Source organism: Colossoma macropomum, unplaced genomic scaffold (genome assembly GCF_904425465.1).
Source record: "Colossoma macropomum unplaced genomic scaffold, Colossoma_macropomum, whole genome shotgun sequence".
NCBI classification, from domain to species: Eukaryota; Metazoa; Chordata; class Actinopteri; order Characiformes; family Serrasalmidae; genus Colossoma; species Colossoma macropomum.
This window is the reverse complement of record NW_023494786.1, coordinates 27762390-27906568: the sequence shown is the minus strand read 5'-3', so window position 1 is coordinate 27906568 and position 144179 is coordinate 27762390. Positions and strand designations below refer to the sequence as shown.

The window sequence follows — 144179 nt, the reverse complement described above, 5'->3', positions numbered from 1 at the left end:
AACAAGGTATCTAGAAAAAAGAACCTTCTATCAAATGTTCAGATGAATTTTTATGCTATTTTAAGTTTTTCCCTGTTGTTTCTGCTTTCTTTTCAGAGCATTGCTGTAATACAGTTCCTTTGCTTTGTCCAGTATGTTCCTTTTTATTTGCCACGTGTCAAAAAATGATCTGGGAAAAAAAGGCTGTTGCAAGCTGTTTATATAGTTAAGTTCACTCTCCTGGTTTATCACATGTCATTGCATTCTTTCTTATGCACTGTAGGAGAGGTGAGCTTATATATATATATATATATATATATATATATATATATATATATATATATAAAACAATTAAGGGAATTTGAATAGGTGATTTGTAGGGGTACATGCATATAGTAACATATAGTAAAAACACAACATAACTGTTCTGATTTACTAACTACATGTTTCACATTCCTAGCAATGACCCCCCCCCACCTCAAAAAAGTTCTTCTTATATAATTATTATACCCCTCAAAATTGTAGCACTTTTAAATTGTCTATTGCATACAGTATAGATTTTCTCAAATATACGCTGTCCATAACAATTACAATTACATAACAACACATCTGTTTTGAGAGCGTGTAGTTATATAGTTCGCATTTTACTTATGCAAACTATGCATCACCCCCAATCAGAATGAAATAGATTCAAATAAAAGATTGGTTAACATAACAATGGGCCTCTTTCACCAATATCCTCCTAAGTTTTTTTTTTTTCTTAAAGAAAGGTGCTAATAAAAAGTCTACATCAGATTCATGATGTGTTCATGACCGCAGATTTGTTTGCACCTTTGTTTTCTTGAGTGTGTGTAGATTCTGCTCTTACCTTAAAACAATTCCCAAATAGGAAAACATTAGTGATCAGAATCTTTGTGAAAACAGGGTGGATTTTAGAAAGAAATTTCATTTTAAGAACTGTTGGTGAATGAGGCCCAATTTTCTGACATAGCTTACTGTGCATGTATTAGGCCTAGGCTATTAAAACGGCAATAACCCCACCTCAATTTACTGAACTTTACAAATTATTTTCTGCATAGTATATGTATGTTTATGTGCAATTATATGTCTTGCTACTGAAACACTGCAATTTACCTTCAGGATCAATAAAGTTCTATCTATCGGCCAGATGCAGAGCGAGAACCAATTTACACAAGCTACAGATGTAGTCAAATGTATCATTTTAAGAGCCTTATTATTATAGCATGTTGAGCTTGTCCAGACAGGGAATCAAACTCCAGTCTAAGGTGTGAAAGGCAGGGGTATTACCCACCATACTACACCAACAGCAAACAGCTCTTTCAAATTGGAAAAGAAGACGTGCTCCGCAGCACTTTCGTAATCGGAATAAAGAGGTGTTTGCAGCACTTTCACTTTTGGAATGGAGACCCAGATAGCAGGCATACATCGGTCCGCTGGCATGATAAGTTCGGCAACCTGCTAACGATTTGCCACTTAATATTTAAACAAATATTAAAAACAACTGAAAAAAAAATAATGACTAGACCTAATATAAAATGATTTTATAGAAAATGTTATTGCTGACACTGTGCTAAACTAAAATTATTTATTAAACTATTTTTTAGAAAGGGTAACTAAAGAAATGAAGAAAGGAAAAATAAGTAATGTGGACTGTAAGTGGAAAATGAGTGATGATGAGTAGAATTTTGTCTAATACTTTGCTTTACCTCCGGTAGACCGCCTGGAAAATGCATAGCATGATGCCAGTGGACCGGCAGCTTTGCCATCGTCAGCTGTTGCTGACAATGTGCTAGATTCAAATTATTTATTAAACTAATTTACAAAGGATAACTAAAGCGAAGAGTTTGAGCGGGCTGGTTCACTGGAAGTAAGTGGAAGTCATTGGCCCTGTGCTCAAGTCCCATTCTTGTTTTTTTGGTGCTCCATAGAAATATGAATCCTAATCCTCATTCCTCATCTCCTTCACTATGACCATCACTACCCACAACAGAAGTACCATCAACATCGACAGCAGGAACAAAATCAGTCCCATCGTCATTGTCTTCCTCTTGGACTTTGACAGCAACTTTTCCATCATCTCCTCGCTCTGCCCCTGTCCTGTCTCTTCCAAGCTGTTGTGATGGGGCTGCTACTGGTGAAGTCTCCCTCTGCTTCAGGCTGGTGTTCAGGATTAGCTGTCTGTGAAGTTTCCCCACCTGTTGCAGATTGTGAGATTACAGGAGGTGGGGAACAGTGCTTCAGGTGATACCACATCTTCTTGCCTTTCACTTTCACCATTGTTACAGTGGACAGGATCACTTCAAATGGTCCCTCTTGTCGGGGCTCATGCCACTTCCTCTTAAACACCTTGATGTAGACCCAGTCACCCATTCCTTCCTCATGAGTCTTGTCCACCAGTGGCACCTTTCACCTGGGTGAACAATTCTTCATGGATTTTAGTTAGAGTAGTCACATACTCTTACAGCAATTCAGTTTCAAGCTGCTCAAGTGGTGGTCCTTTATAAGGACCCCTAAGAAATGGCATAGGCATTTGTCTACCAGTAAGCATTTCATGTGGGTTTAGATGCGTGTTTGGGTTAGTAGACATTCTCTTGCTTATTAGTGCAACTGGCAATGCATCTAGCCAGTTCATTTTACTGTCTGCACAGATGTTTGCAATTTTTGCTTTTAGTACACCATTCTGCCTCTCTACCATCCCTTGTGATTGGGGTGGTATCCCACATCCCAATCTTCACTTTATTCTCAAAGCTTTTGCAATTATCTGAATACATGTATTTACAAAATGCTGTCCATTGTCTGAGCTTAATTTGTCAGGAATACCAAACCTAGGAATGACCTCTCTCAACAAAAATTTGGCTGCTGATGCTGCATCCTCTTTTGCTGTAGGCTATGCCTCCACCCAACCACTGAATCTACATACAATGACCAGGACATCTTCACAATTTTTTTTTTAAATCTGTCAAATCAGCTGTCTGAGGAGTCCTCATCTAGGGCCATTACTTTATCTTTACCAAGCTGACACTGATGAACTATTGATGCAGCATTTTTAGCTTCTTCATCTGCTGCATTATTGACCTTAGTGACATTGACTTATCTGTTTTATGTCCTGCACATTTGACTATAGATAGTTTACTGGGCAATTGCATAGCTGATAATGGTTCAGCATTTGCTTTACCATGGGGTATGTTTATCCAAATCCCCTCTGAGCCCAAATTGAGCCATATGTGTGGCAGAGCCCATATGCATATGCTTAATTACTATAGATTGTGGTTTTCTTACCTTCCGCTAGTTGACATGACATCACTAGGTACATTTTTTCAGTCTCTTTTTCTTTTTATCATACTGTTTTTCAGTTTAATTGACTTTATCTCCTTATTCAAATGCTTACAATATGGCTAGTCTCTGTTCTTGTTTTTTCCACTGTTTTTTTTTTTTTCTTTTTCTTATAACCACCACCTGGGTGCCAAGACAGAGAAAAGTGTTGATGTCTTCCATGCATCTTGAAGGATGGTGGGTCAAGCCAAGCTGTACTTGAAGCTCGAAGGGCTCGAGGTACAGTTTGAGTTTTGACCATTGCCATCAGATAGGGAGGGACTGGTCTGTTTTTGGCTTTGTAGGCAAGCATCAAGGTTTTAAAACTGATGCGTGCAGCTACAGGAAGCCAGTGAAGGGAGCACTGCAGTGGAGTGCCATGACGGAACTCAGGAAGATTGAAGACAAGCCATGCTGCTGCATTCTGGATGAGGTGCAGAGGCTAGATGGCCTGCATAGGAAGACCAGCCAAGAGTGAGTTGCAGTAGTCAAGCCTTGAGATGACAAGAGACTGAGCTAGCACCTGGATGGCCTCTCCAACAAGAAAGGGTCAAATCCTCCAGATATTGTACAGGAGAAACCTGCATGACCGAGTTAGGTTCGCAGTATGAGCAGAGAATGATAACTGGCCATCCAGAATTACACCAAGACTTCTTGCATCTTCAGATGGAACAATCAGAGAGTTCTCGAATGAGATGGCAAGAATGTGATGAGGACCTGTGGTTGCAGGGATGAACAACAGCTCAGTCTTTCTAAGATTGAGCTTCAGGTGGTGATCTGCCAACCATGAAGAGATGTCAGTCAGACATGCCGAGATGTGAATGGAAACCTGTGTGTCAGAAGGTGGGAAAGAAAGCATTAGTTGAGTGTCATCAGCATAGCAGTGATAAGAGAAGCCATGAGAAGATATTACATCGCCAAGTGAACAAGTGTAAAATTAAAAGAGAGGAGGACCCAGCACCAAGCCTTGTGGAACACCAGTGGAGAGCCTGCATGGAAAGGATGTGGACCCCCTCCATGTTACCTGATAAGAGCAACCCTCCAGATAGGACTTGAACCATTTCCATGCAGAGCCAGTGATTCCAAGGTTGGTGAGGACATCCAGAAAGATTGACAGTGCCAAAAGCTGCTGAGGTCAAGAAAAATCAGAACAGATGACAGTTTGGCTGATCTTGATGACTGGAGCTTCTCAGTCACTGCTATAAGAGCAGTTTCTGTTGAGTGCGCCGGTTTGAAGCCAGACCGGTTGGGGTCCTGGAGCTGGTTCTGTGTAAAAAAGAGAGAAGGTTGATTATAGACTGCACATTCAATTTTTTGAAAGGAAAGAAAGGAGTCTGTTGTTGTTGACATCAGAGCTGTCAAGCATGGGCTTCTTCAGGATGGGAACCACTCTTGCAGTCTTGAAAGTTGATGGAACTTGACCAGATGACAAGGAATTGTTTATCAGAAAAGTGATGAAGGGCAGTAGATCTAGTGGACAAGTATTTTTGTATTATAACCAATACAAAAATACTTGCACTTATTCATACCACGAATCACTCACGTTTAATTCTGTCCCTCACTATGAGCTTCCATGCTTTAAAACCTACGTGCTCTCCTAGCACCTAAAGGATTGTCTATGTCACTCAAACATGGACTGTTGCCTTAAACCTCATGTGCAGCTAACATTTAGGCTTAGCGACCTGGCAAAGTACAACGCTCAATAGCCCAAATGAGTTTGACCTCGGACCCCGGCGATTACGCCCCCGGAATGCATGAAGACATTGCCCATTACAAGTCTTTACTTTACAAGGAGAGGTAATCAACTGACTCCTCCTTACCCCTCCCAAAGATTTCATGTCTTTGATTTATACACCATTATTTCCAAACCTTACATTGTTTCTTTGATTAGCTTTCACATCATAAGTAACATCATATTTTTTTCTTATGTAGAATATTTCCATTATTACCAAACCAAGAAGTAACATTTAAAACATTTATCAAATTTATATCAATTATCAATTTATAAAACAATAATCACCGAGGCCACAGTCAGGCCTAGACCATTAAACTTTAGTCACTTTATGTACTGCTTTAATTCAATAAGGCTACATTTAAGTCTTTAATTCTTATACAGAAGAAGCAGGTTCTTCTCTGCATGTGTGCCTCTCCTAGATAAGTCTTAATTGGCACACACCACTGCGGTTAACAACATGTAGAAGATGGAGGTGTGGTTTAGTGTAGGATGCAACAGGGAGGATGTTTGGCTTGTGAGAGTGGCTGGGTAACAGTAGGTGATTTGTTTGCCCACTGCTTATTTATTCCTGCATGTTTTCACAAAATGACAGAAAAACACTGGAAGCTGCATGTTTTTCCAGCAGTTTTGTACTATTTTATCATGGTTACACAAACCCCCACAGTTATTTACTAACCCCTTGATTCCAGGTATCATATGGTTTGTGTCATTTGTGTTCATGCTAAATGATAAAATTGGACAACCTTATAATGAACAATTCCATTTATAATGTGTGGATAAGTGGCTGAAAATGTATAGAGAGATGAAAATTTGTTAACAATCAAAGCAAACATTGAGTATAGAAGATAAAGTTCAGTATAGAAGAAAACTTTAGTATGAAGGAGTATGGAAGACACCATTATTACTTCAATTAAAAATAATAGTTTTTAAACTTCAGCGATAACATCATTATCACTATAAAATCAGCAGGTTTATAAAAACTGAGAGTGATTCCTGTTTGAATACAGAGAGTGTTTACATGCTGATCCACTAGAGTATACTCTGTTAATTTAATAGAAGTTGTTATTCTCAATCTCTGCTGGTGTTGTGTTTTGGTCTGGACCTCGGGATTTTACAAAGGCACAAGATGGGGACACCAGGGAGAATGCTACTTCTAAATGTGGCTGGTCACAGTAGAGGCTGTATGATAAACAGTGGTGTTTTGATGATTTGCCAATCAATAACACAGTTAGGCCGACAAGATGCACAACACACACACACACACACACACACACAAAAAAAAAACCTGTCCTAAAAAGGATTTTCTCAAGCCTCAACCCATGTCATTCATGCAGTGTTAAAACTACATCTACTCTAAAGAGACCAGTGTGAGAACAAAATGATCAAACTGGGCAAACTGAAAACCTATTCCTATTGATTGAACATATTCCAGTGGTGTTCATATCAAATTACAATTTGAAATACAACATTTAAAATAACATCTGACAAGTATTTGAGCATCTCTGATTAAATTAAGTGACCTAAAAAGCACATAAATAGGCACAGTTGTCAACCAAATGAAACATATGCACACAAGATAACACTACTTCCTTAGTTTTAAGAAGTAATTATTAATAATTATCAAGTTTAGAAAATGTTTGTCAGCTTAGTCTGATGTTTTATAGATTGGTTTTGTCAGTATCAGTATTAATGTCCTTGACAAATTGTATACATTATTGCAGAACTAACACTACAGAACATATTACATGATAGAGTGTGCTTCCTTACTTTAGTTTGTTTTAACAAACTTTCTAAAAATATACAGGCCTACAGATTGCAAATAAATAAATACATAAATAAATAAATAAAATAAAGAATAGTACATACATACATAAAAAGTTAATGCCTTATATAGCACTGCCAACCCACTTAAAGACAAGCAGTTTTCTGCATTTAACTGCTTGTTTTATATCACATGTATATTTTTTATATATTTTATAATACATGTATGTTTAACAACAAAAGAAGAACAACCACTTCAACAACATTTATATGCATGACATTTTGTTTTTATTCAGCTGGTTTAACTTTTGAAACCATTTTCAATATTTTACTTCGGATCTCTTTGGTTCTAAAACAGTATACGAAAGGATTTACTAAAGACGGGCCAAGAATTGCCCCAAGTCTCAGCCCATGTCGTTCCTCCAGTGTTAAAACTACACCTACTCTTGTGAGAACTGTTATAATAAATGAAGGGCCATAATAGCAGATTACAACTATCAAGTGACTGAAGCAAGTATGAAACACTTTTTGCTTGCCACCATTTGAGGCCATTTTGACAACAACACTAACTATCCTAATATAAGATCCACAGATGAATCCGAATGTTCCAAATAGTACGACAGATGTTAAGATTGACATCAAATCAAAATATGGATTTGGATCAACACAAGTTGCCCTGACAACAGATCCATAGTCACAAAACATAAACTTCAGGCTTGAGTAACAAAATGGCAGAGAAAGAACAGTTACAGGCACTACAGCCATAGTGGCAGAACCCAGAATCCAAAGCAAGAAAGTGAGCAGAACAGAGCGGAAATTTGTCAGAATGGAATGATACCGCAGTGGGTTGACTATGGCAATTAAACGGTCAAACGCCATGACAGTAATAGTAAACAGCTCCATCATAAAACCTAAACCAAAAGTAAACATCTGAAGAACACAAGGTGCATAAGATATGGTTTTATATCCAACTACAAGAACACTGATCATAGTTGGACATGAACTCGTACAGTACAGCATGTCTACAACTGCCAAATTGCAGATGAAAAGGTACATAGGCTGATGAAGACGTTTATCCAACATAATGAAGCATATGTTTGCAAAGTTAGCAAGCATAACAAGCATGTACACTACAAATATAGCAATACCAACAGCCATTGGCTTTTCAAAAGTGTCAAAACCTGTAATAACAAATTCTGTGATAGTTTTTCTAGAAACATTTTGAGCCATAATCTACTGTGTTCTGTAGTAATTATTACAACAAAAGTTTGAAACAACCAACAAACAAAACACAAAACAAAGTATCTAGAATAAAGAACCTTCTATCAAATATTTAAATGAAGTTTTTCCCTGTTGTTTCTGCTTTCTTTTCAGAGCATTGCTGTAATACAGTTCCTTTGCTTTGTCTAGTATGTTCCTTTTTATTTGCCACGTGTCAAAAAGGATCTGGGGAAAAAAGGCTATTGCAAGCTGTTTATATAGTTAAGTACATGCTCCTGGAATGTCCCATGTGCCATTGCATTCTTACTTACGCACTGTAGGAGAGGTGAGCTTAAATGATTTTATATATATATATATATATATATATATATATATATATATATATATATAAAACAATTAAGGGACTTTGAATAGGTGATTTGTAGGGGTACATGCATACAGTAACATATAGTAAAAACACAACATAACTCCTCTGTTTTACTAACTACATATTATACATATATACATATATAAAAATCTATATATATATTTATTATACCTCTCAAAATTGTCTCTTGCATACAGTATTCATTTTCTCAAATACATGCAATTACATAACAACACATCTGTTTTGAGATAGTTCTAGAGTTTGCATTTTACTTATGTTAACTATGCATTGCCCACAATCTGAAGGAAATAGATTGAAATAAAAGATTGGTTAACATAACAATGGGCCTCTTTCACCAATATCCTCCTAAGTTTTTTTTTTCTTAAAGAAAGGTGCTAATAAAAAGTCTACATCAGATTCATGATGTGTTCATGACCGCAGATTTGTTTGCACCTTTGTTTTCTTGAGTGTGTGTAGATTCAGCTCTTACCTTAAAATAATTCCCAAATAAGAAAAAACATTAGTGACCAGAATCTTTGTGAAAACAGGGTGGATTTTAGAAAGAAATGTTTTCTTTAAGAACTGTTGGTGAATGACGGCCAATGTTCTGATATAGCTTACTGTGCATATATTAGGCCTAGGCTATTAAAATGTCAATAACCCCACATCAATTTACTGAACTTTCCGGGATATTTTCTGCATAGTATATGTATGTTTATGTGCATTTATATGCTGCTGAAACACTGCAATTTCCCTTTGGGATCAATAAAGTTCTATCTATCTATTGTCCAGACACTCTGATGCAGAGTGACATCCAATTTATACAAGCTACAGATGTAGTCAAATGTAGCATTGAGAGCCTTGCCAAGGGCTTTTGTTAGTATATCAAACTTCAGTCTAAGGTGTGAAAGGCAGGGGTATCGCCCACCATACTACACTAACAAACAGTTGTCAGAGGTGGGATTTGAACCCAAAGCCTCCACATGCAGGCCAGAAACCTCTTCACATTTTAAAATACCCAGAGTACTTGAGTAAAGTGCATGTTATTTATTATTATTATTATTATTGTTATTATTATTATTATTATTATTAATCCACTTCTATCCATGTGTCATTTCACTATCTAAAGGGAATGTATAGTATGAAGGAAAAACTGTAGGATAAGCTGAAGAGGAACAACGTAAAGTAGGTATGTAGTGGAATGAAGACCATAGAGTTGAACCCTCTCATAGAGAAGTGTGTAATAAAACTCTGGGCCTATCAGGGGGCCCTGGCCATGTAAGGGGTTAAGCTGACCAGCATGCAAGATAGCTAATTAGCCAAATTAAGCACTTTAGATGGTTCCAGTTGTATCAAGCAGGTGGAAAATTAACGGGAATTAGAACCGTTAGTTCCACTGGTTGCTGTTTGGGTTGGTTCTTGTTCCTCATTGTGCAATGGAAAAACACTCCTAGTTTAACCAATGAGGGACGTTCCAAAATTTTTCATTGGTTTGCAGGCCTAAACTTAACACTTTGATATAGCCTAAGAAGGCAGCCAATAAAAAGTAATCCAGTTAAAAATGTTATCACACATCTAGCCTTGACTGTGAAATAAACTCACATGTCTTATGATTACTTTTGTATCTGAGTAATGCATGCATGGGAGTGCACGCTGACTTTTACTGAACTGAGTGCATGAGCTAAATTACCCTATTCACTCTGAATACTTCAGTTACAAAGAGTTTACATAAGTTTTACATAAGTTTTTCTATCAAACTGTGTGTTCACTGGCTCGTCCAACATGTCCTGTGGATAAACACAAAACTGTTGTGCCACAACACTGGCTTCTCAAGACTGTTACCCCAACCCAGCAGAGAACTCATTAAAACACTACAACTTATTTACTTTTTTTTATTCACTGTATGTTTTACATATAGTGTTAGCGTTGGATTTTGCCGGGGCTATGCCCTGTCTCCACTCCTGTTTGTGATATTCATGGACAGGGTGTCAGGGCGTAGCCGAGGTCAGGAGGGCATTATGTGTGGAGGCCGGAGAGTGGCGTCTCTGCTATTTGCAGACAATGTTGTTCTTTTAGCTGGATCACATGGATGCCTCCAGCACTCACTGGTTTGCAGCTGAGTGTGAAGCGGTTGGTATGCAGATCAGCACCTCCAAGTCTGAGTCCATGGTCCTAGCCTGGAAAAGGATGGCATGCCCACTCCGGGTAAGGGGTCTTGTTCACGAGTGATGGGACGAGGGATCGTGAGATCGGCCGCAGGGACAGCAGCAGCAGTAATGTGGTCGCTGTACCGGACTGTAGTGGTGAAGAAGGAGCTGAGCCATAAGCCGAAGCTCTCTGTTTACCGGTCAGTCTACATCCCTGACCCTCACCTATGGTCATGAGCTGTGGGTAATCACCGAAAGAACAAGATCGCGAATAAATGAGCTTTCTTCGCAGGGTGGCGGGCTACATTCTACTTGATAGGGTGAGGAGCTTGGTCATCTCTCCCAACTGCTACCGTGACCCTATCTGGACTAAGCGGTTAACGGTGATGATGATGTGATGATGATGCTGATGATGATGATACATGTTTTACTTTTTAATCTTACCTTAAAAATAATTTTTGTTTGCTTGTTTTTTGTCTTTTCATTAAGTATTTTCATGAAGTAAAATATAAAGATTGGTTGATCTAGTGATAAATTTACCCTTGATCAAATTGTCAAAATGCATATACAAAAAAGCAAACCACAACTCACATCAACAATTAGGCATCATCATAATGTAATACATCTTAGTTTTTTAGCTTATGCTAAAAATAGTGTGCGACTCATCTATGTAAAATGGCAACTGGATTCATATATTAATTCAAGAATTTTCACACTTTTTTCCTAAGGACCTACATGCCAGCTTAGTTTTTCTTGAATCCTACAACAGTAAATCTGAACCAGCTTCCCAGGGTCTTCAGGAATATCTGAAACAGAGTTTAAAATCTACATCATTCAATTTCACAGAAAACCCACATGTAGTCTATAATGATCTATTTCAACTTTTAGCATACGTGATGTCAGTAACCTGCAGCTTATTCACAATCGGAATGAAGACGTGCACGTGGCACTTCCACATTCGGAATGAAGACGCTCTCGCAGCACTTTTACATTCGGAATGAAAAGGTATTTGGGGCTCTTTCACATTCGGAATTAAGACGTGCTTGCGGCATGTTCACTTTTGGAATGGACACCCAGATAGCAGGCACACATCAGTCTGCTGGCATGATAAGTTAGGCACCCTGCTAACGATTTGCCACTGGTGGTCCCCCCTGAGACCACCTAGATTATTTTCCTGCATACAAGCTCTACCTAGTTTTTAATCTCCCCAAATACATTTTTAATGCACACATTTGCATTATATCTTTGCTGTAGCAAAGTATCTTTGCTAGTTACAAATAGATTAGAGAGAAAGCCGGTCCTGAACTCAGATACTGCTAGAAACAAAAGACCATGTTGATACCTAGAGAAAAAGGAACAGAGTTAAACACAGAGCAGTGCAATACAATACATTTCAATAAGTGCAATACAGTATATTACAATTAGTTACTTAACTCAGTGCTCATTTAAGTGCTGTATAAAGAGATTGTCTTCATTCTGCATTTGAAAACCATGAGAGGCTCTGCTGTTCGGACAGCCAGTGGAAGTTTGTTCCACCACCTGGGTGCCAGTACAGAGAAAAGTCTTGATGCTTGTCTTCCATGCATCTTTAAGGATGGCGGGTCAAGGCTCGTGGTACAGTTCGAGTTTTGACCATTTCCATCAGGTAGGGAAGGGATGGTCTGTTTTTGCCTTTGTAGGCAAGCATCAAGGTTTTAAATCTGATTTGTGCAGCTACAGGAAGCCAGTGAAGGGAGCGCAGCAGTGCAGTGATGTGACTGAACTTAGGAAGATTGAAGATAAGTCATACTGCTGCATTCTGGATGAGTCGCAGAGGCTAGATGGCCTGCATAGGAAGACCAGCCAAGAGTGAGTTGCAGTAGTCAAGCCTTGAGATGCCAATGAAAATGTCGAATTCTCTAGATATTGTACAGGAGAAACCTGCATGACCAAGTTAAGTTCACAATATGAGCAGAGAATGATAACTGGCCATCCAGAATCACACCAAGACTTCTTGCCTCTTCAGATGGAACAATCAGAGAGTTCTCGATTGAGATGGCAACAATGTGATAAAGACCTGTAGTTGAAGGGATGAACAACAGCTCAGTCTTGCTAGGATTGGGCTTCAGATGGTGAGCTTCCATCCATGAAGAGATGCAACTGGAAACCTGTGTGTCAGAAGGTGGGAAAGAAAGCATTAGTTGAGTCATCAGCATAGCAGTGATAAGAGAAGCCATGAGAAGATATTACATCGCCAAGTGAACAAGCGTAAAATGAACAGAGAGGAGGACCCAGCACCAAGCCTTGTGGGACACCAGTGGAGAGCCTGCATGGAAAGGATGTTGACCCTCTCCATGTTACCTGATAAGAGTGACCCTCCAGATAGGACTTGAACCACTTGCACTCAGAGCCAGTGATTCCAAGGTTGGTGAGGTCATCCCAAAGGATTGTATGGTTGACCGTGTCAAAAGCTGAGAGGTCAAAAAGCATCAGAACAGATGACAGGCTGATCTTGCTGACTGGAGCTTCACAGTCACTGCTATAAGGCCAGTTTCTGTTGAGTGCGCTGGTTTGAAGCCAGACTGGTTGGGGTCCTGGAGCTGGATCTGTGTGAAAAAGAGAAACAGTTGACTATAGACTGCACGTTTAAGAATTTTAGAAAGGAAAGAAAGGAGTCTGTTGGAGGAGTTGTTGTTGACATCAGAGCTGTCAAGCATGGGCGTCTTCAGGATGGGAAGCACTCTAGCAGTTTTGAAAGTTGATGAAACCTGACCTGATGACAAGGAATTGTTAATGAGAAAAGTGATGAAGGGCAGTAGATCCATGGAGATTGACTGGAGCAAAGCGGATGGGATGGGATCCAGTGGACAAATATTTTTGTATTATGACCAACACAAAAATACTTTCACTTATTCTTGCCACAAATCACTCACACATTTAATTCTGTCCCCCACTATGAGCTTCCAGGCTCCTAAACCTATGTGCTCTCCTAGCATCATGTTAAACCTAACATTCAGGCTTAGCGACCTGGCCGAGTACAGCGCTCAATAGCCGGAATGAGTTTGACCCAGACGATTACGGCCCCCGGAAAGCATGAGAACATTTCCCTTTACAAGTCTTTGCAACAAACAAACATTAATCCGAGTCGGCCCTGACCAACCCACAAAAAGCCAAATTTTAATAGACTTTACTGGGCAAGGACGGGTAATCAACTGACTCCTCCTTACCCCTCCCAAACATTTAATGTATTTGATTTTTACACTATTATTTCCAAACCTTACATTGTTTTTTGATTAGCTTTCTCATTAGTAACATCATCATTTTTTTCTTATGACGAATATTTCCATTATTTCCAAACCAAGAAGTAACATATTTGAAATATAATAATCACCAAGGCCACAGTCAGGCCTAGGCCATTAAACTTTAGTCACTTTATGTATTTATTTAATTCAATAAAGTTATATTTAAGTCTCTTAGTCTTTAATACTTATACAGAAGAAGCAGGTTCTTCTCTGCATGTGTGCTTCTCCTAGATAAGTCATAATTGGCACACACCAATGTGGTTAGCAACATATTCAGCATCACTTGCAGACATACACACAGGAAGAAAGCCACACATGCACACACACAGAGAGAGAGAGAGAGACATACAGTACACTGTTAGACATAAAGGTACTTTGCAGGTACATGTTTCGTTCTTTAAGGTACAAACAATGTAAATGTTCCCTCAAAGATACAACAGTGGATTTAAGGCCCAATTGTGTACCTTGAATAGTGTTTGGCCAGTGGAAAATTACATATTTGTATCTTTTCATACAATACAATTGTCAACAATAAAATAAAAAGCCTGGAGACGAGACAGGGTGTGTGGAGTCAATACAACTTTCATTTCATTTGATTATGGTAATGAAAGGTCCTGAGATGTACCATTGAGGGTACCACCCCAGTGACAAGAGAGGTACTGCCCCAGTGACAGTTTACTACCTGTTTTTCTGACAGTGTATAATGTAATATTAGTTATGATTGAATCATTTATTATTTTCAATGAACCTGAAAAGTCTTTCAAATATGAATTAATCTAAAAATCTTCCAAATATTCTCTAAAACTCTCCCTCATTACCAAGGCCAAAATCGTTTTTTTTGACAATGTAGAAGATGGAGGTGTGGTTTAGTATAGGATGCAGCAGGGAGGGAGGAGTAAGGTTGACCTTTGCTTGCCCACTGCTTATTCATGTTTTCACAAAGTGATGGAGAGACACTGGAAGCTGCATGTTTTCCAGCAGTTTTGTACTATTTCATCATGGTTACACAAACCCCCACAGTTATTTACTAACCCCTTGATTCCAGGTATCATATGGTTTGTGTCATTTGTGTTCATGCAAAATGATATAAAATTGGACAACCTTATAATGAACAACTCCATTTATAATGTTTCGATAAGTGAAAATGTATAGAGAGATGAAAATTGTACAATCAAAGCAAACATTCAGTATAGCAAATGAAAAGTTTAGTATGAAGGAGTATGGAAGACACCATTATTACTTCAATTAAAAATTATAGTTTCTAAAAATGATCAGTATCACTATAAAATCAGCAGGTTTATAAAAACTGAGAGTGATTCCTGTTTGAGTACAGAGAGTGTTTACATGCTGAGTATGCTCTGTTAGTTTAATAGAAGTTGTTATTCTCAATCTCTGCTGGTGTTGTGTTTTGGTCTGGACCTGGGGATTTTACAAAGTCACAAGATGGGGACGCCAGGGAGAATGCTACTTCTAATTTTGGCTGGTCACAGTAGAGGCTGCATGATAAACAGTGGTGTTTTGATGATTTGCCAAACAATAACACGCTCAGGCCAATAAGATGCAAAACACACACACACACACACACACGCACACACACACACACACACACACACACAAAACCCTGTCCTAAAAAGAATTTTTTTCAAGCCTAAAAACTACATCTGCTCTAGAGAGACCAGTGTGAGAACAAAATGATCAAACTGGGCAAACTGGAAACCTACTGACTGAACCTATTCCAGTGGTGTTCGTATCAAATCGAACACCATTTACATTTAAAATAACATCTGACAAGTATTTGAGCATCTCTGATTAAGTTATGTGACTTAAAAAGCACATAAATAGGCACAGTTGTCAACCTAATGAAACATATTCTGCATAGAAGAAAACATTCTTAACTTTATTAACTTTATATAACATTATTAACATTATTAATAATTGTTAAATGTAAGAAAATGTTTCTCAACTTAGTCTGATGTTTTATGGATGTAATGGATGGGTTTTTTTCAGTATCAGTATTAATGTCCTTGACAAATTGTATAAATTGTTGGCGAACTAACATTACAGAACATATTGCATGATAGAGTATGCTTCCTTACTTCAGCAGTTTGCTATTTATTTGTTTTAACAACCATTCTAAAAACATCCAAGCCTATAGATTGCAAATAAATAAATAAATAAATAAATAAATAAAATACAGAATAATACATACATACATAAAAAGTTAATGCCTTATATAGCACTGCCAACCCACTTAAAGACAAGCAGTTTTCTGCATTTAACTGCTTGTTTTATATCACAACAAAAGAAGAAAAAAACACTTCAACAACATTTATATGCATGAGATTTAGTTTTTATTCATCTCGTTTAACTTTTGAAACCATTTTCAATATTTTACTTCGGATCTCTTTGGTTCTAAAACAGTATATGAAAGGATTTACTAAAGACGGGCCAAGAATTGCCCCAAGTCTCAGCCCATGCCGTTCCTCCAGTGTTAAAACTACACCTACTCTTGTGAGAACCATTATAACAAATGAAGGGCCATAATAGCAGATTACAACTATCAAGTGACTGAAGCAAGTATGAAACACTTTTTCCTTGCTACCATTTGAGGTCATTTTGACAACAACACTAACTATCCTAATATAAGATCCACAGATGAATCCGAATGTTCCAAATAGTATGACAGATGTTAAGATTGACATCAAATCAAAATATGGATTTGGATCAACACAAGTTGCTCTGACAACAGATCCATAGTCACAAAACATAAACTTCAGGCTTGAGTAACAAAATGGCAGAGGAAGAACAGTTACAGGCACTACAGCCATAGCAGCAGAACCCAGAATCCAAAGCAAGAAAGTGAGCAGAACAGAGCGGAAATTTGTCAGAATGGAATGATACCGCAGTGGGTTGACTATGGCAATTAAACGGTCAAACGCCATGACAGAAATAGTAAACAGCTCCAACACAAAACCTAAACCAAAAGCAAACATCTGAAGAACACAAGGTGCATAAGATATGGTTTTATATCCAACCACAAGAACACTGATCATAGTTGGACATGAACTCGTACAGTACAGCATGTCTACAACTGCCAAATTGCAGATGAAAAGGTACATAGGCTGATGAAGACGTTTATCCAACATAATGAAGCATATGTTTGCAAAGTTAGCAAGCATAACAAGCATGTACACTACAAATATAGTAATACCAACAGCCATTGGCTTTTCAAAAGTGTCAAAACCTGTAATAACAAATTCTGTGATAGTTTTTCTAGAAACATTTTGAGCCATCGTCCACTATGTTCTGTAGTAATTTAAGGTTTTGGTTTTTTTTTAAAAAAACCCCACACATAACAAAAAAAGGCATCTAGAATAAAGAAATTTCATTCAAATGTATGGAAAAATCTTTATGCTATTTTTCTTTCTCTGCTATCTCTGCTGTCTTTTCAGAGCATTGCTGTAATGTAAAGAAAAGGCTACTGCAAGCTGTTTATATAGGTAAGTTCACTCTCCTGGGTTACCATGTGTCACTGCACTATTTCTAAAGTACTGTAGGAGAGGTGAGCTAAAAGGTATATGTGGAAATAACAACTAAGAGAATTTGAATAAGTGATTTGTAGGCCTCTACACACAGTAAAACAAATGTCCACATATATCTATGTTTTGGGTTAATGTTACATAACCCATAATAAAATAATTAATCAAAATCAAATGACATATAGTAAAATCAAAACAAAACTCTTCTAATTTGCTAACTGCATGATTCACATTCCTAACACTGATGTATGCTGGGAAGTAGTGACAGCAGGAACGGAGGGAAACGGGACATATAGCTGTACCTTGACTAGATTGTTAGCTTGTGGTCAGTTTGTTAACTTGTGACATGAGCATGTGGCTAGAACATTAGTTTAGAAAATGGAAACTTTAACGTACTAATATTAAATACATTTTTAGCCACTCATTATTACTGTATAGAAAAATGTATTAAATGAAACACCACTGTATTGTTTTGAATTAAATTATGAATTTATCTACTGCATGCAAAATACTCTTATTAGGCAATAAGTCCCATCACCATTCTAGGAAGAATGTTATTATTAAAATGATTGCTTTTAGTATATTTTAAAGAGATATGCAAGCAACATTTGTAGGTGATTCATACAACATTTAAAGTGTCTTACAATGTCATATAATGAAGTAACATGCTAACTCTACGCTAACTCTATGAATATTAATTGTACAAGCTATAGTAATCATTAAAAACAAATTGTTACCATGCCTCCACTCTGGTGAGACTGCTCACGGACTGTCTTATTTGGAATTAGCCCAGTCTGGCTCCTGCATTATTATTGCTACACCCACACTTTTCCACACACAGCTGTGGCTTGATTTCTGGGACTAATTATGACTTGTATTTATACCTCAGTGTTTTTGCAAAGTCTTGTAGTTTTCTGTGCATTTCTGAGCTACAGTCCTGCTGTATGTTTTGCTGTTTTTGTGGATTTGTCTGTTCTGTATAGTGCTTTGGCTCCAGTCCCTGTCTTGCTGAGCAGGGTGATTGTGACACAATGGGCATGGAGTCCATTACCATAGATAGGGGTGCAAATTCTTCTCTGCAGTGTAGAGGCCCAACCTATTACTGAGGAAGTTGAGGTGACCCAGCCAGCAGTCAAGAACATCATGTAGCCCAGTCAGCAACTAAGGAAATCAAGGTGGCCCAGCCAGTGGCTGAGGATGATGGTGCTGCCATGCCTGAGCCAGCGGAAGTCAGCCCAGAACCTTCTAAGCCAGAGGAGGTGGCCAGAGCTCCTCTGCTGATCCTCTGCTTGCTCCTCCCAGTTTCCTGCTCCATTGCTGCTCCACCATTTACTGAGCACCCTGGCCTCTAACTGTATCAAATCAAATCAAATCAAATTTATTTGTATAGTGCTTTTTACAACTGATGTTGTCACAAAGCAGCTTCACAGAAATCCGTTTAGAACAAAGTTTCAACATGAACTGTAAAGCCTCCAGGTGAGCAAGCCAGGGGCGACAGTGGCAAGGAAAAACTCCCTCAGAGCTGAGGAAGAAACCTTGGGAGGAACCAAGGCTCACATGGGGGGACCCATCCTCCTCTGGTCAAACTACGTACAAAATTATTATTCTACTAATATTAATAGTAGTAGTAGTAATAGTTAGGAGGTAGTAATAGTTAGGAGACTTCAGTGTAGAGTGGGCAGCCAGTCCAAGGCAGGTGGCGGTGACTGGGTTGTGGGTAACTGGTCTGAAGTGGGTAGCCGGAGAGCTCTACAAACAATCATCCAGCAGTGTCCGGCCGGACAGGTGGGCAGTCGTTTTCTCGGAAGAAAGGTAGGGAAATGGAGTTAGTTTAGTTCTGTATGGGTGTATGTATAGTAGTATGTAAAACATTTCCAGAGTGTGGCTAATGACTCCGGCAGATCTGACTATAACAGCTTAACTAAAAGGAGCGAACCAAAAGGGCACACAGACACGGGAGCACCCTGAGACAATCTGGCATCCCTCCGCTCCAGCGTCCACAAACCTGAGTGTTCGTGTGTGAGCGGCGGGACGACAGCACCAGTCTCAGTTTACTATAATTCCCTGCGTCCATGGACCCCTGGATCTGCTGCCTTTATCTAAGGGGAAACATTAGCTACCAAAAGCTAAACTAAACAAGTGAGTTTTCAGCCTAGATTTGAATATTGCGACTGAGTCTGAGTCCCGAACATTTTCTGGAAGATCATTCCAGAGTTTGGGGGCTTTATAAGAAAAGGCTCTTCCCCCAGATGAAACCTTCTGAATTCTGGGAACTATTAAAAAGCCAGCACTCTGTGATCTGAGTAATCGTGGTGGCTCGTAATGGGAAATTAGGTCTTGCAGGTACTCAGGAGCGAGCCCACGTAGGGCTTTATACGTCAATAAAAGAATTTTGTAATCAATACGGAATTTAACAGGCAGCCAATGGAGTGATGATAGAACTGGACTGATATGATCAAATGTTCTAGTTTTAGTGAGAACCCTGGCTGCAGCATTTTGAACTAGTTGAAGTTTACTTAAATTCCTGCTGGTGCATCCTGACAGTAATGCGTTACAGTAATCTAGCCTTGAGGTAATAAAGGCATGTACTAATGTTTCTGCATCGTGCAGCGATAAGGCATTTCTTATTCTGGCGATATTGCGAAGATGTACAAAAGCTGTCCTAGTGATGCTGCCTATGTGTTGATCGAATGATAAATCTGGATCGAGTATTACACCAAGATTTTTTGCTGCTGAACCTGGTATAACTGGAAAGTCAGCGAGATTTAAAGTTAAATCTGATAATTTATTTCTTGCCACTTTTGGACCCAGAAGGAGAACCTCTGTTTTGTTACTGTTTAGAAGGAGGAAGTTACGCAACATCCAACCTTTCACATCTTTTACACAGTCCTCTATTTTCTTTAACCTGTATTTGTCATCCGGCTTGGCTGATATGTACAATTGCGTATCGTCTGCGTAACTTATAACTGTGCCTAACGGTTACATGTATAATGTAAATAATAACGGTCCTAAAATAGAGCCTTGCGGAATTCCAGATCTTACTTGTGAATAATTGAATTGAGAATTGAGTCATTTACCTTTACGAACTGATAACGTTCTGTTAAGTAGGATTTGAACCACGATAGGGCGGTCCCTGTGATTCCAACCATGTTTTCTAACCTTTCTAGGAGAATATTGTGGTCTATCGTATCGAAAGCTGCGCTGAGGTCAAGTAGCACCAACAGGGATATGTAGCCTTGATCAGAGGCAAGAAGAAGATCATTTGTTATCTTAACTAGAGCTGTCTCAGTGCTGTGATGTGGCCTGAATCCAGATTGGAATTTTTCATATATGTGGTTCTTATGTAGATATGAACTAAGTTGTTGGGCTACAGCTTTTTCTAAGATCTTAGATATAAATGGCAGGTTAGAATAGGCCTGTAATTAGACAATATGCTAGCATCAAGGTTTGGTTTCTTGATCAGAGGCTTAATAACTGCTAGTTTAAAAGCTCTGGGTACATGGCCCAGGCTAAGGGACGAGTTTACTATAGTTAAAAGAGGATTAATGATAACTGGTAGTACTTCTTTGAGTAATTTTGAGGGGATTGCATCAAGTGTGCAGGTTGTACAATTTGCAGAGGAGATAATCTTCTCTAGTTCTAACTGTGGGAGTGGGTAGAAATTTTCAAGCCTTTCTTCTGCAACTATGTTATGTTTTATATCAGCCATGTCAGATGACAGCCAAGTTGGATTTAATACTGTGGGTTGAATTTGTTGTCTAATATTTTCGATTTTATTATTAAAAAAGTCCATAAAAACTTCACTGGTGAGGGTCGCCGGAATTTGTGGTTCAGTACCTGCCTGATTTTTTGTAATTCTAGAGATCACACTAAACAGTACTCTAGGATTATTTTTATTGTTCTCGATCAGCGAGGCCAGATATGCTGAGCGAGCCTTATTGAGAGCATTTCTATACTCTATAAGGCTTTTCTTCCAGGCCAAGTGGAACACTTCCAGCTTGGTTGATCGCCATTTCCGCTCTAGTTTCCGTACTGTTTGTTTTAAGGTACGGGTTTTATCATCGTACCATGGGGCGAGCTTTTTCTGTCTTATCCTTTTGAATTTAAGTGGCGCCACATTTTCTAAAGTAGATCGGAAGGTATTTTCTAAATAGTCGGTTAATACATCTAGCTCCATTGGGTCTGATGGAGTGGAGACTAGGGTTGTTAGTACTGGGAGGTTTTCTATGAATTTTAGGGCGGTAAATGGTTTTATTGCACGCTTTGCAGAATAGCGAGGGGACGTACATGTATTATAGCTAAGACGTAGCTCATAAGAGATTAGGTAATGGTCGGAGATTACTGAGGTTTGGGGTAGGATATTAAGCCTGTCTATGTTAAGTCCGAGTGTCAGAACTAAGTCTAAAGTGTGACTACAGTAGTGTGTAGGCCTTGTTACATTTTGGGTGATACCAACAGAGTCTAGGATTGAAGTAAACGCCTTTTTTAGTGGGTCATCTGCCTTCTCAAAATGGACATTAAAATCTCCTACAATCATTACCTTATCATTGCACACAGCTAGGTTTGCAGCGAAATCACTAAATTCTTTTAGAAATTCTGAGTAGGGTCCTGGTGGTCTGTAAATGTTAAATAATGAAAATGCGTTCTTTTTTGTGGCCGGATTTGTAATGTTGATGGAGAGAACCTCAAAAGAAGTGAAGGTGTCACATTGTTTCTGACTGATATTTAGGGTATTCTGGTAGATTACACATAATCCACCTCCTTTGCCTGATAATCTTGGGCTGTGTACATAATTATAGCCTATAGGGGTGGCTTCATTTAGTGCTGAATAATCATCCTGTCTAACCCATGTTTCAGTAAGACAGAAAACGTCAAATTTATGATCACTTATAAATTCATTTATGATTACTGCTTTTGAGTTTAGTGATCTTATATTGAGTAACCCAAATTTTAGAGTTAGCTGCTATCATCTGAATATGATTTAATATTGATCAGGTTGTCGAAACGGGCTGATTGAGTTATTCTACGTTTAGATTTAGATTTAATTCGGGGCAGAGACACAGTCTCAATACAGTGGAACCTAGGTGACGCAACTGGTCTGACGCAACCAGTGCTAATAATCGTCTTATTCTCAGTGCTAACACTAGCATTATGAGCTGTAGCGTTTCTATCTTTGCCGCTACTTACGTGGCCTTCGCTGTGTAGTCAGCGGATGGCCCTCTCGATGTTCCGTGAGAGAACAACAGATCCTACCTGACTAGGGTGGAGGCCGTCCCTCCGGAAGAGCGCCGGCTGTTCCCAAAACGAGGCCCAGTTGTCCACGTAGGTCAAGCCGTTGAGGGCGCACCATCCGTGGAGCCAGGACTGCAGCGCGAAGAGCCTGCTGAACCGCTCGGATCCCCTCCTGTAGGTGGGTAGCGGTCCGGAGATGACGATCCTGGCGTCCGTCTTCTTCCTGGCGGTGTCCAGCAGCGTCTGGTAGTGCTCCTTCAGGACCTCGCTACGACGGTCGAGGATGTCGTTGGTCCCGACATGGATCACCACGGTCCCGAAGGCATTTCGTCTGAGAGCCGAGGGGAGGCGCTTGGCTATGTCTAAGACACGAGCACCTGGAAAACAGGAGACAGTGGCATGGGTGTTTCTAACCTTTACTTTAACGTGGCGGACAGTAGAACTACCAATAACATAAACGGAGTCCTGTGAAGAGCGCCGGGGCACTGGGGCGGGCGGCGAGGCCCGGGGCGCTGGGGCGGGTGACGAGGTCCGGGGTGCTGGGGCGGGCGGCGGCGAGGAGGCCCGGGACGTAGGTGAGGGCATATGCGGTGTACTGAGGGCGGCGAAACGGTTTCCGGAGGCGAAGATCGGCTGGGGCGGCGGTGTGGGTCTGCAGGGCCCTCTGCGGCGCTGGCGTTCCCAGGGACCATGCGGGGCTGGCGTGAGAACGGCGTCTCCCGGCGCGCGGAAAGACGACGCTGGCGCCACCACCGAGGGGGAAACTTCCCGGGCGGCTTCGAGCATCGACTTCTGCCGAAGGAGCTCGTCCTGCTTCTTCAGCAGGGCGGTGATCTGCCGATCACCTGTAACTGTAACTGTGGCAATCACCTTACGCCAATACCCTGGGTTGTACTGAACCCCTTTTACATATTCCCTAATCTTAGCACACTTGATAAAGGCATTTTACATGACAATAATACTTAATTCCTGTAGATACTAAAATACAGCATAAATGGCTTTTGGATTGTTGTGTTTCTCCCCCTGATCCTCCTTGCCCCTCGTCTCAGCTGAGATTCATGGTTACCATTTGTGTTACTTCTGCCAGTGCTACCTCAACTGGATATTCTCCCACCACAGCCATTCACGCCTAGCCAGCCAATGTCGAGTCCCAGTGCAGCAGGTGATCCTACCCCAACTTTCTGGCCTTGCATGCCCTTTCATCATAATGACATTGCCTTGTCAGTGGAGCTCTTTGCTGATGGCCTTCCACCCCCTTCCAGTGCCGTGAGCTCCTGCCCACTCCCACAGAAAATTGGAATCATTTGTTCCACTCCCGCCCACGACCAAAAAGTTTTGGCCCGCACCGCCAACGCAGTTCTGTCAACACAAAGCAAGAATGATTACTTTTAGTATTTTGCTGGGCTTGACTGAAGACTGAAGGCTCTGCCATCTCTGCAAGCTGCAATAATTTGTGTGTTGTTAATGTGATTGGTTGCTTCGCAACTCTTTAGAACTCCTTCATTCATTTTAATTGCTTTACTGTTGTTTATATATGATTTAGTAATTGTTCCACTTTATTAAGGCTATTCATTAATTTACAACATTTCTCCTCAAGCATGCTTCGTCCTGCTCCCACCTGCAGTAGGATGGTTGCCTGCCCCCTCCTGTGAACAACGCTGAAAATTAGTCCTGTGCCAAAAGATATTATAGCAAGTCCTGTGGTTCCAGCAGAAGTCCTGCAGGAGAGCAGACCTCTACCTTCCACCCTGTATCAACAAATTCTCCAAGGTGTAGATGTTAATCTTTCACTGTCCGTCCACTTTTAGTGCCCCCACCTGTATCATTGATGCCGGTGGTGTCTCTCACCCTCAAATGACTCTCATGTTTCCTAGGTACTGATGCTTCCAGAGTTCATCCTTTCTTTCTCTGTCAACTGTGATGTCCACTGTTCTACCTTCCCCTTCAAGCAGCAGAAGCTACATGATTAACTTATGATCATCCTGGTTCTAGTGGTTTGCTCAGGCAGGTGTGGTTCCTATGAATATCACCACATGTCCTGAGCCTGTTCCACAGCCTGGCTCCAACAATGGAACATTCACTAAATAAAGCTTGACTATGTCTGTTTAGATGTGTATGTGCTGCTGACCTCTGCTACCACCCTTATCCTTAATTCGCCTGTTATTTGCTGGATGGCCTCATCTGTAGCTTCTCCTTGGGTCTCACTGTTCACCCCACCTCCTCCTTTTCATGCCCCAAACTCCGCTCAGTACTTTCTGAATCAGATGTATCGTCTTCCTGTTTAGCCAAGATGATCTCAGAGGACTTGCTGATTGATCTTTTTTGTTCACAGCCTTTTTCCACCTACAGCAACAACCCCACTGGAATCGCCACCAGCAAGTAAAAAAAGAGCAAAAAAGTGTATCATCATTGACCTTGCTGATCTCCACGGTTCCACTGTGCCCTCCATCAACAGCTTTCTCCCCAGCCCAGACTTTTCTGTCCACTACGTCACTGTCAGTCACACTTATCAAACTGGAAGGACATGCCACCTTGTTGGCCAAAGCAGATATTGTATCTGCTTTGAAGATTCTCACCCTTCAACCTTTTGTGCTTCACCTGTTTCTTGACTTCTTTATCTTCAACATCCCTTACTCCCCTTCCACTCATGGCATATCTACCCTGTCTACCACAATCCACTGCCTTGGCATCTCTCTCCCCTGAGAAGATAGAGGGCCCTCCACTTTGCTTGAGTTCTTTGGTATAGACTTGGATTCTGTCTCATGTCAGGGTTCTCTTTCTCAGGCCAAGCTTGACCACATCACTCTTGCCTTATCCAATTTTGTTGATTGCCCCGGATGTACCAAGCAGCAACTTCTCTCTCTCCTGTCCCACCTCGACTATGCCATTTGCATCATCTCTCAGAGACACTCCTTTATCTCTTACCTCCTCTACCTTGCCTCCTCCATCCCTTCTTTTCTCCATTCTGTCTCTGGATGATGCTTGCCTCCTGGAACGTTTCCTGGCTCCTTTTTTCTTCGTTGTTGGAATGGCATCTGTTTTTTGTACAAGAACACCATCTCTGATCTCAAGGATCTTTTGCTTTTCACCAATGCAGCTTCTTCTGTTGGTTTTGGTGGCTTCTGTCATGGCCATTGACTTGCCTCCATGGAATTGCCTTTGCCCGTGGAATTTGTAATTTCTTTCATTCAAGTCTGATATCTCTTCTGTCCTCTATTCTAATGTTGTTGCTGCCCTTCTTTGGAGGCATGAATGGATTCTCATCCACTTTAAAAACTCTGCTGCAGTCTATATTGTTAATAAAATACACTCCAAGTCCCTGACACTCATGCGGTTTTTCCATCATCTCTCCTGGAATTCAGTCCAACGCTGCTTTGCTATCAGAGCTACAAATATTCCTTCAAACATCTTAGCTGATTCTCTCTCTAATTTCAAAATGCAGAGTTTGGCTCCTCAAGTGGAACCACATCCAACACCAGTTCCACACTTTTCAGAGCCATCTTCCACTAAACTCACAGCTCTGACATGTCATCTTACAGGCCCAAGAAACAATCTTAAATCCACCCAATCCCAGCCATCACCCTTTGAAATCTGTCTACTTACTAGAGAGGCTGGAAAATGGTTCCATTCCTTCCTTATTTCTCATGTCCTTTTTCCTTCAGATGGCTTCACAACTACAGCCTTCCTTACTTTTGTAAGCTCACAACTGTTTCTACACTCTTCCAAAACTAGAAAGTGCACCTAGCTGCCATAAACCTTCTTCACCAAGCTCATCACAAGATCTCCTCTCACTCCAATAAATCACCCTTAAGCATCACTCCTTACGGAATACAAGAAAACAAACCCCATCTTCCAGCCCAGCACATTATAATAAATCCAGTTCGATCTGTGATCCAAACTTGCAAAAGGAGTAAACACACACAAATCAGAAGCTGACTGGATGACTGCTGAAGTGTGCATGCTGCTGAGGGACTCAAAGTGGACCTAAGAACAGCGAGGGCCAAACTCGTATGGGTTATTAGAGAGGTGAAGCGCACACTTGCTCAGAGAATCCATGAACATTACCAGAATACCGGTGACACGTGGTGCATTTGGCAGGGCATCCAGGCCATGCCCAACTACAGGGCACCACCCTCCTGAGACAGTGATGCCTCCCTCCCAGATGCACTGAACGATGTGAAGCTATGTTCATATATACTAGGTTATCTGCTAATACTTATATGTCATAGTATGTTACATTATTCCTTGCACAATCTCATTCTAAATGCTCTCAATACCATGTATTTGTTAGTACTACACTGTGTGTCCTGCTTCCAGTGGTCATGTTTTGTATTGATTATAGGTCTTTTGTACTGTATTATAAGTCTGTTAGCACTTATAATGTATTGTTACATCCCTACAACATGTGTTTAGTTTTGCCTTGCCTCTGTCTCTCTGTCTCTCTCACCCTCTCTCTCTCTCTCTCCTATTAGAAACCCGCCTACTCAAGAGTATGATTGGCTGGAGTCCCACAAAAACATGTGCATATGATTGGCTGGCTGCGGGTTCATGTAATATTTCTTCAGCAGCTTTTTCTGACTTCCTTGAGGCTTGCCTCCATGGCAAACGTCTTAGTTCAACGAAGAAGTACAGATAGATGTTTGTTTTACGAGTGGTGTATTGTATCTTCTATAATTGAATGAGCTTAGCCCTAATTATGCCTTCTGCCTAGTTTAACTTTACTGTTTACCAGTAAACATAAGAACAATCTCTCTTATAACTGCTGACCAGGGTGTAGGTTTTTCTCCTGTTTTTGCCCAAGTAAGGGAGTTAGGGAAGCCTGTGTGTACCTTTGTTTCTTTATTTTCATGTAGACATGTTAGTTCTCTAATCCCCCAGCCAGACTGGTCATGCTTGCTGTTTTGCCGCATGCCCACTCTGACATCTGTCCTGTCTTGGTTTACAAAAAAAGCAGAAAAGATAAGAAAATAACACAACTTGATCTGTTTAAACAATGAATTGCTCTCTGTTGTGTTCTTTATGTTATGACTATTGCAAAACTCTTAGACAGGTCATAACAGTACTGATTTGCACTCATGTTTTTATGTTGCACCAATGTCCCAGAGGAACATTGTTGTTATTTTTTATTTATCACTGTGTACTTGTATACAGCTAAAGTGACAATAAATCCTCTTGAACTTGAAAACTCCTATAAATCTTCATTTGGGCATATATTAGTGTGATATACTAGACTTGCTTATGTCAGCTCTGTATAATTAGCAGCATTTCGGTGGATCATTAGCAATTTTTTAAAAGACAGATTATGGCTTCAAAATAAGGGCAAAATATTCAGAAATATTTACAAACAAGAGGGCTGTCACTGGTGTCATTTTTTTTTTTAAAAAGCCTCTGTAAACAGAGAAAGAAGAACAGAGAAGTTGTTTATGTAAGCTCATGGATCTCTGATTCACTGTCACTGCCTGCAAACCCAAGCTACACCAATGTTTTACAGCAAACTGTATGCATAATAAGTGAAGAACTGTGTTTCAGGATTTCAATTTCAATATCTAAAGACATTAAAATTGAAATATATATATATATATATAAAGCTGTGCACACAGTCACATATCTAGATAGATAGATAGATAGATAGATAGATTTGCTGACTGTGTGTGCTGGGCTGGTACAAATGTATAGTGTACAACCTTTTTTTTCTTAGAACTACACCACTGCTGAAGATGAGCTATGGTGCTGACACCATAGAGAATGTTGTCTGTCTTTCTTGGCGACTTCTAAATTGTGCCAAATAACAGCAGAGGCTGTTTGATGAACTATAGGCCTGCACATCTTCTCATCACTGTTCCTTGTAGCTTTCCCACATTTAAATTTCTTTAGAACTGTATTTGTGACATTTCTACTGAAGTCATATTACATCATTTATTTATTTTACTTTTCAAATATGTATAAAGCAAAATCAGAGAACATTCATAAATCAGACAATGACTATTAAAAATAACAGTACTTTAAATAAGCTGCATGTGTATGGTGCTTCCACACAAAGTGAGGCTGGTTCAGTACAAGGATCCAACTTGGAGAGCTGGATGCTACATACAGACACAGATTTCTGCTGGATATAGGGGTCACCAAGTTTCCAAAGCGATGGCACTTCCATAACAACAAACAAGTTCATCAGAACAAATCAAATCATAAATGTAAGCTTATGCAGTCTGTTAAAAGTCAAGGCAGTATGAAACCACAATAGAACTTTCTTACCACAAAAATCAGCAGTAATTTTGCCATTAATGCAGGGTTGGTCATGTTTAATTCTCTTTATTCATCAGGTTCAACTTTTGAAATTGTTCTTAATAATTTATTTCTGATCTCTTTAGTTCTAAAGCAGTATACGAAAGGATTTAACAAGGAAGGACCAAGAATTGTCCCAACTCTCAAACCATTATATTGCTCCACTGTTAAGTTTAATCCTATCCTAGTCACAACTATTTGTATGAATATTGGTCCATAATAGCAAACTATGACTATTAAGTGACTAAAGCAAGTACTAAACACTTTCTTCTTACTACCCTTTGAGGTCATTTTTTTGACAACAATAACTATCTTAAAATAAGACACAGAAATGAAGCCGAATGTTCCAAACAGCAGGAAAGAGGTCAAAGTTGTCATTAAATTGAAATATGGATTTGGATCTACACATGTTGTTCCAATAACAGCTGCATAATCACAAAACATGTACCTCAGACTTGAGTAACAATATGGCAGAGGAAGAAGAGTTCCAGGCACTATAGCCATAGCAGCAGAACCCAGAATCCAAAGCAAGAAAGTGAGCAGAACAGAGCGGGAATTTGTCAGAATGGAATGGTACCGCAATGGGTTGACTATGGCAATTAAACGGTCAAACGCCATGACAGAAATGGTAAACAGCTCCATCACAAAACCTAAACCAAAAGCAAAGATCTGAACAAAACAGGGTAGATATGATATAGTTTTGTATCCAACTAGAAGAACACCTATCATGGTTGGACATGAACTTGTACAGTATAGCATGTCCACAATTGCTAAATTGCAGATGAAAAGGTACATTGGCTGATGAAGACGTTGATCCAACATAATGAAGCATATGTTTGCAATGTTACTAAGCATGACAAGGATGTAAACTGTAAGTATAACAATACCAACAGCAACTGGCTTTTCTAAAGTGTCAAATCCTGTGATAACAAATTCAGAGATTATGTTTCTAGAAACATTTTGAGCCATCGTCCACTAAATTCTCCAACTTTTTGGCTTTCTTTTCAAAGTTCCCAGTATATTGACGTAAAGCAGTTCTCCTGTTTGTACATTTGAAGTTGGTTTATTGACTGTTGCCACTAAGGCACAGTGAGCCTGGTATCTATCTGTGTGGCATTTATACAGCTGTTTGCTCATTGTCTTTTCTAATAATTATGTCTTTCCATTTGTTCCCAGTGCACACACTTGACAGCAAGCTTAATTTAGTGCTCTGTTAAGACTCTCCAAGGACCAGCTTAGCTAGTTTGACCTCTTGGGCAAACTGCCATTAGATCATACTAACCTTCTGAACATAGGCCTGTATTATTATTGATCTGTATTCTTCACCGATCACATTAATCATAAGACTAATATTATCAAATTCAGACAATAGTCACATTTGATGTTGGCCTGTATTCTTCAAAGTCACATGAAATCAAAGGCTCAATGTAAAATAAACACACAAAGTTTACAGGCAGTTATGGAATTGAGCAATTTCATCAATGATCAAACCTACTACTTAGTAGTATAACAATCCAGAAAGTGCCAGATTTGTGACTCAAATCAAGTCTGCTTGTAACAAAAGCATGAACAAGTTTTCTCTGCGTCACTCTGAGATAGAAAAGACCGAACTTTAGCAATATTTCTCAAATGATAGAAAGCTACTTTAGTGACTGCATTTATATGCAGAATAAAACAGAGCTCTAAATCTAAGATCACATGCAGGTTTTGTACTTCAGGTTTGGTTTATGAAGCTAAAGAACCAAGTTTCTCATAAAGCATTTTTCTCTGCGTTGTTGTACCAATGATCAGTATTTCATTTTTTCGTGATTTAATTGTAGAAAAGTTTGTGACATCCACAGAGAAATATCTGACACAGGACTGGTTATTCTGTCTACAGAGTCTCGATCATTAGAAGGAATGGAAATGTATAGCAGATTGTCATCAGTATAGCTATGACAATTTGTTATGTTTCACCTAGAGGTAGCATGTACAAAGAGAAAAGCAAAGGCCCTAAAACTGAAACCTTAAGGGACTCCACAAGAAATGCCAAATCTTTTTGTTCGATGATTTTCAACTGAAACAATGAACTGTCTATTACCTAAATACAATTTAAACCATTCTAAAACTGACCAGCATTCAAGGAGCTGAGTTTAATCTGGTTGTTAATGGTATCAAAAGCTGCACTAAGATCTAATAAAACCAGAATAGAAAGATTTTCTGCATCAGCACCCAGCCTGAGGTAATTCATAACGTGAACCAATGCTGTCTCTGTACTATGGTTAGAAGGAAAACCTGACTGAAACTTCTCATATAACTTGTTTGATATTAGATACACATTTAATTGTTTGAAAACAACTTTTTCCTAAGACTTTACCTAAAAAAGCTAAGTTTGAAATTGGTCTAAAATGATTTTGTATCAAAGGATCCATGCTACTCTTTTTTTAGCAGAGGCTTCACCAAGCCTCTGTTTAAAAAGTGTCTGGAAAAACATCTGTTGACAGAGAACAATTTACAATAGCTAAAACATCATTGTGAACACAATCAAAAAACATCTTAAGGAAGTAGGAACAGGCTCAAGATCACATGTGAACAAGCTTAGCTTGTTTACAACAGTTGTAAGCGCCTGATAATTGATAACAGAGAAAGATGTCATTATTGATGTAAATTGCTTTTCAGGAACCTTATAGGAGCTTGTTTCAGCTGGCTGAGCTATGCCCTGCCTTATTGGGTCTATTTTATTTCGAAAATTAATTGCGAACACTGTTCATGTTTTTGTTACTCCGTTGGTCTGGTGGACCCACCACATTATTGTTTTTTAACCTCTTTTTCTCCAGGGTATATTTTGGTTTGTCTATTTGAATTTACATGACCAAATCGTAAGGCAAATTATTTAGTAACTGCATGAAATAAATGTAAATTTTTATTTCATTTTTTTTTTTTCGTAAAAGCTCCTCTCAAATTAACAGAATGTGTTTTATGATCATACACATATTGCTATATGCTTACAATTTACTGCTGAAAGCCAAAAATCTTAGACACACTGTTTTGTAAAAATAATTTTTACAGAGCAGATCACGGAAGAGACGCCATTTGTTTATAGTTTATAGCCCAGATTTGTGGAAAAATGGGTTGACTTTCAGTAGACAAAAGAATTGTGAGTTCAGCTTCTTCTATTATAAGGGTTTAAAATTACATTACCCATATATTTGACTGGAAAGAAGACAGTTACAGCTCTCATATAACACCCACTTTTTGAATGTAGCTTATGAAATATGAAAGTTATGAAAAATATGACAAAGTGCTTTTTGGAACCACCGGTTGTCTCAAGGAGTTGAAGAGGTTAAATCAATACAGCCATAACAGTTAATGTAAATGTAAGGTGGTGTTATTACCTGTTAAGACCAGTAGGTGGCGATATGCGCATTCACCGTTACTCTTGTTCCTTGCTGTGAAGTTGCTTCCCTATAGTCACAGTACTGTTTTGTTGTGTGAAGGTGAGCCATGCTGATTTTTTGTCTCTAACAATACCTTGTTAACCCTTGGAAAATATCAGTTTCTGAAATGTACAGGAGTTGAAAAACATTTCCTGACCATGTCATGTTTGTGGCGAAATTCAGCTTTGTATGTGTTGTCTCATGAAAAAAGAGTCTGTAAATCAAAGAGACTAGTAATAGTAGCTATGTAACTCATTCTGTCCAAACCAGTTTTTTAAACTGAGCTTTTTTAACACAGTACGGTTTTGTTCTGTGAACATGAAAACTGCTGCTTGTTGTGACCCAACCAAGAGAAGTCTGCTAATAAAACAGTGCCGCCAGCTGATACACGACAATTTTGCGCTCCCTGGTTCTGTTCATTCCATCAATACACCATGCAGATCCTTGCTAGCGTTGAGCGGCATGAGAGGAAAAGGGCTACATCTTTGGTGCCATGACCCAGATGTGGTGTGAAGATCAGTGTGGGTGCAGCTTCTGCAGGCAGAGTTGTTTCTCTTGGACTGAATATCCTTTATCTCACTTTTTTTCTAACCCTTTTTAAAATTTTGTTAATGGGTGAAACTGTGTCTTAGGGGAAGTACTTACTCTCTGGTACTTAAGTGTTAGAGAATATTGCTGAAGGTTCCCTATATACACTTTGTTGAAAGACTAAATAATGTGTTCTTTTTTGTTGTTTAATACTGTTTTACTGAAAAACTGAACTGTGTTCTACTTAGAATTTGTAATAATATTTATTTGTGGTTTTTTTTTGGTCATCTGCTCCAAGTGAATTCTAGAATAATACACATTCACAGTTTTTTTTTTTTTCCCGAAGAGATTCATAGCAGCCTAGCTAATGTACTACTTCTCACTCACACACTTAGCAGCACAAAACTTTGTTTAGCTAACAGGATAAAAGGGGGACAAAAGAAGAATGCTGTGTGCTTCTCAAATAACCCCTCCCAGGCTAGCTCCCACAAGTGAACCCTTTCCCAGTACTCCCTGGTTGTCAGTTGATTCAACTAGAGTTCCTCCTAGCCAAGGTGAACAGAGTACTGGCCAAGTAGTGGAATTAGAAATGGAAGAAAATAATGCAATGTACATGCCAACCCAGACATATCCTCCCCCAACACCGGGGCTCATGAGTATGTAAATGTAAATGTATGCCTGCTGTAATACAACACATTCCTCAGTATAGCTTTATACAAACATGTCAAGTGAAGAATGTTCTTAGATAGCTGGATCAGGGATATAGACACTGGTGGTCCTAGACACTGCTGGTCTCCCTCCTCATCTCGCCTTTGCCACAGTTGTATGACAACTAAGGGGTGAAGCGAGAAACCTGAACTTACCTGCCCATAAGCAGACACCAGTAAGGGAATTTGATGAGCTGAGGTCTTAATATAGCGATGCAGAGACATATGTGGATCTGCTGTGTCTGATCCACTCAGACCAGCACAACACACACTAACACACCACCACCCTGTCAGTGTTACTGCAGTGCTGAGAATGATCCATCACCCAAATAGTACTTGCTCTGTGAGGGTTCATGGGGGTCCTGACCACTGAAGAACAGGGTAATAGGGGGCTAACAATGTATGCAGAGAAACAGATGGACTACAGTCTGTAATTGTAGAACTACAAAGTGCACCTATGTAGTAAGTGGAGCTGATAAAATGGACAATGAGCGTAGAAACAAGGACATAATGTTATGCCTGATCAGTGTATGCTATTGCACTGGAGGCTGCTTTGCATGCAGTTGAGGAATCCCAGAATGAAAGATACCCCCTCCCAGACCGTGATGTGAAGTTGATTCATCAGTGCATTCGGGGTTTAAATGATGAAGTTTACTTAAGAATAGTGCCAATGAAGTCAAAATTATCATCATTTAGAGAACTCCAAGCAGAACTATGCAGTCTAGCTCATGAGACTAGGAGGTTCCAGACCCAGGCCAAATCCAAGAAGACAATCGGCCAGGTTCATGCACAAAAAAAAGAACGTAGCCCAAAACAAAAACCTGAGCCTACTGGTAAACAAAAGAGTTGTCAGAAAAGGCTATCTTGTGAAAAAGCTAACCTTAAGCCAAGAAGAGCAGTTGAGTAGCTCAGTTGGAGGCCAAGTTAGCTCAATCTAGTAGCCCATTAGTAGAGCACAAGCAGACACCAACTAAGAACTAAGAACAGGTTAGATTTCATCTGTCACCAGTGTGTGAAACCTGGTCATGTTGCATATTATTGCAAGGCTATTTTGCCAGGGCAGGCGCAAGGCCAAGCAGTGAGTGGTGCAGAGACTAACCAGACTATGAACACCTAGAACCTGTGGTCACTGGGGCAACCATGGGTTGTCAGCAAAGTCCCCCTGGTGTTTATGCAGCTGTCACTCAAAATTCTAAAGACACACCACTTGTGGGCCCCAGTAATGAAGGAGAAGTGACTGTGAATGGAACAGTATGTCGAGCTCTCTTTGATGCAGGATCTCAAGTCACAACTATCACTGATAAGTTTTGGAAAGAACACGCCCGGCTTTGTTCACAGAGTCTCAAGCCCAGAGATGTCCCCATAGAGGGAGCAGCAGGCCAACAGGCTTCACATTATGGTGTGCTCCATTTCCTTGATACTACATTTAACAATGTCCCAGCTTTTGTTGTTCCAGAAACAGAATACAGAACAAGTGTCCCCTTACTCATAGGCACCAATGTGATTCATGCTTCTAATTCAATTCATGCAGCTGCATTTTTAGTAGAAGGTGTTTTGGGAATGGCTGGTGAAGAGAGCAGTCAGACAGTTAGACAGAGTTTGAGCACCCTGATTCTAAACCAATAGCAGAATCCTTTCCAACTATCTAGAGTGTTGTCCAGCTGAAGAGATGAGACGTACAGCTCAAACATATGATATCCCGACACAAACCCAGCTCACCTATCCAACTCACGCCAAGCCCATATCCAGTATCAAACTCCACTACATCCACTCCAGCAGGTGTTTCTGACAGCTGTTCTTATGTGGTGAAGCGTCACTCAAACTAGACCTCCCCAGATATGGCAGTTCAGAGCAAGATCCTGTGGCTTTTATTGAAAGATGTGAGGAGTATCTAGCTGTGAGACCCTTCAGTGATCCAGAGATTTTAGCCACTTTGCCATCTATTTTATCAGATGAGTTGGCCACCTGTATGCACCGACATACTACCTTTTGGTCTAATGCTGCAGCTACATTCCAGAGTTTGATTAATTCTGTGCTTAAAGATGTCACAGGCTATACTGATGACATTGTGGTCTATTCCAGCTCTGTTGAACAGCACCTCACCCACCGTCAACATCTTTTTAGCCTGTTGGAGAAAGCCAGTCTTACCCTCAATCTCAAAAAATGAAATCTTTTACAAAAATCTCTCATATATCTCGGTCATATCATCTCAGGTGAAGAAATCAAGACAGAAGCAGCCAAAGTCCAAGCAGTGAGGAACTTCCCAGTGCCTCGCAATGTCAAAAAAGTGCAAAGGTTCCTGGGGCTCGCAGGTTGGTATCACAGATTCATAACCACTGTGCAGCACCACTCCATGCCCTGAAAATGAAGGGGATTGTCTGGGAATGGACCAGTGACTACCAACAAGCCTTCGATGACATCAAAACTGCTATGATAAAGGCACCTGTCTTAAGCGCTCCTAATTTTAACATGTCCTTTAAAGTACAGACCGACACTAGTGAAGTAGGTTTGGGCGCAGTCCTCACACAACGCTGGGATGGAGCTGAACATGTAATTGCTTATGCTTCATAATTGCTGAATAGTGCTGAAAAGAACTATTTCTGAAAAGGAGTGTCTAGCAGTTGTGTGGGCTGCAGTGCCTTGAAGGGTGACATTTCGGCGTGTTCACTGACCATGCTGCTTTGACCTGGGTGTTCAACCAGCCTTGACCATCCTCAGATCTCACAAGGTGGGCCATATGTTTGCAAGCAGTTGATTTTAACGTGCACTACCATAAAGGGAGATGTAGTCCCAGACTCACTCTCTCACAGTATGCTTGTAGTTGAGCCCTGTCTCCTAGCTACTCACCATTCTCTTTCTCAAGGCGAAGACTTACTGATTACCTGGGAGGAGATTGGCAAACATCAGAAGAAAGATCCTGCACTTCAACCCTTATGGCAAGCCACAAAAGATACAGATGAATCCCCCAACTGCAATATGTAGAGCACAATGGGTATCTGTTCCGAAGCAGAATTAACACCCAACAAGGACAAATACTTAAACTACTAATACCCACCGTGTTAAGACCAAAACTCCTTCTCTTTGCCTATTATAATCCCCTTAAGCAGTGATCTTGGTCGCATGCAAACCTTGAGGAGGTTACTCGATGTGGCTTACTGGCCTAAAATACGCAAACATGTATGGATGCACTGCAAGCAATGCACTACCTGTTAATGCTTCAAACCAACATTGTCCAAATTATCAGGGTTACTGCAATCCACACCTGTTGTAGAGCCTGGCCATATGTTAGGTACTGATCTCATAAGTCCGTTTCCACACAGCAGCAAGACAAAGAACATCTGGTGGTAGTCATTGATTACTGCAGTAAATGGGTTGAACTATTTCCCATCCATACTGCCCGAGCACCGCGATTCACATCTCAGTTGTTAGACACCATCTGTAAAGAGTGGGGAGTGATACAGAAACTCACTGCCGCCTATCACCCACAGACTAATTTAACCGAGAGAGTGAACCAGACCTTAAAAACCGTGACTGCATCCTTTGTCAAAGATAATCACTGTGCTTGGGCCGCTGGATTCTAGAATTCAGATTCGCAATAAATTCTGCTTGGCACAAGAGCACTAACCAAACAACGGCCGAAATTGCTTTAGATACGCAAGCTCAAAGGACCATTAAAATGCCTTGTACAAAAACCACCCAATCCTGACCAGTCTGCATATGAGCATATCGGACTCTACTGAATAGAGTTAGAGCCAGTATAGTTAAGACACAGGCCCGAAAAACGAGGTAGTACAACACTCACCATATGAGCGAATGCTTGACACACCAGATCAACATGTTATTTACCATGTTGAAAATATTCAAACATTTTACAGCTTGGTAAAGCCTTCTCTCATGGTAATTACTACCCCATCCACTATGTGGCAGTACTGCGGTGGGAGATCAGTTTACAAGCCAAAAGGAGATCAATGACGTAGCATTGTAGGCTTAGTGGAACTGGTTGGCTCCATGCCTCATTGCTGTATTATGAAGACCCTTGTTTGAGGAACCTGTAGGTTCATATACTCAATATAAGTTTGTTATTGTTTAATTATAGGTATATTCAGATGATTTTTGTGTATGTTTTATTCTCATGAAGGCTTGTTCTGTTTTCTTTTGCAGAAGGGTTCTTTTTTTTCTTGTCTTTTTGTTTTGTTTCTTTCTCTCTTTGCTCACCCTACCAACAAGTTGCTCCTCATATGGACCTTGTTTGTTTCGTTGTTTGTTTGTTTATTTATTTATTTATTTGTGGCTTTGATGCAGCTCAGGTATCCCTTTTTGATTCTGATAACATGTTTACAAGGTCATAACTGTTAGTGCTTGCCTGAGTTAGGCCATGCATATCATAACACTCCCATAGCAGCACTCGTCTGGCCCCTTTTGTATTTGGGGTTTGATTGGCTTTCAATCAAAAAGTGGGGGCGTGTCTAGCGGATGACTAGTAAGTGGGAGAAAAGCCGCTGTAGCCAACTTCAGTTTGCTCATAGAACAGCTAAAGCACAGAAGTAGCCTAGAAGTACCTAGACACCAAGCTTGCTCAAGTTTTATTGGCACCCACAAAGCGACCAACAGTCAGTGGGTCAACAGTTGCCTTGCTGCAATGTACAAACTCAGTTCCAAAAAAGTTGGACTGCCGACCAGGGTGTAGGAGTGGGTGCAGTTTATTTTAGCCCATGTTTTTTTCCCATTTTTTGGCTTAGTCAAGGAGTTAGGGAAGACTGTGTGTACATTTGTTTGTTTATTTTCATGTAGGCAAGTTAGTTCTCTAATCCCCCAGCTAGACAGGTTATGCTTGTTGTTTTGGCACATAGCCAGTCTGACATCTGTCCTGTGTTGGTTTACAAAAAAAAAAAGCAGAAAAAGAAAAGAAAAAATAACACAACATGATCTGTTTAAATGCTGAATTGCTCTCTGTTGTGTTCATGTTATGGCTATTGCAAAACCCTTTCCACAGGTCATAACATTATTGTTTTGCACTTTGTGTTTAGTGTGATATATTACACTTGCTTATTAAATATCACACCAGTTTTCGTTTCCTGAGAGTGAAATCGCACAAAAAAGTTGCTTAGAGTGTGATAATGTCAGCTATGGTGCTGACACCATAGAGAAAGATGCCTGTCTTTCTTGGTGACTGCTAAATTAAGCCAAATCACAGCAGAGGCTGTATATTGCACTATAGGCTTACACATTTGCTCATCACTGTTCCTCTTAGCTTTCCCACATTTACATTTCTTTAGGACTGTATTTATATGACATTATTGCTGAAGTTACAATACATGGTTGCTTTTACTTACTTCTCAAGTAATTTTTTGTAAAACGTAACGTCAGAAAACATGACTGAGAGCAGACAAATGATTGCTGACTTAAATCAGACAATGACTCTTAAAAATAATAGTCATTTAAATAATCTGTATGTGCATGTTGCTTCCACAAAAAGTGAGGGTGGATCAAAAAGAAAAAAAGTACAAGGATCCAACTTGGAGAGCTTGATGCTACAAACACAGATGTCTGCTTGACATGGGGGTCACAAAGTTTCCAAAGCAATAACAAACAAATTCAACAGGACAAACGTCTTGACTCTCAACAAACCATAAATGTAAGCATATGCAGTTTCTTAAAAGTCAAGGCAGTATGAAACCACAACTCGAACTTTCCTGCCACAAAAATCAGCAGTCTGTTCATGCAGAAATTGTTTCCAATGTTTAATTCTTTTTATTCATCAGGGTCAACTTTAGACATTATTCTTAATAATTTATTTCTGATCTCTTTAGTTCTAAAGCAGTATACGAAAGGATTTAACAAGGAAGGACCAAGAATTGTCCCAACTCTCAAACCATTTCGTTCCTCCACTGTTAAGTTTAATCCTACTCTAGTCAAAACTACTAGTACAAATATGGGTCCATAATAGCAAACTATGACTATTAAGTGACTAAAGCAAGTATTAAACACCTTCTTCTTACTAGTATTTGAGGTCATTTTTATGACAACAATAACTATTTTAATATAAGACACACAAATAAAGCTGAATGTTCCAAACAGCAAGAAGAAGGTCAAAGCTGTCATTAAATTGAAATATGGATTTGGATCAACACAAGTTGCTCTGGCAACAGCTGCATAATCACAAAAAATGTATTTCAGACTTGAGTAACAAAATGGCAGAGGAAGAAGAGTTCCAGGCACTATAGCCATAGAAGCAGAACCCAGAATCCAAAGCAAGAAAGTGAGCAGAACAGAGCGGGAATTTGTCAGAATGGAATGGTACCGCAATGGGTTGACTATGGCAATTAAACGGTCAAACGCCATGATAGAAATAGTAAACAGCTCCATCACAAAACCTAACCCAAAAGCAAACATCTGAAGAAAACAGGGTAGATATGATATGGTTTTATATCCAGCTAGAAGAACACCTATCATGGTTGGACATGAACTTGTACAGTGTAGCATGTCCACAATTGCTAAATTGCAGATGAAAAGGTACATTGGCTGATGAAGACGTTGATCCAACATAATGAAGCATATGTTTGCAATGTTACTAAGCATGACAAGGATGTAAACTATAAGTATAACAATACCAACAGCAACTGGCTTTTCTAAAGTGTCAAATCCTGTGATAACAAATTCAGAGATTGTGTTTCTAGAAACATTTTGAGCCATCGTCCACTAAATTCTCCAACCTTTATGCTTTGCCTTCAAAGTTCCCAGTATATTGATGTAAAGCAGTTCTTCAGTTTGTACTTTGAAGTTGGTTTATTGACTGATGCCACTGAGGTACAGTGAGCCTGGTATCTATCTGTGTGGCATTTATATAGCTGTTTGCTCATTGCCTTTTCTAATTACGTCTTCCATTTGTTCCCAGTGCACACACTTGACAGCAAACTTAATTTAGTGCTCTGTTAAGATTCTCCAAGGACCAGCTTAGCTTGTTTGACCTCTTGGGCAAACTGCCATTAGATCATACTAACCTTCTGAACATAGGCCTGTATTATTATTGATCTGTATTCTTCACCGATCACATTTCATTATGACGAATGTTATCAAATTCAGTAAATGGTCACATTTGATGTTGGCCTTTATTCATCAAAGTCATGTGAATTCAAGTGTCAATGTAAAAAGAGCACACAAAAGAGCATTCATTTCATCAATGATCATACTCACTTCTTACTCCTATATCAACTTAAAAATACACACGTCTGATTTGTGACTAAGATATCCCAATCTTTATCAATATAATCAATAATATCAATAAAAATAGAACATGCAGATCAATGTATTAATAACTGTGCACATTGTTATATGATGACAGCATGAACAGCTCACAGAGTAGCAAATCCAACAAGGTACTATGGGCCACTTCCCGCAATCCCAGAAAGACTATTAGACCTAAGCTCCACATGAGAAATGTTGAAGGCTGCATAGCCAACAACAACTCTAGCCATTCCATAGCAGTGCAGAGAAAACTCACTAGTCACCACTTGCCGCAACCCCACCACCTACGCAGAATAGGAGCACCCTGATTCTAAACTAAAGGCAGAATCCTTTTCAGTGAACTAGAGATAGTTGGAAGAGTCCAACTCGCCCTCATGATAAGCCACTGGCCACCAAGCCTGACCTCCCTGGAGCTGTCCTCCTACAAGCTTTGTTAGCAGAACTGGAGATGAGGATAATTTCCCCTTAACCTATTGTCAAATCTGTTTTTTGTCAGATCATGGCTGATTTGCTCTCACTGCTTTTGCAGTACCAACAAAAGACCAAATACCTGTTGCAAATCCCAGAGAGAATTCTTATAGACCAGGGGCCAGTATTTTATACAGTGCTTGCTCAAAAATTTTGCCCCTTAGGATGCAGCTAGATTTAGACCACCTCTAATGGAATGGTGTTTGGTGGTACATGGGGAATCAAACCCTCTTTAAGCAGCTGAACGTCCTTCAACCAGTTGTGGCTAACTTGAATTAGGCCATGCATATAATAACACTCGAATAGCAACACTTGTGTGGCTGCTTTGTATATGGAGTGTGGTTGGCTTTCTGGTCGTCAAGAAGTGAGGTTGTGGCTAGTGGAGGACTAGTGAGTGGGAGAATAGGCACTGTAGCCAACTTCAGTTTGCTTATAGAATAGCTAAAGCATAGAAGTAGTCTAGAACTCTACCTAGACACCTACTTGTTCACACTTTATTGGTGCCCACAAAGCGACCAATAGTCAGTGAGTCAACAGTTGCCTTGCTGCAATGTACAAACTCAGTTCCAAAAACAGTTAAACAACAATTTCTGTAACTCTCTTATAACTGCTAACCCGGGTGTAGGAGTGGGTGCCATTTCTTTTGGCCCATGATTTTTTCCCCTTTTTTGGCCTAGTCAGGGAGATAGGGAAGACTGATTTGTACACTTTACGTTTATACTTTATTTTCATGTTGACAAGTTAGTTCTCTAATCCCTCAACTAGACTGGTCATGCTTGCTGTTCTGGCGCATGCCCACTCTGACATCTGTCCTGTGTTGTTTTACAGCAGAAAAGAAAGAAAAAAAAAAACACAACTTGATCTGTTTAAACACTGAATTGCTCTCTGTTGTGTGACTATTGCAAAACCCTTACAGGTCATAACAGTATTGTTTCACACTCATGTTTTTTGTGTTGCACCATGGTCCCAGAGGAACATTATTATTTTTTACTGTGTACTTTTATATAGCTGAAATAACAATAAATCCTCATGAACTTGAAAACTCATATAAATCTTCATTCAGACAAATATTAGTGTGATACACCTGACTTGCTAATATCAGCGCTGTGAAATTAGCAGTGTTTTAGTATCAAAGGCATTTAGCAATTTTGTAAAAGACAGATTATGGTTTCAAAATAAGAGCAAAAAAATCTTTAAAAAAGAGTATATTTATAAAAAGAAACAATGTAATAATTTAAAAAAATAAACATTTAAATTTCTAAGATAATTTTTTTTTGTTCAAATACAGGTCAAAGCAGACTTACAAATCACAGTATTGTTTTTTATTTTTTATTTTATTTTTTTGCGTTTTAACTACTGTTACAATAAGGTTTATAAATGTAGTATTAGAGAAATAGAGCTGGGCTGGACGTTCCTGAATAGCATGTGTCTACATGTATATCCTTAAGAAAAAAATAAGGCCAATTTTGGAATGGTGAAATTACATGTTTTGTACTCAACAAAGAACACATATGCACATTTTAATGCACAATTACTGTTTATTTGCTGGATTTAACATATTGAGGGCAAAATATGACATAAAATGTGTCACGTGCAAAAGTTGTGACAACTTTTATATTTAATGTTTTTTTCCACTTTATTTAACCCAGTAAATAAATAAAAAATATCCAGCTTTTGCAGAAAAAAATGCCATCTTTATGTTTCTTCCCTGTAGAGCATGTTTTAACATTTTCACTCAGAAAATCAACAAAACATGTAATTCGACTGGTGTTTTTCAAACTTATACATTGACTGCATATTTTTATTGGGGGAAAAAATACAACATAAAATGTGGAATGTGCAACATTTATGGCTTATTCTATATTTTATGTTTTTCCAATTTGTTTAGCCCAGAAAATGCATAGAAACTGTTCAGCAAAATCTGCAGAGAAATGCCACATTTAAGTTTGTTCCCTGTAGCTGTTGTGTTGACTTAATAAAACTTCAGCAAGACATATAATTTGACTTGGGGTTTTCAAACCTTTGCATATGTCTGCATATTTTACTATGCAGTGTCTTGCTGCTACTCTTCATAAGCCTCTGTTGTAGCAACACCACCAAATACTGTCTTCCAAGTTACAGAAATGAATGTTCAAATTTTGAGGAAATTTTGTGCAACATTAAAATGACAAATTGCCTATTTATTGTATTTTTTAAACAAAAAGACATAGAGAAGATACTTCTGATGAGCAAGGCACACCTGAAAATAAACAAACAAAAAAACTACTTTGTTAAACATCAATCAAGGAGGCCAATGAACAATTTTTCATTTCTGTGACTTATTAATTCTGTTCCACAAAACTTAAAAGGCTTTAAATGTATTGCTTTCTTTTTTCAGCAAATATAGCTTTTGAAATCAATTTAAATAATTTCTTTCGGATCTCCTTGGTCCTGAAACAATATATGAAAGGATTTATTAGAGAGGGTCCCAGAATTGAGCCAACTATCAGCCCATTTCGTTCCTCCATTGTTAAAACTACACCAATCCTGGTCAGCACTGTTCGTATGAATGTGGGTGCATAGAAGCAGATTACGACTATCAAGTGACTAAAGCAGGTATTAAATGCTTTTTTCTTGTCACTCTTTGAAGTCATTCTCGCAACAACAATAACAATCTTTATATAGGACAGGCAGATGAAACTGAACATTCCAAAAATGAGAACCGACGTTAAAATTGATAACATATTAAAATATGGTTCAGGATCAACACAAGTTGCCCTGATAACAGATGCATAGTCACAAAACATGTACTTCACAGTTGAGTAACAGACTTGAAGAGGGACAACAGTAGCAGGAAGCACTGCCATAATTGCAGAACCTGCCAACCACAGTACAATAGAGATCAGAACACAACGCACATTTGTCAGAATAGAATGGTACCGTAAAGGAGTGCTTATAGCAATAAAACGGTCAAATGCCATGACCGAAATAGCAAACGCTTCCATCAAACTACAGAAATAGAATAGAAACATTTGAACAATGCAGGGTGCATAAGATATGGAATTATGTCTAACTACAAGGACACCTATCATGGTTGGGCATGCACTGGTACAGAAGACTATGTCTACAAGTGCTAAATTACAGATAAACAGATACATTTGCTGGTGCAAACGTTTATCCATAACAATGAAGCATATATTAGCAGTGTTAGTAATCATAACAAGAATGTACAGTATCAGCATTACAACACCAACAACCAGTGGACTTTGCACTGTGTCAAATCCTTTGAAGACAAATTCAGTGATGGCTTGTCTGGAAATGTTTTGAAACGACATGGTGTGTTATTCTCAATGTAGCAATTTAGTCCTCTAACCCTAAGATCCAAATCTATATTTTCTAGACATCAAAGCATTGCAATGTGATGTACAGTAAAAAAGCAAATATTTAACAAGTATCCATAAAGCGTTAGAAATCCTCATCACTGCAGATTTGTTTCTGCAATTATAAATTCACAGTTGGATTTTCTGATGATGGCATCAACACCTGTGGTAGATCTCAGTGTAAAACACAGGTAAAAACTGTTGAATAGAGGGGTTCAGCCTCCATTTATATAGAAAACCATACTAAGTATGAAGAGGCTCACTGGTGAATCAGAAAACGTAAGCAGGTTGGGGAGAGTTTGGAAGGGTTTGGGAGGGGCTTAAACGCACTTCAACAATTCATTGGGAATAAACATAACATTTGAGTTTTGTTCTTTTTTATGTGTACTGATTTTACATTTATAGGTTTATTTGGAGCTGTCTGAAAGAAAACAAAGAAAAATTCTTTGGGGGAAAAAAGAGATTATGATTCCCAGGGAGGAGATGGGGTGGCAGTGGGGACTGCAAACACTTCAGCACAGGAAAAAACAGAAAGTGAGGATGTGAATTTATTGGGTTTTAGATTGCAAGAAGGAAGGTTTTGGCCATGTTCATCCCCCCAACTCCGTTATAACATAATTAATTTATGTAAACCATAGATACTGTAAAAGTTAATCATAGTCAGCTCGACTGACAGTATAAAAAGAACATAACTGCTATTTGAATTGCTATATAGCTGTCACGCATCGGGAAGATTCGGACTTCATTTCCCAGCAAGCATGTGGAGATCACATGTCAAAACAACTTCCCTCGGACTCGGAAACCGAAACAGACTCCATTGCCCGCAATCCTTCAGGAGATCACATGACATCAGACAATAGCACACGCACCTATCAGCGTTCCCGATCGCCTGAATACTAATGTTGTGCACCTGTGTATCTTGTCATATGACCGTATTAGTTCAGTATATAAGCCCGGGCTTTAGATGTAGACATTGCGAGGTATTGTTTATTCCAAGAACTTACCGAGCGTTATATTTCTGATTGTCTTTGCCTGTTATGACCTGTGCTTTGTTTCCCTGACCTTGTTTTTTTGCCTAACCCCTTGGTACTTCTGCCTGCTGTTTGTGGATCTGTGTTTTTGACGTTTTGGCTTGCTCTTTGACCACGATTTTTGCTTTATCCCTTTGATCTTGACTGCCTGGTATTATTATCACAATTGTGATCTGGTTGGCTTTTTTGGATTTGACCCACGCCTGTTTTCTGACCACGGCTTTGCCTGACGATAATAAAACAACTGTTGCTCCTTTTATCCGCGAGCGTCTGAATTCTGTTGAATCGTCACAGAATACCTCGCCCAACATGCAGACGGCGGACCCGGAAGCCTTTCAAAAGGCTCTTACTGAACAAGGGCAACTTCTTGGACGACACCAGCAGGTCCTGTCAGGAGTGACTCAGTCCCTGGAGTCCATCGCTCACCAACAGGCAGAACAGCAGGCTCAGTTGGCCCAACTGGTCGCCAGTGTGCGAGGATTAACGGGCCAATTATAGAGTATGAGTCTCACTGAAGATTGCTTTCATAGTCTCTAGATTAGCTGCGAAAGCTTTAGAATGGGCTACCGCTAGCTGGACTCAGATACACCGTCTCACTTATGAACTTTTTATCAAGGACTTTAAGATGGTGTTTGATCATCCATACGAGGGTAAGGTTAGCGGGGAATTATTAATGAAGCTCCGTCAGGGGAATCGCTCTGTGGTGGACTATTCATTAGAATTTCGAACCCTAGCTGCGAGCAGCGGCTGGAATGAGGCAGCCCTTCTCGTTATGTTCCGCCAAGGACTGAATGCCGAAATATTAAGTGAACTAGCGAGTAAAGATGATGATTTAACGCTAGATCAGTTAATAACTCTAGCCATTAAATTAGACCATCTGATACATCACCGTAACACAGCCAAGGCTGGAAGAAACCCGCGAAGATCACTACCTCGTGTAAAGTTCGGTCAGGAGCTCAGTGAGAGTCCCGAACCTATGCAGTGTGACTCCTCCCGTTTATCGCGAGAAGAAAGGCAGCGCCGTTTGGAAAATCATCTATGTTTGTATTGTGGAAAGGCTGGACACCAAGTTCGTGAATGCCGCGCCCGACCACAAAAAAGCACAGCGCCGACCCCTGGACAGCACGTGGAGTTCACTCCACGTGCTAATGTGGTGAGTGTGCCCACAAAGGGGTTGGTGTCTAAATCTGTAATGTTGCCAGTGATTATCTACTGTCATCCAAACTCTCTTATCGTTTCAGCCTTGATCGATTCCGGTGCGGAGGGGAACTTCATCCATGCCAGACTGGTGGAAGAACTACAAGTTCCCGTGAAGACCCTTCAAACCAAGCTTAAAGTGGCTGCTTTGGACGGAGGACCAGTAGGAGTTGGCACCATCTGCCAAGTCACGAGTCCATTAGAACTAGAAACAAGTGCCCTACACAAAGAAGCTCTGTCCTTCCTCGTACTGGAAAATTCAGAATTTGAGTTAATCCTAGGACTCCCTTGGTTGGAAAAACATAATCCCATTATCTCCTGGTCCGAACACACTATCACTAGATGGTCTGAATATTGCCTTCAGTCATGCCTGAGTACTCCTTCCTTATCCCTATGTTCTACCTCGGTGGAAAGTCCAAACGCTGAGTCCGTTTTTGAAATCATCCCTGAATACCTTGATTTGAAAGAAGTGTTCAACAAACAGAACGCCACCAAACTGCCGCCTCATAGACCCTATGATTGCGCTATAGAGCTCATAGAAAACCCTGTTTTCCCCAAAGCCAGGATTTATCCTCTGACCCAAGATGAGCAGAAGGCTCTCAACGTCTACATCCAAGAAGCCCTCAGTCAAGGATTCATTAGACCATCCACATCCCCCATAGCCTCCAGTTTTTTTTTTATAAAGAAAAAAGATGGCGGCCTCCGTCCTTGCATTGATTATAGAGCCCTCAATCAAATTTCCAAGGTCTATCCATATCCTCTTCCATTGGTGCCGGTCGCCTTGGAACAACTTCAGGGGGCCAAGTATTTCACCAAGTTAGACTTACGTAGCGCATATAATCTTATTAGGGTGAAGGAGGGTGATGAGTGGAAGACTGCCTTTTTGACCACCAGGGGGCACTACGAATATCAGGTAATGCCATTTGGGCTCTCTATCGCCCCCTCTGTATTTCAAGCATTTATTAATGATGTTCTCAGAGACATGTTAGGACACTATGTCATCGCATACCTGGACGATATCCTTGTCTATTCACCCAACTTAGAGTTACATGTACAACACGTTCGATCGGTTCTACGTAGACTCTTGCAGAATAATCTGTTTTTAAAAGGGGAAAAATGTGAGTTCCATTTACAGTCCGTGTCGTTCCTAGGGTACATCATTAGTCAGCAAGGCGTCACTATGGACGATCACAAAGTGGATGCCGTGGTTCAGTGGCCAACCCCCAAGTCTGTCAAAGATGTGCAGCGATTTCTGGGTTTTGCTAACTTTTATCGTAGGTTTATTCGTAATTTTAGTAGTATCGCTGCCCCTCTCACATCTTTGTTAAAGGGAAACCCCAAGAGAATCACATGGAATGCACAAACAGAGAAAGCCTTCCAGCGACTCAAAGAGGCGTTCACCTCCGCTCCTATTCTTAAACACCCTGACCCTGCCCAACCATTTGTGGTAGAGGTGGATGCCTCGGAAACCGGCGTGGGCGCAGTTTTATCCCAACGGACTGGCTCTCCTCAGAAACTACACCCCATCGCTTTTTACTCACATAAGTTATCCCCCGCTGAGAAAAATTACGGGATAGGGGATCGAGAGTTGCTGGCAGTCAAGCTGGCCCTGGAGGAATGGAGACATTGGCTGGAGGGAGCCAATCACCCTTTTTCAGTAATCACGGACCATAAGAACTTGGAATATCTCCGTAATGCGAAAAGGCTAAATCCTCGTCAAGCCAGGTGGTCTCTGTTCTTTGCTAGGTTTCGGTTTAGCATCACATATCGACCTGGCTCTCGCAACATTAAGGCAGATGCCTTGTCCCGCCTTCATCAGGGGGAAAAGACCACACCAGGCCCGGAGAACCCAGAACGCATTCTGCCCCCTGAAGTCACCATATCTTCTATTCGATGGGAGATAGATGAGGCAATAGAAAGAACCAATTGCGGTCTAGACTTACCCAGCCAATGCCCCCCAGATAAGTTGTATGTACCAGAAGCTTTCCGCACACAGCTTATTACATGGGCTCATTCATCTTTGACGTCAGGACATCCAGGGGAAACCCGCACACACAAACTCCTAGCACAACGCTATTGGTGGGAATCCATGACCAGAGACATACACACATTGGTCTCTTCCTGCTCCATTTGTTCTCAGTGCAAGACACCCAAGACGTTACCTGCAGGAAAGCTAATGCCACTACCCGTACCTCACAGACCGTGGTCCCACCTCGCTGTAGACTTTGTAACTGACCTGCCAGAATCACAAGGGTTTACCACCATTCTTACTGTGGTGGACCGATTCTCCAGAGGGGTACGGTTCGTACCTTTCCCAGCTATTCCCAGTGCCTTTCAGACAGCTTTAACCTTGTTTCAACAGGTTTTTCGTAATTTTGGAATTCCTGAAGACATAGTTTCTGACAGGGGGCCTCAGTTCACCTCTCAGGTATGGGCAGCATTCTTCGAACAGATTGGGGTGTCAATTAGTCTCACTTCAGGGTATCACCCACAAGCTAATGGACAGTGTGAGAGGGTGAATCAAGAACTGGGAAAGTTTTTACGATTGTTCTGTCATGACAATCCCTCTGACTGGGCTAGATATTTGGTATGGGCAGAAATGGCCCAAAACTCTTTAACCAGTTCTGTCACGGGGATGACCCCTTTTCAGTGCTTCCTAGGCTACCAGCCACCCTTAGCTCCATGGACTGGTGCGCAGACGGACGTTCCGGCAGTAGATGAATGGATGAAACGAAGTGAGCAGGTATGGGAGGACACCCATCAACGCATAGAAAACGCACTTCAGAGAAACAAGGAACAAGCCGACCATCATCGAGGACCGACACCGCTATACCAGCCAGGGGATCGAGTGTGGCTGTCCACGAAGGATTTCCGTAACCCAGAGGGAAGTAGTAAAAAACTGCAGCCCAAGTACATTGGGCCTTTCAAGATAGTTAAACGCATTAATGAGGTGACATATAGATTAGACTTACCCCCTCGCTTTCGAGTCTCCAGATCCTTTCATGTATCTCTTCTTAAACCTGTTGTTACAGGGCCCTTGGACGAGGCCATGCCAGACGTCGCACCACCCCTGCCAGAGGTGATAGATGGGGCTCCGGTATACGCGGTCCGTAGGTTGCTGGACTCCAGGAGACGTAGCGGGCAGCTGCAGTATCTGGTGGATTGGGAGGGGTATGGCCCAGAGGAACAATGCTGGGTGTCTGCTAAAGACATACTGGATCCGGCTCTGGTTGCTGACTTTCACAGCCGACACCCACAGAGGCCGGCTCCTCGCCCCAGAGGTCGCCCGCGTAAGCAGCTGTCCTGCTCTCGTCCTACCTGTCTACGAACCTCTCAGGGAGAGGATCCGTTGGTCCAGCACCTCGGCGGTGCGATTCACGCCCCTGTTCGGAGATCTGGTGGTGCACGTGGTGGTCGTCCTGGTCGGCCTCGCTCCGAGGCCCACCCGGACTCTTTGGGGGAGGGTACTGTCACGCATCGGGAAGATTCGGACTTCATTTCCCAGCAAGCATGTGGAGATCACATGTCAAAACAACTTCCCTCGGACTCGGAAACCGAAACAGACTCCATTGCCCGCAATCCTTCAGGAGATCACATGACATCAGACAATAGCACACGCACCTATCAGCGTTCCCGATCGCCTGAATACTAATGTTGTGCACCTGTGTATCTTGTCATATGACCGTATTAGTTCAGTATATAAGCCCGGGCTTTAGATGTAGACATTGCGAGGTATTGTTTATTCCAAGAACTTACCGAGCGTTATATTTCTGATTGTCTTTGCCTGTTATGACCTGTGCTTTGTTTCCCTGACCTTGTTTTTTTGCCTAACCCCTTGGTACTTCTGCCTGCTGTTTGTGGATCTGTGTTTTTGACGTTTTGGCTTGCTCTTTGACCACGATTTTTGCTTTATCCCTTTGATCTTGACTGCCTGGTATTATTATCACAATTGTGATCTGGTTGGCTTTTTTGGATTTGACCCACGCCTGTTTTCTGACCACGGCTTTGCCTGACGATAATAAAACAACTGTTGCTCCTTTTATCCGCGAGCGTCTGAATTCTGTTGAATCGTCACAATAGCAGACAACATATTATGAAATTCCACCCCTTAAAATTTCATTCATAATCATATACTTACTTTAACTTTTACTTACTTACTTTTCATTTAAGGCCTAACCTAACACAAAAATTTAAATTACACAAACTCTGTGCATACCACTGGGCTTAACTATGTATGAAATACATATGAAAAATAAAAGTTTGCTCATCTCACCACCAACGTGCAAGACATTGACCGCTTTTTCAGCAGACAGAACGTGAGTAAAGCTCCTGGACCAGACACAGTCTCTCCATCCGCTCTAAAGCACTACCATGACCAACTTGTGCCGATTTTTACCGATGTGGTCAACAAATCACTGGAACTCTCCCACATGCAGTTTCCCTGACCTCTGTAGTCAGGAAGGTCTTTAAACACTTGGTCCTAGCACACCTGAAGGCCATCACAAATCACAAAGGTTTGTTCATCATCATCATCACTTTTATTTATATAGCCTTTCCCATGCTCAAGGACGCTTAACAATCAGAGAACATCAACACATTAAACAACAACACATTAAACAAAAGGACAATATATGAAGAAGTTGAGGTGTGTCTACTGGAGGACTAGTGAGTGGGGGAAGAGGCACTGTAGCCAACTTCAGTTTTCTTAAGGAATAGCTGGAGAAGGAAAACACCAACTGCAGAACCAGGAATGTCAAAATCAGAGGATCTGCTTCATGCCACTGCTGCCTGGAGAAAGAGTTCTGGTCTGACTTTTGTTGGCAGGCCAAAGAGAAGCTTGGGTATCCAGGCTTCTGGCCATATAGACTGTGTATATTTTTTGCCTAAAGGTCCGAGGAAGGTGTACCAGGACTGTTTTCCACCTGTATGCTGCCCGATAGATGGTTAATTGGTGGGGGGGCTTGCAGAGATGCAGATGAGTTGGTGGCAGATCAGAGGGTGGGCCAAGATGGAAACTCAGGAGGTCCAGAACTGGAGTAGTGGCTAGTAAATATTCCCACTGTGAATATGTACCTAGGGTCCCCCAAAGACCAGGCTAGCGATGGGGAGGAGGGCCCTATGCTGGGATCTTGTCAGTCCTAGCAGGCCAATTTCAGTGTTACTGTTGCTAGGTATCAGGAGCATAGGTTGGGACAGCCACTGTTTATTAAAAATAGTTTGTCAATGTATTTCCAAGGCCATGCAGTGGCATTGTGGAAACATGCCTGTTTTACTATGAAGTGTCACGTGAGGGACTGAAGATCACAGGCATTCAGTTTTAGTTTTTTGCCTTGCCTTGTACACGCAGAGATTTCTACAGAATCCCTGAATCTGTACATAATATGCATTGTAGAGGGTTTAATATCTAAAATCCTCACAATTGCTTGTAGATGAATGTTATTTTTTAAACTGTTGAAATTTTTGCCAAATATTTGACAAAGTGATGTGGTGATGCAGTGATATCCAGCACAGAAACATGCCTGTTTTATTATATAGTGCTGTGTGAGGGATCCAAGGTCATGCACATTCAGTTTAAGTTTTTGGCCTTGCCTTTTACATGCAGTGATTTCTCTTGATTCCCTGAATTTTACATTATACACACAGTAGAGGGTGAAATGACATGATTAGTTGGTTTTTGAAGTGGAAAAAAGTTAAGACATCCTCTATAGAGAACACGCTTGTGCACATTTTATTGCACAATTACTGTTTATTTACTGAATTTAAAATATTGAGGGAAAATACAGCATAAAATGTGAATTGTAGAAAAATCATGACATTTTATATTTCATGTTTTTCCAATTTGTTTAATTCGGTAAATGAATAGAAACTGTTCACTAAAATTTGCAGAGAAATGCTATATTTAAGTTTGTTCCCTCTACCTGGTGTATTAACTTATTAAATCAGCAAAACATGTAATTTGACTGGGGCTTTTCAAACCTTTACAATTTTTTTAACTTTGCAATGTCTTGCTGCCACTATTCATAGGCCTCTGCTGTAGCAACACCACCAAATTCTGTCTTCCAAGTTATAGAAATAAACGATTAATGTTTGAGGAAAATGTGTGTAATATTAAAATGACAAATTGCCAATGTATTGCATTTTTGAAGCAAAATGACAAAGAGAAGAAAAAACCTACTTTGTTAAACATGAGTCAAGGAAGTTTATTAACATTTTTTCTTTATTTTATGACACATTAATTCTAATATTAAAATATGGTTCAGGATCAATACAAGTTGCCCTGATAACAGATACATAGTCACAAAACATGTACTTCACAGCTGAGTAACATATTTGTAGAGGGACAACAGTAGCAGGCAGCATAGCTGCAATCGCAAGAGCAGCCACCCACAGTGCAATAGAGATCAGGACACAACGTACATTTGGTGCAAACGTTTATTTATAACAATGAAGTATATATTTACAGTGTTAGCAATCATAACAAGAACGTACACTATCAGCAGCACAACACCAACAACCAGTGCACTGTGTCAAATCCTTCGAAGACAAATTCAGTGATGGCTTGTCTGGAAATGTTTGGAACATGCTGTGTTATTCTCAATGTAGCAATTTAGTCATTTGGCACCAAAACAATCTACTCTGTATTACCTAGATGTCAGTGCATCTTATTGTAATGTACAATGGATAGGAATGATGAGACATGTGTTCATAGAGTGTTTGAAATCCTTGAAGCATCACTGCAGAGCTACTCTGTTCTGAAATGTATGATTGTGGTGATCAATATTAGGCATCAACAAATGAGGTGGACTTCATGCTTAATGTAAATCTCTATGTATTGACAAAAGTCATCTGGAAAAAGATGTTGGGCCTCTATTTATATTGGTTAGAAGGCCAGTACGAATAAATTCATTAGTAAATAAGATGACCCTTTTCCCTGCCTCCCTTTGTGTTTATATACAGACACACACAGACACACTTATATATATTAAATTAATTTTAGCCATTATTACTAATTTATTTATGCCTACTTTTAAAAAATTTGGAAATCAAAATCTATTAAAAATCTTATTTCTGGGAATACTTCATTTCCCAGAACCCCCTGGGAGATCATTTGACTTTAGCACCTCCGCAATTCACCAATCACCGTTCTCCATCACCTGACTACTAATCTGTTTCACCTGCTCTGTTTGCCATGTGACTAGCCTTAGTTGAAATACCAAACAGAAAATGCTACTATTTTGTCTTTTTGTGAACTTGACTGTTTCTGGATATTCTGACTTTGCCATTTTGCCATTTTACCAACTATGAGTATTGTCAAACCCTTTACAAGTAAAGTCTCTTTCTTTCCTTACCACGAGGGTCTGTCACGTTTCAGAATACTTGCCAACCAATGCAGACGGCAGACCATGAGGCTTTAACGCAGGCCGTTGCTACCCAAGGCCATTTGCTCAGACAACACCAACGGGTTTTAGCGGGCGTTACTCACTCTCTTGAAGCTCTGATGGAACATCAAACAGAGCAACAACTAGTTTACTTGGTTGCCAGCGTGAAAGAGCTGATGTCCCAACAAACTCTATATATGTATGCGAGGAGTGATAGTGTTGCTAAGTTTTCAATGCCTGTTGATGCATCTAGTTCTGTTTTTTCAGTCGTAAGCAAACAGTTTTTGAAGGATTTTCTTATGGTTTTTGATCACCCTCATGATGGTAAAGTCAGTGGGGAACTTCTGGCAGCTGGTAGTGGATGGAACAAACCAGCTTTATTGGCTTCAACAATCAGAGATTTCAGAGAATCAAGGCGGTCCTCCGATGTAACAAGCAGAAAAATTACCGCCACCTTTGTGCTACTCCCACCAATTAGACTAGAGACCGGGTTTGGCTGTCAATTTGGGACTTTGGGGCTGGGACGGGTTACTGTCACTCATCCCGCTGGCTCAACTTACCCAAGAACTCCATTTCCCAGAACCCCCTGAGAGATCACATGACTATATAACCTCTGCAATCCACCAATCACTAATCTCCATCGCCTAAATATTGATCTGCTCTCTTTGTCATGTGACTAGTCTTAGTTTAGTTTGTAAACCCGAGCTTTAGACTAGATATTTTGTGATGTCTTGCTTCTCCTGGTAGAGCTACTGAGCGTGTCCCATTTGTTATTTTGTCTTATTGTGAACTTGACCATTTTTCTGGACTTCCTGACTTTGCCTTTTTGTCTTGTCCCTTTTGGATTTTGGTTGCCTGATCATGTCTTTATGTTTGTTCTTTTCTGAATTTAGTTGTTTTTTTTTTATTTGACCTATGCCTGTTTACTGACTAGGACTATTGTCAAACCCTTTGTAAGTAAAGCCTCATGTTTTCAAGCATCTGGCTGGTTCTGTCACATTACACACAGGGGTGGTTCCACACCTCCAAAAGTGGTGGGGCAAAACATTATTCAAAAAAATTGGCCTGGCTGAGTAAAGAAATGCAATAAGGCCACTAAACAAAATTGCCTCCTGAGTATTTTAATGGTGGCAATGAACAGAGCTGCACAAACTTCAGTTACTGATAAACTGATACTGATAAATGTTGGATGTAGTAAGAATTTCCACTGCAGTGCTCAGTACTTAAGTAGATTTTCAACCTGCCTCTTTTGTATTTGTACTCAAGCTGTTTTAGGGGAAAGTACTTTTACTTTTACTTCTGAAGTTATTTTATGAAAGTATCAGTACTTTTACTTCAGTATTGATTTAGCCTTCTCTACTCACCTCTGAACATTATCATGAGCAGGGACAGTATGTTTGTTTTGATGCTGCTTCAGTATGTGCAGCCTCATATAGTAATATTCGTTAGCTAACATCTCTGAAGAACATTAGGCTGTTTTCAGACCAACTTTGTTTTCTGAACACTGCATCACAGTTTTTTTTTTTTTTTTTTTAATGCGATATTATATCTCTTTTCTTTTGGTTTTGAGGGTGGACTGTATGGGCTAAAGTGGACTAAACTACACATGTGGGTGTTTGTTTATTGATCAGAGGTTTTGCAGGGATGCAAGTGCTCTGTTCCTCCTGTTCACATTCACCACCATGAAAACAGAAAAACAGAAAATAAAGATGCCAGTCATCTTTGTGTATACCAATAGAAATGTAACCAATTAGGTAACTGATGCTTGGCACAATACAAGCTATTGTAAAGAGTGAAATGTTAAAGCAGCAGATTGTACAGACAGTACAGCAAAAATGTGCACTGGAAAAAGCATGCTCTGGTGTTAAATTCCCTCATGAATTAGCTTGGTTCAGTTGTTTGATGGTGCCTAAAAACGGATCGAGTGTTTGCATGTCAAAACCGAAATAAAGAAAAGGTTTGACAAGTCTGCATCAACCAGAGCAGGTCTGTAAGGACCTCCCAGCTGAAATGGAGATTGTGAATAGCTCTGAGTTTTACTCTATATGTTCATGTTGGTCAGCGCTCCCTGAGGTTTAGGGAAAGCAGAGGTTTTTTATGTGTGCTTGCTTAACTCAAAAGAATTGTTTTATTCAGTATTACAGGATTTTGTTAAATAATGAATAATATACTGGAATTATCCATTTCTAAACATTTTTGGTCCAAAGATTTACCTTGAGTTTTGATCACTGCTTTTGAAACATTAAGCATACTGGATACTGATTTTATCTGCCAAAAAGCTACTAGATTTCACAGTAATTTAGGGGACTGTTACTTTTTTACATGGAGGATGATGACCTGTCAGTTGGACTGTCCAGGCCAGCTGCACTAAAGATAAACAAAACTAGAGTGCAGCGCAGCCACATCCATTAATATGATCCTGTTTACTCCTGTTTACTTCATACACCTTAAGGATCAGAATTATATCTGGATAAGACCAAGCCCCAGAAAAAAGCAAGTGTAAACACATTCAAGACACATGTAAACAGACACAATTCTGATCACTCAGATCACTTCAGGAGGTGGCCTGAAGCAGCGTTTGAGCTACATGTAGTGTAAACGCATTCGTTACTCCAGGTAACATTGATCAACAAAAACCCCACCAAGTACACTGGAAACTCTCCCCCATGGAGTAAATCACTGGGCATGTGATCTGTGCCTATGAGGAAGACAACCATGGATGCACATGTTTGGAGACCAAAAGAAACGGAATGCCTAAAAGCATTATGGACAGTGCCAAACTAACTTCAGATGGAGAGATTGAATCTATAAGCTCCTTAAACTCCAATTCCCAGAAGTCTTTGGGCTGATTAGGGCCAATATGGTACACCTGTGGGGTCCTTTACTTAAGGCCATGGCAAAAAGCACCCCTTTGTCACACCTTTGTACTGAGTGTAGTTGAAGAAAAGAAAGAAAAGAAAAGAAAAGAGAAATGGCCCCAAAACTACAGAAAAAAGAAAAAGAGGGCTAAAAAGAATGAATTGTCCCCAAACTACGGAAAAGACAAAAACTGGTGTTGGTGTTCCATTGGTTGAGACAGCACAACCCTCGCATTGATTGGTACACACAATCTGTATATGCACGGGACCCCTGGTGTAACGGTCATTGCTTGGCTGATCCTGGCCCCCTTTGAAGGGCACCATGCTGGCATCCCGCCATGTTGGACATTTCAGGGGTCCCCAGAGCCTACTGGGACCTCCAGGAGGTCTTCAGTAAATAAAAGGCCCAAGTCCTGCCACCCCACAGGGAATTTGATTGTGCCACCAACCTGCTCTCCAGCACCACACACCCCCCGCAGTTGGTTGTTTGTGCTCTCACCCCCTGAACGTGCTGCTATGGATGAATAAAGTTGAGAAGGTTTGGAACTGGGTTTCATTTGCGCATCCTCCTCTCCAACAGGAGCAGGCTTCTTCTTTGTCAGAAAGAAGGATGGAGACCTCCACTCTTGCATGGATTACCGCAGTCTAAACGCCATCATGGTAAAAGACCGCCACCCACTACGCCTCATGTCATTGGTGTTTGAGGCACTGCAGCAAGCAGCCATATTCATTAAGCAGTGCTTACAACCTCATCTGCATTAGGAAAGGGGAAAAATGGAAGACAGCATTCATCACCCCCACTGGGCATTATGAGTACTGGATAATGCTCTTTGGGCTTATGAACACCCCGGCGGTCTTCCAGCGCTTCATTAATGAAGTCCTGAGAGAGGCCCTGGATCATTATGCATATGTCTACCTCGATGGCATTTCATTTACAGCTGGTCCCTCAAGGAACATGTCAGGCATGTCAGGTGGGTCCTTCAACTATTGCTGGAGAACCTCCTATACGTTAAGCTGGAGAAGCTGATGTTCCATGTCTCTACGGTATCCTTTTTGGGCTTTGTGGTGTTCAAGAGCACCCTCCGCATGGACCCTGCCAAGATCAGAGCCGTGGTGGACTGGCCCGGTCCTACTTCCCTCCGGTTGGTTCAACGTTTCCTGGGGTTCGCCAACTTCTTCCGGCGCTTTGTGTGAAACTTCAGTTCCATGGCAGCTCCCCTCACTGCCCTTACCCGGAAGACCCCAGGACCTTTTCTTTGGGCCATCAAAGCCCAAAATGCTATCAAGGTGATCAAGGCGCTATTAACATCCCCCCGGTTCTCCAGCTGCCCGACCCAAAGGAAGCATTTGTCGTCAATGTAGATGCCTTGGATGGTGGCGTGGGAGAGGTAAAATCCCAACGCCTGGGTCTGGCCAAGAAGCTCCACCCGTGTGTGTTCTTCTCACACCGTCTTACCCCAGCTGAATGCAAATATGATGTTCGAGACAGGGAGCTTCTAGCTGTAAAGCTCGCCCTGGAGGAATGGAGACACTGGCTTGAGGGGTCTAAACATCCTTTTGTGGTCTGGACTGACCACAAGAACCTGGCCTATATCCAATAGGCGAAGCATCTTAACCTTCGCCAAGACCGATGGGTGCTGTTCTTTAGCCGCTTTGATTTGCTGCTGTCTTATAGGCTAGGGTCCAAGAACACCAAGCCAGATGTCCTGTCCAGACAGTGAGCGCCTCCAGGGCCTGACCCCTCCCCGGAACCCATCATTCCCGCTCCTCAGATCCTGGCCCCGCTCCGTTGGGAGCTGGAGACCGCCATCAGGGAGGCCCTGCGGCAGGAGCCCGATCCCGGAGGATCCCCAAAAGCTCTACGTGCCTGCAGCTATGCAGCAACAGGTCTTGCTATGGGGACATGTCTCCCCATTTTCAAGTCACCCAGGGGTGACTAGTGCACCCAGGTCACAACCCCAAGAGCTCCTTCACCCTCTGCCCATACTTGCACATCCATGGTGTCATGTCTTCCTGGACTTTGTCACAGGCCTACCCCCCTCCAAGGGCAATACAATCATCCTGGTCCTCATTGACTGCTTCTCCAAGGCATGCAAGTTTGTGGCACTGCCCAAACTTTTGTCTGCCAAGGAGACAGCAAAACGTCTATTACAGCACGTGATCAGGATTCACGGGATGTCTAGTGATCTGGTGTCTGACTGGGGACCTGAGTTAGACATTTTTGGAAGGCCTTCTGCCAGCTCATGGGAGCCTGCATGAGCCTCTCCTCCAACTTCCACACAAAGTCCAATGGCCATATTGAAAGTTATTTACTTTGCATTCTGAATCAACCATATGTTCGTTAAAATCTTTGTCACTGGTGTTCACACCTGACCCTCCAGAACCAGAGTTCCTCCCTCTGGTTTAAGCCCACCAAAGAACTTTTAATATTTTAAAAAATGAAATAACAATAAGTAGTTTGTATGTGATTATCAATAAGTATATAACCAGAATGCTGTGCTTTTAAACCATCACAAAGAGTTTTTGCATATTTTTTAATGTAATAGCTCAAACAGTCAAGACTGCTATTGATCATGTCTTCTGACTTTAGCCGTTTTTGACATGAACATTATATATCTAAATATTGAGCAACACATTTAAATAGGCAAATCATTTACTTATTAATATTTTGTAAATACTTTTAACATTGACCTTATTTGTCCCAGATAATTCTGGAAAACATTTATCTTCAACACTTTTTTAAGCAAAGTTTTTTATGGTGACTCTGAAGGGTGTTCAGGATAGTTCAGGATAAACACAAACAGCAACATCTCAGTCTAAATAATTATTTTGGTTGAAAACGATAACTGCTTTCGAGATGAGACTGCCCAGTATTTTTAATTTTATTTATTTTTTTTTTATTCAGTAGTTTTTGTATACTCCAAAAGTTTTAATAGTATTTTACTCTCTATCACAAACTGGCAATATTGAGTTTAATAATAGAGAACACAAAAACTTAATATTACTATGTCATATGTAGTGTTATAAAGGTTTTTGGTCATGGATTTCCTTCAGGGCTTGAGAACGGGGACATTTTCTGAAATAAATGGTAAAGGTTTTAAGTTTCAAAAGCTTTACCATAAAGTTATGAAGATGCAATGTTGATTTGTGTAGATTCAACATTCTTAAAGCTTGTGCCTTGTTTTTAAAGTTGGTTTAAATTTTCATAGAACTCTCAAATACTTTGTTTTTGATCTTCTTGGGACTAAGATGGTAAACACAAGGATTTAATATAAAGAGTCCAGGAAATGATCCAAGCATCAACCTGTGTCTTTCCCTCAGTGTGAAAACTACACAACAACATAGAGTTCTACTATTTATGAGAAATAAAGATAGCAAATTGAAAAAAAGTTTTTTGGGCAGTAGCCACAAAGTCACTAAATATGTAAACAAATGAAAATGTAAAAATTGGACTTGAACTTTGAAGTCAAAGCACTCTGATAAACGAGAATGGGATAAGAAATAAAATATGGTCAGGAAAATTCAGTAATAAAGTATTAGACAACCTCAGTGTCAACTGTTGCTGATGAGTGTGATGCAAAAAGAAAGAGAGAAGAAGAAAAAGCTAAATTATTTCAACATCTGCATTCCTAATGTATTTAAATCTAATGTTCATTGTTCATTTACTTCATCTGACCATTTTAAATAATTTATTCCTGATCTCCTTGGTTCTCAAACAATATATGAAAGGATTTATTAGAGCGGGCCCAAGAACTGAGCCAACCATCAGCCCATTTCGTTCCTCCATTGTTAAAACTACACCAATCCTGGTCAGCACTATTCATATGAATGTGGGGGCATAGAAGCAGATTATGACTATCAAGTGACTAAAGCAGGTATTAAATGCTTTTTTCTTGTCATTCTTTGAAGTCATTCTCGCAACAACAATAACAATCTTTATATAGGACAGGCAGATGAAACTAAGTGTTCTAAAACAAAGAACAGTTGTTAAAATTGATACCATATTAAAATATGGTTCGGGATCTACACAAGTTGCCCTGATAACAGATACATAGTCACAAAACATGTACTTCACATCTGAGTAACATATTTGTAGAGGGACAACAGTAGCAGGAAGCATAGCTGCAATTGCAAAAGCAGCCACCCAGAGTACAATAGAGATCAGGACACAAAGTACATTTGTCAGAATAGAATGGTACCGTAAAGGATTGCTTAGAGCAATAAAACGGTCAAATGCCATGACCGAAATAGCAAACATTTCCATTCCTCCACTTAAATGGAATACAAACATTTGAACAATGCAGGGTGCATAAGACATGGATTTATATTTAACTACAAGGACACCTATCATGGTTGGGCATGCACTGGTACAGAAGACTATGTCTACAAGTGCTAAATTACAGATAAACAGATACATTGGCTGGTGCAAACGTTTATCCATAACAATGAAGCATATATTTGCAGTGTTAGTAATCATAACAAGAATGTACAGTATCAGCATTACAACACCAACAACCAGTGGACTTTGCACTGTGTCAAATCCTTTGAAGACAAATTCAGTGATGGCTTGTCTGGAAATGTTTTGAAACGACATGGTGTGTTATTCTCAATGTAGCAATTTAGTCCTCTAACCCTAAGATCCATATCTATATTTTCTTCAAAGCATTGCAATGTGATGTACAGTAAAAAAAGCAAATATTTAACAAGTATCCATAAAGCGTTAGAAATCCTCATCACTGCAGATTTGTTTCTGCAATTATAAATTCACAGTTGGATTTTCTGATGATGGCATCAACACCTGTGGTAGATCTCAGTGTAAAACACAGGTAAAAACTGTTGAATAGAGGGTTTCAGCCTCCATTTATATAGAAAACCATACTAAGTATGAAGAGGCTCACTGGTGAATCAGAAAACGTAACAAAACAGTCTGTTCTGTATTATCTACATGTCAATACATCTTACTGTAATGTACAATGAATCGGAATGATCACACATATACCCATAAAGTGTTTGAACTCCTTGAAGCATCGCTGCAGAGCTGCTCTGTTTTGAAATGTATAATTGTATTGATCAGTGTTAGGCATCAACAAATGAGGTAGACTTCATGTTTAATGTAAATCTCTATCAAATAAAAAAAGTCATCTGGAAAAAGATGTTGGGCTTCTATTTATATTGGTTAGAGGGCAGGTACAAATGAGCTCATGAGTAAATGACATGACACCTTTTCCCTGCCTCTCTTTTGTACATGTGTGAGTTTTTTTTCATGATCCAGGGAGGATTGTAAAATTAAACAAACAAAATGAATATTTAAACCCACTGAAGATAAGCCTGCATGACAAACATACTAAAATACTGCTCCAAATCCAAGTCCTTATTGGCACCTATTTTTAAATGTCTTATTCTTAGTCCTAAAATGAATGTAGTATTAGCCAGATCTTATTAATAATGGCTATAATTAAACTAATTAAAATCACCACCAATTTTAGTTTGATCTTATTTACACATACATTTATACACTGCTGTTTAAAATAATTGAGATAACCAGAATAATTTGTTCTAAAAATCTTCATAAAAGTCTTCAATTGTTTTTTTGTTTTTTTTGTTTTTTTTTGTATACACAGTAAAACAATAGTACAATATAGATTTTAGGAACCTATTAATGAATACATAATATATTGTAAGTGTCTTTATATAAAAACATTGATTTTCATCAAACTTCCTACCTTGAGTTCCGTTCACTGCTTTGAAACTGCATTTCGCAGCAATTGTAGACATTTACTTGAGTGATATAGGTGTTGCAAATTCTTCATTTAAAACTGTGTTTTATGCTCCATGTTCTGTGTTATATTTTATTTTGTATGCGGATCTGAAACAAAATATTTAACAAATATGCAAAAAAAAACAAAGACATAAAGGAGTAGAGGATGAGGCAAATACTTTTAACTTCATTTTAAAGTGCCATGAAAAAGTTCAAATAAAAGAATAATGGACAAGGGAAAGATGTATTTCAGACTGGGCCTATTTTACACTGGACCTTTTTCCTTATGAATTATTTTAAACCTGTAAAATTGTAATTAATGTCTACATCCATACCATACTTTGCTTTGTTTTTATGGAGTATTCTTGTCTGACTGACTCACTGAATCCACTTTACTGAAAGACTCCCCATTAATATTGAAATGAAAGTTTCAAAGGACATCACATCCCATTCAGGATACAGCAGCAATATCAATAATCCCATTTGATTACTGTGGATAGAAGAATTGTACAAAACTATTTGGATTGGTATTTCAACATTGAACACAGAAATAAATTACCTGTTTCCTTAAATAGAGTCTGTTTTCTCTAATCACATAGAAATTGAAGGATAAAGAAGTATTTAGATGGCTCTTTTTTAGACGTCTGTATGTAGTTAGTTTGGTAGCTTTGATTAACACAAGTTCGTGCAAGTTAGCAGGAAAGATATGTTCAAGGCATTACATGTGAAACATTCTAAGCTTATTCTATTTATATGAATATCTACAGTAAATCAGTAGTTCATGTATCATAATTATAACTCTTTATGGAGGTTTATGATCAGGGCTTGAAAAGGGCAACAGTATCTTAACACAGCTGCATGGTCAGAGGTATAAGATACAATAGGCCATAAAATGGCATGAATGCTGTGATCACAAGTAGGCATTTATTTATTTATTTATTTATTTATTTATTATCCAGGGCAGACATTTCTGAAAGAAAAGCTTTCCTGATGTAAATGTTTGTGCATGAATTTCATCAAAAGTTTGACCCACTTGTTCCTTTTAAAATACAAAGCTCCTACAGTGCATCTTTTAGTTTTTAATTCTGCTAGCAAGCTTAAGTAAAATACTAAGTCATTTTTGACCAAAATCTCAGACAACCAGACATTTCTATTTCAGAACTTCTTCATAATTAAATTAAGATGCAAAGAGTCTTTCAAAGTGCTTTAATGTGAAACATTCTATTCTTGAGAAGCTTACCAAGTCAGAATTGTTCACAGTGGTGCTGATAGGAACCAGATCTCTGAAGAGTTTAATGACTCTAAAAGATACATCACAGTAAGTTACTTCATAAAATGGTTACTGATATCTTGACCCATGCCCAAGATATTGTTTTAGATGATAAGGCTTTGGCCTAATATGTATTTTCATTCATGGGAGAGTGGTACATGCCGGGTATTGTCAGGTGAAATTGTTGATTTACTACTATATTGCAATATAAGCATCACATATTAAATAAAAAATTGAAGCCATCTGTAGGTTCACTGGTGGATTTGGATAATAAACAAAATGGCTATATTTGTGTTGTACACATTACAACCCCTGATTCCTGTCAGCAAGTTTCTCTATAATGAACCATTTCATATTAAACCACTCTGAATGACTTTTGTTCACATCAATTGTTGAATTATTGAGGACTTTTGAAAAATCTGTGACATTCCCCTTTAAAGCTCAGTCCCATCTTTATAAAGCTGGTTCAACTTTCGATAGAATTCTCAATAGTTTGTTTCTGATCTCCTTGGTTCTCAAACAGTATATGAAAGGATTGACTAAAGAGGGTCCTAGAAGTGACCCAACCATCAGCCCATGTCTCTCCTCCAGTGTTAAAACTACACCAATCCTGGTTAAGACTATTAGCACAAAGGTGGGTGCATAATAGCAGATTATGACTATCAAGTGACTAAAGCAAGTATTGAACACTTTTTTCTTGTCACTCATTGAGGACATTTGGACAACAACTATAAGTATCTTTAGATATGACAAACAGATGAAACCAAATGTTCCAAAAATCGTAAAAAAGGATACAACGGAAAGCACGTTGAAATATGGATTTGGATCTACACACGTTGCCCTGATAACAGCTGCATAGTCACAAAAAACATATTTCAGGGTTGACTGACAAAAAGGGAGAGGAATAACTGTAGCAGGTGCTACAGCCAATAAAGTACAAGCCACTATCCACAGTGTTACTGTTATTAAAAGAGAACGTAAATTTGTCAGAATAGAATGGTAACGCAAAGGGCTGCCAATGGCAATAAAGCGGTCAAATGCCATAACAGAAATGGCAAACATTTCCATCGCAGCACTTAAATGGAAAATAAACATCTGAACCATGCATGGCACATAAGATATAGTTTTATATCCAGCTACAAGGACACCTATCATAGTTGGGCATGCACTTGTACAGTAAAGCATGTCTACAATTGCTAAATTACAGATAAACAGATACATTGGCTGGTGCAAACGTTTATCCATGATAATAAAGTATATGTTTGCAAGGTTAGCAGTCATAACAAGCATATACACTATCAGTAAGACAACACCAACAACCAGAGGTCTCTGCACTGTGTCAAATCCTCCAAGTACAAATTCCTTTATAATCATTCCAGAAACATTTTGAAATGACATGGTTCCTGTAGCCCTGTAGATCTTCAGGAAATAATATGTCTTCAAAATAGCTACTTCTCAGTATTATGCACTCCCAAGATGCTCTGTATTACACAACAATCATTTAACATCTCCACTGTGGTCTTTAAGTTCTTCCAGTATTGAAAGCATTGAAGCTCCTGAAGCCTTCTGTTTTAGATATTTGTGCAAGCTTCATATATGATGGGTAATGACCATTCTAGACTTCCTCATCTGCCAAGCATCTTCAGTGTTCTAAAAGGCTGCAGCCGTTGGGTACATTATATAGTACAGTGATGTACAATGAAGGAGCTCATTGGTTCCTCACGTGTTATGGGTCTTTTAATAGCAATAAGAAAAACTAATCAGGTTTGACCCTGACCTACCTTACAATTCAGCACTGGGAAGACTACACTAACCCCTTACATGGCCAAGTCCCACTGGCAGGCCCAATGTTTTATTACACACTTTTATAACCTAGAAGTAGCTCAACCAGTTTCCACTGGAGTCCCTGTAGTTAATGAATAATAATGTTAAATTACAAAATTAAACATAATAAATTATGATGTTAGAAGCCTGTGATTTTAGGTGGTTAACAAGATTTATCATGATAACTATGTTATATTCTTCTACTTCTAATGCACTCTCAATATATTGAGAGCCACTCATTTTAACATTTAATGCTTCTAATAGCCGCCTCACAAAAAGACACTAAATCATCATGAAAACATCGTCTGATGCCTGAAACATATTTATGATAGTTCTGAGGTAATGTTTTGGCCTAAAAACATATACTTTTAAAACCTATTTTTTGTCAAATAGGTACATGCATGGGTGTTGCAAGGCAAAATAGTCCCTAAGAAAAAAGCCATGTCATCAGATGAATCATCCTTCACTAGTAAGCGCACATTTAACATACACCAAGAGATTAGTACAGGCCTCAATTCTTGAGCCCTACAGTGAGGGGCTTTGATGACTCTCTGGTGCTGTGGGGGGAGACATTTTGCTGGTATTGTTTGGGTCCATTTGTCCACTTAGAATATTTTGACAACAACTAATTATTTTTAAATAGGATAAACAGATGAAATCAAATGTTCCAAAAATCAGACAGGATGAAATGGAATTCCCATTGAAATGACCTTTATTCTATGACAAATCATTTATATCCGGATGAGAGGGCCCGAGGGCTCATTGGCTAGATTGATGAGTATGAAAAGATATGAAGAAATATCCTTTGGAATAATCATGTTCCATCTTTCCCGTATAGTCTGACTCATTGAAACTGCTATGTTAAGAAGCTGTTTCTAGTAGTTAGTGATGGAATAACACCTTCTTAAGATACTTTATGTTGGTTCATATTGTGACATGGGGGTCCTTACAAGAGGCCTGGCCAACTTGAGGTTCTGGTCTATAACTCAGCTTTTCTTGACTTAACTCAGAATATGGTATACAGCTCAGCTCTTACTGTTATCGATGAACATTCGATGATGAATTTATTTTAAACAAGAGTACATTGAGGGAGACCTTCATTTGCAGCTGGCTTTAAACTTTCTCTAGGTTGCTATAACACACAGCCCTGGGACTTCCTAGCCCCAATCTTCAAAACAGAAGTCCAAAAAGAACCTAATGAATAAATGCAGTAGAACAATATATATATATATATATATATATATATATGTATATATATATATATATTATGGCAAGCCAAACAGGAAATATTTAATGAACATTGATATATATGGAATGAACTTTGATATATATACAATGAAAATTGATATATGTAAAATGAACTTTGATATATATGGAATGAACATTGATATATATGGAATGAACTTTGATATATATGGAATGAACATTGATATATATGGAATGAACTTTGATATATATACAATGAACTTTGATATATATACAATGAACACTGATATATATGGAATGAACATTGATATATATGGAATGAACATTGATATATATACAATGAGCTTTGATATATATGGAATGAACATTGATATATATACAATGAGCTTTGATATATATGGAATGAACATTGATATATATGGAATGAACTTTGATATATATGGAATGAACATTGGTATATATGGAATAAACTTTGACATATATACAATGAACATTGGTATAAATGGAATGAACATTGATATATATACAATGAGCTTTGATATATATGGAATGAACATTGATATATATGGAATGAACTTTGATATATATGGAATGAACATTGGTATATATGGAATAAACTTTGACATATATACAATGAACATTGATATATATGGAATGAACTTTGATATATATACAATGAACATTGATATATATGGAATGAACTTTGATATATATACAATGATACATTGATATAATACATTTGATATATATGGAATGAACTTTGATATATATACAATATACAATAAACATTGATATATATGGAATAAACTTTGATATATATACAATGAACATTGATATATATATATACAATGAACATTGATATATATACAATGAACATTGATATATATGGAATGAACATTGATATATACATACAATGAACATTGATATATATGGAATGAACATTGATATATATGGAATGAACTTTGATATATATACAATGAACTTTGATATATATGGAATGAACATTGATATATATACAATGAACTTTGATATATATACAATGAACTTTGATATATATGGAAGGAACTTTGATATATATACAATGAACTTTGATATATATACAATGAACATTGATATATATGGAATGAACTTTGATATATATGGAATGAACGTTGATATATATACAATGAACTTTGATATATATGGAATGAACATTGATATATATGGAATGAACGTTGATATATATACAATGAACTTTGATATATATGGAATGAACATTGATATATATTGAATGAACTTTGATATATATACAATGAACTTTGATATATATGGAATGAACATTGATATATATGGAATGAACTTTGATATATATGGAATGAACATTGATATATATTGAATGAAAATTTATATATATATATATTGAATGAACCTTGATGTACATGGATCGAACATTGAGATGAAAAAATGATATATATAAAATATAATATAATTCATAAAATGTTTTGTTTAGACAGAGAGGGACTTTTGGGGTTGTGTGTGTTGTAGCCTTGCACCCCGCCCCCCACGCTGAGTGGAACATATATCAATGTTCATTCCATATATATCAAAGTTCATTGTATATATATCAAAGTTCATTCCATATATATCAATGTTCATTCCATATATATTAATGTTCATTCCATTTATATCAAAGTTCATTCCATATATATCAAAGTTCATTCCATATATATCAATGTTCATTCCATATATATCAAAGTTCAGTTCCATATATATCAATGTTCGTTCCATATATATCAATGTTCGTTCCATATATATCAAAGTTCATTAAATATTTCCTGTTTGGCTTGCCATAAATATATATATATATATATATATATATATATATATATATATATATATATAAAATAACATAAAATTAGTATGCACAAACATTTATGAACAGGCTAGCCCATTATTTTTAACACCAAACAGAGCACAGGCATGCTCTGATGCCATAATACTTAATTTTGTAACCTATTATGGATGAGGTAACTTGAGTGTCGAAGGCCAAGGTGATGTATCATGTTGGTTTTTCTTTTAATTTGTCACCTGTCAGTAGGTTTATTTGGCCAACTCAGTCAAAAGTTTCATGTTTTTTTTCTATTATTAATGTTACATTTTTATTTATGTAGCATGCTTGTGGAAATGGTTATTATCACATGTCCCCATCTCAGTGATAATCAGTGTGATCACATTATTGAACACGTGTACACAAATACTGACAAGTTGTGTGTATTATTTTAATTTAGGTGAGCATAGTACTACCATTAATTCATACATCACATTTTTAATTAAAGTACTTGTAAACATTTAAACATTGTAAACAATCACTTAACGTGAAATTAATTCTTGTGAAATTATTCTTTTTGCCAAAGAATAATATTTCTGAATGCAGTCCTGCCTCTTTTGAGCAATCATACTTCACCCACGTTTATGGTCATTGGCCCATATTTTTATTCATATTGTTGGTGCCAAAAACTGGCTATAACCAGCCTCTGTGTTGCACTCACCATCATTCCCAGCCTATGATCCTACATATATTTTCTTAAAATTACATTTTTTTATTGATTTTTTTAAGTGAAAGTAAGTTAACACGTCCTCTACGGAGAACACACTTCTGCACATTTTACAGCATAACTACTGTTTATTTGCAGAATTTAACACAATGAAGATAAAGTGTGGCCTGTGTGTTCAAACTTTTGCATATGACTCTATGTATGTGTTTGTGTATATGTGTGTGCGTGTGTTCCTAGGGCTTTGCTTTGTTGCACTCTCTCTGAAGAGAAGGCCATAGCTGTCTGTTTGCGTACTACGGTGGTCTCGAGGGCATCCACTTATAATGACTGATAAACATGTAGCTAATGAAGACTACAGGGAACCACACTAATTAGGAAACTGTTTTTGTTCCTGACGGAGTGGCATTGTCATGTTTTTTAGTTAAATCCCCTGTCTCTTGTCAGCCAGAATCACTGAGTCATACATACATGTCCAGAAGGATTACATGCCACATCTATGGACAAATAGTTTGTCCAATAGCAAAGTTTTGACTGAAACATTTTTGATTTTTGAGTCATCTCCCTATATTATATACAAAAACTATAAGATTGAATTAAAGACATTATTTCATGCTTTATTGCATGTCAAAAAGAGGCAATTGAAATGTGTGGTTCCCATTTATGTTCTACAAACAAGTGGTTATTTCAGCCCCACTACAAAATGCTTAATTTTGTAGTTCTATAGTTTATAGTTCTAGCTCCCATAGCAATATGTCACAAGGGTTTACTATTTAGTGAACATATTTCTAATTCAGAGCATGGGGAATACATCTAATTTCATTTGATTATTAGCTGATGTAGCCTAAGGGGAATAATAAAGTGAATCACTCATAATCCCAGTGAGGTAATTTCCACACCAGTGTGTAAGACTGGGAGTTAGTCCATGTTAATGCTGCCCATTGACTCAGTATTACAGATTTACAATGGATTGCATGTAAATCCCAGAACTGTTTAACAACTGTTTAGTCACTAACTAATGAATAGGCTTAGTTATATTGTATAGTGAACCTGTTTCTATATACCCACATTATCTTCTATGATTTATGTCACTTTCTCATCATTTTATAGTCAGACCAGATAATTTTGCAAATTTTAACTTGATATTTTCTAAAAACTACATTTATGAGTCATGCTGATCATTTTTTTTTGTCCTTCTCTGTTTCTGGCAGCAAAATGTAAAATTTTTATAATGACTTATTTTCTCACAATTTTGATGTAAATAATGACTTTTATGAAAAATTTGACTTGTCTTAAAATTGAGTCATTATTAAATCATAGTACATGATTATTTTGAAATACTATGTTATTACTTTGACATAGTGAGTCCAATTATTTCAAGTGAAATGTCAAAATTTTGACATACTGCTGCCAGAAACAGAGGAGAAACATGACTGAATAATGTGCTTCCATACATGCTCAGCAATCACTGAAATATATATATACATGTGTGGCTCAAAAAAACATGATGTGGACAAAAACTGCTTTAGCACATTTCACTATGACATGTAGCTGATTTATTAAATCGATATTTATTACCTGCCCTATAGCATAAAACATGCTGACATATACTTCTTACTTGTAAGTAAGAAACCATGTTGGCACAACTCTTGTGCTTATTAGTAAATTGACTGATGGTTTTGTCTTGCTCTGAATACAGTAGTACTGTGTGCGGCCTCTTTCACAAATTACCTACTCTTATAACTTGGTACCCACTATAATTTGAATATGTAAAATTTAATGTATGTATTTACATAAATGCAATCATTACTAGTACATAACAAAAGCTTAAGCATGTGATGCAATGCAAACCATAAAATATCACACACTAGGAAGTCTGTCATGAATTAACGATAATGTAACATGACACTGATATATTACTAGAGATGATCTGTTGCAACAACTCATGACAGAATATGGCATCTGCCATGATGTTTTTATGGCAAGTTTATGTCAGTGTTCTCAGTATGAATTACTCATCAAACATTTAGGCCCATAATCTTTTTTCATGGTGTGCAAATTAGTAATTTCTTTATATCGCATGGGTCGTTGTGTCTATAACACATGGGGGCGCATGCGTGTGGATGGTGTGCATGTGTGTGTGCTGGCCCTAGGCATCTGGCTTGTTTGTTTGATGTGTTTGTTGGTTTTATAAGAATATCTGTTATTTAAATGAAGTTTTTATTTGGAGATTATGTTGGGGATCATGTTCGTTAAGAGGGGAGCTGTGATCTGGGCTTTGATGTTCTTCTGGGACACTGTAAATGCACTTGGAGTAAAACCATGGAATCTATGGAGCAATGGATTATCTGCGATTCCTGTCTACACCCAGGAACACCTGCTAGGTCTCCGGCAGAAGAGTAAAACTGTTCCAAAACTTCTCATTAGTTGTCCCAAAATCGTTCGCTTTGCTCAATGAACGGATGGTCTTAAAAGGAAAAGTAAAAACAGGGATCCAGAAGGGGGAATACAGAATCGACTTAAAAGGAGAGGTAGCCGCTTCCCTTTCCCAACAATCACTTTATCCAATGTGTGTTCAATACAAAACAAAATGACTGAACTTGCTACTCTTTTGAAATATAACAGGGAATTTAGCCTAGCCAGTTTGATCTGTACGGAGACTTGGCTGTCAGAAGACGTAACCAACATCGAATTGGAGGGATACTCACTTATCCGATATGACAGAGATCCCAGACGAACAGCGAAAAGTATCAGAGGTGGACCACATTATCTCCCTCGTGAATTTAGGCAAATTACAATCATTCTGGTATACGTGCCTGGCCCAGATTATGTATGAGCAGCTGAGCACATAGCTGACAGCTATAATAAAGCACAATGTCATTCTGCTGATGATCTAGTCTTCTTAATGGGTGATTTTAATAGATGTATTATCTCCACTCACCTGCCAAACCTGGAGCAATATGTATTGTGTCCAACAAGAATTAATAAAACTCTAGATCAGTGCTTTGGAAATGTGGGGGGTGCCTATGTGTCCAGGTGCCGTCCACCACTAGGTTTGTCTGACCATAATGTCATTCATCTCTTGCTAAATTATCGCCAGAAGCTAAAAAGAGAAAAGCCCATTGTTAAAAATATATCCAGGCTTGGACAAATGACTCAGTTGAAGAGTTGAAGTGCTGCTTTGATGCCACTCAATGGGACTTATTCTTCAATGACCAGGTCTCCAGTAATGACCCAGAGTTGATAAATTACACTATTACCAGCTATGTAAACTTCTGTTTTGTCTCTATTATTAAAACAAAAAATGTCAGAATCTACCCAAATAATACGCCATGGATCAACAAAGGACTAAAATATCATTTAAATCAGAAGAAAATAGCTTTTTTGAAGGGAGACAAGCAAAAAGTGAAAGATTTGGAGAAAGAAATAAGACGTATGATCAAAAAAGCAAAAATGGATTATAAAGACAAGGTTGAGCATAAACTGAGGAATGGAAATGCAAAAGATGCTTGGAGAGGATTAAACACAATGATGGGAAGGAAACAAAGAGTAGCCCCTCAGTGTGAGGATCCTGTTCACCTCTCAAACAACCTGAATATGTTTTATTCTAGATTTGATAGATATGATTTTAGTGATGAATGTGATTCGGTTTGTGCAGGAATGACACCTGCTCCCATGACACTTAAAGTAGAAGAAGTCATCTCAATCCTACAACGAGTCAACCCCCATAAAGCTACTGGGCCACATGGTCTTAAGGGAAGGGTCTCAAAGGAATGTGCCATCCAACTGGGACCTGTCCTTACCCAGCTACTCCAGATGTTTCTCAATACTAGTTTTGTCCCCCAAGCCTGGAAAATGGCAACAATCATCCCAGTGCCAAAAACAGCTCTCATAAAATCGTTGAATGATTTCAGACCTATTGCTCTTACATCATTATTAGGCAAATGCATGGAGCGCCTAGTGAGCAGGGAGCTTATATCACAAACAGTTAAGCTCATGGACCCCATGCAGTTTGCCTATCGAGCTGGTCGAGGAGTGGAAGATACCACACTGATTCTTCTGCATAAAGTATTTGGTCACTAGGACAAGGCCAATAAATATGTCCGGGTACTTTTTATGGATTTTTCCTCTGCTTTTAATACAGTTCAATATCATCTCCTTCTGCGATATTTGTGTGACCTGAATGTCAGTAGTAGCCTTGTGTTGTGGATCAGGGAGTTTCTGAGAGAGAGGCCCCAACGCGTCTGTATCAACAACACTTTTTCCAACTGCCTTGTCTTGAACAGTGGTGTTCCAGAGGGGTGTGTTTTATCTCCCATTTTATTCTCCATGTACACAAATGAGGTTAAATATAACAGCGAAGACATCTCTCTTGTAAAATATGCTCATGACATGGCCCTTGTTGCCTGCTTGCAAGATGTGACCAGCCGCTCCTACTCTCAGTGCATCAACCATCCAGCCACTTGGTTTGATGGTAGCTTCCTTGATCTTAATGTCAGCAAGACCAAGGAGCTATGTTTCGGAGGGAGGGTGGCAGCAGGCAGCGCAGGATCTGTCTTCAAACCAATCACCATGAAAGGGCAGGAAGTGGAACAAGTCGATCACTTTAAATACCTGGGAACAATTATTGACAACAGACTCACTTTTGAGAACAATGTAGATTATGTTTATAAAAAGCAAGGCAGAGACTCTCTCTCCTCAGGAGGCTGAGGGGTTTTAACACCAGCAAACATACTCTGATCATGGTCTACAGGTCACTTATAGAGAGTGTTCTCAGTTTCAATATTGTGTCCTGATATGGGAACTTCTCAATTAAGCAAAGAAATAAACTGGCCCAGGTGGTCAACCAGGCCGGTAAGATTATTGGAGATAAACAACTGTCACTCCAGAACTTATACATCCGATCCATAACCAACAAGGCAACCCAGGTCTACAAGGACCCTACCACCCACTTCGTTCATCATTCCGGTTGCTGCCATCAGGCAGGAGACTTAAGGTCCCACTAGCTAGAAAGAATGGGTACAAAAAATCATTTGTGCCCACTGCTGTGAACATTCTGAATAAGGACATAATAAATAATACCCCTACATAGTTAATGTGCATTGCTGTTGTAAGTGTTTTTAAGTGTTTTATGCGTCTATGTATTTATGTGCCAGATTGCCAAAGACAAATTTCCATTTCATGTAAATTTAATGGACAATAAAGTTTTTCTTATCTTATTAAAAAACAGAACATATGCATGCCAGCCATTACTATTTTAGATAGACAAGAAAAATACAAACTGTAACACCATCACACATAGAATCCACACATGAATTTGCAGTAAAAGGGAACGTGTGGTCTGATGGCCACAATGAGGGAAACTGACACTGAGAATAAAAAAAATGGATTGAAAATATGCCTTTGTAACACAATCATTATGAAATGCTTAGACAACCTTTCTGAACTGCACTTAGGCAGTCACTGTTATAAAAGAACACAGTGGCTATCAAATGCAGCTCATGTCATTATATTACAACCCCATTTCCAAAAAAGTTGTGACACTTTGCAAATGTAAATGAAAACAAAATGTAATGATGCGCAAATTTAAACCCTATATTTATTTGAAGACAACATATCAAATGCAAAAACTGAGAAATTTTATTGTTTTTTGAAAAATATATGCTCATTTTGAATTTGATGGCAGCAACATGTTCCAAAAAAGTTGGAACAGGGGCATGTTTACCACTGTGTTTCATCACCTCTTCTTTTAACAACACTCGGTAAGCATTTGGGAGCTGAGGTGACCAACTGCTGTAGTTTTGAAAGTGAAATGTTTTCCCATTTTTGCTTAACAGAGGATTTCAGCTGCTCAACAGTTCGGGGTCTCCTTTGTCGTATTTTTCATTTTATAATGTGCCAAATGTTTTCAGTGGGTGACAGGTCTGGACTGCAGGCAGACCAGTTTAGATGGAGCCATCCTGTTGTAATACATGCAGAATGTGGTTTGACATTGTTTTGCTGAAATAAACAAGGCCTTCCCTGAAAAAGACTTCTGGATGCAGCATATGTTGCCAAAACATGTATACATTGTTCAGCATGAATGGTGCCTTCACGGATGTGCACGTCACCCATGCCATGTGCAGTAATGCACCACTATACCATCTGGCATTTGAACTGTGCACTAATAACAAGCTGAGTGGTCTTTAGCCCAAAGAACACAGTGTCCATGATGTCCAAAAAGAATTTTGAAATGTTGTTTCGTTGAACCACAGGACACTTTTCCACTTCCCTTCAGTCCATTTTAAATGAGCTCAGGCCCAGAGAAGGTGGCAGCATTCCTGGATCCTGTTTATATATGCTTTCTTCTTTGCATTACAAGTTTTATTAGCATTTGCATTAAATTAGCATTTGTGGATGCAGCGCCAAACTGTTTTCATAGTGTTTTTCAGAAGTAATTCTGAGCCCATGCTGTGATTTCCTCTACAGAATCATATCACATTTTTAATGCAGTGCCACCAGAGGGCCCAAAGATCATGGCCAGCATGTACTGGCTTTTGGCCTTGTCCCTTGCATACAGAGATTTCTCCAGATTCCCTGAATCTTTTAATGTTGTTATGTACCGTAGATGATAGAATCCCCAAGTTCTTTGCTATTTTATGTTTAGAAATGTTATTTCTTTAATTATTTTGCTCATGCAGTCTTTCACAGAGTGGTGAACCCCTCCTCATCTTTACTTCTGAAAGACTCTCTGGGATGCTTTTTTATACCCAATCATGTTATTGACCTGTTGGCAATTAACTACCAGGTGTTTTTTTAGCATTACACAACTTTACCACCCTTTTGTTGCCCATCCCAACTTTTTTGGAACATGTTGCTGGCATCAAATTCAAAGTGGGCATATATTTTTCAAAAACCAATAAAACTTGTCAGTTTCAACATTTGATATTTTGTCTTCAAAGCATTTTCAATGACATCATTGCATTTTGTTTTTATTTACATTTTTCACAGCGTCCCAACTTTTTTGGAAATGGGGTTGTATATTATATTGTTTATCAGATAGAATAGCCCTTAAGTAGCCCTTATTTTTTTGTAGGTGCTGATAGCTTTAAAAAAAAGCTTTAGCTTTTTTATAGATTCCATGTAATTTGAATGTAACTTTGAAAATGTTTTGGAGGAACATGGGTCAGAGAAAACTTGCTCATAGGCTGGATATATGCTTATATGCCTCACCACAAGCATTTTAATGCATGAATGTCCTGACAGTTGTGCAAATGACAAATACACTTGAAACTTGATTGGGACTGTGGGCTGCTATGTGGTGATCCCGTGTCTAGAGTGTTTGGTTATTCCTTCCTGAATTGCTAACATAAAACAATGAATGTGCATCACATGATGATGTCAACTACCATGGCCCTATCTGGACTAAGCAGTTAAAGATGATGATGATGTCAACAATAGCAGTCCTAGGAGGGTATAAAACACTTGCTGTCAGAGTCATCCATCAGCCAGAGGAAAATACACTAGACCTTCCCTCAACAAGAAAAGCTGATGCTACCTAAAAAAACAAAAGGAATCTTCTGTTCTTAGAATGGCTTGAGCGTGTTCATTTAAGGTGTGAACTAGACTAGAGAGGTATTGACAAAGATTATTCAGCAAGATGTATTTTCATGTCAATATAGAAATACTTGTTTAGATACATTTCTCCAGTGCAGTAAAGTTTTTAGTTAAATAAAGAAATGCATTATGTTTTCAATATTTGATTTTAAAATCTACTTTATGAAGTCTTGATGAAGTTGAATGTGTATATTTTATTTGCATATCCATGTTTATATGTGACTTTAGTGAAATAATGTTTTCTTCTATGCACCAGGCCACACCAGCTCTTTCCCTCCATCTGATCATCATGTCTGAAGGAAACATCACTTCTGTGAAGAATTTTTTTATTGTAGGCTTTCCTGGGCTTCACTCTAACTACTATGGCCTTGCATCTGCAGTCATGTTGTTTGTCTACGTGGGTATTTTGTTGGGAAATGGAATATTTCTTACATTGTTTGTACGAGAAAAAAGACTCCAAAAACCTATGTATTATATCATCATAAATCTTGTTGCATGTGATGTCCTGTTTAGCACCACCACATTACCCAAGATTATTGCTAGATATTGGTTCAATGATGGAGTCATCTCATTCATTGGTTGCTTTATACAGATGTATTTTGTGCACTATTTTGCTTCAGTTAATGCTTTTATACTGGCAGTAATGGCCTTTGATAGATATGTGGCAATATGCAATCCTCTCAGATATGCTAATATTGTCAAAAACTCCACTATCATGATCTTGTGCTTTGCATCGTGGCTGATGGCACAGCCCTGTGTTTTCATGATGGCAATCAGAGCATATCCTCTTCCTTACTGTGCTGCCAACACAATTGTCCAGTGTTACTGTGATCATGTGGCCATCACAAAGCTTGCATGCACTGACCGGACACCTTATGGGTTTCCAGCTTTTGTTTTCGCTATGGTTGTGTTACTCGTACCTCTGGCTTTTATTTTGTTTTCCTATTCCTCTATCGTGATGGCAGTCTTTCGAATCTCGACCACTCAAGGACGACTGAAGACTCTCTCCACCTGCAGTTCTCAGCTCATCATAATTGCTCTCTTCTTTTTACCCAGGTGTTTTAATTATACGGCCCCTTATATTGGTATCAACTTCAGTGCTGACATGCAAATACTTACTATTATGTTGTACAGCCTGCTGCCACCCATGATCAATCCACTCATCTACTGCTTAAGAACTAAAGAAGTGAAAGAAATCCTAGCTAAGAGTTTAGCCAGATCAACATTTCTTCAGGTTATGAAAAAAAGGGATGGATGTGTCAGCTATATGCACCTGATTTTTAGGGATATTACAAGGGCATTTCACTGAATTACGTAGACCTATGCTTTTTGTTTCTTTTTTCAGAGGGGCAGAGTGGGGAATGGGACTTAATTAAATTCTGTGAAGAACAGCATACGATGTTCTACAGTGTTAATACATTTATGATTGTATAGCTTTGTAGTTAGCTCTGCCAAAGCATTGTTCATTTGTGCACTTTAATGGAGGAACGTTTTTTTTATCATTTGAAAAAAAGTCTAAGTATAGCTTGAGCAAAGTGTACATTTTGTAATTTGTTTTATTATAATTATTGTAATTTTGCCATTATCTTTGTGTTTTAGTCATATTTTCTGATCTTTGCTGAAAGCAAAATGTTCCTATTTGTTCCTCTATGTTGTTATTAAACCTGATACTAATAACAGGCAATTCCTAATTATGATGTTGTATAGCCTGCTGCCACCCATAATCAATTCACTTATCATCTGCTTAATAACAAAAGAAGTAGAAGAAATCATAAACGAGAGTTTAGCCATATCAGCATTTCTTCAGTTTGTAAGTTAAAAGGTGCATATGCTTGCTACACTTGCCAGATTTATGTGGACATTAAGGGGGGCAAGGGACCCCTTAATTCCAGGCTATCATTTTTTTGCATTATTTGAAAGCAGAATATGCCTCATGTGCAGTTATCAATGAGTGCATTTCTACGCTCTACACATTATATGACTTGTTAAATCATTTGAAAAGGGGTCATTTACACCAATTAGAAGCCACTCGAGGTATTGTTTTTTCCATGAAGTCAAAGGCAAGTTAAAAGTCAAAGCTATATTGTACACAAAGTGCAATGGAATTGTTACTTCAACAGCATAACACAGTGGCAGTCTAATCCAATAAGTAATGACTGCTAACAGAATTAAACAGAAAACTGAACAACATTATCTAAACATATCCAGTTAATACCAGTGGTGACCATGACTATTAGAACAAGACCTTCATTTTGGGCCATCAATGTCAAAACCTTGTCAAAAACAAGGTAAAAAACACCACTCTGATACAATTGATTTCAGCACTTATAAGAGACTAGAATTTTTTGTTTTTTTGGAAATCACTGTCAGTTCCTAATTATGTTAGTGGTTAATCTGACATGTTAGACCTTAGTTGAGCTTGGGAAGCGCTATTCAAAGGGAGAGCTCATATGGCTGTATCTAACTACATACCATATAGACGTACTACAGTATTTGCAGAGTTTAAAGAAAACAAACAGGATGATTAGATTTTATAAAAAATAAACTAAACATTCGACAAATATTTTTTTTTCCTAAAAATATTAGGCCCATTCCTTAGTACATGGTAACCAATATCCATAATAAAAGAAGTTCGACATGGACAAGTCAAAATTTTATATGTCTCACTTTTTATAAATTCTTGTTCATTTGGGATTATTATTATTATTTTGGATATGTGTTTTGCATATATTTTGTCCTGGTTTTAGTCCATTAGCTCACAGTTTGCTTAAATTAGCCAAAATCATGGATTGGGCACAGTCTGTGGTATAGAGCTATAATTCTAGAACTTTAATCCAGTTGCTGGTCCTTAATTTTGTAAAAACTTGAAGTTAACTCAGTTGTTCATGTAACTGATTAGCCATATAGTGTCATATCTACCAGTAAAGACATAAACCAAGACCAGAGTTTTGAGTTTGTGATTTGAAAATCTCCGGTCTATAGCCATCATAAACACTAGTAATGAACTAAATCAAAGAGAATTTTGGCCAGTAAACAAGATGTACAGCATGGCTCCTTTTGCATATAGCAGGGTTTATCATAGATTTGACCTGGGGCCAAATTTTCAAAGAGCAGATATGCTTTGAGCTAGACTCCTGCCAAACCTAACACCCTTCCTCTCACAGAAACTTGAACCACATCTCCTACAAATGTCAAATGTCTGTGTTAAAGCTAGAGCTCCCATAAGTAGTACTGAACCCAGTAGGGAACAGTGAATATACATCACCGTTAGCACCAACATTAATATAACATTGCAAACCTCATAGAGGATGCTAGAAGAAATTAGGCTTATTATTGCGATGGTCACAATGAGGAAAACTGATACTGAGAATTATTTAATGAAAAATAGATTGAAAATATGTCTTTGTTACGCTATCATTGTTTGTAGTCACTGTCATAAAAGAAAACTGTGGCTAATAAACACAGCTTATCTTATTATATTATATTATATTATATTATTTTACATTATATTATATTGTTTATCAGGTAGTGCTAGAATAGCCTATAAATGTGCTTACATATTTCAGTCAGTGCTGGCAGAAGAACAGCTTCACCCTTTTTCCACATAATTTTAGTGTTTTGGAGGATGAGTTGGGCACCAGAGAAAACTTGCTCATAGGCCGGATTCATCCCATGGGCCGCTAGGTGCTGATCCTGGGTTTGGAATTTCCTGCCATTCCTCCCTGAATTACTAACATTAAAAAAAAGAATGTGCATCACATGATGATGTCAGCAAGGCAGTCCTAGAAAGTTATAAATAAAAATTTAGATTTGCTGTCAGAGTCATTCATCAGCCAGAGGAAAATACACTAGAACGTCCCTCAATAAGAAAGGTTGATGCTACCCAATAAACAAAAGGAATCCTCTGTTCTTAAAATGGTTTGAGTTGAAGCATGTACAGTTAAGGATTTAATCAGACTGAAGAGGTAAAACTTGCTTCACTGACAAAGTGATTATTCAGCAATATGTATTTTCACGTCAATATAGAAATACTTGTTCTGATACGTTTCAAGCAGAAGATATTTTAATAATAAAGAACTGCATTTTTTCTCATGTTTTCAATATTTGATTTTAAAATCTAATTTGAGTCTTCAAAGTTGAATGTTGTGTTTCAGAAAGTGCATTTTATTTAAAGCCCTATGTAGAGGTAAACTTTACTAAAATAATGTTTTCTTCTATGCATCAGGCCACACCAACTCTTTCCCTCCATCTTATCATCATGCCTGAAGGAAACATCACTTCTGTGAAGAATTTTTTCATTGTAGGCTTTCCTGGGCTTCACCCTAAGTACTATGGCCTTGCATCTGCAATTATGCTGGTAGTCTATGTGTGTATCTTGCTGGGAAATGGAATATTTCTTACATTGTTTGTAAGAGATAGAAGGCTTCGAAAACCTATGTATTATATCATCATAAATCTTGTTGCATGTGATGTCCTGTTTAGCACCACCACATTACCTAAGATTATTGCTAGATATTGGTTCAATGATGGAGTCATCTCATTCCTAGGTTGTTTCACTCAGATGTATTTTGTGCACTATTTTGGTTTTGCTAATGCTTTTATACTGGCAGTAATGGCCTTTGATAGATATGTGGCAATATGCAATCCTCTCAGATATGCTAATATTGTCAACGACTCCACTATCATGATCTTGTGCTTTGCATCTTGGCTGATGGCAGAGCCCTGTGTCTTAATGATGGCAATCAGAGCATATCCTCTTCCTTACTGTGCTGCCAACACAATTGTCCAATGCTACTGTGACCACGCGGCCATCACAAAGCTTGCATGCACTGACCGGACACCTTATGGGTTTCCTGCTCTTATTTTCACTATGGTTTTGTTGCTCGTACCTCTGGCCTTTATTTTTTTTTCCTATTCCTCTATTATGATGGCAGTCTTTCGAATCTCGACCACTCAAGGACGACTGAAGACTCTCTCTACTTGCAGTTCTCAGCTCATCATAATCGCTCTCTTCTTTTTACCCAGGTGTTTTAATCATATGGCCCCTTATGTTGGTATCAGCTTCAGTGCTGACACACAAATACTCATTATTATGTTGTACAGCCTGCTGCCACCCATGGTCAATCCACTCATCTACTGCTTAAGAACTAAAGAAGTGAAAGAAATCTTAGCTAAGAGTTTAACCAGATCAACATTTCTTCAGTTTATGAAAAATAGGGTGATTTCTATGAATATTACAAGGGCATTTCACTGAAGAAGGTAAACATATGCTTTTCTTTATTAGAGGGGTGGAGTGGACAGACTGGGGCATGGGTACTTTTACACTGGCTTTGAGCGATTAACTTTTTTCATCACTCAATAAAGGTCATCATCTTTGTGTTTAAGTCATATTTTCTGATCTTTGCTGGAAGGAAAATGCTCCTATTTGTTGTCATATATTGGTTTTAGACCTGATAACCGTAACAGGCAGGTTCTCATTATAATGTCGTATAGCCTGCTGCCTCCCTTAAACTGCTCACTCATCATCTGCTTAAAAACAAAAGAAGTGAAAGAAATCTTAATTAAGAGTTTAGCCAGATCAGCATTTCTTTAGTTTGTAAATTAAAAAGTGTATATTTTTGCTATAGTTGTAAGCTTTCTCTAAACATTAACGGGGGCAAAGGACATACTTTTCACTTTTTCATCCCTCAGTTCCAGACTAACATCTTTTTGCATTCTTTGGAAGAGAAATCATGTACAATAATCAGTGACAGTGCATTTCTACACTCTACATGACATATTACTTGTGAAAGCTAGCAAAAGGGATGTTTACACCAACTGAAAGCCACTCTAGTTAAAGCTCGTTGTTATCAAGTACAGAAAGTGCAATGCAATTCTTACTTCAACAAAATAACACAGTGACAATACAATAAGTAATGACTACTAAACAGAATTAAACACAAAACTGAACAACATTACATACAGTTAATACCAGTGATGAACCATGACTATTAGAGTAAGGCCTTCATTTTGGGCCAGAATTGTCAAAACCCTGTCAACATAAGGTAAAAAAATATATGATAATGCTCATTTTTGCACCTACAAAAGTCTTCCAGAAGCCCTAGAATGGCCTTTTTTTTGGAAATCACTCTCTCTTCTTAATTAGATTAGTGGTTAATCTGACACGTTAGTTGGAATAATTAATTTAGCTCCTTAAGTCTTAACCAAATAAAAAGCTTATATGGCTGTATTTAACCTCACACCACATAGAAATACTACAATATTTGTAGAGTTTAAATACCCCACAGGGACAATAGTATTGGGACACGTACAAATTACACCTGCAGGAGCTTTTATGACATCCCATTCCAAATCCATAGACATTAATATGGAGTCGGTCCCCTCCTTTACAGCTATAACAGCTTCCACTCTTCTGGGAAGGTTTTCTACAGGATTTTGGAGAGTGTCTGTGGGGAATTTTTGCCCATTCATCCAGAAGAGCACTTGTGAGGTCAGACACTGATGTTTGGCGAGAGGGTCTGGCTCACAATCTCCATTCTAGTTCATCCCAAATGTGTTCAGTGAGATTGACATCAGGGCTCTGTGCAGGCCAGGCAAGTTCTTCCACACCAAACTCACCCAGCCATGACTTTATGGACCTTGCTTTGTGCACTGTGGCTCAGTCATGCTGGAACAGGAAAGGGCCTTCCTCAAACTGTTCCCACAAAGTTGGAAACATAAAATTGTCCAAAATGTCTTGGTATAATGAAGCATTAAGATTTCCCTTCAGTGGAACTAAGGGACCTAGACCAACCCCTGAAAAACAACCCCATTGTATTATCCCTCCTCCACCAAACTGTACAGTTGGCACAAAGCAGTCTGGCAGGTAGAGTTCTCCTGGCATTTACCAAACCCAGACTTTATCAGACTGCCAGATAGAGAAGCCTGATTCGTTACTTCACAGAATACACTTCCACTGCTCCAGAGTCCAGTGGCGGCGTGCTTTACACCACTCCATCCAAAACTTGGCATTGTGCTTGGTGATATAAGGGTTGCATGCAGCTGCTCGGCCATGGAAACTCATGCCATGAAGCTCCCGGCGCACAGTTTTTGCATTGATGTTAAAGCCAGAGGAGATTTGGAGCTCTGCAGTTATTGAGTCAGCAGAGAGTGGGCAACTTTTATGTAATATGTACCTCAGTGCTTGGTGACTCCGCTCTGTAACTTTACATGGTCTGACACTTTGTAGCTGAGTTGCTGTGGTTCCTAAACGCTTTCACTTTTCAATAATATCACTTACAGTTGATCATGGAATATCTAGAGGGGAAGAAATTTCCCAAATTGACTTGTTACAACAGTGGCATCCTATTACAGTACCAAGCTCGAATTCATTGACCTCTTTAGAATGACCCATTCTTTCCCAAATATTTGTACAGGCAGACTGCATATCTGTGTGCTTGATTTTATACACCTGTGGCTAGGGGACTTAATAAAACAGCTGAATTCAGTAATTAAGATGTGTGTCCCAATACTTTTGTCCATATAGTGTAGAACAAATAAGAACAAATAAATATGACTGAAACATTAGACAAACATCCAAAAAAAGATAGCTCCTTAGTAAATACATAGTAACCAATATCCATTATGAAAAACTTGACATGGACAAGAACCAGAGGAGATTTTATGTCTTTGGTTTTTCATGAATTCTTGTTGATTTTAAATTATTTATTTATTTATTTATTTTTGCTTTATTTAAATTTTGACCTGGCATTAGTCTGTTACCTCACAGATTGCTTATATTCTCCAAAAGCATGGATTGGGCAGAGTCTGTGGTATAGGGCTACAGTTACAGACCTTTAATCTAGTTTCTGGTCCTCGGTTTTGTAAGAATTAGTAGTTAAATGAGCTGTTGATGAAGCAGATTGGCCACAGAATGTCATACCTACCAGCAATGGCAACACCTAAGGCTGGACTTTTGAGCTCATGATTTATAAATCTCTGGTTTATGGCTATCATGTGCACTAGTACGGAAATAAATTAAGGAGAATTGTGTGCCAGTAATCAAGATGCTGCTGTTTGCCTACACCAGGGGTTATCATAGATTTGACCTGGGGCCAAATTCTCAAAGAGCAGATATGCTTTGGGCTAGACCCCTGCCAAACCCAACACCATCCCTATCACAGAAACTTTAACTGTGTCTCTTACAAACATCAAGTGTCCATGTTAAAGCTAGAGCTGTCATAAGTAGTTCTGAACCCAGTGGGGAACAGTGAATATACACTACCGTTAGCACCAATATTAACATAAGATTGCAAATCTAGCAGAAATGAGCTTTATTGTTGCGATGGCCACAATGAGGAAAATTGATACTGAGAATTAATTTTAAAGAATTAGATTGAAAATATGTCTTTGTTATGCTCTTATTGTGAAATACTTGTCTGCTCTTTAGCAGTCACTGTTATAAAAGAAAACAGTGGCTATGGAACAAAGCTCTTGTTATTACATTATATTATATTTTATTGTTTATCAGAAAATGTGCTAATAAATTTTAATAGGTGCTGGTGTTAGAACACCAAACCCCTTTTTTATGGATTCCACATAATTTTAATGTAACTTTAAAAAATTGTTTTTGGGGGATGAGTTGGGACCAGAGAAAACTTTGCTCATAGGCCGGATTCAGCCCATGGGCCACTAGGTGCTGATCTGAATTACTAACTCAAAATGAACATGCATCACATGATGTTGTCAACAAAGCAGTCCTAGAAGGCTATAAATAAAAATGTTAGATTTGCTGACAGAGTCATTCATCAGCCAGAGGAAAATACACTAGAACATCCCTCAATAAGAAAGGTTGACTCTACCCAGTAAACACAAGGAATCCTCTGTTCTTAAAATGTTTTGAGTTGAAGCATGTACAGTTAAGGATTTAATTAGACTGAAGAGGTAAAACCTTACTTGTTTGACAAGATTATTCAGCAATATGTATTTTCATGTCAATATAGAAATACTTGTTGAAACACATTTCAAGCGGTATATTTTGTAGTTCAATAAAGAACTGCATTTTTTTCTCATGTTTTCAATATTTGATTTTAAAATCTAATTTGAGTCTTCAGAGTTGAATGTTGTGTTTCAGAAAGTGCATTTTATTCCAACCCCTATGTAGAGGTAAACTTTACTAAAATAATGTTTTCTTCTATGCACCAGGCCACAACAACTCTTTCCCTCCATCGATCATCATGCCTGAAGGAAACATCACTTATGTGAAGAATTTTTTCATTGTAGGCTTTCCTGGGCTTCACTCTAAGTACTATGGCCTTGTATCTGCAGTTATGCTGGTAGTCTATGTGTGTATCCTGCTGGGAAATGGAATATTTCTTACATTGTTTGTAAGAGATAGAAGGCTTCGAAAACCTATGTATTTATATCATCATAAATCTTGTTGCATGTGATGTCCTGTTTAGCACCACCACATTACCTAAGATTATTGCTAGATATTGGTTCAATGATGGAGTCATCTCATTCCTAGGTTGTTTTATTCAGATGTATTTTGTGCACTATTTTGTTTTCACTAATGCTTTTATACTGGCAGTAATGGCCTTTGATAGATATGTGGCAATATGCAATCCTCTCAGATATGCTAATATTGTCAAAAACTCCACTATCATGATCTTGTGCTTTGCATCGTGGCTGATGCCACAGTCCTGTGTCTTAATGCTGGCAATCAGAGCATATCCTCTTCCTTACTGTGCTGCCAACACAATTATTCAATGGTACTGTGACCACGCAGCCATCACAAAGCTTGCATGCACTGATCGGACACCTTATGGGTTTCCAGCATTTTTGTTTGCTATGGTTTTTTTGCTCGCGCCTCTGGCCTTTATTTTTTTTCCTATTCCTCTATCATGATGGCAGTCTTTCGAATCTCGACCACTCAAGGACGACTGAAGACTCTCTCCACCTGCAGTCCTCAGCTCATCATAATCACCCTCTTCTTTTTACCCAGGTGTTTTAATCACATGGCCCCTTATGTTGGTATCAGCTTCAGTGCTGACACACAAATACTCATTATTATGTTGTACAGCCTGCTGCCAGCCATGATCAATCCACTCATCTACTGCTTAAGAACTAAAGAAGTGAAAGAAATCTTACTAAGAGTTTAGCCAGTTTGACATTTTTTCAGGTTTTGAAAAAAAGAGTGGACATGTCTGCTATATGCAAATGATTTCTATGAATATTTCAAGGACATTTCACTAAAGGTAGACCTATGCTTTTCTTTTTTAGAGGGGCAGCGTGGACAGACTGGTGCATGGGACTTATTTAAATCCTGTGGTAAACAGCATACGGTGTCCTACAGTGTTCAATGTTTTTTAAAGTACTTTTTGAATTATTTGAAGGATGTCTTGGTGTAGTTTGAGCAAAGGTTACATTTATTTGCATTGGCCATGAGCGATTTATTTTTACATCACTCAATAAAGGCCATCATCTATGATCTTTAAGTCATATTTTCTGATCTTTGCTGGAAGCGAAATGCTCCTATTTGTTCCCATATATTGGTTTTCGACCTGATAACAGTAACAGGCAAGTCCTCATTATAATGTCGTATAGCCTGCTGCCTCCCTTAAACTGCTCACTCATCATCTGCTTTAAAAAAAAGAAGTGAAAGAAATCTTAATCAATAGTTTAGCCAGATCAGCATTTCTTTAGTTTGTAAATTGAAAAGTGTATATTTCTGCTATAGTTGTAAGCTTTCTGTGAACATTAAGGCGGGCAAAGGACATACTTTTCACCTATGAAAAAAATGATGTTTACACCAACTGAAAGCCAGTCAAATCAAAGCTCGTTGTTATCAAGTACAGAAAGTGCAATGCAATTCTTAATTCAACAAAAATAACACAGTGACAATACAATAAGTAATGACTACTAAACAGAATTAAACACAAAACTGAACAACATTACATACAGTTAATACCAGTGATGAACCATGACTATTAGAGTAAGGCCTTCATTTTGGGCCAGAACCCTGTCAACAATAAGGTAAAAAATATATGATAATGCTCATTTTTGCACCTACAAAAGTCTTCCAGAAGCTCTAGAATGTTTTTTTTTTTTTTGGAAATCACTGTCTCTTCTTAATTAGATTAGTGGTTAATCTGACACGTTAGCTGGAATAATTAATTCACCTGCAGGAGCTTTTATGACATCCCATTCCAAATCCATAGGCATTAATTTGGAGTCCCCTTTACAGCTATAACAGCTTCCACTCTTCTGGGAAGGTTTTCTACAGGATTTTGGAGAGTGTCTGTGGGGAATTTTTGCCCATTCATCCAGAAGAGCACTTGTGATGTCAGTCACTGATGTTTGGTGAGGGGGCCTTGCTCGTAATCTCCATTCTAGTTCATCCCAAAGGTGTTCAGTGAGATTGACGTCAGGGCTCTGTGCAGGCCAGTCAAGTTCTTCCACACCAAACTCACCCAACAATGCATTTATGGACCTTGCTTTGTGCACTGGGGCTCAGTCATGCTGGAACAAGAAAGGGCCTTCCTCAAACTGTTCCCACAAAGTTAGAAACATAAAATTGTCCAAAATGTCTTGGTATAATGAAGCATTAAGATTTCCCTTCACTGGAACTAAGGGGTCTAGGCCAACCGCTGAAAAACAACCCCATAGCATTAACCCTCCTCCACTAAACTTTACAGTTGGCACAAAGCAGTCAGGCAGGTAGTGTTCTCCTGGCATTTACCAAACCCAGACTTTATCAGACTGCCAGATAGAGAAGCCTGATTCGTCACTTCACAGAATACACTTCCACTGCTCCAGAGTCCAGTGGCGGCGTGCTTTACACCACTCCATCTGAAGCTTGGCATTGTGCTTGGTGATATAAGGGTTGCATGCAGCTGCTCGGCCATGGAAACTCATGCCATGAAGCTCCCAGCGCACAGTTTTTGCATTGATGTTAAAGCCAGAGGAGATTTGGAGCTCTGCAGTTATTGAGTCAGCAGAGAGTGGGCAACCTTTATGTAATATGTACCTCAGTGCTTGGTGACTCCGCTCTGTAACTTTACATGGTCTGACACTTTGTAGCTGAGTTGCTGTGGTTCCTAAACGCTTTCACTTTTCAATAATATCACTTACAGTTGATCATGGAATATCTAGAGGGGAAGAAATTTCCCAAATTGACTTGTTACAACAGTGGCATCCTATTACAGTACCAAGCTCGAATTCACTGACCTCCATAGAATGACCCATTCTTTCCCAAATATTTGTAAAGGCAGACTGCATATCTGTGTGCTTGATTTTATACACCTGTGGCTATGGAACAGGATAAAACAGCTGAATTCAGTAATTAAGATGTGTGTCCCAATACTTTTGTCCATATAGTGTAGAACAAATAAATATGACCAAAACATTAGACAAACATCTTATCCAAAAGAAAATATATATTTAGCTCATTAGTTAGTACATAGTAACCAATATCCATTATGAAAAACTTTGACATGGATGAGAACCAGAGAACATTTTATGTCTCTCTTTTTTTTCATGAATTCTTATTGATTCTGAATTATTATTATTATTATTATTATTATTATTTGCTTTATTTAAATTTTGACCTGGCTTTAGTTTATTACCTCACAGGTTGCTTATATTCTCCAAAATCAAGACTGGACTTTTGAGTTCATGATTTGAAAATCTCTGGTTTATGGCTATCGTGTGCACTAGTATGGAACTAAATTAAGGGGGATTTTGTGATAGTAATCAAGATGTAGAGCATTGCTGTTGTTTGCCTACAGCAGGGGTTATCATAGATTTGACCTGGGGCTAAATTCTCAAAGAGCAGACATGCTTTAGGCTAGACCCCTGCCAAACCCAACACCCTTCCTCTCACAGAAACGTCAACCACGTCTCTTAATAATGTTAAAGCTAGAGCTGCCATATGCAGTATTGATCCCAGGGTGGAACAGTGAATATACACCACCATTAGCACCAACATTAACATAACATTGCAAATCTAACAGAAGATGCTAGCAGAAATTAGCCTTTTTGTTTCTATGGTCACAATTAGGAAAACTGATACTGAGAATTAATTTTAAAGAATTAGATTGAAAATATGTCTTTGTTGTGCTCTCATCGTGAAATGCTTAGCCAGCCTGTCTGTATTTAGCAGTCACTGTTACAAAAGAAAACAGTGATTATCAAACAAAGTTCTTGTTATTATATTATACTATATATTGCATTAAATTGTATTGTTTATTAGAAAAATATGCTTATACATTTCAGTAGGTGCTGGTACTAAAACACCCAACCCATTTTTTATAGCTTTCACACGAGGGCGAGTTGGGACCAGAGAAAACTTGTTCATTGGATAGTTTGAGCCCATGGGCCCCTTTTTGATGATCCCAAGACCAGTGTTTTGTCATTCCTCCCTGAATTACTAACTTTAAAAAAACTAATGTGCATCACATGATGATGTCAGCAAGGCAGTCCTAGAAAGTTATAAATAATAATTTAGATTTGCTGTCAGAGTCATTCATCAGCCCAGTAAACAAAAGGAATTTTCTTTTCTTAGAATGGCTTGAGTTGAAGCATGTACATTTCAGGATTTACTTAGACTGGAGAGGTAAATTTTGCTTTACTGACAAACTAACCGCAGAGTTTTTAGTTAATGATTTTTTTTTCTCATGTTTTCAATATTTGTTTTAAAAAATTGCTTTGTGGAGTTTTCAAAGTTAAATGTGTTTTGTGTTTCAAAAACTGTATTTAACTTGAACACCTCTGTATATGTGAACTTAAATAATGTTTTCTTCTATGCACCAGGCCACAACAACTCTTTCCCTCCATCTGATCATCATGTCTGAAGGAAACATCACTTCTGTGAAGAATTTTTTTATTGTGGGCTTTCCTGGGCTTCACTCTAACTACTATGGCTTTGCATCCGCAGTCATGTTGTTTGTCTATGTGTGTATCCTGCTGGGAAATGGAATATTTCTTACATTGTTTGTACGAGAAAAAAGGCTCCAAAAACCTATGTATTATATCATCATAAATCTTGTTGCATGTGATGTCCTGTTTAGCACCACCACATTACCCAAGATTATTGCTAGATATTGGTTCAATGATGGAGTCATCTCATTCCTAGGTTGTTTTATTCAGATGTATTTTGTGCACTATTTTGCTTTGACTAATGCTTTTATACTGGCAGTAATGGCCTTTGATAGATACGTGGCAGTCTGCAATCCTCTCAGATATGCTAATATTGTCAACGACTCCACTATCATGATCTTGTGCTTTGCATCTTGGCTGATAGCAAAACCATGTGTCTTAATGCTGGCAATCAGAGCATATCCTCTTCCTTACTGTGCTGCCAACACAATCATCCAATGCTACTGTGACCATGCGGCCATCACAAAGCTTGCATGCACTGACCGGACACCTTATGGGTTTCCAGCTTTTGTTTTTGCTATGGTTTTGTTGCTCGTACCTCTGGCTTTTATTTTGTTTTCCTATTCCTCTATCATGATGGCAGTCCTTCGAATCTCGACCACTCATGGACGACTGAAGACTCTCTCCACCTGCAGTTCTCAGCTCATCATAATCGCTCTCTTCTTTTTACCCAGGTGTTTTAATCATATGGCCCCTTATGTTGGTATCAGCTTCAGTGCTGACATACAAATACTCATTATTATGTTGTACAGCCTGCTGCCACCCATGGTCAATCCACTCATCTACTGCTTAAGAACTAAAGAAGTGAAAGAAATCTTAACTAAGAGTTTAGCCAGATCAACATTTCTTCAGTTTATGAAAAATAGGGTGGATGTGTCAGCTATATGCACCTGATTTTTAGGGATATTACAAGGACATTTCACTGAATAAGGTAGAATCTAAGCTTTTTTTGGTAGGGCGGAGTGGGCAGACTGGTGCATGGGACTTATTGAAATTCTGTGGTGAATAACATACATGTCCTGAAGTGTTTTACATTTACGATGGAATAGCTTTGTAAAGTCATCTATGCTAAAACATCTTTGTTTGTGTTGGTACTTTAATGGGGATCTTTTTTATCATCAGAAAAAGTCTTATTGTAGCCTCTTAATATTATGCTGTATATCCTGCTGCCACCCATAATTAATCCACTCATCTACTGCTTAAGAAATAAAAGAAGTGACCTCTTTGCTTTGTTTAAAAGCAAAATATTCTTTGTTATCAATCACAATGCATTTCTACATTCTACACATTATATTACCTCTGAAACCACATGAAAAGGGGACATTTACACCAATCAGGAGCCAAATCTTGTGTTGTCCAAAGTTAAAGGGAAGTCAAAAGTCAAAGCACTTTGTTACCATGTTCACAAAGTGCAATATAATTCTTACATCAACAATATAACACAGTGGCAACATGATCCAGTGAGTAAAGTACTGAACATTGCATAAATACATACAGTTAGTATTATACAATACATCAACAAGTTGTTGAAGGGCAGCACGGTGGCGCAGTGGTTAGCGCTGTCGCCTCACAGCAAGAAGGGCCTGGGTTTGATTGCTGGCCGGGTGTGACCAGGGTCGTTTCTGTGTGGAGTTTGCATGTTCTCCCCGTGTCTGTGTGGGTTTCCTCCGGGTTCTCCGGTTTCCTCCCACAGTCCAAAAACATGCAGTCAGGCCATTTGGACATGCTAAATTGCCCCTAGGTGTGAATGTGTATGTCTGCCCTGCGATGGACTGGCGACCTGTCCAGGGTGAATCCTGCCTTCCGCCCAATGACAGCTGGGATAGGCTCCAGCACCCCACCACGACCCAGAAGGATAAGCGGTTTAGATGATGGATGGATGGACGGATGGGAAGTTGTTGAGAAGTTGCTTCATCTATAAAGGTGCTAAGCTTGTTTAATAATGTGGAAACTAACAGCGCTATGAAAACTGCTCTCTTAATGTTATGGCCATCATTTAATCCAACTAGAGAACGTAGACACGTGTATACATAGAGGTCCTAATGATTGAAAATTATCATTGGGATTGGAAAATAGGTTTATGAGCAAAGCCAAAACTCTAACTGGCTGGTCATATAAGAGGTCCAAAGACAAGGTGAACTTTCTCATCCAGTAATTGTAGTCCTATTACTTCTTACATAAGTCTCTGGAACTTCTGTACAAAATTTGTCCCCTCACGCCCTGGTCATGTAAGATCTGTATTGGAAAAATAAAAATAAATGTTCCCAGATCATGGGCACACCAATTCCTGATGTGCTATGCCAGTTCACAGCACTCTGCAATCTGGGTAAGGAGGGAGCACATTGTCATTTACTTATTTTATGAATTACATGTAATGTTAATATTATGATCTGTAAGTAATGGAGAGACAATCTAAAATAATAATAAATTACCTATCACAAAATATTTCATTGTCTTCATGCACAGAGTATCCATTATATTCCATAATATTTGTAATGTTAATTTCATTTTTTGCATTTTAAGGACATCAACCCATGATGTCGATGGGAAACGTAACTTTTGTGAAGGACTTTTTCATTGTTGGCTTTCCTGGACTTCACCCTAACTACTGTGGCCTTGTATCAGCAGCTATGTTATTTGTTTATGTGTGCACTTTGACAGGGAACGGAATATTTTTTTTTTCTTTTTGCAACAGAAAAAAGTCTCCATAAACCTGTATATTATTTCTTTATAAGTCTAGTCATTTCTGACGTACTGTTCAGCACAAGCACTTTACCAAAGATCATTGCCAGATACTGGTTCCAAGCTGGGACCGTTTCATTTTTAGGTTGTTTTATTCAGATGTATTTAGTGCATTACTTTGGCACAGTCAATTCATACATACTGGCACTAATGGCCATAGACCGATATGTAGCAGTTTGTTACCCACTTCAGTATCACAATGTTATGACAAACAGAAATGTATTCATTCTAAGCCTGGTGGCCTGGGTTGTGGCTCATGCCAGCACCCTAATAATGGCCATTCGAGCTTACCCTCTCCCTTATTGTGGAGCCAACACCATTTTGCACTGCTACTGTGACCACATCTCAATTACACGACTTGCGTGCACTGACAGAACTTCATATAGTTTTCCAGCTTTTGTTTTTGCCATGCTAGTATTGCTGGGATCTCTTGCCATTATTGTCTTCTCCTATTGCTGCATTATTGTAGAAGTCCTAAAAGTCTCGAGTGCTGGTGGGCGACTGAAGACTTTCTCTACTTGTACTTCTCAACTCATCATAATTGCTCTATACTTTATACCCAGGTGTTTTTATTATTTGAGCGCCCAAATTAGCATCACTTTAAATCCTGATTTACAAATAGCTATTGTCACATTGTATAGCTTGCTGCCTCCCATGATCAACCCACTAATCTACTGTTTGAGAACACAAGAGGTGAAAAAGATTTTGATAAGAAAATTACAAGGGAATCAAGTGAGCTTGCTCTGATACGTCTATGTAAAAGTAAATCTTTGAGTGCATAATCAGCTTTGTTAATTTGTTAATTTCATAATGATAGCTAGTTTTGACCCTCTGCACACACACATTTTCTAAGCCGCTTATCCTACTGGGTTGCGATGAGAGCTGGAGCCTATCCCAGCAGTCATTGGGTGGTTTTGACCATCTGTACAGTTCATTTCAGTTATCTGCATCCCTATGTATTTAAAAAATGTACAAATGTACAAACTCCCGGGTCAAACTTTTTGTTGACTTTCTGTGTGTTTTTTTAGTGCATAGTTTCAATTTATTGGCTGACTTTAAGATTTAGGAAAAAATATAACCATAACTTTTTCACAGACCACATTTTCTGTTTAAAGAGGCAGAAACATAAGCAGTATGTATTGATCACAGTGACTTAATTCAATTTGTCCATTTTTTAACACATCTAATTGGACTAAATGTGCTTGAAGATTAACTATGTAGAATCAACTGTATCTAAATCTGGTCCTGCAGGTCTGGAGCCTCAAAGATTGAATTCAGAATAAAAAAAAGAGAAGAGAACAAAAAAATATGCTCTGGTTATTCAAGTGACCTACATACCAAAGGCAAAATGCAATGTGTTCTGTCTAAGCATAATTAAATGATGTGAATTCAAAAGAGTATGTCCAAAAGATATAATAGTTGTAAATGAAATTGATATAAGAGGAACATGTGGAGATCAGTATTATTTACAGTGATAGTAATCATATTAATATCCCAGTCCAACATTTTAAATTTTAGTTCATATTATCTGAACAGCTATGGCTTATATACCAAATACATTTGGACCTTCTTGCAACAGACCCTGCAGTCTTATGTACATCACAAGGCATGAAGTACCAAAACTCACTTTAACCAATTATGAAATACCTAAGTTCCTTATGTATATGTATGTATAAATATTTATATATGTATAAATAAAGATACAGTTTTTTTGTTTTCCCTTTTGAAGACAAAGCTTTATTCCAAGGTTATAACTGATGCCAAGCCTTATTTCTGGATTTACCCTAAAACTCAGGACATGCAATAGAAAACACTTTGATGAGAAACGCATTAGAAAAGACCCAGGGACAATTCTAGAGTAGGAGGCTGTAACTATGGGTCAAGAGTAGGAGACTCTAGCTATGGGTCATTGCCATGACATTACATAGAAGACTTTATAATCAAAGAATATTTTATTTCCAGTAGTTAATGTTAACCAAAAATGCTATCAAAAACTTTTTGAGCAGACAGGATATAAAAATGTCTGTAAATGAATACCTTCATTTAAATTTGTCAGGGTAGTAATGAACTGTTTTACAATTTATAAATTAATATACTCATATTACATTAGTAAGTTCATGTAAAAAAGTTTTTATTGGCCAGTTCATCATGAAACTTTCATACAGTGTAAAAGCCAGCTGGTATTTACAAATCACAGATGCAAGGTTTTGTTCCAACAGTGACAGTATATTGTTGTTAAGAGCAACAAAACTTGAGTGTTCAGGGTTTGGATAGGGGGGCAGTGTCAGCTGACAACAGCCTTTTCAGCTACAATAAATAGCATTCCTAATCCATAATGTAGGTCTGAAGTAAAAAAAATGAAAAAATGTAGAAATGATAAACCAAACCAAGGAGTGGTTTCATTACTTTTAAATAGGCTGTATGTGGGCAGGAAATATTTTCTTATCTGTTTAGTCACCATGACAAAAGACTGAACGTAGGACAGTAGCTATTTCAGAATAGCCATTCTTAAGCTCTTAATCTTATCCAAACTCCAGATAAGAAAATTACAAAGGAATCAATTGAGCTTGCTGTGATATGTCAGTGTAGCGATATGTCAGAGGCATCCTAACTAGATTAAATTTTATAGTACTTTTGAAATTCTTTTCATATGTAATGCACTACTCTATTCAGTTTATCTGTTGTATGTTATAAACTACCTAAATCACTAATTTTAATCTGGCTGCATGAGCTCTTGCCAAGGAGTTGATTCAGTTTTTGTCTATAGTGTTCGCTGCTAGTGTACTGTTGTTAGCATAAATTGATCTCGATTTCTCCTTTTGTGTAACATGACAGAAAGGGTCAAAGGCTTGTGGTAAAAAACCAAAAGATGAGGCTTTAATATCAAAGGTGTTGATATTAAAGTAAACATGCATGGGTCAAGTCCAAAACAGCAAAAAGGTACAACAGGGCAGCCATAACCGGGGAGGCAAAGACAAGAGGCAAAAACCAGGAATGCAGAAAGTAGTCCAAACACAATAAAGACAATTGAAAAGACACAGGAGAAACACTCAGTAGCTCTACAAGAGCAGCAATACCTCGCAAAAATATCTTACGCTAAAGCCTGTGCTTCAATACTTAACTAAGAGGTCATATCACAAGTCACACAGGTGGAACAGATTAATACTCAGAAGAGTTTGAATGATGATAGGTTGGGGAGTCATGTGGTCTCCCAATGAATTCTGGGAAATGGAGTCCATCCTGAGTGAGTCGAGGCCAGAAGGGTGGGAGACAGTACCCCCCAAAGAGTTCGGGATGGCCAAAGGACGAGGCCGACTGTGACGACCACCCCCATGCCATTGGAGGACTGACAGGGAACACTCCCAGAGCTGCCGCATTGCTGGACTGACGATGAACTCCGACGACGACGGCCAGGAACGGATTTGGGAGAAGCCCTCTTTAGGCGGCCCCGAGGATGAGGAGCAGACTTTTCTTGGGTGCTGGGTGCAGAAGTCAGCAATCAGTCCAGGGTCCAGGATGTCCCTGGCAGGCACTCAGCACTGCTCCTCCAGGGCCATATCCTTCCCAGTCAATGAGATACTGTCCAACAGACCTGGGACAACAGGTTTGAGCAAGGAAACATGAAACGATCATGAAACATGGTAATGGGGAGGCATTTCAAGTTTATAGGTGACATCATTGATTTTCTCAACAACTTTAAAGGAGCATATGTACTTAGGATTTAGTTTCCTACTTCCCTCAGCAAACCTGAAGTTCCAAGTCAACATCCATACCCAGTCTCCGGGCTGGTAGGAGGGGGCATCACTCTGGTGGTGATCTGCTTGCTGCTTGTTCCATTGAAGAGCTGTTTCTATTTGCTAATGGGTCTCCTCCCAGACCCTCTCACTGCACTGCATCCATTTGTCAACCACGGGAATTCTAGATGAAAGTTCTGTCCATGGTGCTACTGGTGATTGGTAGCCCAGAACATACTAAAAGGTTAGTCTCTTGGCTGAACTAATCAATGAATTTTGCACCATCTCTGCCTATACTGGATAGTGTCAGTGACTAGGGTTATTGTGGCTGAATAATCTAAGAAACCTTCTCAGTTCTTGGTTTGCTTGCTTGCACTGACCATTAGATTGTGGGTGATAACTCGATGTCAGGCTTATCAAGACCCCAATGTGTTCAAAGAATGCTGTCCACACTTGTGACGTGAATTGGGGGCCTTGGTCGGATAAGACGTCTTCAGGAATACCAAAAAATCAGAACACATGATTAACTAGAGTTTCTGATTATGAAAAGCGGTAGAGATAGCAGGAAAAGGAAGAAACCTTACACTGTAAGAAAATCTATAACCATAAAAACAGTGGTAAGTCCTTGTGACTTGGGTAACTCCGTAACAAAATCTAAAGCAATATGACTCCATGGTCTATTAGGAATTGGTAATGGCATAAGTTTACCTGCGGGTAATGTTTTGGGTGTTTTACACTAAAAGCACACAGAACAAGAAAAAACAAACATGTGTATATCTCTGATCATAGTCTCCCACCAATATCGATTGGAAATTTACTGTTGTGAGTCTCCCCTGGGTGGCTGGAAGTCAGAGAGGCGTGAGCCCAGGTAATAAGCCGATCTCTAAACTGGAGCGGAACGTAAAGTTTCCATGAGGGACACTGGGGGGGGGATCTCCTGATTCACTAGGGCCGCCCCTATTTTCTCATCTAATTCCCATCTAATAGAAGATATATTAATGTGTGGGGGCAAAATGTTCTTGGGTTTTTGGGAGCTCTCGTTTTTGTTAAGATTCTGATGGGTTCTAGAGAGTGCATCAGCTGTGGTGTTACGGGACCCAGGGTGATAAGTTATGTTGAAACCGTGAACGGGTGATTAGCACTCTCCAACCAATACCTCTATTTTTCTGGGGATAACTTAACTGAAAGAAGCTCATGGTGTCCAAAACCATAATTGCATATGGCTGGCTTAAGCTTATGGGAAAATGAAGCTATAGGATGTAACTTAGGAGGATTTCCAGACCTTTGAGATAGTACAGCACCTACTCCTGTCTTGATGCTTCGACATCCACTATAAAAGGTTCAACTGAGTCAGGGTGTTTAAGCACCGGGGCAGATGTAAAAGACTCCTTAAGCGAGTTGAAATTACTCGCTGCTTGAGGGGTCCAACACAGTTTACGAGGTGAGCCCTTTAAGAGAGCCATCAAGGGAGCTGTGATGCTTCTAAAGTTTCAGATAAACCTTCTATAAAAGTTAGCAAAACCCAGGAAACATTGTAGTTCCTTAACAGAATTAGGTTGGGGCCAGTTTGCTATGGCTTCCACCTTGTGGTCACCCATAAATACACCGTTCTGATTAATAACATATCCTAGAAAAGACACTGTTTGCCTGTGAAATTCATATTTCTCACCTTTGACATAACAGCTGTTTACAATGAGTCTTTGAAGGACCGAACAAACCTGTTGAATGTGAGTCTTAAAGTTAGGAGAGCAAATTATAGTATCACCGATGTATGCGATCATGAACAGACCAGTCATGTCCCGTAGAACATCATTAATGAAGGCATGAAACACAGAAGGGGCATTTGATAAACCGAAAGGCATAACAAGATATTCATAGTGCCCCCTAGTGGTAACAGATGCTGTCTTCCACTCATTTCCCTCACAAACTCTCACCAGATTATATGCACTGTGTAAATATAGTTTGGTAAAATACTGGGCTCCTCTAAGTTGCTCTAAGGCCACTGGGATGAGGGGAAGTGGGTAGGGGTATTTCTCAGTGACTTGATTTAATGCTCGATAATCTATGCAAAGACAAAGACCTCCATTCCTTTTTTTTTAACAAAGAAAAATCCTGAAGCAGTTGGTGACATTTAAGGTCTAATAAATCCCTGCTCCAATGCTTCTTGTATGTATGTGTTCATAGCCTATTCTTCCTTTTGAGTCCTAGACTTAGAAAGAGTAGCATTTTCTAGTAGTTTAATAGTGCAATCATATGTGCGATGTGGTGGCAATTTGATGGCACTTGTCTCATTAAACACCTCCTGGAGATCAGACTATTCAACTGGGATACTACATATGGTCTCTGAGTTAGGACTTTCTACAGATGTAAGGCTTACTTGAACTGCTGGAAAAGTAAGACAATTTTGATAGCAGTATTTAGACCAAGAAACACAAAGATTATGCTGTTCTAACCAGGGGAGGCCTAATATTACTGAAAATTCAGATGATTCTAGCACCAGGAAGGATAAATTTTCATTGTAAAAAGCACTGGCACTTTTCACTAGTTCAGTTTGAGCGAGCCTGACACTCACGTAGAAAGTGGTCTGCGCTGCCACAGTAGAAACACAGTCCTTCATTCATACGACAGTTCCTCTCCTTGGCAGACAAATGTGATGAATCCCATCCTCTCTCTATCTCTCCTTTCCCCCTGTCCCACATCCTCCCCTCATCCCCCTTTCATCCCTCATCCTCCCTTCATCCCCTTTTTCATCCTTCATCCTGCCCCCACCCCCTTGATCCGTTGTACCTCCTCATTCCAGGTTTCCTATTCTTCAGCTCCTGCCATCAACCCAATCCTAACTTGCTCCAGTGCCCTTTTGCTGCTCCATTGCAATGTTTGGCACTCAATGCCTCCTCCTATTACTTCTGGCCTGTGACCATCGACCCTCCAAGTCTCAACTCCTCAGCTAGTCTAACCACTTCCCACAGCATTAGTGCTCCAATCTCTCTACCCTGCCATTCTATCCACCAATGCCTGACTCTGCATGTATCTTCCAGTCCTCTTTGGACAACACTCATGGATTCTCCAAGCACACACCTTTCCCTCCTCTTGTTCCATCCCTGGGATGGCTTTATCATTCCCCACATGAAGCCTCCACCCCTCTTCCCTGGCTGCCCCACTTATTACTGCTTGACTCATGTCACCACCAATTCCTCATTTCTGCACCCATGGAGCATCCAAGTTCTTTGCAGTACCCCTCTACTGGCTCTGTAATTCTCTGCCCAATTTGCATCTCCACTCCACCCTTCGAATTCCACCTATCAAGGCCTGATGCTCTACATCTCCTGTCACCTCATCTACATCTGCAAATCCTCAGGGCAAGAACTTACATCTTCTCCATGTCCTAACACTCCTCTGGCATTTCATTATTGACACCAGTGAACTTCACTGTCTGGAGTACCTAAATCAATGTACCATTTTGCAGCTTCCTAAGCTTGTCCTAACAGAACACCTTACTGCACATTCCAAGCCCCTGGCAGTGCTCCTCCAACTAGGGCTGAAGAGAAGTTGCACTACTCTGAAGTAATCACACACCTATGCACTGTGATGCTGTGACCATGATTCATGGCACATTTAAATGGCAGTCTGGCACATTATGCCTCAACCCAAAAACAGTAGATATGATGGTTTCGTTCATATAGGAAATCAATCGGTCAGCCCACCTTTAGCTACAGATTGCCTCCACCCACTACTGGTGCTACCAGAATGTGGAACCGCATCATTACCTTTTCAAGCATCATGCAGCCCCTCCTGCTACTAGTAATTGTCATTTTACCTCTGTAGTCCCTTGTTGTGACTTCTTTTTAAACCTACAAGGGATCCCATGGACTTTGCCACTCACAATGCTGCAGCAGGGGACTGGTCCCCCAGTTCATTAGATTTCATCATTGCCCTTCCAGCATCCTTCCTTCTATGCTGCATCCACAGACCTAGCTCCTCTTCACCATTCATCTCAGTACCCCAGTGCACTAAATTTCAACCTCATCAGCTACACTTTTCAGATTTTGCCACAGCAGCTCTACTTCATCTCCCATCCTCTCAGCTGAGCTTGACTGCTTTTCTTTTTCAACAAAGTCCACTTCTTGTACCCTCTGTCACTGTTGCATCTCACCACAGAGGAACCCTTTCAAAGTTTATTCCAAGCAGTTTTGGAGCATTTTTATTGGCCCATTCATCATTAATTTTTTTTTCAAACAATTTAAAGGGCAGCTGGTGTTCTCAAATCATATATAAAAACATTTTTTTTTCATGTTGCAGGCATCAAATTTAGAATAAACATGTATATATAGAAACTGATAAAGTTAGTTAGTTGAAACCTTAAATTAGTTGTACTGTTTTTAATTGACTATAGGCAAGAATGCATTTGCAAATCCCTGCTGTTTAAATTTACTGACTGAGAGACCTTAGTTAGTCAAGATAGGTAATAACATCTCCAGCACCACCATACTGAGCACTGGTGCTCCTCAGGGCTGTGTGCTTAGTCCACTGCTGTTCACTCTGCTCTAAGTTCCTCGGTGTCCACATCACAGAGAACTCCATAGCCAAGAGAGCCCAGCAGCACCTCTACTTCCTATGAAGAAACCTCATCTCCCCCTCCCATCCTCACCATGTTCTACAGGGGGGGCTGTGGAGAGCATCTTGAGCAGCTGCATCATCGCCTGGTGTGGGAATTGCAATGTCTCTGACCACAAGACCCTACAGCGAATAGGAATAGGATTTTTTTTTCCCCTCCATCCTGGACATTTACACCACATGCTGCATCCGCAAAGCCACCAGCATTGTGGATGACCCCATCCATCTCTCACATGGACTTTTTTCACTGCTGCCATCTGGCAGAAGGTACTGGAGCATCTAGAGCATCTTATTCTTACTACCTCATGCTCAGAAATGAGTGCTTTGTCGGTGCTGCACTGTCCTGTCTGTTTACTGTGTCTAATGTCTGCTTTAATTATCATATATATTGTATTGTTTCTAGTTTAATGTTCTGCACACTTACATCTGCACGTTTTCACTGTACTCTCTATTTTGTTCCATGCTGCACCTTGTTCCTGGAGGAACGTAATTTTGCTCCACTTTGTACTTGTACATAGATATAATGACAATAAAAGCCTCTTGACTTGACTTGGACTGGAACTGTAACACTCATGCTGTGTACAAGAAAGGCTAAATCCGCCTGGACTTCCTGAGGATGCTAAGGTCTTTTGGTGTGTACACAAAGCTCCTATGGACATTCTACCAGTCTACTGTAGCAGGTGCTTTATTCTTTGCTGTTGTGTGCTGGGGCAGCAGCATTAACAAAAGTACCCTGAACAAATAATAAAATTATTAGGAATGCTGGCTCTGTTGTTGGAGTCAAGCTGGACTGTTCAGAGGTTAAGGCAGAACAAAGGACTCTCAACAAGCTGTTAGTCATCTTGGACAACACCTCACACCCCCTGCATGCTACACTCGATAAACAGAGAAGCACATTCAGTGGTAGATTGCTGCAGCTGTGCTGCGTTAAAGAGTGCCATGTAAGATCTTTCTTACCCTCTACTATAAGGCTCTACAACAAGTCTCCTTACTGCAGAGACTGTACTGTTCTCCTGCTGAACTGTGCTGAACCACATCACAACCACATAAATACATACATTACATAAAGGCCTTTACTTTGCCATAAATGTCAAAACTCTGTGAAAAAAAAGGTTAAAAAAACACTCTTCCTAATTATGTTAGTGGTTGATCACACACATTAGGCTTTCCATTCAGCTCCTGAAGTCCTAAGCAAAAGGTCAATAACATACCTTATATAAACTCAGTACATACTAAAGTATTTGCAGAGTTCAAATAGAACAAGCATAATGATTAAATTGTATAAAAATAAATATAAAATTAGACAAGCATTGTTTTTTTCTTTTATTTCACAGAAAATATTAGGCCCACTAGTTAGTACACATTGCACAGTAGCCATAAAAGTACAAGCTTTGCATGGACAAGAACCAGTAGAGAAAATGCATGTCTCATTTTTAATTAATCCTTATTTTGGATTGTTTATTTATAAACAATATATTTCACAAAGCTGATTTTCTCAGTTACCCAGACAGCTTAAGCCCAAATATGAAGACTGTCCAATAAGAATGTCCTTCAGCTCTTTTCCTATTGGACAAGCCTAACTTTGGGCTTAATTTATCTCACTAAATTTAGGAATCCTTCTTTGTGAAATATGCCCCCCTGGCCTTGGTCTAGTAGCTCACACATCGACAAGCCCAAAGATAATTCTCTCAGCACTTCAGGTGTCCAGTCTTCTATTAGTAAATATCCTTTAATTTGTATCAGTCAATAATGTTTCACTCTACTGTTTCACAATTAAATTATGCAATGTTTAGATGTCATGATAGGCCAAATCATGGCATCTTTACCATATTATCATGGTAATTATATTATATTACAACTGTTTGCTTTTGATAGAGTTAATAAAATTTAATCATGACCACTGTTTACAATTATTTGTCATATTGTAAGCAACAACGTCAGGGCTTTAGGACATAGCTCCAGGTTTGCCACTTATCTTCAGGGTGGGAATGATTTCAGGGGGCATAGGATGCAATGCATCAAAATAAGACTAACACTGTATGCTAATGGAACACATTAGTTTGTCTGCCACATCTGCAGTGTATGGTCAATAGGGACAATAATTTTAAACATGTTGTCAATGAGAAGATGCTTCATGCATAAAGGTGCAAAGCTTGTTTAATAATGTGGAAACTAACAGAGCTACAAAAACCATACCATAATGTTCTGAACATAAAGCATTTAGAGCGTAGACACATGTATACATAGAGGTCCTGATGAGTTGAAGGAGGAAAAGGTTCATGAGCAAAGCAAAAACTCTAACCGGCTAGTCATATAAGAGGTCCAAAGACAAGGTGAAATTTCTCATCCAGTAATTGTAGTCCTATTACTTCATACATAAGTCTCTGGAGCTACTGTATAAAATGAGTCCCCTCACGTCCTGGTCATGTGAGATCTGTATTGGAAAATTATAAATACATTTTCCAAAAGCATAAACACACCAGTTCCTGATGTGCTATGCCAGTTCACAGCACTCTCTAATCCAGGTAAGAAGGGAACACATTGTCATTGTCATTTTTTTATGAATTACATGCAATGTAAATAATACAATCTGTAAGAAGAGAGAGACAATGTAAAATAATAGTAAATTACCTATCACAAAATATTTTATAGTGTTCATACACACAGTGTTCATTATATTCCACAATGCTGGTATGTGTTGAATTCATTTTTGCATTTTAAGAACGTCAACCCATGATGTCGATGGGAAACATAACATTTGTGAAGGACTTTTTCATTGTTGGCTTTCCTGGACTTCACCCTAACTACTATGGCCTTGTATCAGCAGCTATGTTTTTTGTTTATCTGTGCACTTTAATAGGGAACGGAATATTTCTTTTTCTCTTTGCAACAGAAAAAAGTCTCCATAAACCTGTATATTATTTCTTTATAAGTCTAGTCATTTCTGACGTACTGTTCAGCACAAGCACTTTACCAAAGATCATTGCCAGATACTGGTTCCAAGCTGGGACCATTTCATTTTTTGGTTGTTTTATTCAGATGTATTTAGTGCATTACTTTGGCGGAGTCACTTCACACATACTGGCACTAATGGCCATAGACCGATATGTAGCAGTTTGTTACCCACTTCAGTATCACAATGTTATGACAAACAGAAATGTATTCATTCTGAGCCTGGTGGCCTGGGTTATGGGTCATTCCATCACCCTAATGATGGCCATTCGAGCTTACCCTCTCCCTTATTGTGGAGCCAACACCATTTTGCACTGCTACTGTGACCACGTCTCAATTACACGACTTGCGTGCACTGACAGAACTCCATATAGTTTTCCAGCTTTTGTTTTTGCCATGCTAATATTGCTGGGATCTCTTGCCATTATCGTCTTCTCCTATAGCTGCATTATTGTAGAAGTCCTAAAAGTCTCGAGTGCTGGTGGGCGACTGAAGACTTTCTCTACTTGTACATCTCAACTCATCATAATTACTCTGTACTTTATACCCAGGTGTTTTAACTATGCGGCCGCCTATAGTGGCATCACTTTTAATCCTGATTTACAAATAGCTATTGTCACATTGTATAGCTTGCTGCCTCCTGTGATCAACCCACTAATCTACTGTTTGAGGACACAAGAGGTGAAGAAGATTTTGATAAGACAATTACAATGGAATCAAGTGAGCTTGCTTTGATATGTCTGTGTAAAAGTAAATCTTTGAGTAGATAATCAGCTTTGTTAATTTGTTAATTTTATAATGAAAGCTAGTTTTGACCATCTTTACACTTGGTATTAAATGCACCTTTTCTTGTAGGTTGTCTGCATCCCAGTGTATTTATAAAATGTACAGTCATGTACAAAAGTTAGCACATCTAATGTCCAACATTTTGTTGATTTTCTGCATGAGATTTCTTTAGTACAGAGTATCTATTTATTAGCTGACTTTAAGATTTTGAAAAAAAAATATATATATAACCATATATTTTCACAGGCCACATTTTCTGTATTTTTTTCTTTTTCCCCAGTGTGCTAAATTCAGCAAGTAATCAGTAATTGTGCATTAAAATGTGCAAAAGTTTTTTTTTGTTTTTTTTTCTCTGTAGAGGATAAGTGTACTCATTTTCACTTAGACAATCAACAAAATGTCATTTGACAATGGTTGCCCAACCCTTGTATATGACTGTATGACAGATTTGTTCATAATTTGACTAATAAATATGGAAACAGAGCTTGATGCAGTGGCTACTGTTAAAGAAGCAGAAACAGAAGCGAAGTGTATTGATCACAGTGACTTCATTGAGGATAGATGTTAATTTGTTTTCTTTCAATTTTTTTTCCATTTTTTAACACATCTAATTAGACAAAATATGTATTTGAAGATGAACTGTGTAGAATCTACTGTATCTAAATGTGGCCCTGCTGGTCTCAGGCTACAAAGAAAAACAAAAAGAATACCAAATATGCTCTGGTTATTGAAGTGCCCTACATTCAAGAGGCAGAATGCAATGTGATCTGCCTGCGCATAATTAAATGATGTGAATTTAAAATGGTCTAAAACATATAACATTTACAAATGAAATGGGTAAAAGAGGAATGTGTGGAGATCAGAAATGAAAATAATTATATTAATATTTCCATCCAACATTTTACACATCTCATATTATCTGAACAGCTATGGCTTATATACATAATACATTTGGGCCTTCTTGCAACAAACCCTGCAGTCTTATGTAGATCACAAGGCATCAAGCACCAAAACTCACTTTACCCAATATGAAAATACTTTATAAAATTGTAAGAAATAGTGAAGTCCCTATTTGTATAAATATTTTTTTCTTGCTTTTCCTTATGAAGGCAAAGCTGTATTCCAAATTATTGACCACCAAGCCCTATGACCTTCATTTCTGGATTTACCCTCAGGCTCAGGACATTTCTAGAGTAGGAGTCCCTAACTAAGCTTGTTGCCATGACATTATGTAGAAGACATGATTAATAATCAATGAAAATTTAATTTCAAGTAGTTAATGTTAACCAAAAAGCTGACAGAATATATAAATAAATATAAATGAATAGCTTCATTTACATTAGTCAGGGTAGTAATTGATTTTTAAATCAGTATACTTATATTAAATTAATAAGTTAATGTAAAAAAAATATATTGGCCTATTCATCATGACATTTTCATATAATGTAGCTGGTAGCAGGTATTTACCAAATAAATAAAAATTAAAAAATAAAAAATAACAAAATCAGAGATGCAAGATTTTGTTCCAACAGTGACAGTATATTGTTGTTAATAGCAACAAAACTTGAGGGTTCAGGGATTAGACATCCTGAAGTATAGAAATACAGTCATATCAGTACTTCACTGCTTAAGTACTGAGTAACTTATAGCACTGCAGTGGAACTTCCTAGAACATTCAGCATCTATCAACCTAGAAATTGAAGATTGTTAGGCTCCATTCTTCTCTTTTTTCGATTTAAAATAAAATACTAAAGCTCTAAAGGTAGAGATGTGACCAGTATCCACTCAATAAAGATGCAGTTACCAACAAAATGTAATTAAATGCAAAAGAATTTAGAAACTTAATATAAATGACCAAAATAAAACAGAGTAAAAAGTAAATTCTTTACTTACTAATATACTTGAGTAAATGTGGAAGTATTATGATTTGAAAATACTCAGAAAAGCTTGTACTGGAGTAAATGAAACAAGTACTACCTCTGCATAAAATTTAATGTTTGTGAATCAGTAACCGAACTAACTATAATCTAGAAATCTAGCGTTTCCCAGAGGTTTTTATGATAGATAGCCAGCATGCAACAACATGCAGGCCTGGGGCCATATTACAGAAACATCTTAACTCTGAAATCTTATCTGTTTGGTCACCATGACAGCTTCAGTGAAGACTTGATGTAGGACAGTAGCTATTACAGAATAATCATTCTTAAATTCATAATCTTATCCAAACTCCAGATAAGAGAACAGTATTACAGACAACCCCATTGGTGTCCTTAACTTCTGTTTTAACTGTCATTTTATATAGTTTTTAGGCAATGGTAACAGGCAGCATAGTTCATTACTAATATAATGACATTACATTTATTAATGTTGCAAAATGGTTCAATTGAGATGTTTTTCTTATCTAACTCATTTTAAAAATCCCAGACACTGCAGTCATGATCTCCACCATCCCCTCTTATCCGTTAATGTTGATAAACACTCATCAGATTAAATATGGCAGTGATGGTTTGTCTGGCCGGCTGAAGTGTTTGAGAAATGGAAGCTGAAACTAATATTAATAATCTCTTACTGCACTTTACTTTTGTTTTTATCTTTTTACCTGAAACTTACAACTTTAACATTATTTTGATTATGTGTATTAGGGGTGCGGGAAAAACTCGATTCTTAGATGCATCGCGATGCGGACGTGAACGATTCTGATTTGATTCACAAGTGTCAAAAATCGATTTTCTAAATATTTAATTTATAACGTAATGTTGACGGAACGCGAAAGGCGGAACTGAAAGTGCGGAAGTGCAGCGCCCGGACAGTCTGTGGCGGCACACAACAAAAACACTACTGGATGAGCGAGAAATCCGACCGACAGCCTCTGCGTTAAAGCCAGGTTAGATCAGGAGTCACAAATGATAAGAAGAGACGTTTTGCCTTTCAACGAAGTCAAACCACCTTGGGAGCCACAACATTTAATGTCCAGTATGTGTTAATGTCGTAATATGGGCTAAAAATATAAACGAGAGCGCAGATTTACTTCGCTCTGCTTTAAGCTTTAGCTTTAGCTGCTTTCCTCCCATCTCCGCCAGAAAACTTTTCTTCAAAACTAGAAGAGTTTCTTGTAAAATGTCTCAGTATCCGGCTGTTTTACGAGGCTGAAGTCGCTTCTCATTCGCCAGCTTCTCGTTCTAATTTTCACCTTAAATTCTGACTGAGGCGCCGAATGTAACTGCTGCACAACGAGACGAAAACCGAAGTTATAAAATCACTAAAGAAAACGGGAAGGACGGCTGTAACGTGCTGCGTGGACACCCATTACCACTGGACCTTATTTCAGGGTAACAGCGCATCTTATCGCAGATGAGTGGCAGCAGCGTCTCTGAATGAGAGCCTTCTAGTTCACTTGCCACATCACTTCCATTTGATTTATTAATAAAAGATATTTAAAGCAAAGTATTTGTAATGATCCATAATGCATTTACATTATGGTTCATTACAAATACTTTGCTTTAAAACTACCAAGTCCTCAGACAGTAGGAAGATAGAAATCCTGTATAGAGAAAAAAGATGCATCGAGATGCATCGATAATCGTTTTATAATCGCATCGCAGCCCTCTGAATTGGAATCGAATCGAATCGTGAGGTGCCTAAAGATTCCCACCTCTAACGTGTATGTTTCAGCTGTGCACAGATCATCAGTTGCTTGGTAACAAGATAACAGTTGATTACCAATTTCAGTTGCATAGGTTACGATTTCCCTGTTTGAGATATCGTGCTGTAAGATTTCTATATTACTTCTATATTAAGATGAGATTTGCCGACTTCCTCAGCTACACCTTGGCAGCTCACGTGACTCATGCAACTCCACTCTTTCCCTCGCACCTGCAAGCCTCATCCTCCCGGCACCCCTGACCTAACTGCGACCAAACACAAAGCACCAGTGCATTTTGTGGGATAAATCGCTTCACCTGGACTGAATCATTCCACTTTGTCTCAGCTCCACGAAAGGTAAACAAGGCTTGCTCTCTGCAGCCACTGCTCCACCATGTGGGTTTGTAAACCATGTGAGGCCACCACTGTGTTGATGCACACCCTACGCAATGACATCATCACAATGGCATCACCATGTCAATGCGCATTCTACGTGACATGACCTCATCAACAGCTATTCCAAGTGACATAGGCCACCATTTCTCCACTGTTGTTCTTTTTCCTCCTTTATGTTGCTTTCTTTTTTGCCTCTTTCCTCATTTTTATCTACCGCTGTACTCGCTAGCATATAGCTGAAATTCCAGTCTGTCCCATACCATGCCTCACATCTATTTAACAGGATGCACAGCCTTCTTATGTTAAGCCTTTTGCTTACTAGTTTGCCATGTCGGCTTATCCGTTGTATGTTGTAAACTCACCTAAATCACTAGTTTTAATCTCACTGCATGAGCTCTTGCCAAGGAATTGCTTAATCAGTTCTTTTGTCTGTAGTGTTCACTGCCAGTGTACTGTTGTTAGCATTAATTGATCTTGATTACTTAACCTTCTCTTGCTCCACCTCTGGGATGGCTCTATCATTTCTCACATGACGCCACCACCCTTTGTCCCTGGCTGCCCCTCTTATTAGTGCTTGACTCATCATGTCCCCTCCACTTCCTCATTCCTGCACCCATGGAGCATCCAAGCTGTTTGCAATACCCCTCCACTGGCTCCGTAAATCTGTCCAATTTGCACCTTTGAATTCCACCTACCATGGCCTGATGCTCTACATCTCCTGTAACCTCAACCTGCAGACCCTCAAGACCCACTGCTGTCTTCTCATTATTGACACCAGTGAACCTCACTGTCTGGAGTGCCTCAATCCATGTGTGTACCATTTTGTAGTTTCCTAAGCTTGTCCTCTCTCCCATCTACTGGGACATCATTTGAACCAACTTCCCTTCTAGACAAAATGGGTCACTGGACATTTTCAGCCCCTGGAGGTGCACTTAATAAGGGGGATGAAAGTTCCCATGAACTTTGCCACTCACAAAGTTTGGGACTGGTCCCACACTTGATTGGATTTCACCATTGTCCTTTTAGCATTCTCCATTCCTAAATGTCAACCCCCATTAGCTATGGCTTTCAGATTTTACCACAGCAGCTCTCCTCCATCTCACATCCTATCTTGATTGATCTGCCTCAGCGATCCTGCTTGCTGGCTCCATCTCTCATCATCCCACATCTGATGCTTCACCATACTTCCAGACATTTTTTTCTTCTCAGGTTTCTCCTCTGCAACAGCTCAGCTAACCATGTCCACTTCTTCTCCCCTGGGTCACCATTGCATCTCACCACAAAGGAACCCTTTCAGTTTTTATTCCAAACTGTTTTGGAGCATTTCTATTGGCCCATTTGCCATGAATTTTTTTATACAATGTAAAGGGCAGCTGCTGTTCTCAAAATCATGTCAAAAAATGAAAGATTTTTTTTCATGTTGGATGCATCAAAATTAGAATAAGCACATGAAAAAAAAAGAAAAACAATACAATTACTGGAAACAGTAAATATGTTGTCCTTGTACTGTTGAGAGCTTAAAGTCATCAAAACATGAAACTCATTTGATAAATGTGATTAACTGTTTTTAAAATCTGGTCCTGTAAAGTAAACAGAATTAGTTGTAATCCATGATTCTCTGAATAATCCCCCTTTAGCTTGTTCTACAATGGTCAAGACCCACCACTGAGCAGATATTGTTTGGGTGGTGGATCATTCTTAGCAGTGGACTGACAATGCATTAACAGTGGATCAGACACAGCAGCCACTAATAGAGTGCCAGGTGCTTTAGCCAGATCAACATTTCTTCAGTTTGTAAGTTAAAATGTGCATATGTCTACTATACATGCAAGATTTATGTGGACCTAAAGGGCACGAAGGACATAAATTTCACCTTTTTATCCATTCAGGATGTTTTTGCATTGTGTAGAAACAAAATATTCCTTATGTACAGTTAAAAATGAAATGACAATATATTTCTACATTGTACACATTATGTTACTTGTGAAACCATGTGATAAGAGGACATTTGCACCAATCAGAAGCCAATCAGGGTCTTATGTTGTCCATCAAATCAAAGCTAAGTCAGAAGTCAAAGCTCTTTCTTATCATTTGCACAAACTGCAATGGAATTCTTACTTCAACAACATAACGCAGTGACAATCCAATAAGTAATGAATACTAAACAGAATTAAACACAAAACTGAACATTATATGAACCCATTTATTAAGTACATGTGGCAAACCAGAATAAGGCCTTCATTTTACCATAAATGTCACAACTCTTTAAAAAAGAAAGGTATAAAACACCTTTCTGATAACGCTCATTTCTGCATCTGTGAGAGGATCCAGAAGGCCTGGATTTTTAGAAATAAACACATGATTAGTGTTTGATTCCACTTCCTAATTATTTTAGTTGTTAATCTAAACATACCTTATATAAACTCTGTTAATATTACAGTATTTGCAGAGCTCAAATAGAACAGACATAATGATTATATTGAACCAGTAGAGAATTTGCATGTCTTATTTTAATGTATTCTTTATGATTTCGGATTGTTAATTTATGAATAATATATTTCACAAAGCTGAATTTCTCAGTTAGCCACACAGCTTAAGCCAGAAAAAGAAGAGTGCCCAATATGAATTTCCCTCTGTTCTTTTCCTACTGGACAGTCCTGACTTTGGGCTTAAGTTATCTGGCTAAACTGAGAAACCAATTCTGGTGTCCAGTCCTCTATCAATGAATATCCTTTTATTTTGTATTAGGCCAATCATATGTCACTCTACTCAGTTTCCTAATGAAATTATGCAATGATTAGATATCATGATAGAGTTCACCTATTGTGGTTTTGTTGATGTACTATTGCAAAAGTAGAAACGTTATGGAGGAGCTGATAGAGTGTCTGTCATCAAACTGAGGCCTTTTGATTCAGAGAACATAACTAATTACCATATCATGGCATCAGGGCTTCATCAGGGCTTTAGGACATAGCTCCAGGTTTGCCACTTATCTTCAGGGTAGAAATGATGTCAGGGGGCATAGGATGCAATGCGTCAAAATAAGACTAGCACTGTACCTTAATGGAACACTCCAGTGTTTTGCAGTTTTTCTACCACATCTGCAGTGTATGGTCAATATGGACAATGATTTCAAATTTCTCTGTTTATGGTAAAAGAACAGAAAACCTGTTGACTTGAAACACAATTATACTAGAAGCCAATGAGAAGATGCTTCATGCATAAAGGTCCTAAGCTTGTTTAATAATGTGGAAACTAACAGAGCTACGAAAACTGTTCCCGTAAATGTTTTGACCATTCAGCATTGAATCCAACTAGATTTTCCATTTTTTAACACTAATCTAATTGGACTTAATATGTGGTGAAGATCAACTGTGTAGAATCAGTTGTATCTAAATCTGGTCCTGCAGGTCTGAAGCTACAAAAAAAAGAAAAGAACAAAAAATATACTCTGGTAATTCAAGTGCCCTGCATTCAAGAGGCAAAATGTAATGTGTTCTGCCTGTGCATAATTAAATGATACTGAGTCCAAAACATATAACATTTACAAATGAAATGGGTAGAAGAGTAACGTGTGGAGATCAGTATTATTTACAATGATAATAATTATATTAATATCCGTCCAACATTTTACACATCTCATTTTATCTAAACAGCTATGGCTTATATACCTAATACATTTGAGCCTTCTTGCAACAGACCTTGCCGTCTTATGTACATCACAAGGCATCAAGCACCAAAACTCACTTTAGCCAACATTAAAATACTTTATTCAGTTGTGAAGAAATGGTGAAGTCCCTATATGCATAAATAGTTTTTTTTTTGTTTTTATTATTTTTGCTTTCCCTTATGAAGGCAAAGCTGTATTCCACGTTAATGACCCCTGCTAAGCCATTGACCTTCATTTCTGGATTTAGGAGTCCCTAACTAAGGTTGTTGCCGTGACATTATGTAAAAGACTTTATAATCAAAGAATATTTTATTTCCAGTAGTTAATGTTAACCAAAAATGCTATAAATAAATTTGTGAGCTGACTACATATAAATAATATAATAATATATAAATAATATAAAAATAACTATAAATGAATAGCTTCATTTACATTAGTCAGGGAGGTAATTCATTTTAAAATGAATAAACTTACCTTAGTAAGGCCTTCCACCCATTGACTGCTGGCAAAGACTCCAGCACCCCCGAGACCCAGAAGGATAAGCGGTTTCAGAAAATGTTTGTGTGTGTGTGTGTGTGAGTAATTCAATGTAAAAAAAAATGTTTTTATTGACCTATTCATCATAACATTTTCACACAATGTAAAAAAGCAGCTGGTATTTACCAGTTTAGTTTAAAAAATGAAAAATAACAAAATCATTGCAAAATCAGAGGCAAGGTTTTGTTCCAACATAACAGTGTATTGTTGTTAATAGCAACAAAACTTGAGGGTTCGGGATAGGGGGCTGTGTCAGATGACAACAGCCTTTTTAGCTACAATAAATAACATTCCTAGTCGATAATGTAGGCCTAAATTCTCCAAAATGATATAATGATATATAATATCATTAAATAGGTTAAGTGGGTTTGCAAAGCTTTTAGACCCTGCAGCTTAGTTTGTATTGATAGGGACATGTACTCACATACATAGGCAGAGGTGGGTAGAGTAGGCTAAACCTAAACTACTAAGTTCTTGGGTAAAATAAAGTATCACGTATACGTAAAAATGTCTTTTTTTAAAATAACTTGAAGATAGAAGTACAGATGTATCAGTACTTCACCACCTAAGTACTGAGTAACTCATAACACTAGAGTGGAACTTCTTAGAACATCCAGCATCTCTCAGCCTAGAAACTGAAGATTGTTAATCTCGATTCTTCTCTTTTCTGGATCTAGAATAAATGCTAAAGCTCTAAGGTTAGAGATGTGACCAGTGTCAAGGCAGTAAAGATGCAGCTACCAACAAAACATAATTAAATGCAAAAGAATTTAGAAACTTAATATATATGGCTAAAATATAACAGAGTAAAAAGTAGATTCTTTACTTACTAATATGCTTGAGAAAATACTCATGTATTTGAGTAAATGAAACAAGCTACCCACCTTTGCATAAAATGTAATGTTTGTGAATCAGCAACCAAACTAACTATAATCTAACGTAAAAATGTTTCACAGGCATAATGATAGATGGCCCGCATGCAACAACATGTAGGCCTGGGGCCATAATACAGAAACATCTTAATTCTAAAATCTCATCTGTTTGGTCACCATGGCAACTTCAGTGAAGACTTGATGTAGAACAGTATTTCAGATAACCCCATTGGTGTCCTTAACTTCTGTTTTAACAGTTTCTATAGTTTTTAGGCAAAGGTAAAAGGCAGCATAGTTCATTACTATTATATTACAATACTAGTACAATATAATACATAATAATAAAACATTATAATAATATAATATAATACTGGTATAATGACAATACATTTATTAATGTTGCAAAATGGTTCACTTGACATGTTTTTCTTGTCAAGTCAAGTCAAAGTTTATTTATATAGCGCTTTTTACAACAGGTGTTGTCACAAAGCAGCTTTACAGAAAAATCTGGGTCCAAGCCCCCATGAGCGTGTATCAAAACAGAGACTGGAATCGAAGATGACACCTAGATTTTTTACAGTAGTGCTTGGAATGACCGTATGGCCATCTAAATTTAGTTCAAATTTGGAGAGTTGAGATCTCTGCTTAGGGTCCAAGCAGTAGGACCTCAGTTTTGTTAGGATTAACAAGAAAGAAATTGTTGGTCATCCAGCTTTTGATATTTTTAACACATTCTTCAGGATAATTTACATTCAGAGCCTCATTTGGATTAGCAGATATGTAAAGTTGTGTGTCATCCACGTAGCAGTCAAAACTAATGCAGACCCTGTGAAATATGTTACCAAGTTGCATGTACAGAGTGAAAAGCAGCGGCCCGAGAACAGATCCTTGGGGGACACCATATTGTACAATCAGAGTGTTTATTGTTAACACTGACAAATTGATAACGGTCTGTCAGATAGCCTGTCCTTTGATACCAACCAGGTTTTCCAGCCTATCAAGGAGGATCTTGTGGTCAATAGCATCGAATGATGCACTGAGATCTAGAAGGACTAGTATGCAAATATGGACACTATCGAGAGACACAAGGAGATCATTTACTACTCTATTTAATGTTGTTTCAGTACTGTAAAAGGGTCTAAAGCCAGACTTAAACATCTCATGGAGAGAGTTTTCTTGTAGATTGGAGCACAGTTGATGTGAGACCACTTTTTCTAAGATTTTAGCAATGAAAGGGAGATTGGAAATTGGTCTATAGTTGGCAAGTTCATTGGGATCAAGATCTTGCTTTTTAAGTAGGGGTTTAACGACTGCGAGTTGTAATGATTTTGGTACATAATCATTCATTCTTTACTAACTCTGCATTGCAAAAAACCCAGACACTGCAGGCTTGACCTCCACCATCCCATCTTATGCGTTAATATTAATAAACACTCATCAGATTAAACATGGCAGTGATGGTGATGGTTTGTCTGGCCGGCTGAAGTGTTTGAGAAATGGAAGCTGAAACTAATATTAATAATCTCTTACTGCACTTCACTTTTGTTTTTATCTTTGTTACATGTAACTTACAATTCGAACATCATTTTGATTAGGTGTATGTTGCAGCTGTGCACAGATTATCAGTTGCTTGTTAACAAACATAACAGTTGATTACCAATTTCAGTTGCATAGGTTAAGATTTCCCGACTCGAGATAACAAACTGTTAGATACATCTATATTAAGATAAGATTTGCTTCTGTAATATGAATTTGTAAAAAAATCTTATTTTGACCTGTCAGATCTTATGACAAAAAAATAGGAAGTTTCTGTTATACAGCAAATGGTTGTTTAACTTATGTAATAAGGTTTTGTCAAGAAAACACTTATAGTAAGCTAAATGGATGATCAAAAAGGCTGGAGTTGCTAAATTAATAAGAGGTTCTATAGATGTTGTTCTATAAATAAACTCTTTCCCTCGCACCTGCAAGCCTTGTCCTCACGGCACCCCTGACCTAACTGCGACCAAACACAAAGCACCAGTGCATTTTGTGGGATAAATCGCTTCACCTGGACTGAATCATTCCACTTTGTCTCAGCTATACGAGAGATAAACAAGTCTTGCTCCCTGCAGCCACTGCTCAGTGCTCATGTGGGTTTGTAAACCATATGAAGGCACCACTGTGTTGATGCATGCCCTACACAATGACATCATCACAATGGCATCACCTTACCAATGCGCATTCTACATGACATCATCTCATCAACAGCTATTCCAATTGGCGATATAGGCCACTGTTTCTCCACTCTCTTGTTCTTTTTCCTCCTTTATGTTGCTTTCTTTTTTGCCTCTTTCCTCATGTTTATCTACCGCTTTACTCTCTAGCATATAGCTGAAATTCTAGTCTGTCCCATACCATGCCTCACATCTATTTAATAGGATGACCTTCTTATGTTACACCTTTTGCTTACTAGTTTGCCATGTCAGTTTATCTGTTTTATGCTGTGAACTTACCTAAATCACTAAATCATACAAAAACACACTACGATGCTGTGGCCATGATTCATGACCTCTGGCACTACTAAATGACAGTGTTGTTTATTAAATAGTGATGATGTAAAGATGATGAAGAAGTCTCCGCAGACACCGTCTTGCTTGTATGAGATGTTTATTACAAAGTAAAACAGTATCATATCAAGCACCATAAAGTACTTGGGGGGGATCCATGCCAATTCTGAAGTGTCCCCTCCAGAACAGTATAACCTTCTGCTTATATAGGGTGGTTGTTGTCGAAAAAGGAAACAGAACATATGGTCCTTTTTAAAATGATCTCATCCATCTGGAACTAAGAGAGGAAGGGAGAGGAAGAGAAAGAGGTCCATTCCCTATGGGACCTTGACCCTTGGACCTTTGGACCAGGGGCCCCCTAACTTAAACATTCCAAACCTGCAAAGTCAGATTACACATGGAACTCCAGATACTACCACACCCTGGCACATTATGCCTCCACCCAAAAACAGTGAATATGATGGTCTCTTTGGCCAATAGGCATCATCACATAGGCAAGCCATCGTTCAGCCCAGCTTTCAGCTACAGATTGCCTCCACCCACTCTTACTGGTGCTACCAGAATCTGGAGCTACATCATTACATTCTAAAGCATCATACAGCCCCTCCTGATAAGTGAACTTTGCCACTCACAAAGTGTGGGACTGGTCCCACACTTGATTGGATTTCACCATTGTCCTTCTAGCATTCTCCATTCCTAAATGTCAACCCCCATTAGCTATGGCTTTCAGATTTTATCACAGCAGCTCTCCTCCATCTCCTGCCCTATCTTGTTTGATCTGCCTCAGCCTTCCTGCTTGCTGGCTCCATCTCTCATCGTCCCACATCCGATGCTTCACCATACTTCCAGACATTTTTTCTTCTCAGGTTTCTCCTCTGCAACAGCTCAGCTAACCACGTCCACTTCTTCTCCCCTGGGTCACCATTGCATCTCACCACAGAGGAACCCTTTCAGTTTTTATTCCAAGCTGTTTTGGAGCATTTCTATTGGCCCATTTGCCATGAAATTTTATACAATGTAAAGGGCAGCTGCTTTTCTCAAAATCATGTCAAAAAATGAAAAAATGGAAATAAAATTAGATTTTTTTTTCATGTTGGATGCATCAAAATTAGAATAAGCACATGAAAAAAAGAAAAACAATAAAATTACTGGAAACAGTAAATATGTTGTCCTTGTACTGTTGAGAACTTAAAGTCATCAAAACATGAAACTCATTTGATAAATGTGATTAACTGTTTTTAAATCTGGTCCTGTAAAGTAAACAGATGTAGTTATAATCCATGATTCTCTGAATAATATTAGCCCCCCTTAACCTTGTTCTACAATGGTCAAGACCCACCACTGAGCAGATATTGTTTGGGTGGTGGATCATTCTTAGCAGTGGACTGACAATGCATTAACAGTGGATCAGACACAGCAGCCACTAATAGAGTGCCAGGTGCTTTAGCCAGATCAACATTTCTTCAGTTTGTAAGTTAAAACGTGCATATGTCTACTATACGTGCAAGATTTATGTGGACATAAAGGGCACAAAGGACATAAATTTCACCTTTTTATCCATTCAGGATGTTTTTGCATTGTGTAGAAACAAAATATTCCTTATGTACAGTTAAAAATGCAATGACAATATATTTCTACATTGTACACATTATATTACTTGTGAGACCATGTGAAAAGGGGACATTTGCACCAATCAGAAGCCAATCAGGGTCTTATGTTGTCCATCAAATCAAAGCTAAGTCAGAAGTCAAAGCTCTTTGTTATCATTTGGACAAACTGCAATGGAATTCTTACTTCAACAACATAACGCAGTGACAATCCAATACGTAATGAATACTCAACAGAATTAAACACAAAACTGAACAACATTATATGAACCCATTTATTTAGTACATGTGGCAAACCAGAATAAGGCCTTCATTTTACCATAAATGTCGCAACTCTTTAAAAAGAAAGGTATAAAACACCTTTCTGATAACGCTCATTTCTGCATCTGTGAGAGGATCCAGAAGACCTGGATTTTTAGAAATAAACACATGATTAGTGTTTGATTCCACTTCCTAATTATGTTAGTTGTTAATCTAAACATACATTATATAAACTCTGTAAATATTACAATATTTGCAGAGCTCAAATAGAACAGGCATAATGATTATATTGAACCAGTAGAGAATTTGCATGTCTTATTTTAATGTATTCTTTATGATTTCGCACTGTTAATTTATGAACAATATATTTCACAAATCTGAATTTCTCAGTTAGCCAGACAGCATAAGCCAGAAAAAGAAGAGTGCCCAATATGAATTTCCCTCTGTTCTTTTCCTACAGAACATAGACATATGTATACACAGATGTCCTAATGATTTGAAGCAGGATTGAAAAATAGGTTCATGAGCAAAGCCAAAACTCTAACTGGCTATTCACATACGAGGTCCATAGACAAGGTGAAATTTCTCATCCAGTAACTGTAGTCCTATTAGTCCTTACATAAGTCTCTGGAGCTACTGTATAAAATTACTTGAGTCCCCTCACGTCCTGGTCATGTGAGATCTGCATCTAAAAAATTATAAATATTTCCAAATGCATAAACACACCAGTTCCTGATGTGCTATGCCAGTTCACAGCACTCTGTAATCTGGGTAAGGAGGGAACACATTGTCTTTTGTTTTGTTAATTTTATGGATTACATGTAATAGTAATATTACAATCCATAAGTAATGTAAAGACAATCTGAAATAATAATATATTACATATCACAATGCACAGTGTCCATTATATTCCATAATATTTGTAGTGTTCATTTCATTTTTGCAATTTAAGGACATCAACCCATGATGTCGATGGGAAACGTAACACTTGTGAAGCACTTTTTCATTGTTGGCTTTCCTGGACTTCACCCTAACTACTATGGACTTGTATCAGCAGCTATGTTATTTGTTTATGTGTGCACTTTGACAGGGAACGGAATATTTCTTTGTTTGTTTGCAACAGAAAAAAGTCTCCATAAACCTGTATATTATTTCTTTATAAGTCTAGTCATTTCTGACGTACTGTTCAGCACAAGCACTTTACCAAAGATCATTGCCAGATACTGGTTCCAAGCTGGGACCATTTCATTTTTAGGTTGTTTTATTCAGATGTATTTAGTGCATTACTTTGGCACAGTCAATTCATACATACTGGCACTAATGGCCATAGACCGATATGTAGCAGTTTGTTACCCACTTCAGTATCACAATGTTATGACAAACAGAAATGTATTCATTCTGAGCCTGGTGGCCTGGGTTATGGCTCAGTCCGGCCCCCTTATGATGGCCATTCGAGCTTACCCTCTCCCTTATTGTGGAGCCAACACCATTTTGCACTGCTACTGTGACCACGTCTCATTACACGACTTGCGTGCACTGACAGAACTCCATATAGTTTTCCAGCTTTTGTTTTTGCCATGCTAGTATTGCTGGGATCTCTTGCCATTATTGTCTTCTCCTATTGCTGCATTATTGTAGAAGTCCTAAAAGTCTCGAGTGCTGGTGGGCGACTGAAGACTTTCTCTACTTGTACTTCTCAACTCATCATAATTGCTCTATACTTCATACCCAGGTGTTTTTATTATTTGAGTGCCCAAATTGGTATCACTTTAAATCCTGATTTACAAATAGCTATTGTCACATTGTATAGCTTGCTGCCTCCTGTGATCAACCCACTAATCTACTGTTTGAGGACACAAGAGGTGAAAAAGATTTTGATAAGAAAATTACAAAGGAATCAAGTGAGCTTGCTGTGATGTCTGTGTAAAAGTAAATCTTTGAGTAGATAATCAGCTTTGTTAATTTGTTAGTTTTATAATGAAAGCTAGTTTTGACCATCTTTACTCTTGGTATTAAATGCACCTTTTTCTTGTAGGTTGTCTGCATCCCAGTGTATTTATAAAATGTACAGTCATGTACAAAATTTTGCACATCTAATGTCCAACATTTTGTTGATTTTCTGCATGAGTTTTCTTTAGTTCAGAGTATCTATTTATTAGCTGACTTTAAAATTTAGCAAGTAATCAACAATTGTGCATTAAAATGTGCAAAAGTTTTCTCTCTCTGTAGAGGATAAGTGAACTCATTTTCACTTAGACAATCAACAAAATGTCATTTGACAAGGGCCGCCCACCCCTTGTATATGACTGTATGACAGATTTGTTCATAATTTGACTAAGAAATATGGAAACAGAGCTTGATGCAGTGGCTACTGTTAAAGAAGCAGAAACAGATGCGATGTGTATTGATCACAGTGACTTGATGATATATGTTAATTTGTTTTTCTTTCCATTTTTTTAACACTAATCTAGACCTAATGTGTGCTTGAAGATGAACTGTGTAGAATCTACTGTATCTAAATCTGGTCCTGCAGGTCTGAATCTACAAAAAAAAAGAAAAGAACAAAAAAATATACTCTGGTAATTCAAGTGCCCTACATTCAAGAGGCAAAATGTAATAGGTTCTGCCTAAGCATAATTAAATGATGTGAATTTAAAAGGTCCAAAACATATAACATTTGCAAATGAAAGGGGTAGAAGAGGAACATGTGGAGATCAGTATTATTTATAATGATAATAATTATATTAATATCCATCCAACATTTTACACATCTCTTATTATTTAAACAGCTATGGCTTATATACCTAATACATTTGAGCCTTCTTGCAACAAACCCTGCAGTCTTATGTACATCACAAGGCATCAAGCACCAAAACTCACTTTACCCAACATTAAAATACTTTATTCAATTGTGAAGAAATAGTGAAGTCCCTATATGCATAAATAGTTTATTTTTTTTATTTTTATTTTTTTTTATTTTTGCTTTCCCTTATGAAGGCAAAGCTGTGTTCCATGTTAATGACCCCTGCTAAGCCACTGACCTTCATTTCTGGATTCAGGAGTCCCTAACTAAGGTTGTTGCCATTACATTATGTAAAAGACTTTATAATCAAAGATTATTTTATTTCCAGTAGTTAATGTTAACCAAAAATACTATAAATTTGTGAGCTGACTTTATCTAAATAATATAAAAATATACAAATTATATAAAAATAACTATAAACAAATAGCTTCATTTACATTAGTCAGGGAGGTAATTCATTTTAAAATTAGTATACTTACTTTAGTAAGGCCTTCCACCCGTTGACTGCTGGGATAGACTCCAGCAACCCAGAAGGATAAGCGGTTTCAGAAAATGTTTGTGTGCGTGTGTGTATGTGTGTGTCTCTGTGTGTGTGTGTGTGTGTGTGTGTGTGTGTCTACATTAGTAAGTCAATGTAAAGAAAATGTTTTTATTGACCTATTCATCATAACATTTTCACACAATGTGAAAAGAAACTGGTATTTACCAGTTTAGTTTAAAAAATGAAAAATAACAAAATCTGAGGCAAGGTTTTGTTCCAACAGCGACAGTGTATTGTTGTTAATAGCAACAAAACTTGAGGGTTCAGGATTTAGATAGGGGGCACTGTCCGATGACAACAGCCTTTTCAGCTACAATAAATAACATTCCTCATCAATAATGTAGGCCTAAAGTCTCCAAAATGATAAACTAACCTAAGGAGTGGTTTCATGTATTTTACATAGGCTATTTGTAGGCATAATATCATTAAATAGGTTAAGTGGGTTTGCAAAGCTTTTAAACCCTGCAGCTTAGTTTGTATTGATAGGGACATGTACTCACATACATAGGCAGAGGTGGGTAGAGTAGGCTAAACCTAAACTACTACGTTCTTGGGTAAAATAAAGTATCACATATACATAAAAATGTCTTTTTTAAAAATAACTTGAAGTATAGAAGTACAGACATATCAGTACTTCACCACCTAAGTACTGAGTAACTCATAACACTAGAGTGGAACTTCTTAGAACATCCAGCATCTCTCAGCCTAGAAACTGAAGATTGTTAATCTCTATGCTTCTCTTTTCTGGATCTAGAATAAAATGCTAAAGCTCTAAGGTTAGAGATGTGACCAGTATCAAGGCAGTAAAGATGCAGCTACCAACAAAACATAATTAAATGCAAAAGAATTTAGAAACTTAATATATATGGCTAAAGCACAAATCTATGAATATTTTCTTAAATACATGTACTTGAGTAAATGAAACAAGTACTACCTCTGCATAAAATTTAATGTTTGTGAATCAGTAACCAAACTAACTATAATCTAGAAATCTAGTACCCAAACTAACTATAATCTAGGAAATTTAGCGTTTCCCAGAGGTTTTTATGATAAATAGCCAGCATGCAACAACATGCAGGCCTGGGGCCATATCACAGAAACATCTTAATTCTGAAATCTTATCTGTTTGGTCACCATGACAACTTCGGGGAAGACTCGATGTAGGACAGTAGCTATTACAGAATCACCATTCTTAAGTTCATAATCTTATCCAAATTCTAGATAAGAGAACAGTATTACAGACAACCCCACAGGTGGTTGTCTAACTTCTCTTTTAACTGTCAGTTTATATAGTTTTTAGGCAATGGTAACAGGCAGTGTAGTTCATTTGTAACATGCCGAACAGATTCAGACACTTCCAGAGATAAAATACAAAGTAGACTTTACTGGGATCTTCACAGTCCAAGGTCGTGGTCATAAAACATACATGGGTCAATTTCAGAAAACAGATCAGAGACAAAATCACAAACATGACACAAGGCAAACTGTCCCTAAAGGGAAAGGCAAAAACATGGTCAAAAACACAGGCAGAGGGTCAAAGTCCAAAATCCCAAATCAGGCAAACAATCTGAAGGGCTAGGCTAAAAGGCAAAGTCACAGAACAAAGGCAAAGGTCATACACGATATACATACAAAGAAGTAAACGCTCAGTAGATCACAGGAATGGATGCAATACCTCGCAACTTCCCTATTCTAAAGCCCGTGCTCATATACTAAACTAGTTTCGTCATATGATCAAGAACACAGGTGACATTAGTTAGTATTTGGGACAGTGAGAGCACAGATAGGAGCGCTCCGTAATGAGATGAGTCAGGCCTCCCGGAGAGTACTGGGAGTTTGAGTCCGGATAACTCTCAATGTTTGTCGGCTGTTTTAAAGTCATGTGATCTCCCACTTGGAGAATGCGTGACAGTATCCCCCCCAAAGAGTCCTGGGTAGCCTCGGAACGAGGTCAACCAGGATGACCACCACGTCCACCGCCGGACTTCCGAACAGGGGCATACCCAGAGCTGCCGAGGCGCTGAACAGAAGGGCTCTGCTTACGCAGACCCCTCAGACGAGCTGGGAGCGAGCTGGAGAGACCCTTTCTCGCGCGGCCTAGGACGAGGAGCAGGCTTGTCTGGGTGACGACTGTGAAATTCCTCTATGAAGGCAGGATCCTGGATGTCCCTTGCAGGTACCCAGCACTGCTCCTCCGAGCCATATCCCTCCCAGTCTACCAGGTACTGAAGAAGCCCCCCCTCATCTCCGGGAGTCCAGCAGCCTACGGACAGCGTAAACTAGTTCCCTTTCTATCACGTCTGGCGGGGGGTGGCGTGACGTCCGGAGAAGCCTCGTCCAAAGGCCCTGCAACAACAGGTTTAAGCAAAGATACATGAAACGAACGTGAAACTTTATATCGAGGGGGTAAGTCTAAACTATAAGTGACCTCATTGATTCTTTTAACTACTTTGAAAGGACCTATGTATTTGGGTAGAAGCTCCCTACTTTCCTCCATGTTTCAGAAGTCCTTAGTAGCCAACCAAACTCTGTCCCTGGGCTGGTAGCCCGGAGTCTCATTCCTGTAACGGTCAGCTTGTTCCTTGTTCCGTCGCAGTACCTGTTCAATCCTCTGATGTGTCTGCTCCCACACTTGTTCACTTCTCCGCATCCAGGAATTGACGGCTGGAACATCAGAGGAAGCCCCGGTCCAAGCGGCTATGTGGGGTTGATATCCCAGAATGTACTGGAAAGGAGTCAAACCTGTTGCAGAACTTGAGGGAATTTTGTGCGATCTCGGCTGAGGCCAGATATCAGGACCAGTCTGAGGGATTCTCGTGACAAAAGATACGTAGGAATTTACCCAGTTCCTGATTCATCCTCACACTGACCATTAGCTTGAGGATGATTCCCTGAGGTGAGGCTAATTGATACTCCAATACTCTCAAAGAAAGCAGACCAAACCTGAGAGGTAAACTGCGGTCCCTGGTCTGACACAATGTCCTCAGGTATCCCGAACAAACGAAAGAACGAAGAAGAACGATCAATAATAGTGAGTATGGTAGTGTAGTCTTGTGATTCTGGTAAGTCTGTTACAAAGTCTATGGCCAGATGTGACCAAGGGCGATCAGGTACTGGTAAGGGGACTAATTTACCAGTGGGCAAGGATTTGGATGTCTTACATTGTGAGCATGTAGAGCAGGAAACTACAAAAGTATGTATGTCCTTCTGCATAGACTCCCACCAATATTTGTGTGATAACAACTGGCATGTCCTGGTCTCTCCTGGGTGGCCAGAGGTGATAGACGAATGGGCCCAAGTGATAAGCTGTGTGTGGAAAGAACTGGGTACATAGGTTTTGTCAGGAGGGCAGTGACTGGGAATGGCTACGTTGCCTAGCTCCCTATTAATGGCTTCATCTATTTCCCATCTAATGGATGAGATTGACACACCTCAGGAAGAATGCAGGTAGCTGGTTCGGGAACTGTCTGGTCATCTTGATAAATACGAGAGAGAGCGTCTGCTTTAGTGTTTCTAGAGCCTGGTCTGTAGGTAATGTTAAAATGAAAACAGGAGAAAAAAAGGGACCACCGGGCTTGGCGTGCATTTATACGTCTAGCATTACGTATATATTCTAAATTTTTGTGATCTGTCAGCACCAAAGAGGGATGATTTGACCCCTCAAGCCAATGTTGACATTCTTCTAAGGCTAGTTTTACAGCCAGTAGCTCCCTTTCTCCTATCCCGTAATTTCGTTCGGCAGGCAAGAGTTTATGTGAATAAAAAGCTACTGGATGTAATTTAGGAGGATTCCCTGTGTGCTGGGACAATACAGCCCCTATCCCTGTCTCAGAGGCATCTTCTTCTACTGTGAAGGGTTCAGATGGATCTGGGTGTTTGAGAATGGAGCATTTGTAAAAGCTTCCTTTAAGGTCTGAAATGTGACCTCTGCTTGTTCTGTCCACTGTAACTTCTTGGGACCACCTTTGAGTAGGAACGTAAGAGGGGCTGCTATAGTGCTAAAATTTTGAATGAACCAACGGTAGAAATTAGCAAACCCTAAAAACCTCTGCAATTCCTTCACGGAGGATGGAGCGGGCCACTGAAGAACTGCATTTACCTTTTTGTCATCCATAATGACTCCTTGTGCACTGATAACATACCCTAAAAAGGAAGCAGATTCGAGATGAAATTCACATTTTTCTTCCTTCAAAAACAAATTGTTATCCAGCAATCGTTTCAAGACTGTTCTACATGTGTGTTTTTATCAGGCGAGTATACCAGGATGTCGTCCAAGTATGCAATAACATATTTACCTAACATGTCCCCAAGGACCTCATTGATGAATGCTTGAAAGACAAAGAGGGCGATAGAAAGCCCAAAAGGCATCACCAAATATTCATAGTGCCCCCTAGTGGTCACAAATGCAGTCTTCCACTCGTCCCCTTCCTTGATCCTATTTATGTGCACTCTTATAGTCTAATTTGGTGAAATATCTGGCTCCCTTGAGTTGTTCTAAGGCCACCAGGACTAACCGAAGAGGATGGGGTAATTCTTGGTAATCTGATTGAGGGCCCTGTAATCAATGCATGGGCGCAAAGCCCCATCCTTCTTCTTCAAGAAGAAGAAGCTAGACGCAATGGGAGAAGTCGAGGGTCTAATGAATCCTTGTTTTAGTGCTCCTGTATGTATGTGTCCATAGCTTTCTCTTCTTTTTGTGTCAGTGGGTAAATTCTAGTTTTGGGAATGGTGGGGTTGTTTACTAGTTCTATGGCACAATCACCTTCTCTGTGTGGTGGTAGTTTGGTGGCATTTTGCTTACTGAAGGCCTCTTTTAAACCTAAATAATCGGCTGGGATCTGAACTATGAGATCAGCATTCAGGCTTTCGATAGATGTGGAGCATGCAGTTAATGACGGCTGGGTGATACAAGACTGAAAACAATATTCAGACCACCTGAGGATCATGTGATCAGACCAGGATATGGAAGGGTTATGTTTCTCTAACCAGGGCAAACCTAGTATTATTTAGAATTCCGGGAGGAATCACATTGCATGGGTTCAGATGTTTCCCCTTGCTCGGACATCATTCTCACCCTGTTGACTAGTCTTTTGAGATTTCTTTCTGTCTTTGGCTTGTTGCGTTGGTGCAGGGGATGATCCAGACATCTGGCCAGAGTGATGAGCTGATGCAGATTTAGATTATCATCTTTACAGGCTAGCTCTGTTAATATATCTGGGTTCAGTCCTTGTCGAAACATAATCAAGAGCGCTGCCTCATAACATCCACTGCTAGCAGCTAATGTGCGAAATTTGAGAGAATAATCTACCACAGAACGAGTCCTCTGACGTAACTTGACAAGTAATTCCCCACTGACTTTGCCCTCATACTGATGGTTAAACACTGTTTTGAATTCTTTGAGAGTATGATAGACGGTTAATATGACCCCAGCTAGCAGTCGCCCATTCCAGAGCTTTATCAGTCAAATGAGAGATAATGAACGAGATTTTGGCTTGATCTGAGCTGTTTGGGGAATTCTTGAAGTAAATGGCACACTGTAGTAAAAAACCACAGCATTTGTCTGGGTCACCATCATATTTATCTGGTTTGCTAACAAGAAAAATGGCAGTTGTAGCTTCTGCGCTAGCTCGAGGGCTAGTAACATTTACCTCTGTCTCGGCTAGTCTCATGTTCTGATGCTGAGTGGTTAGTCCTTTTACACTTGCTACCAGTTGTACTAACTGAGCCTGCTGCTCAGCTTGTTGATGTGTTAAAGACTCCAGGGATTGCGTAACTCCCGACAATACCTGTTGGTGCCTTCCCAGGAGTTGTCCTTGCTCAGTCAAAGCTTTCTGAAACGCCTCCGAGTCTGCCTTCTGCAGACGAGGTATTCTGTAACATGCCGTGTCCAGAAAACAAATGAGAGAAAAAATCACAAACATAACACAAGGCAAACTGTCCGAAAAGAGAAAGGCAAAAGCATGGTCAAAAACACAGGCAGAGGGTCAAAGTCCAAAATCCCAAATCAGGCAAACAATCCGAAGGGCTAGGCAAAAAGGCAAAAAGGCAAAGGCAAAGGTCATACCCGATATACATACAAAGAAGTAAACGCTCAGTAGATCACAGGAATGGATGCAATACCTCACAACTTCCCTATTCTAAAGCCCGGGCTTATATGCTAAACTAGTTTTGTCATAAGATCAATAACACAAGTGACATTAGTAAGTATTCGGGAGAGCGAGAGCAAAGATGGGAGCACTCAGTCATGTGATGAGTCAGGTGACCTCCTGGAGATTTCTGGGAGTTTGAGTCCGGATGACTCTCGTTGTTTGTCGGTGTGTTTTGAAGTTATGTGATCTCCCAGAGGATTCTGGGAGATTGAGTCTGAATTCAACGAGGCACTTGGAGAATGCGTGACATCATTACTAGTATGATGACATTACATTTATTAATGTTGCAAAATGGTTCAATTGCTAGCCTCATCACTTGCTGCATCTTCAATGCTGTCTCTACCCTGGCATCCTATCCACCGATATCTGACTCTACATGCATCTTCCAGTCCTCTCTGGTCCACACTCATGGAACCTTCTCTTGTACCACCTCTGGGATGGCTCTGTCATTTCTCACATGACGCCACCACCGTTTGTCCCTGGCTGCCTCTCTTATTAGTGCTTGACTCATCATGTTCCCTCCACTCATTCCTGCACCCATGGAGTATCCAAGCTCTTTGCAATACCCCTCCACTGGCTCCATAAATCTGCCCAATTTGCACCTTTGAATTCCACCTGCCATGGCCTGATGCTCTACATCTCCTGTAACCTCAATCTGCAGACCCTCAAGACAAGAACCTTCTCCATTCCCTAACCCTCTTGTGTCTTCTCATTATTGACACCAGTGAACCTCACTGTCTGGAGTGCCTCAATCCATGTGTGTACCATTTTATAGCTTCCCAAGCTTGTCCTCTTTCCCATCTACTGGGACATGTCAAGTCAAGTCAAGTCAAGTCAAATTTATTTATATAGCACCTTTTACAACAGATGCTGTCACAAAGCAGCTTTACAAAGAATCCGGGTCCACGCCCCCAGTGAGCAAGACTTGGCGACAGTGGCAAGGAAAAACTCCCTCAACAGGAGGAAGAAACCTTGAGAGGAACCAGACTCAAATAGGGGAACCCATCCTCCTCTGGTCGACACCGGATAAGAGGACAGACACAAAACAGTATAAGTGGATACAGTTTTACACCACTGTGCAGTGCGCTGGCCACATCAGTCACATCAGACCCTCTTAGGACAGGCAGCCGCTCAGCTCAGGGAAAAAGAGGGGGAGGGGGAAAGAGATGGGACAAGAGGGACATAGTTAGGAAAACAAATTAACCAAAGGCTCGACTAAACAGGTAAGTTTTTAGCCTAGACTTAAAGATGGAGGCTGTGTCTGACTGGTAGGTTATTCCAAAGCTGTGTCTGACTGGTAGGTTATTCCAAAGCTGGGGGGCTTTGTATGAAAAGGCTCTTCCCCCTGACCTAACTTTATTAATTGTGGGTACTAATAATTATTTCCTATTATCAACTGACATGCCCACTTAGATCACAAGGTGCAGGACCTTGTGATCTAAGTGGGCATGTCGGTTGATAATAGGAAATAAGGTCACTGAGGTACTGAGGAGCAAGGCCATTCAAAGCTTTATATGTCAGTAAAAGAATCTTGTACTCAATGCGGAATTTAACTGGCAACCAATGTAAGGTACACAAAATTGGGTCAATGTGGTCAAATTTCCTGGTTTTGGTGAGAACTCTGGCTGCAGCGTTCGTGATCCCATGAACCTTGCCATTCACAAAGTGTGGGACTGGTCACCATTGTCCTTTTAGCATTCTCCATTCCTAAATGTCAACCCCCATTAGCTATGGCTTTCAGATTTTACCACAGCAGCTCTCCTCTATCTCCCACCCTATCTTGTTTCATCTGCCTCAGCGATCCTGCTTGCTGGCTCCATCTCTCATCATCCCACATCCGATGCTTCACCATACTTCCAGACGTTATTTCTTCTCAGGTTTCTCCTCTGCAACAGCTCAGCTGAGCTCAGCTGCACCTCTTTTTCAACCACGTCCACTTCTTCTCCCCTGGGTCACCATTGCATCTCACCACAGAGGAACCCTTTCAGTTTTTATGCCAAGCTGCTTTGGACCATTTCTATTGGCCCATTTGCCATGAAATATTTATACAATGTAAAGGGCAGCTGCTGGTCTTAAAATCATGTCAAAAAAATAAAAATGGCAAAAAATGAGATGCATGTTGGATGCATCAAAATTAGAATAAGTACATGGTAAAAAAGAAAAACAATAAAATTACTGGAAACAGTAAATATGTTGTCCTTGTACTGTTGAGAACTTAAAGTCATCAAAACATGAAACTCATTTGATAAATATGATTAACTGTTTTTAAATCTGGTCCTGTAAAGTAAACAGATGTAGTTATAATCCATGTTTCTCTGAATAATATTAGTCCCCCTTTACCTTGTTCTACAATGGTCAAGACCCACCACTAAGCAGATATTGTTTGGGTGGTGGATCATTCTTAGCAGTGGACTGACAATGCATTAACAGTGGATCAGACACAGCAGCCACTAATAGAGTGCCAGGTGCTTTAGCCAGATCAACATTTCTTCAGTTTGTAAGTTAAAATGTGCATATGTCTACTATACGTGCAAGATTTATGTGGACTTAAAGGGCACAAAGGACATAAATTTCACCTTTTTATCCATTCAGGATGTTTTTGCATTGTGTAGAAACAAATATTCCTTATGTACAGTTAAAAATGCAATGACAATATATTTCTACATTGTACACATTATATTACTTGTGAGACCATGTGAAAAGGGGACATTTACACCAATCGGAAGCCAATCAGGGTCTTATGTTGTCCATCAAATCAAAGCTAAGTCAGAAGTCAAAGCTCTTTGTTATCATTTGCACAAACTGCAATGGAATTCTTACTTCAACAACATAACGCAGTGACAATCCAATAAGTAATGAATACTAAACAGAATTAAACACAAAACTGAACATTATATGAACCCATTTATTTAGTACATGTGGCAAACCAGAATAAGGCCTTCATTTTACCATAAATGTCACAACTCTTTAAAAAGAAAGGTATAAAACACCTTTCTGATAACGCTCATTTCTGCATCTGTGAGAGGATCCAGAAGGCCTGGATTTTTAGAAATAAACACATGATTAGTGTTTGATTCCACTTCCTAATTATGTTAGTTGTTAATCTAAACATACATTATATAAACTCTGTAAATATTACAATATTTGCAGAGCTCAAATAGAACAGGCATAATGATTATATTGAACCAGTAGAGAATTTGCATGTCTTATTTTAATGTATTCTTTATGATTTCGGATTGTTAATTTATGAACAATATATTTCACAAATCTGAATTTCTCAGTTAGCCAGACAGCATAAGCCAGAAAAAGAAGAGTGCCCAATATGAATTTCCCTCTGTTCTTTTCCTACAGAACATAGACATATGTATACACAGATGTCCTAATGATTTGAAGCAGGATTGAAAAATAGGTTCATGAGCAAAGCCAAAACTCTAACTGGCTATTTACATAAGAGGTCCATAGACAAGGTGAAATTTCTCATCCAGTAACTGTAGTCCTATTAGTCCTTACATAAGTCTCTGGAGCTACTGTATAAAATTACTTGAGTCCCCTCACGTCCTGGTCATGTGAGATCTGCATCTAAAAAATTATAAATATTTCCAAATGCATAAACACACCAGTTCCTGATGTGCTATGCCAGTTCACAGCACTATGTAATCTGGGTAAGGAGGGAACACATTGTCATTTGTTTCGTTAATTTTATGGATTACATGTAATAGTAATATTACAATCCGTAGGTAATGTAAAGACAATCTGAAATAATAATATATTACATATCACAATGCACAGTGTCCATTATATTCCATAATATTTGTAGTGTTCATTTCATTTTTGCAATTTAAGGACATCAACCCATGATGTCGATGGGAAACGTAACATTTGTGAAGCACTTTTTCATTGTTGGCTTTCCTGGACTTCACCCTAACTACTATGGACTTGTATCAGCAGCTATGTTCTTTGTTTATGTCACCATTGCATCTCACCACAGAGGAACCCTTTCAGTTTTTATTCCAAGCTGCTTTGGACCATTTCTATTGGCCCATTTGCCATGAAATATTTATACAATGTAAAGGGCAGCTGCTGGTCTTAAAATCATGTCAAAAAAATAAAAATGGCAAAAAATGAGATGCATGTTGGATGCATCAAAATTAGAATAAGTACATGGTAAAAAAGAAAAACAATAAAATTACTGGAAACAGTAAATATGTTGTCCTTGTACTGTTGAGAACTTAAAGTCATCAAAACATGAAACTCATTTGATAAATATGATTAACTGTTTTTAAATCTGGTCCTGTAAAGTAAACAGATGTAGTTATAATCCATGTTTCTCTGAATAATATTAGTCCCCCTTTACCTTGTTCTACAATGGTCAAGACCCACCACTGAGCAGATATTGTTTGGGTGGTGGATCATTCTTAGCAGTGGACTGACAATGCATTAACAGTGGATCAGACACAGCAGCCACTAATAGAGTGCCAGGTGCTTTAGCCAGATCAACATTTCTTCAGTTTGTAAGTTAAAATGTGCATATGTCTACTATACGTGCAAGATTTATGTGGACTTAAAGGGCACAAAGGACATAAATTTCACCTTTTTATCCATTCAGGATGTTTTTGCATTGTGTAGAAACAAAATATTCCTTATGTACAGTTAAAAATGCAATGACAATATATTTCTACATTGTACACATTATATTACTTGTGAGACCATGTGAAAAGGGGACATTTACACCAATCGGAAGCCAATCAGGGTCTTATGTTGTCCATCAAATCAAAGCTAAGTCAGAAGTCAAAGCTCTTTGTTATCATTTGCACAAACTGCAATGGAATTCTTACTTCAACAACATAACACAGTGACAATCCAATACGTAATGAATACTCAACAGAATTAAACACAAAACTGAACAACATTGTATGAACCGATTTATTTAGTACATGTGGCAAACCAGAATAAGGCCTTCATTCTACCATAAATAGATATAAAACACCTTTCTGATAACGCTCATTTCTGCATCTGTGAGAGGATCCAGAAGGCCTGGATTTTTAGAAATAAACACATGATTAGTGTTTGATTCCACTTCCTAATTATGTTAGTTGTTAATCTAAACATACCTTAAATAAACTCTGTAAATATTACAATATTTGCAGAGCTCAAATAGAACAGGCATAATGATTATATTGAACCAGTAGAGAACCATTTGCATGTCTTATTTTAATGTATTCTTTATGATTTTGGATTGTTTATTTATGAACAATATATTTCACAAATCTGAATTTCTCAGTTAGCCAGACAGCTTAAGCCAGAAAAAGAAGAGTGCCCAATATGAATTTCCCTCTGTTCTTTTCTTATTGGACAATCCTGAATTTGGGCTTAAGTTATCTGGCTAAACTGAGAAACCAATTCTGGTGTCTAGTTCTCTATCAATGAATATCCTTTTATTTTGTATTAGGCCAATCATATGTCACTCTACTCAGTTTCCTACTGAAATTATGCAATTATTAGATATCATGATAGAATTCACCTATTGTGGTTTTGTTGATGTACTATTACAAAAGTAGAAACATTATGGAGGAGCTGATAGAGTGTCTGTCATCAAACTGAGGCCTTTTGATTCAGAGAACATAACTAATTACCATATGTTTAATAATGTGGAAACTAACAGAGCTACAAAAACTGTTCCCTTATATGTTTTGACCATTCAGCATTGAATCCAACTACAGAACACAGACATATGTATACATAGATGCCCTAATAATTTGAAGCAGGATTGAAAAATAGGTTCATGAGCAAAGCCAAAACTCTAACTGGCTATTCACATAAGAGGTCCATGGACAAGGTGAAATTTCTCATCCAGTAACTGTAGTCCTATTAGTCCTTACATAAGTCTCTGGAGCTACTGTATAAAATTACTTGAGTCCCCTCACGTCCTGGTCATGTGAGATCTGTATCTGAAAATTATAAATACCATTTCCAAATGCATAAACATACCAGTTCCTGATGTGCTATGCCAGTTCACAGCACTATGTAATCTGGGTAAGGAGGGAACACACTGTCATTTATATTGTTATTTATTTTATGGATTACATGTAATAGTAATATTACAATCCATAAATAATGTAAAGACAATCTAAAATAATAATATATTACATATCCAGTGTCCATTATATTCCATAATATTTGTAGTGTTCATTTCATTTTTGCATTTTAAGGACATCAACCCATGATGTCGATGGGAAACGTAACATATGTGAAGGACTTTTTCATTGTTGGCTTTCCTGGACTTCACCCTAACTACTGTGGCCTTGTATCAGCAGCTATGTTTTCTGTTTATGTGTGCACTTTGACAGGGAACGGAATATTTCTTTGTTTGTTTGCAACAGAAAAAAGTCTCCATAAACCTGTATATTATTTCTTTATAAGTCTAGTCATTTCTGACGTACTGTTCAGCACAAGCACTTTACCAAAGATCATTGCCAGATACTGGTTCCAAGCTGGGACCATTTCATTTTTAGGTTGTTTTATTCAGATGTATTTAGTGCATTACTTTGGCACAGTCAATTCATACATACTGGCACTAATGGCCATAGACCGATATGTAGCAGTTTGTTACCCACTTCAGTATCACAATGTTATGACAAACAGAAATGTATTCATTCTGAGCCTGGTGGCCTGGGTTATGGCTCATTCCTGTCCCCTTATGATGGCCATTCGAGCTTACCCTCTCCCTTATTGTGGAGCCAACACCATTTTGCACTGCTACTGTGACCATGTCTCAATTACACGACTTGCGTGCACTGACAGAACTCCATATAGTTTTCCAGCTTTTGTTTTTGCCATGCTAGTATTGCTGGGATCTCTTGCCATTATTGTCTTCTCCTATTGCTGCATTATTGTAGAAGTCCTAAAAGTCTCGAGTGCTGGTGGGCGACTGAAGACTTTCTCTACTTGTACTTCTCAACTCATCATAATTACTCTGTACTTTATACCCAGGTGTTTTAACTATGCGGCCGCCTATAGTGGCATCACTTTTAATCCTGATTTGCAAATAGCTATTGTCACATTGTATAGCTTGCTGCCTCCTGTGATCAACCCACTAATCTACTGTTTGAGAACACAAGAGGTGAAAAAGATTTTGATAAGACAATTACAATGGAATCAAGTGAGCTTGCTGTGATGTCTGTGTAAAAGTAAATCTTTGAGTAGATAATCAGCTTTGTTAATTTGTTAATTTTATAATGAAAGCTAGTTTTGACCATCTTTACTCTTGGTATTAAATGCACCTTTTTCTTGTAGGTTGTCTGCATCCCAGTGTATTTATAAAATGTACAGTCATGTACAAAAGTTAGCACATCCAATGTCCAACATTTTGTTGATTTTCTGCATGAGTTTTCTTTAGTTTAGAGTATCTATTTATTAGCTGACTTTAAAATTTAGCAAGTAATTAGCAACCGTGCATTAAAATGTGCAAAAGTGTTTTTTTGTTTTTTTTTCTCTGTAGAGGATAAGTGAACTCATTTTCACTTAGACAATCAACAAAATGTCATTTGACAAGGGCCGTCCAACCCTTGCATATGACTATATGACAGATTTGTTCATAATTTGACTAAGAAATATGGAAACAGAGCTTGATGCAGTGGCTACGGTTAAAGAAGCAGAAACAGAAGCGAAGTGTATTGATCACAGTGACTTGATATATGTTACTTTGTTTTTCTTTCCATTTTTTAACACTAATCTAATTTGACTTAATATGTGCTTGAAGATGAACTGTGTAGAATCAACTATATCTAAATCGAACGTGTTATCAGTATTATTTACAATGATGATAATTATATTAATATCCATCCAACATTTTACACATCTCTTATTATCTAAACAGCTATGGCTTATATACCTAATACATTTGAGCCTTGTTGAAACAAAGCCTGCAGTCTTATGTACATCACAAGGCATCAAGCACCAAAACTCACTTCACCCAATATTAAAATACTTTATTCAATTGTGAAGAAATAGTGAAGTCCCTATATGCATAAATAGTTCATTATTTTTGCTTTCCCTTATGAAGGCAAAGCTGTGTTCCACGTTAATGACCCCTGCTAAGCCATTGACCTTCATTTCTGGATTCAGGAGTCCCTAACTAAGGTTGTTGCCATTACATTATGTAAAAGACTTTATAATCAAAGAATATTTTATTTCCAGTAGTTAATGTTAACCAAAAAATGATATAAATAAATTTGTGAGCTGACTATTTATAAATGATATAAAAATACATAAATTATATAAAAATAACTATAAATGAATAGCTTCATTTACATTAGTCAGGGAGGTAATTCATTTTAAAATTAATATACTTACATTACTAAGGCCTTCCACCCATTGACTGCTGGGATAGACTCCAGCAACCCCGAGACCCAGAAGGATAAGCGGTTCCAGAAAATGTTTGTGTGTGTGTGTGTATGTGTACGTGTGTATCTGTGTGTGTGTGTGTCTACATTAGTAAGTCAATGTAAAAAAAATGTTTTTATTGACCTATTCATCATAACATTTTCACACAGTGTAAAAAGCAGCTGGTATTTACTAGTTTAGTTTAAAAAATGAAAAATAACAAAATCAGGGCAAAATCAGAGGCAAGATTTTGTTCCAACAGTGACAGTGTATTGTTGTTAATAGCAACAAAACTTGAGGCTTCAGGATTTAGATAGGGGGCACTGTCCGATGACAACAGCCTTTTCAGCTACAATAAATAACATTCCTAGTCGATAATGTAGGCCTAAAGTCTCCAAAATGATAAACTAACCTAAGGAGTGGTTTCATGTATTTTACATAGGCTATTTGTAGGCATAATATCATTAAATAGGTTAAGTGGGTTTGCAAAGCTTTTAGACCCTGCAGCTCAGCTTGTATTGATAGGGACATGTACTCACATACATAGGCAGAGGTGGGTAGAGTAGGCTAAACCTAAACTACTACGTTCTTGGGTAAAATAAAGTATCATGTATACGTAAAAATGTCTTTTTTTAAAAATAACTTGAAGTATAGAAGTACAGATGTATCAGTACTTCACCACCTAAGTACTGAGTAACTCATAACACTACAGTGGAACTTCTTAGAACATCCAGCATCTCTCAGCCTAGAAACTGAAGATTGTTAATCTCTATGCTTCTCTTTTCTGGATCTAGAATAAAATGCTAAAGCTCTAAGGTTAGAGATGTGACCAGTGTCAAGGAAGTAAAGATGCTGCTACCACCAAAACATAATTAAATGCAAAATAATTTAGAAACTTAATATATATGGCTAAAATATAACAGAGTAAAAAGTAGATTCTTTACTTACTAATATACTTGAGAAAATACTCAGAAAAGCACAAATCTATCAATATTTTCTTAAATACATGTACTTGAGTAAATGAAACAAGCATTAAATTTGGGTACCTTTGCATAAAATGTAATGTTTGTGAATCAGCAACCAAACTAACTATAATCTAACGTAAAAATGTTTCCCAGGGATTTTATGATAGATAGCCAGCATGCAACAACATGCAGGCCTGGGGCCATAATACAGAAACATCTTAATTCTGAAATCTCATCTGTTTGGTCACCATGGCAACTTCAGTGAAGACTTGATGTAGGACAGTAGCTAGTAACAGAATAATACTTAAATTCACAATCTTATCCAAACTCCAGATAAGAGAACAGTATTTCAGATAACCCCATTGGTGTCCTTAACTTCTGTTTTAACAGTTTCTATAGTTTTTAGGCAATGGTAACAGGCAGCATAGTTCATTACTATTATATTACAATACTAGGACAATATAATACATAATAATAAAATATTATAATAATATAATACTGGTATAATGACATAATACATTTATTAATGTTGCAAAATGGTTCACTTGACATGTTTTTCTTGTCAAGTCAAGTAAAAGTTTATTTATATAGTGCTTTTTACAACAGGTGTTGTCACAAAGCAGCTTTACAGAAAAATCTGGGTCCAAGCCCCCATGAGCGTCGCCAGTGGCGACAGTGGCAAGGAAAAGCTCCAGAGCAAGAGCAAGAGGAAGAAATCTTGAGAGGAACCAAGACTCAAAAGGGTAACCTATCCTTCTCTGGTCGACACCGGATAGGAAACAGCGTTAGTATAAAATATTAGAATACAAAACCGGGAAAAACAGGTGGAGCAATGGTTAATTAGATAGTTTAAGTTTATGCAGCAGCAGCAGCATCATGAGGAGGGTCAGTTCATGCAGGTGAGGTTGGCACAGCTTTGTACAGCGTGAAACTCCATGGTGGTCAAACCGGTGCAGATCAGCCAACAGAGATGAAGCTCTGGTGGCTCACATGTGGCGACTCAGGCAGATGTCGCTCAGGGCCTCAAATAAAGGGAGGGAGAGCGAGAGAGAGTCTAATTTTAAATGTAGAGAGTGTGTCTGAGTCCCAAACAGAGGTCAGGAGATGATTCCATGATTTTGGGGCTACGTAGGAAAATGCTTGACCACCTGCTGTGTTTTTTCTAATTCTAGGAACTGTCAGCAAGCCGTTATTTTGTGAGCAGAGCTTACGTGTGGCTTCGTATGACTGAGTTAATTGACTAAGATACTGCGCGGCCAGACCATTTAGTGATTTATACGTTAAGAGAAGGATCTTATACTCTACACAAAATTTAACAGGTATCCAGTGTATTGACGACAGGATTGGGGATATATGGTAAATTTTTTTGAATATTGCTAGAATATCGCATAGTTTAGTGATGTTATGCAAGTGAAAGAATGCGGTTCTAAAAAAGTTGCAAACGTGTATCAAAACAGAGACTGGAATTGAAGATTATGCCTAGATTTTGTACAGTAGTGCTTGGAATGACCGTATGGCCATCTAAATTTAGTTCAAATTTGGAGAGTTGAGATCTCTGCTTAGGGTCCAAGTAGTAGGACCTCAGTTATGTTAGGATTAACATGAAGGAAATTGTTGGTCATCTAGCTTTTGATATTTTTAACACATTCTTCAGGATAATTTACATTCAGAGCCTCATTTGGTTTAGCAGATATGTAAAGTTGTGTGTCATCCGCGTAGCAGTGAAAACTAATGCAGACCCTGCAAAATATGTTACCAAGAGGTTGCATTTACAGAGTGAAAAGCAGCGGCCCGAGAACAGATCCTTGGGGGACACCATATTGTACTAGCGTACAATCAGAATATTTATTGTTAACACTGACAAATCGATAATATTAATCATTCATTCTTTACTAACTCTGCATTGAAAAAATCCCAGACACTGCAGGCTTGACCTCCACCGTCCCATCTTATGCGTTAATATTAATAAACACTCATCAGATTAAACATGGCAGTGATGGTGATGGTTTGTCTGGCCGGCTGAAGTGTTTGAGAAATGGAAGCTGAAACTAATATTAATAATCTCTTACTGCACTTCACTTTTGTTTTTATCTTTTTTACATGTAACTTACAACTTGAACATTATTTTGATTAGGTGTATGTTGCAGCTGTGCATAGATCATCAGTTGCCTGTTAACAAACATAACAGTTGATTACCAATTTCAGTTGCATAGGTTAAGATTTCCCGACTCGAGATAACATGCTGTAAGATACATCTATATTAAAATAAGATTTGCTTCTGTAATATGAATTTGTAAAAAAAATCTTATTTTGACCTGTCAGATCTTAAGACAAAAAGATAGGAAGTTTCTGTTATACAGTAAATGGTTATTTAACTTATGTAATAAGGTATTGTCAAGAAAACACTTATAGTAAGCTAAATGGATGATCCATCAACTGTGTAGCAACAGTGATCAAAAAGGCTGTAGTTGCTAAATTAATAAGAGGTTCTATAAATGTTGTTCTATAAATAGAATGACATTTCATTTAATTGACGAAATTTTCATAGTCATGAGATGCCAGTACTGTTAAAATCTGCTCTGCCACAGACCTCGACTCTTCTCCCTTGAATTCTCCTCAGCCATCTGCTTGTTTCTTCTGCTGACACAGCCCAGCCAACATCCAGCTGAAATCTGTTTTGTGTTTCGATAGGATCTGCCCGCCTGGCCGACTTCCTCAGCTACACCTTGGCAGCTCACATGACTCACACTCCACTCTTTCCCTCGCACCTGCAAGCCTCATCCTCACGGCACCCCTGACCTAACTGCGACCAAGCGCAAAGCACCAGTGCATTTTGTGGGATAAATTGCTTCACCTGGACTGAATCATCCCACTTTGTCTCAGCTCCACGAGAGATAAACAAGTCTTGCTCCCTGCAGCCACTGCTCAGTGCTCATTTGGGTTTGTAAACCATATGAAGGCACCACTGTGTTGATGCATGCCCTACACAATGACATCACCTTACCAATGCGCATTCTACATGACATCATCTCATCAACAGCTATCCAACTGGCGATATAGGCGACCATTTCTCCACTCTCTTGTTCTTTTTCCTCCATCATGTTGCTTTCTTTTTTGCCTCTTTCCTCATGTTTATCTACCGCTCTACTCTCTAGCATATAGCTGAAATTCTAGTCTGTCCCATACCATGCCTCACATCTATTTAATAGGATGACCTTCTTATGTTACACCTTTTGCTTACTAGTTTGCCATGTCAGTTTATCTGTTTTATGTTGTGAACTTACCTAAATCACTAAATCATACAAAAACACACTACGATGCTGTGGCCATGATTCATGACCTCTGGCACTACTAAATGACAGTGTTGTTTATTAAATAGCGATGATGTGAAGATGATGAAGACACCGTCTTGCTTGTATGAGATGTTTATTACAAAGTAAAACAGTATCATATCAAGCACCATAAAGTACCTGAGAGGGGATCTGTGCCAATTCTGAAGTGTCCCCTCCAGAACAGTATATCCAACTGCTTATATAGGGTGATTGTTGTCGAAAAAGGAAACAGAACATATGGTCCTTTTTAAAATGATCTCATCCATCTGGAACTAAGAGAGGAAGGGAGAGGAAGAGAAAGAGGTCCATTCCCTATGGGACCTTGACCCTTGGACCTTTGGACCAGGGGCCCCCTAACTTAAACATTCCAAACCTGCAGAGTCAGATAACACATGGAACTCCAGATACTACCACACCCTGGCACATTATGTCTTCACCCAAAAACAGTGAATATGATGGTCTCTTTGGCCAATAGGCATCATCACATAGGCAAGCCATCGTTCAGCCCAGCTTTCAGCTACAGATTGCCTCCACCCACTCTTACTGGTGCTACCAGAATCTGAAACTACATCATTACATTCTGAAGCATCATACAGTCCCTCCTGATCAGTGATCCCATGACCTTTGCCACTCACAAAGTGTGGGACTGGTCACCATTGTCCTTTTAGCATTCTCCATTCCTAAATGTCAACCCCCATTAGCTATGGCTTTCAGATTTTACCACAGCAGCTCATCATCCCACATCCGATGCTTCACCATACTTCCAGACAATTTTTCTTCTCAGGTTTCTCCTCTGCAACAGCTCAGCTAAGCTCAGCTGCACCTCTTTTTCAACCACGTCCACTTCTTCTCCCCTGGGTCACCACTGCATCTCACCACACAGGAACCCTTTCAGTTTTTATTCCAAGCTGTTTTGGACCATTTCTATTGGCCCATTTGCCATGACATTTTTATACAATGTAAAGGGCAGCTGCTGGTCTTAAAATCATGTAAAAAAATAAAAATGGCAAAAAATGAGATTTTTTTTTTCATGTTGGATGCACCAAAATTAGAATAAGTACATGGTAAAAAAGAAAAACAATAAAATTACTGGAAACAGTAAATATGTTGTCCTTGTACTGTTGAGAACTTAAAGTCATCAAAACATGAAACTCATTTGATAAATGTGATTAACTGTTTTTAAATCTGGTCCTGTAAAGTAAACAGATGTAGTTATAATCCATGTTTCTCTGAATAATATTAGTCCCCCTTTACCTTGTTCTACAATGGTCAAGACCCACCACTGAGCAGATATTGTTTGGGTGGTGGATCATTCTTAGCAGTGAACTGACAATTATATTACTTGTGAGACCATGTGAAAAGGGGACATTTGCACCAATCAGAAGCCAATCAGGGTCTTATGTTGTCCATCAAATCAAAGCTAAGTCAGAAGTCAAAGCTCTTTATCATTTGCACAAACTGCAATGGAATTCTTACTTCAACAACATAATGCAGTGACAATCCAATACGTAATGAATACTAAACAGAATTAAACACAAAACTGAACATTATATGAACCCATTTATTAAGTACATGTGGCAAACCAGAATAAGGCCTTCATTTTACCATAAATGTCACAACTCTTTAAAAAGAAAGGTATAAAACACCTTTCTGATAACGCTCATTTCTGCATCTGTGAGAGGATCCAGAAGGCCTGGATTTTTAGAAATAAACACATGATTAGTGTTTGATTCCACTTCCTAATTATGTTAGTTGTTAATCTGACACATTAGCCTTCCGTTCTGCTCCTGAAGTCCTAACCAATCAGCTAATAACATACCTCATATAAACTCGGTAAATATTACAATATTTGCAGAGCTCAAATAGAACAGGCATAATGATTATATTGAACCAGTAGAGAATTTGCATGTCTTATTTTAATGTATTCTTTATGATTTTGGATTGTTTATTTATGAACAATATATTTCACAAATCTGAATTTCTCAGTTAGCCAGACAGCTTAAGCCAGAAAAAGAAGAGTGCCCAATATGAATTTCCCTCTGTTCTTTTCTTATTGGGCAATCCTGAATTTGGGCTTAAGTTATCTGGCTAAACTGAGAAACCAATTCTGGTGTCCAGTCCTCTATCAATGAATATCCTTTTATTTTGTATTAGGCCAATCATATGTCACTCTACTCAGCTTCCTAATGAAATTATGCAATGATTAGATATCATGATAGAGTTCACCTATTGTGGTTTTGTTGATGTACTATTACAAAAGTAGAAACATTATGGAGGAGCTGATAGAGTGTCTGTCATCAAACTGAGGCCTTTTGATTCAGAGAACATAATTACCATATCATGGCATCGTTACCATAATATCATGGTCATTATATTACATTACAGCTGTTTGCTTTTGATAGAGTTAAAAAAAAAATGTAATCATGACCACTGTTTACAATTATTGGTCACATTGTAAGCAACAACATCAGGGCTTTA

At 38.7% G+C, this 144179-nt stretch overlaps 13 protein-coding genes and 2 pseudogenes across 13 annotated transcripts; 8 read left to right on the top strand and 7 right to left on the bottom strand.

Moving 5' to 3' along the window:
- Positions 1-7096: 7096 nt before the first annotated feature.
- Positions 7097-8038, bottom strand: LOC118796901 (olfactory receptor-like protein OLF3). Its single transcript, XM_036556053.1, has one exon. The coding sequence runs from the start codon at positions 8036-8038 to the stop codon at positions 7097-7099; it is 942 nt and encodes a 313-aa protein (XP_036411946.1).
- An 8137-nt stretch (positions 8039-16175) lies between these two features.
- Positions 16176-17117, bottom strand: LOC118796892 (olfactory receptor-like protein OLF3). Its single transcript, XM_036556042.1, has one exon. The coding sequence runs from the start codon at positions 17115-17117 to the stop codon at positions 16176-16178; it is 942 nt and encodes a 313-aa protein (XP_036411935.1).
- An 11787-nt stretch (positions 17118-28904) lies between these two features.
- Positions 28905-29846, bottom strand: LOC118796887 (olfactory receptor 49-like). The gene has a single exon (XM_036556029.1). It carries the CDS (start codon positions 29844-29846, stop codon positions 28905-28907), a length of 942 nt encoding a protein of 313 aa, XP_036411922.1.
- A 9433-nt stretch (positions 29847-39279) lies between these two features.
- LOC118796876 (olfactory receptor-like protein OLF3) lies at positions 39280-40221 on the bottom strand. Its single transcript, XM_036556019.1, has one exon. The coding sequence runs from the start codon at positions 40219-40221 to the stop codon at positions 39280-39282; it is 942 nt and encodes a 313-aa protein (XP_036411912.1).
- A 3371-nt stretch (positions 40222-43592) lies between these two features.
- On the bottom strand, positions 43593-44555 carry LOC118826534 (olfactory receptor 10G4-like). Its single transcript, XM_036597526.1, has one exon. It carries the CDS (start codon positions 44553-44555, stop codon positions 43593-43595), a length of 963 nt encoding a protein of 320 aa, XP_036453419.1.
- A 16177-nt stretch (positions 44556-60732) lies between these two features.
- Positions 60733-61659, bottom strand: LOC118796865 (annotated as a pseudogene).
- Positions 61660-64546: 2887 nt separating this feature from the next.
- Positions 64547-65491, bottom strand: LOC118826514 (olfactory receptor 13-like). The gene has a single exon (XM_036597508.1). It carries the CDS (start codon positions 65489-65491, stop codon positions 64547-64549), a length of 945 nt encoding a protein of 314 aa, XP_036453401.1.
- A 12048-nt stretch (positions 65492-77539) lies between these two features.
- Positions 77540-78559, top strand: LOC118826506 (olfactory receptor 2AT4-like). The gene has a single exon (XM_036597494.1). It carries the CDS (start codon positions 77540-77542, stop codon positions 78557-78559), a length of 1020 nt encoding a protein of 339 aa, XP_036453387.1.
- Positions 78560-81508: 2949 nt separating this feature from the next.
- LOC118796854 (olfactory receptor 2AT4-like) lies at positions 81509-83255 on the top strand. The gene has a single exon (XM_036555998.1). The coding sequence runs from the start codon at positions 81509-81511 to the stop codon at positions 82502-82504; it is 996 nt and encodes a 331-aa protein (XP_036411891.1). The 3' UTR covers positions 82505-83255.
- A 3210-nt stretch (positions 83256-86465) lies between these two features.
- LOC118826498 lies at positions 86466-87389 on the top strand (annotated as a pseudogene).
- A 3685-nt stretch (positions 87390-91074) lies between these two features.
- Positions 91075-92061, top strand: LOC118796844 (olfactory receptor 2AT4-like). The gene has a single exon (XM_036555987.1). The coding sequence runs from the start codon at positions 91075-91077 to the stop codon at positions 92059-92061; it is 987 nt and encodes a 328-aa protein (XP_036411880.1).
- Positions 92062-93704: 1643 nt separating this feature from the next.
- On the top strand, positions 93705-94656 carry LOC118826487 (olfactory receptor 6F1-like). Its single transcript, XM_036597476.1, is given in 2 exon segments — positions 93705-93833; positions 93835-94656. Coding segments are annotated over 2 exon segments (951 nt in total).
- Positions 94657-104990: 10334 nt separating this feature from the next.
- LOC118796837 (olfactory receptor 10A6-like) lies at positions 104991-111836 on the top strand. The gene is made up of 2 exons (XM_036555974.1): positions 104991-105919; positions 111806-111836. The coding sequence occupies exons 1-2, from the start codon at positions 104991-104993 to the stop codon at positions 111834-111836; spliced, it is 960 nt and encodes a 319-aa protein (XP_036411867.1).
- An 8659-nt stretch (positions 111837-120495) lies between these two features.
- On the top strand, positions 120496-124974 carry LOC118826478 (olfactory receptor 2AT4-like). The gene is given in 3 exon segments (XM_036597464.1): positions 120496-121045; positions 121048-121430; positions 124786-124974. Coding segments are annotated over 3 exon segments (1122 nt in total).
- Positions 124975-129833: 4859 nt separating this feature from the next.
- On the top strand, positions 129834-136196 carry LOC118826468 (olfactory receptor 2AT4-like). The gene is made up of 2 exons (XM_036597452.1): positions 129834-129870; positions 135241-136196. Exons 1-2 carry the CDS (start codon positions 129834-129836, stop codon positions 136194-136196), a joined length of 993 nt encoding a protein of 330 aa, XP_036453345.1.
- Positions 136197-144179: the final 7983 nt, after the last annotated feature.

Bases quoted from the DNA above. Each gene is read 5' to 3' on its own strand.
- LOC118796901 (XM_036556053.1), bottom strand. From the start codon at position 8,038: ATGGCTCAAAATGTTTCTAGAAAAACTATCACAGAATTTGTTATTACA.
- LOC118796892 (XM_036556042.1), bottom strand. From the start codon at position 17,117: ATGGCTCAAAATGTTTCTAGAAAAACTATCACAGAATTTGTTATTACA.
- LOC118796887 (XM_036556029.1), bottom strand. From the start codon at position 29,846: ATGGCTCAAAATGTTTCTAGAAACATAATCTCTGAATTTGTTATCACA.
- LOC118796876 (XM_036556019.1), bottom strand. From the start codon at position 40,221: ATGGCTCAAAATGTTTCTAGAAACACAATCTCTGAATTTGTTATCACA.
- LOC118826534 (XM_036597526.1), bottom strand. From the start codon at position 44,555: ATGTCGTTTCAAAACATTTCCAGACAAGCCATCACTGAATTTGTCTTC.
- LOC118826514 (XM_036597508.1), bottom strand. From the start codon at position 65,491: ATGTCATTTCAAAATGTTTCTGGAATGATTATAAAGGAATTTGTACTT.
- LOC118826506 (XM_036597494.1), top strand. From the start codon at position 77,540: ATGTCTGAAGGAAACATCACTTCTGTGAAGAATTTTTTTATTGTAGGC.
- LOC118796854 (XM_036555998.1), top strand. From the start codon at position 81,509: ATGCCTGAAGGAAACATCACTTCTGTGAAGAATTTTTTCATTGTAGGC.
- LOC118796844 (XM_036555987.1), top strand. From the start codon at position 91,075: ATGTCTGAAGGAAACATCACTTCTGTGAAGAATTTTTTTATTGTGGGC.
- LOC118796837 (XM_036555974.1), top strand. From the start codon at position 104,991: ATGATGTCGATGGGAAACATAACATTTGTGAAGGACTTTTTCATTGTT. The intron at 105,920-111,805 runs ATGGAATCAAGT...AGGTGCTTTAGC, and splicing joins ATTTTGATAAGACAATTACA to CAGATCAACATTTCTTCAGT.
- LOC118826468 (XM_036597452.1), top strand. From the start codon at position 129,834: ATGTCAAGTCAAGTCAAGTCAAGTCAAATTTATTTAT. The intron at 129,871-135,240 runs ATAGCACCTTTT...AAGGACATCAAC, and splicing joins GTCAAGTCAAATTTATTTAT to CCATGATGTCGATGGGAAAC.